At 55.6% G+C, this 137,990-nt stretch overlaps 5 protein-coding genes and 1 long non-coding RNA gene across 19 annotated transcripts; 3 read left to right on the forward strand and 3 right to left on the reverse strand.

The window, feature by feature from the left end:
• Positions 1–10,152: 10,152 nt before the first annotated feature.
• Positions 10,153–11,271, forward strand: ISG15 (ISG15 ubiquitin like modifier). The gene is made up of 2 exons (XM_043485304.1): positions 10,153–10,297; positions 10,732–11,271. The coding sequence occupies exons 1-2, from the start codon at positions 10,289–10,291 to the stop codon at positions 11,200–11,202; spliced, it is 480 nt and encodes a 159-aa protein (XP_043341239.1). The 5' UTR covers positions 10,153–10,288; the 3' UTR covers positions 11,203–11,271.
• A 1,611-nt stretch (positions 11,272–12,882) lies between these two features.
• Positions 12,883–49,672, forward strand: AGRN (agrin). 2 transcript variants are annotated; one of them, XM_043485181.1, is made up of 36 exons: positions 12,883–13,743; positions 15,908–16,169; positions 31,524–31,571; positions 35,048–35,263; positions 35,448–35,672; positions 35,761–35,985; positions 36,171–36,377; positions 37,440–37,658; positions 37,733–37,927; positions 38,018–38,218; positions 38,301–38,449; positions 38,536–38,641; positions 39,335–39,451; positions 39,534–39,698; positions 39,854–39,997; positions 40,104–40,228; positions 40,304–40,409; positions 40,502–40,834; positions 40,914–41,051; positions 41,508–41,635; positions 41,773–41,887; positions 41,966–42,085; positions 42,277–42,624; positions 42,742–42,934; positions 43,043–43,258; positions 43,721–43,950; positions 44,033–44,167; positions 44,265–44,361; positions 44,463–44,627; positions 44,746–44,857; positions 45,308–45,424; positions 45,587–45,779; positions 45,859–45,946; positions 47,109–47,333; positions 47,799–47,902; positions 48,247–49,672. In XM_043485181.1, exons 1-36 carry the CDS (start codon positions 13,537–13,539, stop codon positions 48,402–48,404), a joined length of 6,132 nt encoding a protein of 2,043 aa, XP_043341116.1. In that variant the 5' UTR covers positions 12,883–13,536; the 3' UTR covers positions 48,405–49,672. The 2 variants fall into 2 exon arrangements, with proteins under 2 accessions (XP_043341116.1, XP_043341117.1); XM_043485182.1 differs by lacking the exons at positions 12,883–13,743; positions 15,908–16,169 and adding an exon at positions 30,274–30,939.
• On the reverse strand, positions 21,127–30,304 carry LOC122451971. Its single transcript, XR_006272558.1, has 3 exons — positions 30,169–30,304; positions 23,516–23,643; positions 21,127–22,566 (listed from the first exon to the last, which is right to left on the reverse strand). It is a non-coding gene; the product is annotated as an uncharacterized LOC122451971 (long non-coding RNA).
• A 1,581-nt stretch (positions 49,673–51,253) lies between the features above and the next one.
• On the forward strand, positions 51,254–63,091 carry LOC122452471 (tyrosine-protein phosphatase non-receptor type 11-like). Of its 7 annotated transcripts, none has more exons than XR_006272709.1 (15): positions 51,254–51,347; positions 57,160–57,282; positions 58,293–58,490; positions 59,178–59,364; positions 59,440–59,559; positions 59,761–59,874; positions 60,027–60,123; positions 60,337–60,416; positions 60,750–60,905; positions 61,111–61,242; positions 61,859–62,085; positions 62,192–62,259; positions 62,391–62,502; positions 62,612–62,709; positions 62,877–63,091. XR_006272709.1 is itself a non-coding variant. In XM_043486113.1 (15 exons), exons 3-15 carry the CDS (start codon positions 57,206–57,208, stop codon positions 62,929–62,931), a joined length of 1,830 nt encoding a protein of 609 aa, XP_043342048.1. In that variant the 5' UTR covers positions 51,313–51,347; positions 51,768–51,843; positions 57,160–57,205; the 3' UTR covers positions 62,932–63,091. The 7 variants fall into 7 exon arrangements, 6 of the variants coding, with proteins under 6 accessions (XP_043342047.1, XP_043342051.1, XP_043342052.1 ...); XM_043486113.1 differs by adding an exon at positions 51,768–51,843 and having other exon boundaries at positions 51,313–51,347; positions 62,391–62,709; XM_043486112.1 differs by having other exon boundaries at positions 62,391–62,709.
• Positions 63,092–64,791: 1,700 nt separating this feature from the next.
• On the reverse strand, positions 64,792–67,897 carry RNF223 (ring finger protein 223). 2 transcript variants are annotated; one of them, XM_043485277.1, is made up of 3 exons: positions 67,334–67,897; positions 66,229–66,399; positions 64,792–65,935 (listed from the first exon to the last, which is right to left on the reverse strand). In XM_043485277.1, the coding sequence occupies exon 3, from the start codon at positions 65,924–65,926 to the stop codon at positions 65,168–65,170; it is 759 nt and encodes a 252-aa protein (XP_043341212.1). In that variant the 5' UTR covers positions 65,927–65,935; positions 66,229–66,399; positions 67,334–67,897; the 3' UTR covers positions 64,792–65,167. The 2 variants fall into 2 exon arrangements, with proteins under 2 accessions (XP_043341212.1, XP_043341211.1); XM_043485276.1 differs by lacking the exon at positions 66,229–66,399.
• A 3,636-nt stretch (positions 67,898–71,533) lies between these two features.
• Positions 71,534–96,635, reverse strand: C13H1orf159 (chromosome 13 C1orf159 homolog). 6 transcript variants are annotated; one of them, XM_043485271.1, is made up of 11 exons: positions 96,532–96,635; positions 81,859–82,813; positions 80,550–80,656; positions 80,369–80,457; positions 78,801–78,876; positions 76,585–76,671; positions 76,210–76,275; positions 74,622–74,756; positions 73,961–73,986; positions 73,816–73,846; positions 71,534–72,724 (listed from the first exon to the last, which is right to left on the reverse strand). In XM_043485271.1, exons 2-11 carry the CDS (start codon positions 81,927–81,929, stop codon positions 72,627–72,629), a joined length of 786 nt encoding a protein of 261 aa, XP_043341206.1. In that variant the 5' UTR covers positions 81,930–82,813; positions 96,532–96,635; the 3' UTR covers positions 71,534–72,626. The 6 variants fall into 6 exon arrangements, with proteins under 6 accessions (XP_043341206.1, XP_043341207.1, XP_043341208.1 ...); XM_043485272.1 differs by lacking the exon at positions 96,532–96,635 and adding an exon at positions 89,844–89,879; XM_043485273.1 differs by lacking the exon at positions 81,859–82,813 and having other exon boundaries at positions 96,532–96,584.
• Positions 96,636–137,990: the final 41,355 nt, after the last annotated feature.

The raw sequence follows: 137,990 nt of genomic DNA on the forward strand, positions 1-137,990 counted from the left end.
CAACTCACTCCAATGTTCTTGCCTGGAAAATCCCAGGGACAGGAGAGCCTGGTGGGCTGCTGTCTATGGGGTCGCACAGAGTTGGACACGACTGAAGCGACTTAGCAGCAGCTGCTGCAAGTCCAGAGGAGGAAGTGGCATTCCCAGAATGGAAAGGAACCGAAGGGCCAAGGAAGGAGGGGCAGGGACAGGCAGGAGCAGGGCTCTAGGGGCTTCAGGGCCTCAGAGTGGTCTAGGAGAGTCACGCTTGGCTTTTCTGAGCAGCAGAGTAGGCCAACTGTTAGCTCGGAAGGGCCCACCTCCCACACTACATTCTACCTAGTGGATGGCGATGCTGGCTGGCCCCTACCTCAATACCTTTTCCCAGGGGTCCAGTCTGGGGCCCAGGGCAGATGCCTGTGATGCAGGTTTGATCACTGGGTGGGGGAAGACCCCCACCCCCACCCCCTGGAGGAGGAAATGGCGACCCACTGCAGTAGTATTCTTGCCTGGGAAATCTTATGGACAGCCTGGCAGGCCATGGCCAAAAGGGTCGCAAAGAGTCGGACCCAACTGAGCAACTGAAGGAAGGACCCTCCTGTACCTGTTTCCTCATCTGTAAAATGGGCTACCTTTTCGTTTAGCCCTGGGCTATTGTCCATGGGGTCGCAAAGAGTCGAACATGACTGAGCAACTAACACTTTCACGCTTTCACTGAGAAGATAAATGAGATCTGATTTTGAAAGCACCCAGCACATGCAAGCAGGATGGAGTCACCTGGATTCACCTCTGCCACATGCCCCACTGTACCCTCTATCCTCTGAGACACGCCCTCCCTACCTGGGGTCTTCAGAAGCCTGTTTCAGAAGCCCCTCCAGGCCCAACAAGCAGCCTTCTGTCGCCCAGAGCAGAGTGAGTTCCCAGGGGTGTCATCTACATCCCTGTGTCCTTCCCACTGGGCTGCACCCCCACTCTCTCTCTGGGCCCTCGTACCTCTGGCTGTCCCCTCCCTGCTTTTTACATCTGGATTTGGTAGGACCTGGGACTCCTGGGGGCTGTAGGGGCTCCCTTGCTCTGAGTAGGGAGGGCGAGTCCTGGGCTGCAGTGGGGAAACTGTGTTGAGAAATACTGATGTGGAACACTGCGTTTTCCAAAGATGGCTACAATACATCCACCCCAAATACTCTACCTGTGTGTCTTTGGTGAGATTTTGTGATGACATTAACCAGCAAAGACAGGGGCAGTGGTGAGCTATGAATTCTGAGGTTTGACTTCAGAAACGTTCACCTTGCTGTCCTGGGAAACTCACTCCTGGAAACCACTGACTCCTCTGTGAGGAAGCTCAAACTGGCCTCGTGGAAAGGCCCCATGGAGAGGCCTTGTATAAGTATTGAGCCAGGAGCCTAGAAATCTCAGCTGCGAGACAGGTGATCCCAACCTGCTGCTTCAGAGCCCCCACTCACACTTTCCCAGCTGCCCCTGTGTGCTCTGTTCCATTCTTGATTCACATGACTAGTGTTACTGTGACCCTTTGGGGTCATTTGTTATGAAACAATAGTAACTGGAATAGCTAAAATGGCCCAAGCCCTGGACACCACCCCCTTCCCAGCCCCCCTCCCGCAATCCCTGTTCCCTCCTTTCTCTGGCATTCACAGAGTTGCAGGAGCTTCCAGCACTGGCTGTCCATCTGATGAGGTGACTTTTGCAGCTATCCAAGGCCAACTATCTGTCCTCCTAGATCCAGACTTGAGTTGGCCAAATCCCAGTAGGCTGATGGTCCCAGGGGCTCCTCTAGGGACCATTGATGGCCACTGGGCAGGAAAGTAGTGGGGGAGTCTGTGTGGGAAGATAAGTGTATTTTGCAGTCCAGACACTGGGTTGCAGCCTTGGGGGGGTTGGGGGTTCACCCCAAGGTGAACGTGGGGGGATGGTCTTTCTCACATCTGGTTCCCATGACAGCATTCCACAATATTCAGACAGTGTCCCTCGGGGGCCTGCCAGTGCTGTCTGTGCATAGGACCCTCCCAACCTCTGATGTGGGGGTGGCACCTGCACCCACAACCTGCCCCTCAGCATTCCACAGGCACATGGGTCCCAGGATATCAGAGACACCATAGACCATGACCGGCAACCCCATCCTCCTGTTCCCTCCTCTCCTGCCAAGGGGCAGCAGCCTGTGGACTCAGGCAGCCAGGACCAGATCTGCCATGTGACCAGGCTGGAGTCATTGCAGGGTCTCTCCTGGAGCATGGGAGTTGGGTGCTGGGATGATAAAGTAGCAGAGGCTAGGGCTGGAGGAACCCAGGATTCAGTATAAAGAAGAAGGAAGCAGATGACCAGGACCCTAATCCTAACCCTGAGGGGGCATCTTTCACTTTTACAGGCCAGGGGACCAAGACACCTTCCCTTGGCCCTTGATGCTGGGCAGTTGGAGCATCCCCCCAACACCTGATGCATGACAGCACCTCCCCCGAGGTCTGGGCATTGTCAACATCTTTCTCCATTATTGAATGTTGACACCTCTCCACACTGGGGAAGCCATGTCCCACCAGTTCTGTGTGGTGACAGAGCTTCCCACCCTGTCTGCCTGTGATGCCACCTCCCTGTGGGCTTCCGTGGGTGCTTCTCTCTTCCGTCTCCTTAGACCACCACTCTCTGGAGAGGTACGCTTCGCTCTCCTTCTGCTGGTCACATCCTGACTAGTTTCTTCTTCACCAAAAAAAGTCCCAGCTTTGAATCTCATCTTATTAACAGACCACACCTTGTGAAGTCCACTGCAACCCTGAGGGGCCTCCCCATACTTTCTGAAGGTTCACTCCTGATTCCCTATCACTTTCTCCAGCGGCTCCTGTCACAGTCCTTGTTAACTTCAAAATTCACACGGTTGATCTTCTGGACTTCCTGGCCTCCATGGGGCATACTGGTGTAGAGTTGGCAACTAAGCTCCCAAATCCTAAGTGCTGGGTGTTGACCATAGCCCTCAGATTCCCACCCACCCTGGAGGACATGCCCACTGGGAAGCCCCACCCACAGAGCACAGGTCACAGTCTGTAGTAAGAGATCCCTGCTGCTTTTTCAGGGTGACCTGGGGTCCTGCCTCCTCCCTCCACGCTCTCAGCCTCTTGTCTCAGGTTCTGCCTCCCGCTTCTTCTTGTGCCTTTCAGTCCTCTGGTACTTAAGGAACAAGTCTTCACCCTAACCTTTCTATCCACACAGCTGGAGCACTCTCTGCCCAGTGGTGGAGCCTGACTGGGGCACCAACCTCCTCTGAACGTTCTCAGTTCTCAGACCAGCATTCTGCCATCATCCTTGACCCTCGGAGTTCACTCCCAGCGCTGCTCTGGCAGGTCCTACAGTGGCTCTATCTCCCTGATGTATACAAACACCATTGCTTTTCCACCACTGGCTGCAAGCCACCACCACCTTTGGCCTGGAATTTTGTAGAAGTTCTTTGCCATGGTAAGGCAGCCAGTCTTGGAGCCAAGTGCTCAGTGGGGGCAGGTGGACAGGAGAGGAGATTAGAGGGCCAGCAGAGTGTTCAGATGAACAAGCCTAAGCTCCTCTCTTCTCTCAGAAGATTGTGGGAAGCCATGGGAGAGAAGGTTGTGTGTAGATCACTCTGGCTCTTGGCTCCACCACAGATTATGGGGTCAGGATAGAAGCACAGCCACTTGGCTGTATCCACGGCAGCCTCAGTGGACAAGGGCGCATAGATATAAGTATGGTCATGGATGTTCTTGGGAGAGTTTTTTGTTGTTGCTACGGCTGTTAGATGGTTGAAGGGCTTAAAAATAAAAGCAAGTGTATTAAACGATACACGATTAAACTGTTTTAAAGGTCTTAGGAAGTTTAAGTTAGTTTGTAGATAGTTTTAACCAAAGACCCCTTTATAAGTGGCCATTGTAACTTCATAAATAGGATATTCACATTTTTGTCTAGAACATATATATTTTGTGGTCATGTTGTTAGGTGAATACAAATTAAAAATAATTTCATTTTACCATTGAGCTCAACCTTTTATTGTTATGCAACCTTCTATATCTAATAATGCTTTGACTATAAGATTTCTTTGTTACTCTGTTAGTAAAATTGTTAATATGGTCACATCTGCTTCCTTTTAGTTAACATTTACAGGGTAGGTTTCTTTTCATCCTTTTACTTTCAGTTTCCTGTACCTTTATATTTCATATGATTTATGTCTTCTGTAAGCTGTGTAAAATCAGATTTTTTTTTAATCAGATTTTTTTCCCATTTATTTTTATTAGTTGGAGGCTAATTACTTTATAATATTGTAGTGGTTTTGCCATACATTGACATGAATCAGCCATGGATTTACATGTATTCCCCATCCTGATCCCCCCTCCCACCTCCCTCTCCACCGGATCCCTCTGGGTCTTCCCAGTGCACCAGCCCCCAGCACTTGTCTCATGCATCCAACCTGGGCTGGTGATCTGTTTCACCATAGATAATATACATGTTTCGATGCTGTTCTCTCTAAACATCCCACCCTCGCCTTCTCCCACAGAGTCCAAAAGTCTGTTCTGTATATCTGTGTCTCTTTTTCTGTTTTGCGTATAGGGTTATCGTTACCATCCTTCTAAATTCCATATATATGTGTTAGTATACTGTATTGGTCTTTATCTTTCTGGCTTACTTCACTCTGTATAATGGGCTCCAGTTTCATCCATCTCATTAGAACTGATTCAAATGAATTCTTTTTAATGGCTGAGTAATATTCCATGGTGTATATGTACCACAGCTTCCTTATCCATTTGTCTGCTGATGGACATCTAGGTTGCTTCCATGTCCAGGCTATTATAAACAGTGCTGCGATGAACATTGGGGTGCATGTGTCTCTTTCAGATCTGGTTTCCTCAGTGTGTATGCCCAGAAGTGGGATTGCTGGGTCATATGGCAGTTCTATTTCCAGTTTTTTAAGAAATCTCCACACTGTTCTCCATAGTGGCTGTACTAGTTTGCATTCCCACCAACAGTGTAAGAGGGTTCCCTTTTCTCCACACCCTCTCCAGCATTTATTGCTTGTAGACTTTTGGATAGCAGCCATCCTGACTGGCGTGTAATGGTACCTCATTTGGTTTTGATTTGCATTTCCTCTGATAATGAGTGATGTGGAGCATCTTTTCATGTGTTTGTTAGCCATCTGTATGTCTTCTTTGGAGAAATGTCTGTTTAGTTCTTTGGCCCATTTTTTGCTTGGGTCATTTATTTTTCTGGAATTGAGCTGCAGGAGTTGCTTGTATATTTTTGAGATTAATCCTTTGTCTGTTTCTTCATTTGCTATTATTTTCTCCCAATCTGAGGGCTGTCTTTTCACCTTAGTCATAGTTTCCTTTGTTGTGCAAAACTTTTAAGTTTCATTAGGTCCCATTTGTTTAGTTTTGCTTTTATTTCCAATATTCTGGGCGGTGGGTCATAGAGGATCTTGCTGTGATTTATGTCGGAGAGTGTTTTGCCTATGTTCTCCTCTAGGAGTTTTATAGTTTCTGGTCTTACATTTAGATCTTTAATCCATTTTGAGTTTATTTTTGTGTATGGTGTTAGAAAGTGTTCTAGTTTCATTCTTTTACAAGTGGTTGACCAGTTTTCCCAGCACCACTTGTTAAAGAGGTTGTCTTTTTTCCATTGTATATTCTTGCCTCCTTTGTCGAAGATATGGTGTCCATAGGTTCGTGGATTTATCTCTGGGCTTTCTATTCTGTTCCATTGATCAATATTTTTGTCTTTGTGCCAGTACCATACTGTCTTGATGACTGTGGCTTTGTAGTAGAGTCTGAAGTCAGGCAGGTTGATTCCTCCAGTTCCATTCTTCTTTCTCAAGATTGCTTTGGCTATTCAAGGTTTTTTGTATTTCCATACAAAGTGTGAAATTATTTGTTCTAGTTATGTGAAAAATACCATTGGTAGCTTGATAGGGATTGCATTGAATCTATAGATTGCTTTGGGTAGTATAGTCATTTTGACAACATTGATTCTTCCAATCCATGAACACAGTATATTTATTTCTCCATCTGTTTGTGTCCTCTTTGATTTCTTTCATCAGTGTTTTATAGTTTTCTATGTATAGGTCTTTTGTTTCTTTAGGTAGATATACTCCTAAGTATTTTATTCTTTTTGTTGCAATGGTGAATGGTATTGTTTCCTTAATTTCTCTTTCTGTTTTTTCATTGTTAGTATATAGGAATGCAAGGGATTTCTGTGTGTTAATTTTATATCCCGCAACTTTACTGTATTCGTTGATTAGCTCTAGTAATTTTCTGGTAGAGTCTTTAGGGTTTTCTATGTAGAGGATCATGTCATCTGCAAACAGAGAGAGTTTCACTTCTTCTTTTCCTATCTGGATTCCTTTTATTTCTTTTTCTGCTCTGATTGCTGTGGCCAAAACTTCCAAAGCTATGTTGAATAGTAGTGGTGAGAGTGGGAACCCTTGTCTTGTTCCTGAAAAAATCAGATTATTTTTAATCAGGCTGACAATCCTGATCATTTAGTCCCCCTGGATTTCAGACCTCTGCTCTTTAGAACTGTGAGGGAATATATTTCTGTTGTTTTAAGCCACCCAGTTTGTGGTGGCTTAAAAGGCTCCAAGACACAGAGACATGCTTCCAGGGCTATCATTTTGCCTGCCTAAAGCCTTTGCATTTAGTTCCTCTTGTCCAAAGCAGGTAACATTCAATGAAGTAACTAAAAGAAAATAAAGTTTCTATTACTGTATATGCCATATTTTTGTTATCTTTTTAAATTTTTTTATTACTTAAAATTTTTTTGAATTGTTTTTGCATTCCTTTATCTTTGTGCCATATTTAATAATGGTCATCTGGGGCATTGGGGTCACCACTTTCCTGGTGGTCCAGTGGTTAAGACTTAGTGCTCCCAATGCAAGGGGCATGGGTTCGATCCCTAATCAGGGAACTAAGATCCTGCTTGCTGCATGCCATGGCCGGAAAAAAAAACCAAAAAACACAGAAAACAGAATCAAAATAATGGTTTTTTGAAGGAGACAGGGATTTTCAGATTCTGTAATCTTTGTCATGTTTGTTGCTTTCTTTTTATAATACTAATATTATTTATGCAAGGAATGAGTCAAGTTAGAAATTTAGAATAATATAAACAACATTTAAACTGTTTTATGCATGTTAACAACTTTGGTGCCCTGTAAGATTATTTTGGGGGGACTAATGGAATGATTAATTCATATGAAAACAATTTTGTTTTCCCCATTCCTTTTATTTCTTTACTTTAAAATTTATTTTTAAAATATTTAATTATTTTTAGGTATTTATTTTTATTTTATTTATTTATTTTGGCTGCAGCTTGTGGGATCTTAGTTTCCCAACCAGGGATGGAACCTGTGCTCCTGAAGTGAAATTATGAAGTCCTAACCACTGGACTGCCAGGGAATTCCCTAAGTATTTATTTTTATTTTTAGCTAATGTATGTCTGTGGAGAAGGCGATGTCAACCCACTCCAGTACTCTCGCCTGGAAAATCCCATGGACAGAGGATCCTGGTAGGCTGCAGTCCATGGGGTCGCTATGAGTCAGACAGAACGGAGCGACTTCACTTTCACTTTTCACTTTCACGCATTGGAGAAGGAAATGGCAACCCACTCCAGTGTTCTTGCCTGGAGAATCCCAGGGATGGGGGAGCCTGGTAGGCTGCCGTCTATGGGGTCGCACAGAGTCGGACATGACTGAAGTGACTTAGCAGCAGCAGCAGCAACGTATGCCTGAGATGTGCTGTTTGTAATAGTAAAAATGTGGAAACAACCAATATTTATTCAACAATATGAGACTGGTTAACTAAATTACACTTTATTCTATAATGGACTTATTATGCTATGGGCAACAAATGCACATATGCAGCCATTAAAACAACTTGCATAAAAGTATGAGGGCTTACAAATAGCTGAGAAAAGAAGAGAAGCTAAAGGCAAAGGAGAAAAGGAAAGATATACCTATCTAGATGCAGAGTTCCAAAGAATATCATGGAGAGATAAGAAAGCCTTCCTCAGTGATCAATGCAAAGAAGTAGAGGAAAACAATAGAATGTGCAAGACTAGAGATTTCTTCAAGAAAATTAGAGATATCAAGGGGACATGTCATGCAAAGATGGGCACAATAAAGGGCAGAAATGGTATGAATCTAACAGAAGCAGCAAAAGAGGTGGCAAGAATACACAGAACTATACAAAAAAGCTCTTCACAACCCAGATAACCATGATGATGTGATCATTCACTTAGAGCCAGAGATCCTGGAATGCAAAGTCAAGTGGGCCTTAGGAAGCATCACTATGAACAAAGCTAGTGGAGGTGGTAGAATTCCAGTTGAGCTATTTCAAATCCTAAGAGATGATGCCGTGAAAGTTCTGCACTCAATATGCCAGCAAATTTGGAAAACTCAGTAGTGGCCACAGGACTGAAAAAGGTCAGTTTTCATTCCAATCCCAGAGAAAGGCAATGACAAAGAATGTTCAAACTACCACACATTTGCACTCATTTTCTCACACAGTAGCAAAGGAATGTTCAAAATTCTCCAAGCCAGGCATCAACAGTACAAGAACCGAGAACTTCGAGATGTTTCAGGAGTTGGTGATGGACAGGGAGGCCTGGTGTGCTGCAGTCTTTGAGTCATGGGGTCTCAAAGAGTCGAACATGACTGAGCAACTGAACTGAACTGTGAATGAAGCAGGTTACAAAATGTTGAGAGTAGCAGGAGGACTTTTTTTTCAATTTTCTTTTTTATTGAGGTGAAGCTCATGTAATATAAACTTAGCCATTTTATAGTATATAATTCAGTGGCACTTAGTATATTTAGGACAAACATCACCTCTGTCTAGTTCAGAAACATTTTTATCATTCCCAAAGGAGGCCTTATCTCCATGAAGTGGTCTCTCCTCATGCCTCCTCCCCGCAGTTCTTGGCAATTACTAATCTATTTTCAGTCTCTATGGACTTGCCTATTGTGGACATTTCATATCAGTCAAATCACACAGTTTGTGACCTGTGTCTGTTATTTTTCACTGAGCACCATTCACACTGTAGCCTGTGTCAATGCTCCATCCTTTGTTATGGCTGAGGAATATTCTACTATAAGGAGGCACCACACACTTTGTGCCTCCACCTGCTGATGGGTTTGGTTCCTCCCGCCCATTTCAACCATTCTATGACTAGAGCTGCTGTTAATATTTGTGTGCAAGCATTTGTTTGAACACCTGTTTTCAGTTCTCTGGGCATACCCTAGGAGTGGAATTGCTGGGTCATATGAAAATTCTATTTAACCTTTTGAGGAATGACTAGACTGTTTTCCCGCAGTGGCTACATCATTTCACAATCCCATCAGCAATGTATGAAGATTCCATTTGTTCGACATCTTCACCAACACTTATTATTCTCTTTTAAATTATTATTATATTCATGCTAGTGTGTGTGACATAGTACATCTGGTTTTGATTTGCATTTCCCTGGTGCATTTCCCTGGTTCCCATCATTTCCAATGATGCTGAACATCTTTTCATGTTCAAGTGGCTATTGGCCATTTATGTATTTTCTATTTAAAAATGTCTATTTAAGTCATTTGCCCAACTTTTAATTGAGTTGCTTATCTTTTAGTTGTTGAGTTGTAAAAGTTCCTTATATGTTGCAGATACTAGACTCTTATCTGACACATGGATTGCAAATATTTTCTTCCATTTTGTGTAGTTTCTTCACTTTCTCAAGAGAGTCCATGAGTTCATTTTAATAGAAGAGATACATTCTCTTTCATTAAAACAATCTGAACATATATTGTCATAAACACACAGTGATTATCTCTGAGTAGTTTAGATTGTCAATATTTTGTTATTTTGGAATTAACCCTGGCAATATTTCTCAAGGTTACTAATTTGCAAATTGGTAAATGGAAAGTGAAAGTGTCTGATTGTTAGCTCATGTTATTATGATGTGTGTGCATCTTGGAAAGGAACCGAGGTGTGGAACATGCAGGGATTTCTGAACACACAACCCTAGTGGTGGGGATGCTATCACAGTCCCAGACCCAACTGGTCAGGTGGAAAGCTCCCCCCAGCCCAGCCCACCTCAGTTCCTGTGTGTCTACGGCCTTCTGTTTTGTTTCTGTTTCTCCCTCTGGGGCTGTCCTGGGAAAAGGAAACTGAAACTGAAGCTTAATCAGCCTGTGTAACTCTGACGTAGTTTGCTCAGGCTTTTAAAAGGCTGAGCTGCCAGGGCTGGAGAGAGCTGAGAGCAGAGAGGCAGCCGCAGCCAACCAGTGTCTGCAGAGAACCTGGCACCAGAACCCATGGCCATGGTGAGTGGTGAGGCGGGTTTGACAGGTGGGGCAGGTGGGCTCTGTACTCCTCTGCCTGGTGGCATCTGCCAGGGGAAGAATGCCTACATATGCACAGGCAGGTAGAGCTGCTCAAAGCATCCAGTTCCCTAAGTGTGAGGGGAGAGACAGGGCTCTTTCTGAAATCAGGGTCTGGGTCCTGAGAGGTGGCTTCTGCCCAGTGGCCAACCCTGAGATCCTTTGGGATCAGTGCAGGGCAGGGGGATATTTTATCGGGGAGATGACATGATGGTTGTGGATGGTGGCTCTTCTGCTCCCTTGCACTCTCCAGTATCTGGGGTCCCCCTCCCGGTGGGTGGGAAGGGAACTGCATCCCTGGGGTCTGACACTCTCCCCACTGCCAGTGCTACCCGTGCAGTAGTCCCAGGACTTCTGAATCTGTGTGATGCCCACAGGGCGGGAACCTGAAGGTGAAGATGCTAGGAGGCGAGGAGATCCTGGTGCCTCTGAGGGACTCCATGACGGTATCCGAGCTGAAGCAGTTCATCACCCAGAAGATCAATGTGCCTGCTTTCCAGCAGCGCCTGGCCCACCTTGAAAGCAGGGAGATACTGCAGGACAGGGTGTCCCTTGCCAACCAGGGCTTGAGAGCTGGCAGCACCGTCCTGCTGGTGGTGGAGAACTGCAGTGCCCCCTTGAACATCGTGGTGAGGAACGACAAGGGTCGCAGCAGCTCCTACGAGGTCCTGCTGACGCAGACTGTGGCCAAGCTCAAGCAGCAGGTGTGCCAAAAGGAGCGTGTGCAAGCGGACCAGTTCTGGCTGTCTTTTGAAGGGAAGCCCATGGATGATGAGCAACCGCTGGGGGAGTATGGCCTCACGACTGGGTGCACCGTGTTCATGAATCTACGTCTGCGGGGGGGGTAGGAAGGGCCAGGAGGGCCTTAGGGAGGGCGCCCCATGCAGCGCAGTGAATAAAGTTGTAGCAAAGCCGAATGTATCGAAGTGTTCATTCCACCCTGGCCAGCACCCCCCACCCCCCCCCACCTCCTGGTCATCAGCCCTCCATTCTGCACCCTTCTAGTGAGATTGGGGGAAGGGTGGAGGAGGGAGTGGGTGAGGGGACCCAGGGTCACTGGGTAGTCACCAGGCTAGGGTGGCCAAGTTAAAGGACAAACCTTGTGGCATCAAAATGGTGACACACCCCTCCCAGCCTCTGGAGAAACTGAAGCTGTGTCCCCACCTCTTTGGGAAATTAATTTCTAGAGAAATAAAAAGAGGCAGGTCTGTTGAAGCCCATCCTTGTCTTCTGGTTGAGCCTCAGTCAGCCCTGCACAACTGGTCCCCACCCTCACAGCTGGATCAGGAGATAGCGCAGGGAGGGGAAAGGCCTGGCTGGGTCCGGAAGGTCACATGGTGAGTGTCCCTGGAAGTGGTGAGGGGGTGAGTCCCTAGGGCCTGCCTTGGCCAGTTCTAAGGGAGGCTTTCCCACACCAGCCGGGGGCTGAGGGCCTCCAGGACCCATCAGAATACACTGTCCAGCCTGCATTGGTCTGGAGGGAATTGGGGACTGGGCCTTGGGCACACCCATCCCCATTAGGGTGAGCTGCTCCTTCAGAGTGCACTTCATGCAAGGGCCACAGTCAGCAGGTGAGGGGGCAACCAGGATGGGGGTTCCTGTTGTTCACATGGATGGCAGGGGAACAAACTACACCTGCTTCCACATTAGATGCTTCTTTCTGTGCCAGTTTCCCAAATGAGTCAGCCTTGGACAGAATTAGGGGGGCAGGGAATGGGTACACAGAACCTACACCTCTTGGGCAAAAGTCCATGACTCTGGGGACACTCAGACCTCAGCTCTCTGACTCTTTAAGGGCATTTGGCTGGAGACCCAGACCCCTTTCTGATCTGTGGGAGTCTGCATCTGAGCTGGGGGACCCCCAGTTCTGGCTTGCCTGTGACAGTTATATGTAGACACAATGGTGTGTGTGTGTGTGTGTAGGGGGACTCCTGGCTCTAGCCTCATTTCCTGTGTCCCCACCCTCACCTCTTTGACATACTGTAACTTAACAAGCATGAGCACACCCTCTCGGTGACACCCTCCTTTCTTGAATCCCCTCACCAGGGTCTGGGTGAGGTAGGGTCTTTCTCCAAGGTGCCTCTGTGCTGCTCACCCTTCATGGCCTCTGGCTCAGAGATCTGTGGTTGGCTTGGGTGAGGGGGTGTGCAGCAGACTCAGCCCTGGAGGAACAGAAGGGATCTCCTCTCCTTCTCCCACCCCCACCATCTTCAGCTAGGTCGGGTACTAATTTGCACCCTCTGGATCTCAGTTTATCCCCCTGGACCCAGCGGGAATGGTTGGGAAGTGCCTTGGGGGAGTTGGGAAGGGGGCGTGGCTGGCCATCCATCGCTGCTGCTATTCCCACCTTAGACGACAGGGGGAGCCCGTCGCCCTGCAGAGGGCCGGGAGCCGACCCGGGATCGCGAGGTGGGCGGGTCTGCGCTTCGCAGCGACCAATCGCCGCAGCTCGCAGCCTGCATTGGTCCCCTCTGGCCGGTGGTCCCGGGCGGCCGAGCTTCCGTCCCCAGTTCCTGTGAGGGGCTAGGGTCCCCCGTCAGGTTCCTCTCGCCGGGGGAGGGGCGCAGCCCTTTAGGGCGCGAGGGGCGGCAGGGCCTCGGATCTGGAAGCCCCTCCCTGCGGCCCGGGAGCCCCCGCCGCCCCAGCCCTGGCGCAGCCTGGAGCCCCTTGGAAGTCCCGTCACGTCGTCTCCAGATTATGCATTAACCCGATTTCAGCCGCATTTCCTGGCGGGGGGGCGGGGGGGGCGGAACGTCCGCGCAGACGGGGGAGGGGCGTCCGTGGGAGTGCGCTGCAGCTGGGAGAGCACCCTCGAGCCCGCCCCAACCCCGCCCTCGGCCTGGCCAGGCCCACCACCCTCCTGGGCCAAACCTAGACCTGCCCCCTCCCTCCCCCAGCCAGGCCTCCGCCCGGCGCCGCTATCCCGGCGCTTTGTTCGCGGCTGCCGCGGGTCGCGGGGCGCCGGGAGGGCCGGGGTGGGGGCGGGCGGGCGGGCCGCGGGGGGTGGGGTGGAGGCGGGAAGGGGGTGGTGCTGTCCCAGGTCCCGCCCCCGGCCCGCCCCCGCGCCTCCCGCGCTCCCACCGCCTCCCCCGAGCTGCGTCCCGTCCTGTCCAGTCCCGTCCCCGGCGCGGCCCGGCCCGTGCGCTTGCTCCGGCCGCCTTCCGCCGTCCTCTGCCCGCGCCATGGCCAGCCTGCGGCCGTTCAGCCGGGCCCTGCTGCAGCCTTTGCTGCTGCTCCTGGTGGTGGCCGTGCGCGCCCTGCCCAGCGCCGACGGGACGTGCCCTGAACGCGCGCTGGAGCGGCGCGAGGAGGAGGCGAACGTGGTGCTCACCGGCACCGTGGAGGAGATCCTCAACGTGGACCCGGTGCAGCACACATACTCGTGCAAGGTGGGCCCCCTGGGGATCCCCGGGACCCTGAGCCCCTTCGGACCCTTTCCCCGGCGATCCCGGACCCCTAGCCCAGAGGTCTTCCCGTCGCGATGCCGGCCGCCTGCTGAGACCCCCGCCCAGGGCCGTGGGAACGAGCCCCAGACGTTCCGCAGCGCCAGCTCCTGCTCCCGCTCCCTTGGCGACCGCCGACCCCCGGAGGTGGGGGCGGGTGCGGGTCTGAGAAAACTCGCGAGCGCCGGAGGGAAAGTTCCTGCGGTGCCGCTGCAGTCCCACTCGCGGTGCCCAGGCCCTGGAGACCCGAAGGTGTCTGCTTCTTCACCCCAAACCCACTCCCTTACAGAAAACAAGTGCGCCCCGCCCCCCCGGAGAATGTTCGGCTACCGCTCCCCCTCGCCACCGGCCAAAGGAAAGGGGACGAGGGGAGGTCACGCTTTCTGCTTGGGGTGGAGGTGGGGATTTGGCCTGTGGTCAGTGCTGTCGCCCCCTCCGCAGAGGTGAGAAGAAGTGGTCCGGAGAGAGAGGAGGGGTGCACACGTAATCTCCCAACCGCCGGGGTCCTGGTGGGGCTTGCTGCAGTGATGGGTGTGGGGCCAGAGCAAAGAAGTGGGCGGGGCCGTCGCTGAGCCTCAAGTGCGGGGGGTGCAGGGCAGGTGCCCCATCCTGCTCCTGGGAGAGCTGTATCTCCCCTGGCCTTAGGGAGAGGGGCCTTGCCTAGCCTCTCCTTCAGTTGGATCTGGGAGCTCCCAGGGTAGGTCTGGTGGTTTTTTTCCCACATCTGTTCCTAGGGAGGGCTGAAGGGACCCAGGCCCCTGCCCCACTCTGGCCCCTAAAAGCACCTCCCCGACCAGAAATCGGATCATTCCTCTTCCTTGGAGATGGGGAGGAGTGGCAGCTCCTTTCAGACTGGCCTGTGCGGACTACAGCTGGGATCCCCTGCCAGGCCCCCTCCCCTCCACCACCGCCAGGGCACTTTGCCAAGTCCCTGCAGGATTTTCCCGACTTCCTCCCCGCTGCTCCTGGGTGTGGCTGGGGTGGGGGGAGGCGATGAAAGCCGCCCAGCCCTCCCCTGCTGGTTATTGGCCTTCCAGAGCTTACTCTGCATCAAGGCACGGGGGTGGGGGGGGCGGGGCGGGGTGGAGTTGGCACCCCTGCCATCCCTGGGCCACTGGAGGGTGGAGGGAGTCCCTGTAGATTTTGCAGACCCAGGGCTCCCAGCAGGGGCGGCCAGGTGGACAGGCCACTGTGGTCTTTCACTCCCCTTTCCAGAAGTCTAGGCCCCCAGAGATCCTGAAGAAAGGGGTGTCTTTCTCAGGGACAGCATTCACGGGCAGTCCCCATGGGCCTGTTCCTTTAGGGCAGCTCATTCTGCCTGCAGTGCCTGCGGCCCTCCTGCCTCTACTGCCAGTAATCTGTGGGTACCCCAGGACTTGATTTGTCTGAGCGGGTGCCCTCAGGGCCCCAAGAGTAGAGTGTGGAGGGTGGGGCTGCCCTGTGCTGCCCAAACTTGATTTTGTGGTTCACAGGCTGCCTTGGCTGCACTCACTGTAGGAGCCTTGCAGGAGGAGGGGTCTGTCACCTCCTGGCTGGACCGTGTCTTAGCCCACCCACAGGGCTGCACGGAGCCAAGCTGGACAGGAGCCTTGAGCTCAGAGCCCATCACCTTGAAACTTCATCATCCATGTTAGTTGCTCCTGGCTCTTCCCAGCGGTGGGCCCAAGTACTGGGTGGGTTGACAGGGAGAGTAGGGTGTAGAAGGCAGGCACCCCAAGCTGGATGGGTCGTCTTCCCATACCTGAAGTGAGGTGGACATTTAGAATTGGGGTGGCTGGGGTCACCTAAACCTGAGGGTTGGGGAGCTGCTTCTTGAGGGAAGGGGTGTGTTCTCAGGCCAGGTATCCTGGAGTATGACAAGGGCAGTGGCATCTGTCATGTGTGTGTGCTTCCCTGCAGCTTCCTCCTGGGGGGGGTGCGCTGACTCCACATATCTGCCCAGGGTTTGGGTGTACTCTGGACGTCTGGCCTGAGCAAGTGAGGTGGGAAAAGAAGGAAAAGTCCAGGCACCAGTCTGGTGTTTGCCTCCGGCCTCTGTGGCCACCTCCCCCGCTCCACCCAGTGAGAAGAGAACCACTGACACCTGAACACCCCCTCATGTCCACCCTAGGTTCGGGTCTGGCGGTACCTGAAGGGCAAAGATGTGGTGGCCCAGGAAAGCCTGCTGGACGGAGGCAACAAAGTGGTGATTGGCGGCTTCGGAGACCCCCTCATCTGTGACAACCAGGTGTCCACCGGAGACACCAGGATCTTCTTTGTGAACCCTGCCCCGCCATACCTGTGGCCAGCCCACAAGAATGAGCTGATGCTAAACTCCAGCCTCATGCGCATCACCCTGCGGAACCTGGAGGAGGTCGAGCACTGTGTGGAAGGTGTGTGTGGGGCCGAGCGGAGCAGGTGCCTTGGGGGCAGAAGAGAGCTTGTCCTAGGCTAGGGCACATGGCATTTTGTAGTCTGACCTCCTTTTCTGGGTCCTGACTCCCTGGTTTCCTGGCCACCTCAGCTCCAGACTCTTAACATAAGCAGCACTCTCCACCCTGTCCCTAGCGATGCCACTGTCTTTCATCTTGGAGTCTCAGCCCTGCAAAGAGATAGGCCTCCCATTCTCCCCCCTGCCTCTCCAGCTCTGCACGCCCCTTCCTGGAGTTCGCTGTTCTAGGAGAGAGGCTGGGACCAGGTGAACCAACACCAGTTGTTTGTGTTCTGCAGAAGCCCGAACACATGTCTAGACGGGGCCCAGATGTTGAGCCATTGGGGTGGGGCTTAAAGATTGTGCTGGAGGGGAGGCTACCCTGTTATGTGTTCCCAGAGGCCTGCCATTTCCGGGAAGGGACAGTTATGTGGAGTGAGCTGCTTCTAGGAGTTTGAGGGGGTGTGGGACCCCCTAACAGAGGTGAAGTATCTTTCCTTGTCTGCTGTCCCCATGTGTCTACTCTGAATGGCTCAAGAGCAACCCTCCCTCATCCTAACCTCTGAGAGATGAGCAGGAATCACATGACCAGAGCTCACCCATCCCCTTCACCCCAGGAGAATCCCAGTTGGGGGCTGAGATCCTTGGCTAAGGAATGTAGCAGGGAGAAGTAGGAACTGCCTGTCGCCCTCGCATCCTGTCTGTCCCCTCATGGCTGCCTGGGGAGCGATGTATGGGAGGAGGTGGAGAGATCGCTTCCTCCCAGGGCAGCAGGAAGGGTCCCTGACTTCCTGTCCTGGGAAGGCGACCCTGTCCCTGTGACTTGCTCTGTTAGCCAGTAGGGAAGTTCCATCTTCTACCCAACTTACTGCTGTGGTGCTAGCTTGCTTTTGTGGGATCCTGGATGGTGGACTCATCTGGCCTGGTACGGACTGTGTGTGTGGGCGGGGGTGGGGGGCTGGGGAGTGGAACCTGAAGTGGAAAGCCCTGTAGCATCCTGCTCTGTCTGCAGTCATTTGCTCCTGGGGTTGCATCTATGGTCCTGATGCAACATCGGAGACACCAGCAGGGCTGTGTCCCTGGCCCCTTCCCAGCGCTAGCTTAGCTGAGGGGTCCCAGCGTGGCCCTCCCACCAGGTGAGGACTGGAGACCCTGACTGTGCTTTGGAAGCTTATACTCTAGGGGAAAGATGGGAGAGTGGCATGAAGAGGAGGCAGGTTGTGGGGTGTGATCCCCAGTTTTGGAGAATGAGTTGGAGGCTAAGGAGAGGTGGGAAGAGAGATCAGGCTGCAGAAAGTCTGTTTCTGCAAGATCAAGAAGACAAGTCATTAACTCCATAGCTGGAAGGGTCTAGTTCGAGGGTCTGTGGGATCAGAGGGCATGTGGCAGGGGGACCACCCCAGGCAGAAGAGGGTCTGCCATCTTACCAGGTCCTACTCTACCCAGGCCCGGCCCTGGCTCTGGATATGTCAGGCTGGGCACAGGATCCCTGGAAAGGAGGGTCTGCAGGGAGAGCCCCCAGCGAGACTTCATCTGCTATCTGCTGGCTACCCAGGATAGGGACCAGTCTAGGCCTCCAGCTCCAGTTGGGCCAGTGCGGGAACCCCCAGGGAGGGAGAAGCTTGGGGTCCACTGTAAGGCTCTCGGGAGCCCTGGAAGTTTTGAGCCGGTGACACAGATCCCTTCTTTGGAAGGAAAGCAGTGCCATGAGGGGCAGGGGGCCAAGGAGAGGGTAGATTAGATGGGGGTGCCTCCCTCTAAGGATCCCCAAGGCCTGAGGGCCAAGGCCCCCTGGAGCTGGGGCCAGGCTTAAAGAAGGCACAGCCCTCTTCCCACCTCCCACAGCAAGGAGCAGGCAGGAGAAGGGCCTGCCTCCCATTCTGTAGGAGATACCTCCCATTCTGTAAGAGATAAAGAGCTCTGACCCCACCCCAGGCTCTCCCGGGAGCCAAGCCTCACCCTAGCATGGGGGTTAGGGTTAGGGATGAACAGAGCTTGAGCTACGATGACCTCTCATCTGACCCTGACCCTTTGCTGCTCCTTGGGGCCCCATAGCTGCCCCCATCCCTCGGGGCCCAGAGTGAAGGCTGGAAGCTACTGATTGTGGAGGTCACCCCAAGACCTGTGTCTCTATCACGCCTGTCCCCTGCCCCTAAAAGGCCCACACGAGCCAAGGTCAGGGGACACATCCTGCCAGGCCCCCCTCCCTGGATGCCCCCACCTCATCCCCACCTGGACCCTGCTCCCTGCAGGGGCACCTGCTGCTGGGAGGCATACCTGGTCCCCAGCTCCACTGGGATCACTTTCCTCAGTTTCTCCCTTAGGGCCTGCAGGGTCTTCCTGACTCTGGGCCCCTTCCCCAGCCTCCAGCCCCCAGGAAGCTCCTCCTCCCCAATCCTCTGCCTGGGGAGCCACATTCCGAGCATAACTGAGACAGGTATGTGTCCCTCCCTCTGCACCACTTGTGGGTGAAGGAGACTGCGGGTTTGCTCCAGGAAGGAGGAAGGAGACCCTCGCGCCCTGCTTTGTCAGGGAAGTGGCCTGGCCTCTTCCAGTGCCAGCTGCCCACGCACCGTGCGCTGCCCAGGCTGGCAGCTGAGCAGGCATCTCCTCCAGCCTTCGGCCACTATACCCTGGCCTGGACACCACCCGTTCACTCCCACCACCCTCCTCTCCCCCACCTAATGAAGACTGGTCCTTGGGCCCTCCTGAATCCCCTAGGAGGGATGCAGGCTTGGGGCCCTTCCCCAGGCCTTTCCCTCCCCAACTCTGAGCCAGGAGCAGAGAAAGGAAGTGTTGTCTGCCCTCTCCGGGCCTGGCACAGGAACAGGGTCGGAGAGTCTGGCATTAGCCCAGCCCAGCCCTGCCCAGTCCTGAAGCCGGGGTCCTGGCGGCCACAGCCTAGCCTGGCCTGCCTGATTCCAGCGAGCACCCTCCCTTCCTCCCTGCCATGCCAGCCTTTGTGCCTTTGGGCCAGTCTCGGGCCTTTGGGGAAGATAGTCCTATGCTATAGCTCAGGCCAGAGAGATGCTGGGTCCCGAGCCGCCAGCCTTGGCCTTGGTGGAGGCCCTGCGGCCTGGGAGCTGGACGTGGATGCAGACACCCCCAGACAGGGACTGGCTCCGCAGAGCAAAGCGGGGCAGGTAGGAGCCCAGGGCAGGTTCCAGGGCTGGCTCCCTCAGGGCCAGAGCTGGCTCCCTCTGCTGTCTGGCATTTAGTTTCTGTACCCCCAAGTCCTGAGCCCGCCCTACTCCCCCAACATTCCTCCCTGCCGAGGTGGGAGGTGGCTTCTTCCTGTCCCTGTTTCCCTCTTCCAGACGTAAGTTCTCACCCCACCCCCTCCAGACCCGCCCCAGTGCCGTCCGCGGCCCCTCCCCCAGGCAGGTCCTTGGAGCAGGGGCAGGCCCAGGCTGGAGGCTGCGCGCCCAGGATTTCTCCTTCCTTCCAGCCACTGGGGGTGGGGCCTCTGCTCAGGTGGAGCGTGACCTCCTCCTGCTGTCTCTCACCTAGGGTCCCTGGTAGGAAGTCTGCGAGAGCATGGGCTTGTGGGACCAGGGCGGGCTGGCTGATACCCTCACTGGGGCGGCCCCAGGGACTTGGGGCGCGGTGGGGGGTGGGGGGGGGTTGCTGCTGAAACCGAAGAGCTTTGGATCCATCATTTCAAGGCAGTGCGCTTCTTTCCCGCAGGCCTGAGCTGGTGGAAACAGCTCTTGACTTTTTCCAGACCCCGCCCCATCACCCTGCTCCCCACCCAGAGAAGAGCCCCAGCATCCATACTCCCCAGCAGATGGAAATGGAAAAAAAAAAGTTGTTTTGAAACTGTCCTCTCCTCCCTTGCTGTCTATACCTGCCTTCCCCAGGGCTCTGGACAGAGTGGATTCTAGTGGGGCCTGCCTATGGAAGGAGGGCAGAGCCATGGGGTGCTCACAGCCTCTCTGGGGTTCTGGGAGGAACTGGATCACCTGGTCAGGGCTAGGTGGTCTGGGTCTGGGTCTCCACCCCCCTGCCCCGCCAATCCTTTCAGACTGAGGTAGGGAGAGTGCAGAGGGTGGGAATGGGGCTGCCCTAGGTAAGGTTAGCAGGGGAGTGAGCCCAGAATTCAGGGTTGTAGATCTAGCCAACCATTGCTTGCCCTGCACAGCCTCCTCCAGCCTGTTTTGCTTCCTTCCTAAAGGGTTAATCCCCCAATCCCCTGAGAATCAAAGCCTGCCCCAACTCCATCACCACAAGGGGGTGGAAAACAGCTGCTGAAACTGACCTCTCTCCTGCCCCCCAAATCCTTTGCCTTTACCTGAAGGCCTAGGCCAGCTGCCCTCCCTCCTGACCCAGAGGCCTGAACTGCTCTGCTGGCCCCAGCAACACCCTCACCATTGGGATAGGGGAACTCTGGCTCCCCACACAGGCCCAGGCCAGCAAGCTGGGGGCTGCGGGCACAATCCCTGAAGTAGCCCTGTTGTAGCCATGCGTTCTGGGAAACAAACTCACTCAGGAGGACAATGCAGATAGTGGAGTGCAGTTTATTACACCAGCGGGCCCAAGGCAGAGTCTTCTCTTAGCCAAGGACCCTGACCAGTTTTTCTGAAAACCTTATATACCCTAAGTGTACCTGCTCAAGCCCACCTCCCCAAATTCCCTGAAACTAGTCTGAACAAAGGAAAAGAAAGATAGAATCAAAGTTAACCCTTGATTCATATGCCTTAAGCCTAGGTAGTCAGCAGTGGACAATTATCAATAGGCCTGTGGTCATACCCCAATAAGCATGATAGAATGTATGATTCTATTTGGTTACACAGATAATTAGGGTATTCTTTTAGGCAACAGAGAGTCTAGGTAGGAGCCCTGGGGCTCTTCCTTCCGGGGGCCTGGTTTTCCAGTTGGTATGTCATTTCCATAGATACTGGGCATATAGCTCAAAGCCCACAGTCTGGCCCAAGATGGAGTCCTGCTTTCAAGATGGAGCCTGTTCTGTCTGTTTCCTCCTTCATTCCCCCCACTTGATGCTCTTAACTCATAGTATGAGCATCATTCATAGGGATATATTGCACTCTGACTCTCCTACCTCCAATTTGGGAGAATGACATCAACCTTTGGGTTACAAAGTTCATAATACATTGTAAAATAAAGGGTCCACAAAGCAGATCAAGGCAACTATAACAATGGTAAATATAGTTTTCTACCAATCACCCTTCACTCAAAATAGGACCGAAGTCCAAAAAGGAAGATTATCATCAGACATAACTTTTATCTGACCTTTCATGTCATCAGGGTGGCTGATATATAGCCAGATAAATCAGGAATATATACACAACATTCAACTTTAATTATAGCACAGGTCCCTATTTATACTGAAACTATGGTTAGTCTCGATGATACCAGCAAGTCCTTTAGCAGCAGTTGATTGTAGAGCTTCATCTCTTTTTCTTCTTTGAGATGATCTTGGTTTCACGGGGATCAGTGGGGTCCTTTTGTGTAGTCCACTCGGTGTCCTCGGGGTCTGCGTGGTATGCTCTCTTCACCCTCCTGTGGTGGATCCAGGGGGTGACACCTGCAGCTTTAACTACAGTCGGGCTGGTTAGAACAACAGTATATGGACCCTTCCAGTGTGGGGCCGAGGAGTTGTGTTTCCAGTCCTTGACCATACCTGATCCCCGGGCACAAATTCATGAATCTGTTCCCCAAGGGGAAATGGCACCCTTTCTTGTACAAACTTAGTTACCTGATTTATTACCTCACCCGGTTGTTCCATCTGCTGTGAAATCTCATCTCCCCTTACCTGAGGCAAATTTGTTGACACCTGTTTTATTATGGGAGGGGTCCTCCCATACACAATTTTGTATGGAGAAGAGCCATGGGACCGTGGGGTCATCCTGACTCATCCTGAGTCGGAAACAGGTCCACCCAGGAGCAGTCAATCTCTAAGATCCACTTGGAGAGTCACTTTAAGTGTCCAGTTGGTTCCTTCCACCATCCCAGAACTCTGGGGCCTATATGCTGTATGTAATTTCCACTTGATGTTTAAAGTTTTGCTTACTTGTTATACTAAATCAGCTACGAAAGCCGGGCCATTGTCAGATCCAATGCTGGTAGGAAATCCAAATCTGTGAACTATCTCCCTAAGCAGGCACCAGGCTACTTCTGATGCTCTTTCAGTCTGAGTAGGAAAAGCTTCTACCCATCCCGAGAACGTACATACTATGACCAGCAGGTAATGGTAGTGTCGGTGAGGTTTCATTTCAGTGAAGTCCACTTCCAGATGTTCAAAGGGCAGCGTGCCTTTTACCTGAATCCCTGGAAGTTTCTCTCTGTGCCGAGAGGCAGCATTGACCTGTGAGCAGGCAGTGCAGTTCTGAGATTCTGTCCTGCATAGGGAAGAGAGGCAGGGAACCAAGAAATATTTTCAAATTAGCTCTTCCAGTTTATCATGGCCTAGATGTGTCGCTTGGTGTGTTTGGCTTACCAGAGTGGGTCCCAGCTCCTCTGGTACCAATAATTTGCCTCTTGGCAATTCCCACCATCCCTTTTCAGTTTTGATGGCTCCTTCTGCTTTGGCTAGTTGGTTTTGGGCTTCAGTGTATTTTGGAGAGTCTAGCGTTAGCTCAGGTAGCTCCACCAATATTAGAGCTTTAATAGGGGCTTCACTTGTCACCCCCAAGCCCTCAGCTGCTTGTTTAGTGGTCTTATCTGCCAGTCTGTTCCCTGAGCCCAGGGGGTATCCTCTTTTTGACGTCCTCAGCAGCATATGACTGCAACCCTTTCTGGTTCCCAGGTAGCATCTAATAGGGTCTTAATTTCTTCCTTATTTTTAATATCTTTTTCACTAGCTGTCAAAGGCCTCTCTCCTGATACAGAGCCCTGTAGTGTGGCAAAAGCATACCTGGAGTCTGTATAAATGTTTGTCTTCTTACCTTTTGAGAGCTGGAGGGCCTGGATTAGAACATATAGTTCGACCTGTTGAGCGGACCAGTGTGAGGGCAGAGAGCTAGCCTCAATGATGGTTTCTTCCATGACCACTGCGTATCCTGACAGTCGTTGTCCTTGTTTCACCCAGCTGATGCCATTGGTATACAGGACCCAGTCTGGGTCCGGGATTGGCTGGTCTCTCAAGTCAGGTCTGCTGGCATATTTCCTTGCAATCATGTGAGGGCCCACCTTCTCCCACAAGAAAGAGAGTGGCCAGATTCAGGGCCTGACAAGGCTCAGTAGTAACGTGGGGGGTTCTCAGTACCCTATGTACTTCTGATATTTCCACTCAATGACACTTAAATTGCCATTCTGCATCCTTCCTCATTGGGGTGAGAAGAGCCTTACCTGCCAGATCCCAGAGGGAGAAGGGGGATCGGCGTGTCTTCACCTGCCGGTCAGCACAGTTGAACCAGAACACCACATGATCCAAGACTGTTTCTCCTTTAACTTAAAGTCCATCCTGCCTTGGTGGGCTTGAAAAGGTGCGAATGAAAATACAGATGGGTTAAATATCCTACGCCCCAGGCCATCTCCGGAAAAGCCAATTCATACTCACTTATGTATCCCCCTCCTTCTAGCCTGACAATTCCGAGGGGGTCAAGAATTTCATAGCAGATGGGACACCTCCTTGGGGAGGGCAGAATACGAGCACACAAAAACCATGTTTCTTCTAAAAATCTTCTGGCAATTGCTTGGTAATAATTTTCCCCAAGACGGCGTGGATACCACCTCCTAAATGACCTTTACAAATTTCCTTCCTAAGCCCTAACACGCTCGCCAACCTGTGTACCAAGCAATCGTTGCCACCTGCCTATTCCAGGCTCCTGTGGGTCTGTGCCCCTTCTAATCCCTCCCAGGGGGGTGATCAGGCCCCCTCTTCCACCCTACCCGGTGGGTTCCTCCTCACCTGAGCGCTCATTTCCCCTGCTGCCGTCCACTACCTGCTAACATGAAAGGTCCGGACATTGAGAAGCAAAATCCTTACAGAAGAGCGAGGCGCCTTCCCCCCTCTAAAAGATTCGAGCCACAAGTCCTCAGAGTAGTCCCAAATGGGACTTGTCTCCTCAAAGTGAGGAGTTTCCCGGCCCATGCACCAAATGTTGTAGCCACGCGTTCCGGGAAACAAACTCACTCAGAAGGACAATGCAGATAGTGGACTACAGTTTATTATACTGGCGGGCCCAAGGCAGAGTCTCCTCTTAGCCAAGGACCCTGACCAGTTTTTCTGAAAACCTTATATACCCTAAGTGTACCTGCTCAAACCTACCTCCCCAAATTCCCTGAAACTAGTCTGAACGAAGGAAAAGAAAGATACAATCAAAATTAACCCGTGATTCATATGCCTTAAGCCTAGGTAGTTAACAGTGGACAATTATCAATAGGCCTGTGATCATACCCCAATAAGCATAATAGAATGTATGATTCTATTCGGTTACACAGATAATTAGGGTATTCTTTTAGGCAACAGAGAGTCTATCTAGGTAGGAGCCCTGGGGCTCTTCCTTCCGGGGGCCTGGTTTTCCAGTTGGTATGTCGTTTCCATAGATACTGGGCAAAGAGCTCAGAGTCCACAGTCCGGCCCAAGATGGAGTCCTGCTTTCAAGATGGATCCTGTTCTGTCTGAAACAGGACTGGGGGCTGCTCCTTCAGCCCCAATAGCACTTGACACCCCAGAGTCCCAGGAAGTGCCCACCTCTCAAGAAAAAGGGATCTCAGAAATGAGACAGTTGGTGACAGCTACCCTGATGAGAGTGACCCAGCTCATCAGTTCTGTGTCCCCATGGGCTACACGGGGACTCAGGAGGGATCTGGGCCCTGTCCTAGGCTGTGACTGGGAGCTGGGGAGGTGACCTAGGCCTCTGGTGGAGCTTCCAGTGGGGAGGGAAGCTCCCCTCAAAGGGGCCTCTCCCCCCAGAGCAGATCCTGAGAACTTCCTCTGAGGAAGGCCCCCTGCTAGGGGCTGCTTACAGCTGGACTTGGGAAGGGGAAGATGGTCCCTCCCACCACCCCTCCCACCGAGGCATGGGAGGGGCAAGCTCTCTGTCCTCACAGGCAGCCAGCTGTTTCCAGCTGTGTGGCCTGCACATATGTGTGTGTGTGTGTGTGTGTACATTTGTATGCATGTGTGCCTGCAACCTCAGGTGTACCAACCAGCACACAACAATTCTGGTCGAAACTCCAGCTGGTGGCCTGTGGTTCCTGCCACCCTTGTATCCCAGGACTCAGCCTGGGGAGGGGACCCTGCAGATGCTCTGCCAATGGGATGATAACCGGCAACCTTGGCTTGTGTCCCAGAATTCTGGAAACAGGGCTGTAGACCTCTGCTTTTGTGTGGGTCCCATCTCCTGCCTGCTGCCCCAGTGTCCAGCTATGCTCCCCTCCTACCACCCCATCCCCAGCAGAGAGCTGGGCCCCTCCTCCTGTGGGCTCCGCCTCTAGGTTTCTCAATGCCAGAGATAGAAGGGCTGCATTGGACAGGAAGAGTCCCTGGGGTCATTTGGGTTCCCTGTCTCCTCACACACCTGCTGGATCCTGTGTCTGGCTCAGTTAGGGAGCAGGGCAGGTCAGGAGAGGTGGGTCTGCCTTTGGTGTGAGGTGGGCCTGAAGCTCCATGCCTCTGCCCTTAGCAGCTGCCTCTGCGCTGCCCCCTCTGCGTACCAGGCCCAGAAGCAGGCAGCCTGCTGTGGCTCCCTGAGGCACCTTTCCCTCTGGCAACAGGTACATGATTTCTATGTACATTGGGGAGAAATAAAAGCACATCTGGTCCAGATTATGGACTGTCCTGACCCAAGAGTGGGGTAAGGATGTGTGTCCACCTCTGTTCCTGGAGAGGGGGCAGTGAGGCTTGCTAGAGTCCACTTGTGAATCCATCCATCAGTTCCTTCTTCACCCACCTGTCCGCTCAGGGCCTAGCGGCAGACCCTCACAGGACCACTGGAAAGGGCTTCTGCAGCTCCCCATGGAGCTCTCTTCTGTCTAGTCAGTCTTTCTGCCCCTTTGTTCCCAGCTTCTCTTAGTTCCAATAGGTGTCTGTCTGCCACTCCTCTTCATCTTGACATCCTCAATACCTCCAAGAAGCACCACCCCCCAACTCAGACCTTTGTGCTGGACTGTGCATCTCTCTTGGCCTGCCCGTGGCCCTCAGCAGGAACACAGGGTCTCCTGACTCACCAGCACTGACCACACCTGGGTGCCACCCTGGCTCCTCCAGCTTTCTGTTTCCTCCTAGACATGGGCAGGACCTGGCTGAAAGAGGTGGATTTGGGGCTGTCCTAGAGGAGAGGGACAGAAGGCATGGATCAGCTAGCTCCACCCCATCCCCTACCTCAGGGATCCCCAACCCCGGGGCCATGGACCGCTACTGGTCGGTGGTCTGTTAGGATCCAGACCACACAGCAGGAGGTGAGGGGCTGGAGGGCTGGTGAACAAGTGAAACTTCATCTATGTTTACAGCTGCTCCCCACTTTGGCATTACCAGCTGATTTCTGCCTCCTGTGAGATCAGTGGTGGCATAATAAATGTAATGCGTTTGATTCATCCCCAAACCTCTCCCCAGCCAACTCCCAGTTCGTGGAAAAACTGTCTTCCACGAAACTGGTCCCTGGTACCAAAAAGGTTGGGGACAGCTGCCCACCTTTTCTCCAGGTGTCTACTGCCCCCTCCTCTGTTCGGCTGGCGCCCCCTGGTGGCTGAAGCCTGTCTTGGCAGGCGTCCCGGCCCTGGGCTCCCCAGGCCCGCTGGTCTGGCCTTGGCCCTTGTTTCCCTGAGGCCTCACCAGGCTGGCTTCTCCTGGTCTCGTGCAGTCTCCTGAGCTTGTTTTTTACTGGGCCTCTGTAGTTGGCTCTGTCTGGATGTGCAGACCCCTCGACGCCATCCTTCGGGTCTCTGTACAGATATCCCCCACGTAGATGCTGCGATCTAGGGCAATCTCTGCTACAGGGTAACCTCCCAGGGGCAGAGAGCTGACCCAACTCGGCACCTGCCTCCTGCACTGAGCCCACTCCCGGAGGAGCTTGGCCGGGCCCGGGCAGGATGAATGCTGAGTGATGAAGGAGGAGGGGTGCCGGGGTCAGCGGCCGCTGCCCTGCGAGCCAGCCCCACCTCTTCCATAAGCTCTCACTTAATACCACCTCCCGACCGGCAGTGTGGGCCCTGCCTGGGGGCTCGTGGGTGGGCACACAGCCCGCGGAATCAAACGTGGACGCCTCCCTGCCCTAGCCTCACCTGAGGGGGCAATCGGGGCCGGGCTGGACGCCGCCTCCTTCCCAGCGGCTGGCCCCAGTCCAGCAGCGACGTCCCGCTGTGAAACGCCCATTGTCTGCTGAGGCCGAGGGGGAGGGGATGGCCCTGAGACCCGATACTAGGAGGCTGGGGAAGGGGGCCGCCCTGCCCCGTCCTCTTCCCCTCCCCCGCCAGGGCGGCCAGACACCTGAGGCTGGAGGCCGCCTGGCACTCGACTGTTCGATACACTTTACACACTAGCGGGGTACCCTCAAGGGCCCAGGGGTGGAGACTGGCGGAGGTACCCCCCCACCCCACCAGCAAAGGTGTGTGCGCATGCGTGGAGTGTGCCTGCCGCCGGGAGGGTGGTGTCGCCCCACCCCCACCCCATCCTTTTGGAGCGCGCCGGCCCCTCCCCTACGGAGTGAAAGGGATCAGAGGGAGGCCAGTAGGTAGGACTTTCTATTCTCTCTGGACTTCGTTCCCCATCTTCCTCCCAGGGCCAGGGAAGCGTCTGGAGGGGCCCAACTACACGCGTGTATGTGGGGGCACACCCGATGTGTGCTGTGTGGATGAGGGGCAATTTTTGCATTGCATGAAGGTGTGCAGTGTGTATGCACGCAGGTGTGTGTGTGACTGCACAGTGCCTGTGCAGACTTGAGTGAGTGGTTGTACATATGTCCGCAAAGGGGAGACTTGGAACATGGAGTGTGTGTGTACACGTGTGAGCAGTAGCATGTTGCTGTGTTTAAGCCTAGAGGGGATTTGTTTCTTGACTTGGTTCATCCTCTCTTCCTGGGACCTGAGCCTGCGTGGGCTGGTCAAGGCTGAATGACTTTGAGTCTGGAGATCCCAAAATAGCCGGAGTAGCCTGAGCCCTCCTCCCCCTCAACTGGATCTGAGGCCTCAATGGCCCTTTGTCTCTCTGAAGGCATCCAACCCCTGTGGGGGCTCAGACTGGAGCTGAAAGGGACCAGGCTGCATGTGGTTGTCTTTACCCCAGGCCAGGCCGGACAAAGCACCCAGCACCACCACCATGGGAGCATCTAAGGCCAGCCCGTTTGCAGGCAGATTCCAGGATCTCTGGCTGGGGGAGGCCTCCCCCTGATCCCAGGCCTTACCCCTCCCACACTCTGGTTCCCTCCCATGGCCCACCCATGATGCTCCACAGCTGCAGTGGCAGCAGCAAACAGGGCTCCTGTGCGGGCGTGTGTCCAGTGGGCGAGTCCGTGGTTTAACTCCTAGCACTGCCTTGTAGACCCCTCCCCAAACCAGGGGGTCAGATGCAGTCCTAGAGGGGCTGCAGTGAAAAGTAAACGGGAAATGTGTCACTGCCTGGACTCACCACACCATGTTCTGGGCTCTGGGCCAAGCCCTGCCTGGAGAAGATAAAAAGTCAGACCCTGCCCTGGGTGCTCCCAGTCTGGGGCACCGCCAGTATCAGTGTGGTGTGGGCGGTGCCAGGGTGAGGTGAGAGGGTGGGAGGCTCCCCTGAGGAGAGAGTGAGGACAGCCAGGGGCAGGGTCTCCAAGTAGCCTGACTGATTGCTGCTCTGGGTCCATTGTCACACTTTGTGTATTGGCTTTTCCTGCAAGTTTCGGTAGAACCCTAGGTTCCAGGGCTTCTCTGCCGTGGGTAATGGGGGACCCGGACAGGGTGGGCTGATCCTGCTGGGATTTGGCAGCAGTGTGCCGGGCCGTGGGACGGAAAGGAGTCCAAGGAGATAAACCTGACAACTGAGAGCTGGCTGGCCTGTGGTTGTCCCAGCCGAGGAAGGTTGGGAGGTGTGAAGAGCCCACCTGACGAGGAGGGAGTGAGCGGAGTGTGTGTGGGAGAACTCCCGGGACGTGTTCGCGAGGCAGCTGGACACGTGGTGGGGAGGACGCGAGTGCCAGGGAGCTGCGCGCCCTGGCCCGCTGTGACGTCACGGTCCCGACTTTCCCGGACGGCCTCTGGGGGGCGCTCCGGGCCCGCGGACCCGGCTTGGAGCCCCGAGAGTATTTGCATAACGCTTATTTACATGGAGCTCATTTGCATAATCCTCTCCCGGTGCGGACCCGAGTTGGGAGTGCGGAGATAATTTGAGGTGCTGATGTCAGTTCCTAGGGAGGGGTGGCCCACCCTCTGAATTGAACCCAGCCCACTTCCCCACCTGTGTATATGTACTTGGAGATGTTACCCCCACAGTACCAGGGTGGGGGTCAGCAAGAGCAAAGACATTGATAAGCACACGCCATGACACGCAGCCTGCAGCCCAGAACCGGGTCCTTGGTGCAGGCCCAGCCCCGCTGCGGGGACTCAGACAGACACTCCGCCGCGCCGTCGCTCAGACGCACAAGACAGCCCAACCGGTTGGGAGCGGGAGGGAACCCGTCCCTGTCCCGCCCCACTCTCGCCCACCTACTCTCCCTCTCTCTGCAGCCCCCCACCCCACCCCCACACCTGCGTCTCCAGCTCCAGCCTCCGCTCCCCTTCATCTCCCACCCCAACCCCGGCCCCCCAGCCCGACTCTGCACCTTCCCCAGCCTCAGCGCCCCACCTCTGCGCCCTCCCCGGACCCTGCTCCCTTCCAGCCCCGGTACCCACAGCCCACAGCCGCCCCCCAGCACCCCCAGCCCATGCGTTTCCTTTTGTGCCGCCGCCTTCCAGTCCTCATCCGCCCCATCCTTCTTGCGGCGCAAGCCGCGACTCCCCGCGGACGCTGGGGTCCCCGGAGGCGTCTTCCTTTGTCTCTGCTCCCCGCCCTCGCTCAGCGGCTCCCCTCGCCCCTCACTCACCACCTCAGCCCCGGCCTGGGCGCGGGGAGCGGGCGCGGCCCTCGGCAGCCGGCTCTTTCTTCTCTCCGGACGCGCGCTCGCTCCTCCCGCTCGCTGCCGTCGCCGCTCCCGCCTCTGCCGGGGACTGAGCAGCTGGGACCCGCCGCCCCGCGCCCAGCTGAGTCCTGGGCGAAGGGCCGCTCGCCTCCAGTCCCCCTCGGACCAGCCTCTCCCAGGCTGCCGGGCGGGCAGGATCCGGGGCTGTGGGACTACCAACGCTGGCTCCGGGAAGGCTGAGCACAGCTGGAGCCCGGCCGAGAGCTGCCGGAGCCTCTGGCCCAGGCCCTGACCGGTGTGGACAGCAGGGGTGGCTCTGGCCCTTGGTTGTTCCTCCGTCTCCCGCCGAGTCCAATTTTGGGATTTCTGCTCCAGGAGAATTCTGCACACCCATTATGAGCCTCAAGGGCTGTGGACGGGGCCTGGTGCTTCCCCCTGCCTGGCTGTGACAGGAGCTGAGCTTTGAGAATAGAGCGGCTGTCAACTGCCCCAGGGGTCCAAGAATGGAGAGTGTGGCACGGAAGAGGCCCAAGGGCGCCCCGTGAGAACCCCCACACCACAAGAGTGGGGGCTGAGGAGCCTGGGTCATGCCTCCACTGCTGCTGGAGCGGGACCGCCGGCAGCGGCGCGGGGTCTCCGTCCTGGTGCGGTATTTCATGATCCCCTGTAACGTCTGCTTGATCCTCCTGGCCACGGCCACGCTTGGCTTCGCGGTGCTACTCTTCCTCAACAACTGTATGTGTCTGCGGGTGTCACTGCCTCTTGGACCCAAGTGACCCTGCCTCTGGTGGCAGAGGTCCCCTGCCTCAGCCAAAAAATTAGGGGACAGGCAGGGTTACAGAGAGGCCATCAGCTGCATCTTCTTGGAACACCACGGGTTGTTCTCTGAATGCCTGAGTCCCCAAAAGCCTGTCCATGGGCTGGGGGGACGGGTGGAAGGATGGTGGCCAGCTCTCATCTTGAGCTGCATTGACAACTTTCTTGGGGATCTGGGGAGTTGGGGCAGCTGGTTGCATTGGGAATAGGGGCTTTGGAAGGGCTTGGGGCTCATCTAAGGAATAGGTGGTGCCTACACCCCTGCCACTGGGCCTTCCTGACAGGTGTCAGGTCAGGATGGTATACAGCTGGAGGGGCAGAGAAGAGCCAAGGCCTCTGTCTTTGTCTATTGCTAGGCCTTGGCCAGTCTTCATGGCTCTGAGTAGAGCCAGCGGAGGGATGTGTGCAGGCAAAGGTGACAACCTCCAGGTTGGACAATGGAACAGGCTATGGAAGGACCGGCTCAGGGGGAGCTAACTTGAGATTTGTTTTTTTTTTTCCAGACAAACCTGGGACCCACTTCACACCAGTGCCCCCAACACCTCCAGATGGTGAGTAAGGGTTCATCTAGTGACAGACTGAGCTTGGAACTCTGTGTCTGGATGGGCAGTAGCACTCTTGGGGGGGAGGAGGTCAGGAGTCATTCTTGGGGTGTGCACATCAGATGTGTTAGGAGTATCTGGAGCAGGAGGAGCCTGGAGGAGGAAACCTGAGGAGTCCATAGTAGTGGACAACAAAAGGAACATGGAGTCTGGAATCCCTGGGCCTGGCTGCATCTTGGCCTCAAAGTTGGGACTGGAGCCCCCAGGTTGTGAGACAAGATGTGTGCAGAGGGGTTGGGGGCTGTGGACTCAGGGGCTCAGGGGGAGGGTCTCAGCAGGACCAGTGACAGCTGTCTGAGGAGAGATTTGGGGGGGGGGGTCTGTCCCTGGACTGAGCAGGCTGGGTCTGGCCTTTGTGCCCTGCTTTGTGGGCTGGGTCCCAGCCCCCTGGGTGCCTCCTGCTGTGCAGGCTGCTGTAATTAAGCTAATGTGAGAGCAGGAGAGAGGACGCTGTCAGTGCTGCAGGAGGGCAGGAGTGGATGGGGTCCTCTTGGGAGACGGGGCGTTCCCAAGTTTGCTTTCAGTGCCTGGGAACCCTGCTGGACAGGCACCTCCCCCGGTCCACCGAAGTACACACACAGAGGGCCATCCATAATGGGATGAGCCATGGGAGGGGGCAGGGCTGTACTGGACAGGGAGTTTGGGCCCAGGACTGTCTCCCATAGTCTGTGGGCAAGAGGCCTGGAGCTGGTTGGATTTAAACACCCTCTGTCCCAGTATCCTCAGTCTCCTCTCCTCAAGCCCCAAGACCTGCCATGTCTCACCTGCCATGTCTCTTTGCTTTCACACATGCACTGCGCCTCCCCACAGCCTTCTACGTGGGCCCCACACCTACATTCTGAACTCATTCTGAACTCATCACACATTTGGGAACAGCTACCCTCCCCCCACCGCCATGACCATCGTCATTCCTCCTAGGCACACACACTGCACATTCTTGGCCACAGGCAGGGCTCAGGGCATCAGCTCCATCCTCCAACCTACCCAAGGGTGGGGAGAGAGTTAAATATACCCGATCTAACCAGAGGCTATAAAAAGCCACTGCCACCTCCAGCATTGCATGTTGTGAGGGGGGCCTTGGGCAAGCAAGGAGTGAGGCTCCTGCAGGAGGCCAAGCCCCAGAGGTGACCCTTAAGGGCCACGCTGCCTGCAGGTCTCTGGGCACTCCACCTGCCCTAAGAAGGGGCAATTTACATGTTGAGGATCAAAGTGTTGGAGGATGAGGAACCTAGTGGTCATACAGAAGCAAATGTCCTTGGCCCAGAGGTTGGGACCTTGAGTGATGTCTGGCTGAACCAGGGTGACCAGAGGGAGAGTGAGGCTTGAGCCCAAGGGCACAGACAAAGCAGTTGAGAAGGGAGCCTGTGGTACAGTGAGGTGACCAGGTCCTCAGCCATGGGGGCAGGACCCTGGGAAGGTCTAGTTGAAGCCAAATAAAGCAGCCAGCCAGCCAGAGGAAGTGCCCATGGATTTGGCCTGGGGATCCCCAGGGCCTTGGGCAAGAGAGGGCTGAAGGTAAAAGGAAGTGCTAAGGAGAGAGGAGATGGTTGAGATGGAAAGTGAAAAGAGGGGTCAGAGTGGACACAGTATTGAGCCTGGACAGAGGAGTGGCCTACGTGCTGGCAGCTCTTACAGCTGTGGTCCTCGATGGGTTGACCCCTACACGGTGGCATCCTGGGCCTCTGCAAGCCTTTGCAGGTATTGGCCTATTTAGCCTCACAACAACCCGGGGAGGGGGTAGGTTCTATTGTCTCCATCCCTGGGAGGAGATCCTGAGGTTTGGCCAGGTGATAACTTACTCGCAGTCACATGGCTGGTGAATCTTGGTTCCAGGATCCAATGAAGGATCTGGGTGGTTGCCCATAAGAGGTAGGATTAGGACAGGGGTGTTGCAGGGACTTCAGGCTGGGATATCCACGCTGACCCCACCCTTGCCTCCAGCCCCTGTTCACTCAGCCTGTGTAGGGTGGGGGCAGGGACTCCCAGACAGATACACAGGAGCCCAGGTGGGCTGTTGCTGTGGTGACAGCTCCAGTTCCCTATGTGGCTCCACCCTCCTCGGAATTGAGGGTACTTCCTCTTGCCCCACTTCCTGAGCCCCCTGGGAGGTGACGAGGGGATGCACCCCTGCTCTCCATAACTTATTAATGATAACTGGACCCAATTAAACATTTATTAGATCCAGACAGCTACAACCGGTAATGGGCCTACCCTGCCCATCGGCAGGGGTCCTGAGGATTTCACCTGCCCCTGCCCTGACACTATGCTCTGGAGGGATTGTCCTGACAGCTTTGCAGCTCAGTGAGAGGATGTACACTGGCAACACTACAAAGTCAGGAATTAAAATGTTTAAAGAGGGGTTTCCAGGTGGTCCAGTAGTTAAGACTCTGAACTCCCAAAGCAGGTGGCACGGGTTTGATCCCTGGTTAGGGAACTAAGATCCTGCATCCTGCACAGCCAAAAAAAAAGTGATAAAATGTTTACAGAAGAGAACAGGTCTGCAAAGCCCTGTGTAGGCTTGGGTCCCTGAGGAGGTCATGCTGAGTGTGATATGGGGTGGCAGGACTTGAGGTGGGGGCTCAGGAGGACAGGTGGGGAAGGATGAGGTGGGTGGGTATGAGGGGCCCCAGGGAAAGATTGCAGCTATGAGGCCTAGGAGGGTGGGCGGGCCAGGAGCCACAGCAGAGCATGCCCCTGGGGAATGCTGGCTGGGGGGCATGGAAGATGGGGAAGTGGGCAGAGAAGGGCTCAAGTGGGGACAGGCCTGAGGAGAGGGGGAGGCCTCCCAAGAAGCAGGAGGAGGAAGGAGTGAGAAGAGTTGAGGAGCCCTGGAGCAGGCAGGGCACTGGGTCCTGGGCCAGGGTGGAGCATGCCACTGACCTCAGATACCCCCACCGCCTGTCCTACAGCTGTGTGACCTCAGGCCTGACTCTGAAAGGCAGGGAAGGTAGTCCCTGGGGAAGTGACAGGGGCCAGGTGTGGGAGTGGTCACTGGAGTAGCTCCTAGGGATGGGGTGGGGAGAACTAGGCTCTGAGGAGTAGGTCAGTCAGATGAGGGGCTTCAATTCTGATGAGAAGGTGCTGATTCCCTGTAACAGAGTTGGTCTGGGGGCTGTCTGCTCTCTGTGTGGGGACTGGGTCAGGAGCAGATGTGATGCCCTTCCACAGCTGAGCAGAGAAGGCTCTGGTGGGGGAGCTCTGCGGGGCGGGGGAGGGGGGATTGTTGAGAAGGGGAGGCTTGAGGCCCTGGCCACGATGGGCACACCTGGGTTCCTGTGAGCACCAGCACGAACATGGGTGGGCACGCATATGCAAGGTCTGGGCAGGTATGCAGACATTGGTCCGTGTGCGTGATGACCAGAGGCCTGGAGGTGGCAGAGGCTGGGCCCTGACCCACCCCATTGCATCTTCCACCCCACACGCAGCGTGCCGAGGAATGCTGTGTGGCTTCGGCGCCGTCTGCGAGCCCAGCGCAGACGAGCCGGGCCGAGCCTCCTGCGTGTGCAAGAAGAGCGCCTGCCCCAGCGTGGTGGCACCCGTGTGCGGCTCGGATGCCTCCACCTACAGCAACGAGTGTGAGCTGCAGCGGGCGCAGTGCAGCCAGCAGAGGCGCATCCGCCTGCTGCGCCGCGGGCCCTGCGGTGAGTGGGCGGGGCCCTGCGGTGAGGGAATGTGGGGGCGGGTCCCGCGGTGAGGGGAATGTGAGGGGCGGGGCCTGTCGGGATGGGGTTGGGAAGGGCTGGGCGGGGCCTGTGATGAGCGGATATGCGGAGGGCCGCTGGCCAATGTAAGGAGTGCCGCTGGTCCACCTTGCTCTGCCCACAGGGACCCGGGACCCCTGCTCCAATGTCACCTGCAGCTTTGGCAGCACCTGTGTGCCCTCTGCGGATGGACTGACAGCCACGTGCCTGTGCCCTGCCACGTGCCTGGGGGCCCCGAAAGGCCCTGTGTGCGGCAGTGACGGCAGTGACTACCCCAGCGAGTGCCAGCTCTTGCGCCAAGCCTGTGCCCACCAAGAGAACGTCTTCAAGAAGTTCGACGGTCCTTGCGGTGAGCACTGCCCTGCGCGTGTAGCCCGACCTCCCTCAGGGTATACACACAACCGGCAGTGCCCTGACCTCCGTCTTCCTGCCCCCAGACCCCTGCCAGGGCTCCCTCAGTGACCTGAGCCGTACCTGCCGTGTGAACCCGCGCACGCGGCAGCCGGAGATGCTCCTGCGACCAGAGAGCTGCCCTCCGCGTAGGACACCTGTGTGTGGGGACGATGGGGTTACCTACGATAATGACTGCGTCATGGGCCGAACAGGGGCTGCTCGAGGCCTCCTCCTCCAGAAAGTGCGCTCTGGCCAGTGCCAACCTCGAGGTGGGCGGCTCCTGGGGGAGGGCCCCTTCCTGGGACTCTGCATGACCCAGGGCCCTGCTCGTCCCCACCTTCCCCTCAGGTCCCCTGGGTCCCCAGTCTTCACCCCGTGTGCCCATGGAGCCCCTACCCATCCCAGGGAGGTCTGGTATGGTTCTCTTACTCTTCTGATCTCCCTGCTCCCCCAGACCAGTGCCTGGAGCCGTGCAGATTCAATGCTGTCTGCCTATCCCGCCGAGGCCGCCCCCGCTGTTCCTGCGACCGCGTCGTCTGTGACGGGGCCTACAGACCCGTATGTGCCCATGATGGGCACACGTATGACAATGACTGCTGGCGCCAGCAGGCCGAGTGTCAGCAGCAGCGTAGCATCCCTGCGAAGCACCAGGGCCTGTGTGGTGAGCATGCGGGCGGGCTCCATGCCGGGAGCAGGCTGGTCCGTTGGTCCACGCTGCCTGTCATCACATGCCATCTCCATGCCGAATCATGCTCCTCCTGGGCTTGTGGGAGAGGGCTGGTCACTCTGAGGAGGGCTGGCAGGGTTTTTGTCTGTTGGCGGACTCTGGGGGGTGGGATTTGTCAGGAAGTTGGCTGCAGCACCTGGGGGGATGTTGGGTCCAAGGCTGGTGTCTGTGGGCGGGCTCCTTGGCACCTGCCTGGCAGCTCTCAGGTCTTCTGGGTCCCACGCTCTTGGGACACACAGCCACCTTAGAGGCAGAGTCTCAGCGGAGCTTCAGTGGGCCAGGAATGGGCAGAGACAGCGTGTCCTGCGTGCACTGGGGCTCTGCCCACCTCTCACTCTGTCCCCGTCAGTTGGTCTGTCCATCTTTCTGGTCTCTCTCTCTGCGTCTGTATCCTCTCCTCTGCCCTCCCTTCCCTCTTGGCTCCACCTCTTGTGTCTTCCAGCCTGACCTGCTGGCAGGATGAGGTACCGCGCCTGCCGCCAGGAGCCCACAGCCCGAGGTCTGCCCCCCGCGCGGCAGGGGGGGGGTGGCTCGCTGCTGCCTGGCCTTGTGGTCCTCAGAGCAAGTGGACAGACACCTCCTCCCCCGTGTGGCCCTGGGTGTGGCTCTGGGTTGCAGACTCCTCCACCCACAGAGAGACTCCCCCCTGCACATGCATGGGTCCCAGGGCTGTGTCAAGGGTCAGTGGCCTAAGCAGGCTGGTAAACCTGGCCCTCCAATACCCCACTGAGGTCAGTCAAGAAATTCCTGTGCTAGAGGGCAGCCCCATCCCACACTCGTACAGGGGCCCAGGGCCGTTTCGGTCTGTGTCCCTGTCCATGTCTTTCCTGTGTCTGTCCCTTTCTCTGCTGTGTCCTGTGCATCTGGTCCTTCTCCTGGTCCACTCTTCCTCCACCATCCCCACCCTGGGTGGGGTCTGCTGCGTGGGGCTAGGGGCTTTGTGCATTGCCTAGGAGAGCAGGTGGAGACCTTGCTGAGTGTCCATGTTCTCCCCAGACCAGCCCCCATCCCCATGCCGCGGGGTGCAGTGTCCATTTGGGGCGACATGTGCTGTGAAGAATGGGGAAGCTGAGTGTGCGTGTCGGCAGGCGTGTTCAGGCGTCTATGACCCTGTGTGTGGCAGTGATGGCATCACATATGGCAGTGCGTGTGAACTGGAAGCTACAGCCTGTGCCCTTGGGCGGGAGATCCGAGTGGCTCGCCGAGGACCCTGTGGTCAGTGGTGGATAAGTGGGCCTGGTTGTGGGGAGGCCATCCCTGTCACCATGGTGATGGAGTCTTCTCCCCAGACCGCTGTGGGCAGTGCCGCTTTGGAGCCCTGTGTGAAGCTGAGACCGGGCGCTGTGTGTGCCCCTCTGAATGCGTGGCCTCAGCCCAGCCTGTGTGTGGCTCTGATGGGCACACGTATGCCAGTGAATGTGAACTACACGTCCATGCCTGCACACACCAGATCAGTCTGCATGTGGCCTCGGCTGGTCCCTGCCGTGAGTGGAGCTGGGTACACCTGGTGGGTATGGTCCCGTGCCTCTTTCACCCGGTATCCACTGACCCCCTTCCGGCTCCACCCTCTCTAGAGACCTGTGGAGACACAGTGTGCGCCTTTGGGGCTGTGTGCTCAGCGGGGCGGTGTGTATGTCCCCGGTGTGAGCGCCCTCCGCCTGGCCCCGTGTGTGGCAGCGATGGCGTGACCTACGGCAGTTCATGCGAGCTCCGGGAGGCTGCCTGTCAGCAGCAGACACAGATCGAGGAGGCCCGGGCTGGGCCGTGTGAGCAGGGTATGCTGGTGGGGAGCTGGGGTGGGCTACTGGGCACCAGCCTCGGCTGGGACCCCAAGGTGATGTGGCCTCCTCCCTGTAGCCGAGTGCGGCTCCGGAGGCTCAGGCTCAGGAGAGGACGGTGAGTGTGAGCCTGAGCTGTGCCGGCAGCGAGGTGGCATCTGGGATGAGGACTCGGAGGATGGGCCGTGCGTCTGTGGCTTCAGCTGCCAGGGCGTGCTGAGGAGCCCGGTGAGCATCCCCCCCAACCTGGCTCTGATTGGGCAGCTAGGCAGGGGCTGTGGCCGCCCACACCTGCCCTGATGCCGTTCCCCCAGGTGTGCGGCTCGGATGGAGTCACCTATCACACGGAGTGTGAGCTGAGGAAGGCCAGGTGTGAATCATGGCCAGAGCTGCATGTCGTGGCCCAGGGAGCCTGCCGTGGTGAGTGAGCGTGTGGGCGTGTTCGGCTGCATGCGGGCACACATGCGCATGCTTAAAGGTACATGTGCCCATGGGTGTGAGGAAAGTGGGAGTCTGTGTCTTGTTCGAAGCTGTGCGTGTGCTGTGGTGGGTGTGTGTGAACATGTGTGTTGTGTTTGAAGTGTGCAGTTTTGGTGCATATCTGTATTCATGCAGCTGTAGTGTGTGGACTGCTGGTCAGCAAGTGTTCACTGAGCACCTACTGTGTGTGAGGGCAGCAGTGACCAGTGAAGCGCATCCATTAGGCACTTTCTCTTGCGGGAGGATACCGATGGTGACCAGCGGTCATATCTGTGTGCATACACAAGTGCTGCTGTGTGTGTCTGCATGCGGGGGATGTGCTGAGTGTGTGTCCTGCCACCTTGCAGAGGCTCACTAATCTGAGTGTGGCTCTGGTTGTACATGTGTACACAGGGCTTCACATCCAGGATCTGTGGTATCTCATGTATTGTAGGTCCTTTGCACATAGACATTCTCCTTCTTGTATGTTGTATGAGGTTCTCACCTGTGACCCGAGCTGCAGTCCAGAGGCCTCAGTGGGAAGTGGCATCAGGAGGGCTGAGTGGTGATGGCTGGGGAGCTTGAGGCGGAGTGGTCACACCCAGGTTGGGCATCTAGTCCTGCCTGGCACCTAAACCCCTTCCCTCCCTGCAGGCCTCAGTTTGGCCCCGTTGCCACCTGCGATTCCCCTGCACTGTGCTCAGACCCCCTACGGTTGCTGCCAGGACAACATCACTGTTGCCCGGGGTGTGGGCCTGGCTGGCTGCCCCAGTGAGTACCTGAGCTCAGCCCTGACCTGCAGTCGCGCAGAGCCATGTGACTACAGTGACCCTGTTTTGCGCTGGCCTTGCAGGCTCATGCCAGTGTAACCCCCACGGCTCCTACGGTGGCACCTGTGACCCAGTCACAGGCCAGTGCTCCTGCCGCCCGGGCGTGGGGGGCCTCAAGTGTGACCGCTGTGAACCTGGCTTCTGGAACTTCCGTGGTATCGTCACTGATGGCCGGAGCGGCTGTACCCGTGAGTGCCAGGGCCCATGGGCAGTCCCTTGCTGAATGCTCCTGCCTGTCCACCCTGTCCCTGTGTCCCTTGTCCCACCTGGCAGGGGCTAGGTCAGGCTCCAGAGCCCATGGAGAAGCCAGCACAGACCTCAGCCTCCTCCCCCTGCCTTCCAGCCTGCAGCTGTGACCCCCAGGGCGCTGTGCGGGACGACTGTGAGCAGATGACTGGGCTCTGTTCCTGTAAGCCTGGGGTGGCCGGGCCTAAATGTGGGCAGTGTCCAGATGGCCGTGCCCTGGGCCCTGCTGGCTGTGAAACAGGTGAGGACCAGATCTGGCACTGCCCCAGGCCCCTCTGCTGGGGGGTAGATCTGTCGTAGGGATGGGGCCTCCTGAGCCAGCGGACTCTCCCGTGTCTGTGCTTCAGACTCTTCGCCACCCACGACCTGTGCTGAGATGCTTTGTGAGTTTGGGGCATCCTGTGTGGAGGAGGCTGGCTCTGCCCACTGCGTGTGCCCAACACCCACCTGTCCAGGGGCTGATGCTACCAAGGTGAGGGATGGGGAATGTGGAGGGTAGCAGGAGTGGGGTGGGCCCTACGCTCTGCATCTTTGCCCTGTGCCTCAGGTCTGCGGGTCAGATGGAGTCACTTATGGTAATGAGTGCCAGCTGAGGACCATTGCCTGCCGCCAGGGCTTGGAGATCTCTATCCAGAGCTTCGGCCCCTGTCAGGGTGAGGCCTTACCCACTGCCTCAGACTGACCTGGAAGGCTTGACTGTGCTCTGACCCTGGGCCCTGACACCTGGGTTCTCCTCTCCTCGCAGAAGGCATCACTTCTGGTCCCCGTCTGACATCCGCATCTGTGGCCCCCTCAGCACTTGACCTGAACAAGGCACCATTGCCGCCCCCCAGCGCCTTGCCCCTGGCTCCTAGCAGTACCCGCCACAGCCAGCCCCCTTCTCGAGCCTCATCACAACCTTGGACCATGGCCAGCATCCCCAGGACCACTGCAAGGCCAGTGCTGACCATGCCTCCCATGGCCCCCTCCCCGGCAGCCAGCCTCGTCACCTCTGCCTTTGGCGAATCTGGCAGCGCTGATGGGAGCGGTGACGAGGAGCTGAGCGGTGACTTGGAGGCCAGTGGGGCTGGCTCAGGAGGTGAGCATGGGCTCAGGGACCTGAGGGCAGGGCCCAGGAGGGCTGCACCTGCAGCTGGGCTCAGACAGTACTTCCCCAGGACTTGAGTCCCCGGAAAGAGACAGTGCTGGGACCCCTGGGCCACCCATGGAAAGGGCGTCCTGCTACAACTCGCCTATGGGCTGCTGCTCAGATGGCAAGACACCCTCCCTGGATGCAGAGGGCTCTAACTGTCCTGGTAAGTAGGGGGCCGGGGGCCAGGGTGGAGTGTGAGGCGTGGCCTAGCCACGGCTAGAGACGCCACCTCTCCTCCCAGGCCACAGGCCTGCCCAGCAGGTGGGCACCTAGGGTTTGTGGTCTTCTGGGTTTATTAATAGCACACATGTGCCAGTGGTCCTGGGGATCCAGCACAAGCACGTATATGTGTGTTCTCGGGCCCTGCACACTCGTGGGTGCCTAGGACCCCATGGCTAACGTGTTTTTCCTATTGCAAGCCAGCCTGGGGCACTGCTCCAAGGAGTCTGCCTGGTAACTGAAGCCAGCCCTGCCCTGGGGTCCCCACTAACCTCATGACCATCTGACTAACCGCCACCTGCCCTGCACCCTGTGTGGCTTGCTGCTGGGGCCTATGCCCATGGCTGGTTCAGAAGCCAGGCAGGTGCCAGGCAGGACCTCACTGGCCCCTCCTCTGCAGCCACCAAGGCGTTCCAGGGTGTGCTGGAGCTTGAGGGGGTCGAGGGGCAAGAACTGTTCTACACGCCGGAGATGGCGGACCCCAAGTCTGAGCTGTTTGGGGAGACTGCCAGGAGTATTGAGAGCGCAGTAAGTGTGGGGCTGGGGCCGCAGTCCTGCCAAGCCACCAGCCTTTCTCCAGGACAGACCAAGAGAAGCGCTGGGGGGTGGGCCCCCAGCTCCAGCCCAGGCAGCCTCCCAGAGCCTAACTCACTCCCCACCAATAGCTGGATGACCTCTTCCGGAACTCGGACGTTAAGAAGGACTTCCGAAGTGTCCGCCTACGGGACTTGGGGCCAGGCAGCTCGGTCCGGGCCATTGTGGAAGTACACTTTGACCCCAGTGAGCCCCCGCCCTGGTCCCCCTGGGGGGTGGAGGGGCACCCTCGGCTCCACCATGCTCAGGGTTGCTCCTCCCCAGCCACAGCCTTCAGGGCGTCCGACGTGGGCCGGGCCCTGCTCCGGCAGCTCCAGGTGTCCAGGCGCAGGTCCCTGGGCGTGAGGCGGCCTCTGCAGGAACACGTGCGGTTCATGGACTTCGGTGAGTGCCTGGTCCAGCACTGCCATGGCTTGTTCCCACCCCCTGCCCCCCCTGCCCTTGGGGCCCCTGCTCCTTGTGGATCTTAATGGTGTCCTCACCCCTCAGATTGTCCCCACCTTCCTGTCCCCCCCACCCCTGCACTGCCCTGGGGACCTTTCTCTTTCTGCGTCCTGATGATATCCCCTTCCCAGACTGGTTTCCTGCATTCTTCACGGGAGCCACCCCGGCTGCAGCCACAGCCAGAGCCACCACGGTGGCCCGCCTGCCACCTTCAGCTGCAACCCCTCGGGCCCACTATCCCAGTCACACAAGCCGGCCCGTCAGCAGGACCACACCTCCCCCAACCACGCGCCAGCCCCCCACCACTGCCCCTAGTCGTGTGCCTGGACGCCGTCCCCTGCCCCCAGGCACCCAGCAGCCCCGAAGGCCCTGTGACTCCCAGCCCTGCCTCCATGGGGGGACCTGCCAGGACCAGGGCTCGGGCGCAGACTTCACTTGCAGCTGCCCAGCAGGCACGGGGGGTGCCGTCTGTGAGAAGGGTAAGGTCTTCCATGCCAGAGAGGGGCAGGGAGGCAGAGGGGGCCAGGGTGGGGTGAGGGGCGGGTTGGACTTTGTGGCCCCCATGCCCTCCACTGGCCCCTCCCTGTCTCCTGTAGCCCTGCACCCCTCCGTGCCAGCCTTCGGGGGCCACTCCTTCCTGGCCTTCCCCACCCTCCGTGCCTACCACACCCTGCGCCTGGCGCTCGAGTTCCGGGCACTGGAGCCCCAGGGGCTGCTGCTCTACAACGGCAATGCCCGGGGCAAGGACTTCCTGGGACTGGCGCTGCTGGGAGGCCGTGTGCAGTTCAGGTGGGTGGTGGGTGGTGGGGGTCAGGGATGGGTGTGAGGGGCAGGGGACAAGGCCAGGCAGTGGTCCTGGCTCTGTTTGGCTGTCCTGAATGCCTGCTCCTGCCCCAGGTTCGACACAGGCTCAGGGCCCGCGGTGCTGACCAGCTCCGTGCCCGTGCAGCCCGGCCGGTGGCATCGCCTGGAGCTGTCTCGGCACTGGCGCCAAGGCACTCTCTCTGTGGACGGTGAGACTCCTGTTCTGGGCCAGAGCCCCAGTGGCACTGACGGTCTCAACCTGGACACTGACCTTTTCGTGGGTGGCGTCCCTGAGGATCAGGCTTCCACGTGAGCATGGAGGAGGGTGGGGTGGCCCCAACCACAGACCCCCCCCACCTTGGCTCTGATACCCAACTCTTGAGGGTGGCATCCAGTAGGTCCAAGCTCCCTGTGGGATAACACAGGGGTGGAAGGATGGGCGTGGACAATCGCTGTGACCTGGCCTCAGCCCCAACCCTTGACAGTGACCCTGATTCTGTCCTGATCCTGAGGACCCAGCTGCAGTGTGACCACCAAGGAGGGGCTGGGCTGGCCTTGACCTTCAGTCCCATCACTTGACTCTCAGCTCAGCCCCCTCCTGATTCTATCCTGTTTGTGGGACTACCCATCTTGTGAGCACCAGGGTAGGGGGTGAGGATGGGGAGCAGCCCAGACTCGCGGTCCCAACTGCGTGAGGAACGCCAGTGTCACAGTTGGCTGTGAGAGAGGATGCCTCTGGTCTCTGACCCCTGCCCCTCATCTTGGTGGCAGGGTGCTAGAGCGGACCTCTGTCAGCGTCGGTCTCAGGGGCTGTATCCGCTTGCTGGACGTCAACAATCAGCGGCTGGAGCTGAGCAGCTGGCCGGAGTCTGCGACTCGAAGCTCCAGAGTGGGCGAGTGCGGGGACCACCCCTGTCTGCCTAACCCCTGCTTCGGAGGGGCCCCGTGCCAGGCCCTGGAGGCGGGCAGGTTCCACTGTCAGTGCCCACCTGGCCACTTTGGTAAGGGCAAGATAGGGCTGGGTGCTGGGGGACTGTGTGGGCAGGGCTCGGGCCTCCTGGAACCCATCCTGCCTCCATTCAGGCCCGACCTGTGCCGACGAGAAGGACCCTTGTCAGCCGAACCCCTGCCATGGAGCAGCCCCCTGCCGCGTGTTGCCCCAGGGAGAGGCCAAGTGCGAGTGCCCCCATGGCCGGGAGGGCAGCCTCTGCCAGACAGGTGGGGGCAGTGGTGCTCAGGGCAGGGAGGGTGGGACGTGAGGGGGCTCCAGGAGTCACAGCCTAGAAACCTGTGTGACCCTCTCCTGTCCTCACAGTCTCAGAGCCGGAGGACAACCAGCCCTTCCTGGCTGACTTCAGCAGCTTCTCCTACCTGGAACTGAAAGGCCTGCACACCTTTGAGCGGGACCTGGGGTCAGTGGGCAGAGGGGTAGGAGAGGGGAAGCAGCGCCCAATCCCCATCCAGCTGTGAAGTGAGGGCATCAGGTCACCCGCCTGCCCTCCCGTGGCCCCAGGGAGAAGATGGCTCTGGAGGTGGTATTCCTGGCTCGGAGCCCCAGCGGCCTGCTCCTCTATAATGGACAGAAGACAGATGGCAAGGGCGACTTTGTGTCCCTGGCACTGCACAATGGCCTCCTGGAGTTCCGCTACGACCTGGGCAAGGGGGCAGCGGTCATCAGGTGGGCGGGGGGGTGTTGCTGCAGGGGGCTGGACTGGGCCGGTGCTCAGTGTTCCTGGGGCCCCTGGCGGGTAGACCATCAGAGCCCACAGTCTGTTCATGCACCTATTCTTCTCCAGGAGCAAGGAGCCGGTGGCCCTGGGTGCCTGGACCAGGGTCTCCCTGGAGCGAAATGGACGCAAAGGAGCCATGCGGGTTGGCGATGGGCCCCGCGTGCTGGGGGAGTCCCCGGTGAGTCAGCGTCTCCTGGGCCGCCCCGCTGCTCCCCGCCTGCCCCCTCCTCCCGGGAGGCGTGCAGCCCCCGCCCCACGGCTGGCGCTCACCGGACTGTTTTTTCTCCCCTCTGTCCTGGGCCTCTGTCTGTGTCTCCTCTCTGTTCCCACTGCTCTCTGGCCCTTGCTCTGCAACCCCCACCCCGCTCGCTCTCCGGATGTCAGAAATCCCGCAAGGTACCGTCTCTTCTCATCCTGCTCACCCATCTTCTGCCGCCTCCACCCCTAGAGTAGCTCCTTCCCCACTAAGCCCCCCACATCGCGGCTACATCTGTGTGGTTAACTGCCTCCACCATGCTGGAGGGCGCGGGGTGGGTCACCACCGGCGGGCAGGCCCTGCTCTGGGGCTCGCATCCTGTTCCTGCTGGTGGATGGGCTTCACCGCCCCTTACCCTGCACCTCCCCACAGGTGCCACACACCGTCCTCAACCTAAAGGAGCCGCTCTTTGTGGGAGGGGCCCCTGACTTCAGCAAGCTGGCCCGAGCAGCCGCCGTGTCCTCTGGCTTTGATGGAGCCATCCAGCTGGTATGTACAGCAAGGGTGGGGCCCTGGGGAGCCCAGGGTAGGGGGCCGGTGGGCGGCAATGCCCTGGTACAGTCTCAAGGAAGGGCCCATCCCAGAGGGGGCCTCTGTCCTCTGGGCCGGAGGACGCAGGCAGGACAGAAGCTGTCACTCCCCACCCCCCAGGTCTCCCTGAACGGCCGCCAACTGCTGAGCCGTGAGCACGTGGTGCGGGCCGTGGGCGTCTCGTCCTTTGTAGACCACCCTTGTACCCAGGCCGAGGGTCAGCCTTGCCTCCATGGGGCTTCCTGTCTCCCCCGCGAGGCCTCCTATGAGTGCCTGTGTCCTGCGGGCTTCTCGGGACTGCACTGTGAGAAGGGTGAGTGCTACCCACGTGGGCCGAGGCTGGACATGGGAGGGAGCCTGCCGGAGGCTGCGCTCACCTCTCTGTCTCTCAGGCTTGATTGAGAAGTCAGCTGGGGACCTGGACGCATTGGCCTTTGATGGACGGACCTACATTGAGTACCTCAACGCTGTGACCGAGAGGTAGTATGTCTCCTGGAGCTGGGCACCCCTCAACCCTCCGTCCCATCTGCCCAGCTGCATAGGACCATATGCGTGACTCCACACCTGCCCCTGCTCTGAGCCCACCTCTGCTCCTCTTCCACCCTCCTTCCTTCTCACTGTCTCTGTCTCTTTGTTTCCAAGCGAACTGACCAATGAGATTCCAGCGTAAGTAGCCCCATCTCCACTCACCAGTAGTCCACTTCCTGGTCCTCTGCTCCTCTCCCTCCTGGCAGCACATCCCAAGGGCGAGGGCAGAACTTCCCATCCCCAGTGGAGGAGGATGGGGGTTTGTGGGGTGCTGCATGGGGCTCAGTTTCCTAGCTTGGAAGTAGGGAATCACCCTTTCTGAGATGTGTGTTGGATGCCAGTCTACCCCTCCACCCCTGCAGCCAGGCCCCTCACCACAGGGCACCAGCACCGTGTGCAAGCATGTGCACACCCACATCTGGGTGCACACATATGCAAGTGTGTCACAGTGTGCATGTGAGTCCATGCGCTCCCGTGTGTGCACACATGCACGTGTGTGGGGGCCCATCCAGGGCTCTCTCCCAGCCAGGGGCCCTCGGTCACTATTCTTGCCACCCATGTCAGAGCTTTTCCCTCTGCACCTGGCCTGGGCCGTGCCCACCAGCTCTGTGTTTGCCCATGTATGTGCACGTGTGTCACTGCCAGGGCTCTGGGGTGGGTGGGGTGAATGTTTCTCCCCCATCTTCCATTGGTGAAGAGGGGGTGTGGAGAGGGCTGCCGCTGGGTCCTGCCCCACCCTGCTCTATAGCCTGTCTGCTCCGCTGCTCACCTGCCTCCCTCTCTTCCTGCTTCTAAGCCCTGAAACTCTGGATTCCGGGGCCCGTCCCAGGTGAGCAGTGGCCCCTGGCCCCTGCTGTCTGCCCACTGCCTTCCCATCTCTCCGAGCATCTCTGTCGATCTCTCCCTCTGTCTGTCCACCTCACTTCTCTGATCGCTGACCTGGCCCCACCATCTGTCTCTTGTCCCACTGGTCATGTCCACCACCTGCCCACCAAGCAGCTCTGGTGGCATCACTGCCCTTATGGCCTCTGGAGTCATACCCCTCACCTTCCTCCCTCCCCTGCCCCATCCCTACCACCTTCCCAGAGGTCCTGACCAGCTCTCTGCCCACTAGTGAGAAGGCACTCCAGAGCAACCACTTTGAGCTGAGCCTGCGCACTGAGGCCACACAGGGGCTGGTGCTGTGGAGTGGCAAGGCCACAGAGCGGGCTGACTACATCGCACTGGCCATCGTGGACGGGCGCCTGCAGCTAGCTTACGACCTGGGCTCCCAGCCCGTGGTGCTGCGCTCCACCGTACCAGTCAACACCAACCGCTGGTTGCGGGTCAGGGCACACAGGTCAGCAGGGAGCCTGGGGCCACCAAGAATAGCAGCGGGTGGTGTCTGGACTTGCCCGGCCAGGGCATGCTTAGCCACTCGTGGCCAGGGTAGGAGTTTGGTGTGTGTGTTGGGGGGAGGGGTGGTGGGTAGGGCTGGTGGTGGCCTAACCTGAAGTCACTGCCAATGAGGAGGGAGGAACAAGAGGGTACAGGAGAAGCAGCGATGGCCAAGAAACCCCTGATTTGAAAGGGGAGTCCCTGCTCTGCCCAGATGCTGGTCTGAGTCTGGCTGCCCCTCCGGCAATGCTTTTCTCATAGGAGGTCCCCTGGCCCTTGGATACCAGATATTCTCCTGGGGTTGGTGCCGTTCCATCCTGGCCCCCAGGGTGACACTGGGTGACGGTCCCCAGGGTATGGTGTTGGAACGAAAGGGATGGGGGTCAGGATCTGGAGCCCTGACGGCCTCCCTCCACCCATGCCCCAGGAAACAGAGGGAAGGTTCCCTTCAGGTGGGCAACGAGGCCCCTGTGACTGGCTCCTCCCCGCTGGGCGCCACGCAGCTGGACACAGATGGAGCCCTGTGGCTGGGTGAGTGATTGTGGGGGAGGCCAGGGAAGGGGTAGCCAAGGGTCTCTGAGGGACAGGTTCTGCCCCCTGGGGCTGGCAATGAAGAGGGGCACTGTATCCAGGACAGTGGGCAGGCTGGCTGGGCTGGGGTTGGGGTGGGGTCCTCCCCTCCTGTCTTAGCCCCTGCTGTAGCCAGGATGGGGTGGGGCCAGAAAGCCGGAGCACACCTGCTCATCACTTGGTCCTCTCAGGGCACTGACAGCCCTCTGGTAATTCACCTAGTCATTTAGCCTTTCTGCCCACCAGTGCCCAACCTGCCCATCACTGAGTCACAACCTGGTGACCTTTCCTCTGTCTTCCTGCAGGTGGCCTGGAGAAGCTGCCCATGGGTCAGGCCCTGCCCAAAGCCTATGGCACAGGCTTCGTGGGCTGCCTGCGGGACGTGGTGGTGGGCCAGCGCCCGCTGCACCTGCTGGAGGACGCCATCACCAAGCCAGAGCTTCGGCCCTGCCCCGCCCTGTGAACCACGCTGCAGCCGCTGCCCACCCTGTTGTAATTATTTTCTATTTTTGTAAACTTGTTGCTTTTTTGATATGATTTTCTTGCCTATGTGACGGCCGGAGGGACTGCTGGCACGGCCTCCCTCCTAACCAGGCAGGCGAGCTGCAGAGACGGACTTGATGCCGAGGGACTCTCAGGGTCAGGAGGGTAACTCGGCACATGGAGGACTTGGCTCACTCAGCAGCCTTGGGATGCGACCCTCTGCCTCAGGACACTATGTCCTGGCCTCTCAGGCGGTGCCTGCACAGTGTCCACTTGTGCTGGCCCCTGTGTTCTCCAGCCTGTTGGCAGACCTTGCATATACACGTTGCCCACATTCCCTCTGGTGAGGCCTGTCTCTCGCCAGCAAGGCGCTGTGGGGTTTGGAGGGGCCCTTCCTCTGTGTAGGCCTGGGGCCTTTCTGGATTCCAGCTGAGCCGCCCCTCCTCCCTGCCCGTGCTGGGTAGGGCCAGCCTCACCAGGGCCTGCTGAACCTGGGCCTCATGTGCCAATCCTGTGAAATAATGTCATTGTTGGGGCCATGCTAGCCCCTCCCTACAGCTGTGCCCACCCATCCCAGGGCACTGGAGAGCAGAGGCCAAGCCCAGGCCTGTTCAGGGCACCCTGGCCCATGGCTGGCCCTGCCCATCCACCCAGCCACCCTGGACGTGGCTGTGACCCCTTCCCACTGCCCAAGTCCCCGTGAGGAACCCTGAGAAGGAGCAGGGCCACTTGTGACATGGTGGACTGCTTGATTTTGGCCAGCATCCCCTCTCAAGGATGCATGTCCAGGCATGGCCACCAACCACAGAGTCTTTATGTATGGATTTTATTTGACACCTGGGGTGGTGGGGCTGTTGTCTTTCTTGTCCTGGCCCGAGGACAGCTGAGGACACCACATAGAAAACCTTCTGTCTGATTCTGGGGTGAGGAGTGGTTGTCCTTATCCAAAAGTGACCAGGAGTAGACTGGGGGTCTTACCAAGGCCAAGGGGCAGGTGCAGGGGTGGCAGAGACGGCTGTGAAGCCAGAAATGCCTTAAACTGCAATGTTAGGTCTCATCTGGTCCCGTCCCCCCAGCCGCCCACACCTCTCGTGGTGGGGGTGGCAACCCCAACCCTCCCACAGCCTCTCTCACAGCCAGGCCTGGGCTTGGTCAGGCTCAGAGGCTGGAGGGGCCTTATATGTTCTGTTACTAACTCCAACCTGTGTCTGTGTCAATCACCGTGAAATAAAGTCTGAACACTTTCAACAGGTGCTTGTGTGTTTCCACACCAATGCCACCCCCCTCAGCCCCAACTGGCCCTACGCTCTCCCACCTGGCTGGTTTCTGTCCTGAGAGCGCCATGATGCTCAGCTTCATGGTGGCGTGCAGGCTTCAACCTCCTTTAGGTGGCTCTGGATGGAGGAAGGGTGCTGGGGTGGGGGCTGCTTTTGGCAAGGAGACCCTGTGCAGTGAGTGCACACACTGTTGTACATGGGGCTGGCCAGGTAGGTCCATGAGGCCTGCACCCCAGGTAGCCTCCTTAGGGATGGCAGGTCCTGCCATGTGTGCATGTGTGTGCATGTTTGCCTACATCTGTGTGTCTGTGAGCACAGGGTGGGAAGAGGGGCTGTGAGGACAGCAGGTTGGCTATACTAAGGGTAAAAGGGGCCTGTGGCAGAGTCGGGATGGGTTGGGGGGAACCCTGGCGGGTGGGGATGGGGTGGGCCTGTGCTGGGCTGGACATGGGATGGAGAAGACACTGACTGAGGTGCTGAAGCACCTGGGGGGCCTTCCTGTAGCATCTGGAGTGGCTAGGTTTGAGGAGCTGAGGCCACCTGAATGGAATCCACAAGGCCATGGGTTATCAGGCAAAGGGGAATCTGGGCTGAGGCCAGGCACACTGGGGAGTAGGTGGCTCTACTTGGTGCTGAATGATGGGAGAGGAGACCTCTATGCTGGGAGGACCAGGAATGGGTGCTCTGGGAGCTGATGCTTCCAGGAGGGGCTCTCAGGGTAACCAGTGCTGAGGGTGCAGGGCTTTCAAAGTTGTGGGAGCATGAAGGGGAAGAGCTCAGCTGGGGATTTGGGGTCGGGGTTGCAAGCAGCAGAAGGTTCCAAGCCATGGTGTGGTGTACCACTCTTGAGAAGGGGAGGGGGTGGGGTGCTGGGCAGGCGCTGAGGCTCCTAATGGGGATCCCAAAGTTAGGAGCACAGGCAAGGAAGGGTGGAGTCCCCACGCGATTGGCCAGTGGGCCCCAGGGACCTGGCAGGGGAATCTGTAGCAGGAGTAAGGGCCCTGCAGTCAGAGAGGTGTCAGCATTGCCTAGGAAGAGTGGCAGAAGTGGGGAGAAGGGAACTTAGGGAACTTAGAACGGAACTTAGCAGCCCAGCTTAGAACTGGGTAAGAGGAAAGGACCCAGTTATCAGGTGGGCTCCCACCTCCGCCTCTTTGGGGTCCTCTCCCGGACACAGGGCGGGTGAGGCCTGTTCCGCCCGCTTCTCTAGCTCCCAGCCCCTCCCTCCAGGGTGTGGGGAATGCAGCCCCTCCTCCCTCAGGACAGAGGCGGAGCCAGAAAGGTTCTTGGAAGGAAAGCACCCAAACGAGCAGAACCGATAATTAATCACTTTCCGGGCCGCTCCGGCCGGGGCCGCCTGGCGCCTGCGCCCTCTGAGCCCGTAATATGGTGTGAATTCCTTGTCCTGAAGCTCGGAGCGACCTCTGGAACTGGGGCTATTAACCCAACCTGCCAGCAAGGCAGCGAGACCTGAGGGCTCGGCTCCTTTAAGGGAGATATGGAGGGGCGGGACCTCTCAGTGGGCGGGGCTCCTTGGAAGGGGCGGGTCCAGGTGGGCGGGGCTCTGATGGGCGGATCCTCTGGGTAGGCGGGGCCCCCTCAGAGCTGCAAGAGAGCTGGAGCCCAGCAGACATGACCTCGCGCAGGTGAGCCTGGCCACCCAGTGGCCTGACGCTGGACCCCACCACATGCGCTTTGGGCCGACGGGTGCGGACAGGGGGTGCGGGAGAGATGCGACCTGGGACGTCTTCTCCTTCTGACCGGTGGCCCCCAGGCCTGACCTTCTGACATGTCATCTCCACGTGTGACCTGTGACATCTCCACAGCCAGGGGCAGATGCCTGGGTCCCGGGACAGTGAGGCCTAGTCTCACTCTGGCCGGTGGAAAGGACTCTTTCAATCTGGGGCTGGGCCTGGGAGGAGGTCAGAGGTTCCCTGACCCTAGGGAATGGATGGTGCTCTTGCATGGCAGCCGCTGGAGCCTAGAGTGGACAGCAGGTGTCCAGTCACTGACAGATCCTCTCTCTCTCACTCTCCTGGACTCCTTGCCTTCCTTTTGGCCACCAGAGATGTTTTCCACCTGGGGGTCCACCTTCCCCAGTTTCAGGACTGGGAGCATCCTGGAAGCCCCTTGACCTGCAAGGTAGGCTCATCCCTTCCCAGGCTCTCCTAAGGGCCAGGTTTAGGGGCGAGATCCCTGGCAATGGTGTGTGTGCAACCCAGGATAGGACGCAGCTCTGCCCCCATGAAGAGGAAAGGTGGGGCATGTGCAGGAAGGGGTACTTCCTGCCCTTTCTACCAGATCCCCACTCCCTGGTTGTGCACACACTCATGTGAGCTCAGACTCTAGCTGGATGTGGATGTCAGTGGGGAGCCACACCGGTGTGAGACGCCTGTCACTAGTTTCTAGCACTTGGTGCATCCAGAACACCTTTCTCTGGGGCTGGCTGAGGCTGGAGGTCACAGGAGGGGTTGCCCTAAGGCCCCGAGTAACTCCCTAGATCAGTGAGGGGCTGGACAAGATCTGATCTGTGGGTCCAGGGCAGTGCCTCAGTGGTGAGGGCCCCAGAACCCCTACAGGAGGTGTGGTGGGCCTGGCAAGGTGGCCTCTGGCAGGGCCAATGGCCCTCTAAGCCTCAGGAACAGTGTAAGTGAGTTGATCTCCAAGAGCCTGTCAGCCTAGAGTCCTGTGGTTCCAAGATGTAACATCCAGCTGGAGCTCAGGGAGGAGGGCATTTGGGAGCTGTTTGGAATGACCCTCAGGCTCCCCTGAGCCTCATTTCTTTGTCCCCCAGGCAAGTTCTGGTGCTCAGAAAAGGTCATGTCTGTGTCATGTTCATGTGACCCTGGGCCAGCCGGGGAAAGCCCCGGGTGGGGCTCTGCCTGCCCTTGCCAACCCTCCCGCCCCACCCTGTGATGACCATCTGGACTGTCACTCCTCTGACCCTTGGGTCACTGCCCACAGCCCTATCAGGCCTGGGCAGGCCCAACCAAATCCCAAGCGAAACACATCCCCTCCCCCCTGCTTGCTCCCACTCAGCGGCCCCTTCCCGTTGCCCTGTGGTTTGTGGGTCAACCGGCATCACCATCGGCACCACTTGCCCTGGGACTCCGACTGTGGGCAGGGCTGGGCTCAGGTCTTGCCTAGCACTGAGGTTTGATGTGTTGATATTGGTGCTTGGGAGGGGGCTGGGTCCTATGGGGGGCTACTGAGCCCCCTCGAGTTCCCCTTGTGTTCCAGGTTGGAGAGGAAAGCATGTCTCTGGTTAATTCAGTTCTGCATAGACAGGACAGGCCGGCATAAACAGGGACCAGGAGGGGCTGGGGTAGGGAGATGGAGACAGACACTAACTGTGTTCTGTGGTCCTCAGCCCTGGAGTTCCAGCCTGGGGTCCTCCCCTCTGTTCTGTGTATCTCCCATCATCCCAACAGTGTCTTTCCTGCAGGTACCGTGTATATAGCATGTCCACAGGCCATTCATGGAACTCCCAGGGTCCCAGGGTGTCCCATCTACTGATGAAACACCAAGGCCACACAGAGAGGTGGACCAGACATTGGCCAGTGGGTTCAGGCTGGGCTGTTCTTGGGCTCCTGAGCACTGACCGGGCTCAGTTGGACCTTGAAGGGCCCAAGATGTTTGACTCGGTGGGGAGCCCAGTGTATCCTGCCAACCCCACCTGCCCCTCTCCCGGACCTGCCTGACCATGTGACAAGGGCAGAACTGAGTCACTGACCTGCCACAGAGCAGGGAGCCCTTCGGCACAGAAGTGACCCTGGTGTGGAGATTGGAAATGGGACTTGCAGCTTCCCACCTCCTCCCACCCTGCAGCCAGGGCCGTGACTGCACTAACCTGCCGGACACCTGACTCCACATCTCAGCCTGGTGGGGGGTGTGAAGCCTGCCTCAGCCTGGGGTTGCAGGCAGGCAGCGGTGTGAGCTGCTGTGACCGCTCAGGATGCCCCCCCTCTGGGGATTTCCACCTGACAGACGGCAGGCAGCTTGTGGGGAGGACAGAGGGACAGAAAGTATGAGCAAGAGTCCCTGAAAGGACAGTGCGTCCTTCACCCTGCTCTGTAGCTCGGGTGCCTCTTCTACCCTTACCCTCACACTCTGGGTATTGCCCATCTCGTACTGGAGTCAGAGGCTGCTGGGGCCTGGGGGTGGGCATCTGGGACAGGACGTGGTTCAGCAGAGTTGGTGGCCCCAGGATGGAGGTCAGAAACCTTCCTCTGGGTTCCAGTCCCCCCACCACCACCACACTGCAGTGCCTCTGGCAGCAGGAGGCCTTCACCCTTTTCCTGGTGGCTTGGCCTGCTCTTTTATGACTGGCCCTAGAACTCATGCTGGGGCAGCTCCTACCGCAGGAAACCTTCCCTGGCAGCCTCACCTGCTGGACTACTCATCCAAAACTGCCCCTCTAGAGCCAGCATGGGAGGGAGCTCGAGACCCCAGGCCCAAAACATGCCCAGGAAGTGACTGGCTGGCAGGATACCTCCCTCCCCCAGGGAGAGCTAAATGGGAGTGCTGGGTGGCCCCGGGCAGGTCACCTGAGCTTCTGGGCCTCTCAGAACCAATATGTGGACCCTGGGGAGCCATGGAGGTAATAAGAGAGCCTGCCCTCCCCGTGGTTCACATCTGACAGTGAAGACATGGCGGGGGTGGGGGACAGGTAAACTCAGAACCTGTACACACCTGCCTGCTTGCTGTTGCAGCTGTCACACGTGGAAGGAGGGGCAGAGATGGAGCTGCAGTGCTGCAGGGTAGGGTCTGGGGTGTGTCTCTCAGGAAATGAACAGAGAGGGAGTGTGAGCCATGGCCTGCAGGACCAGCCAGAGGTGGCCAGATGAGGGGTGAGGTCGGTGAACAGAGGGATGAACAACGGGATGGGAGGGTGCTTTCCAGTGGGGGAGGGGGCGGTCCTTGAGGTGAGCACGCATCTTGAAAGCCACCCAGGGCCACTAACAAGGCTTACGCGGCTCTGATGTGTGTTTTCTGAGAACCCGTCTGTTTTCCATGGCTCAGCCAGGGGTCATGGATGGGGCCTGAAATCAATACTGCAGTCCAGGCAAGAGCCAGTGGGCACTGGTCCCAGAGGAGTGGGAAAAGTAGTTGGGTCTTGGGCGTTTGAAAGTCAGGACAAGAGGGTGCAGAGTTGGGAGAGTGCTGGGGATTTGAGGGCAGGGACCTGGGCAATGTCAGGCAGTGACTCTTCACTAAGCGAGAACTGTGTGGAACAGGGCCTCAGGGGCCTTGTCAGGACTTTTGAATCTTGCAAATATCAAGAGAGAGATGCTGTTACCTTTTCAGACAGAGATGCTGGAAAGGCTTGTGTCTGTGAGCTTGAAGCTCTGATCCCAGGTGGGGCTGGATCCCTAGTGTGTGGATGTGGAGACACATGGAGGGCACAGTGGGGAGGTTCCAACACCACGGGGTCAGAGGAGGAGGGGGACCCAGGCCAGGTGAGGTGAGGAGAGTGTGGAGAACTCCCAAGTGGAGGTCATGTTTCTGGAAGAAGACCTGACCACCAGCCCCAGGAGGCCGGAGGAGACCCTGAGAGCCCAGGGAAATTGGTCTGTGGGGACTCAGCAGTGTGGACCAGTGCAGGACAATCCTTTCTGTGATGGTGGAAATGATTCTTTCCCACATGCAGTCGACAGCCTCCACTGGCCACACATGGCTTTCAGCAGTGAAATGTGGCCACTGTGACCCAGGAACTGGGATTATGATCGTGCTGAATTTCGATCCATTCACTTGCACACCCCACACCTGCCCTGGGCTGAGCATCAGACAGTGAGGTATAGATTGAGCACAGATGGCTTGTTGGAGGAGTAAGGAAGCAGCTGAAAGCAGGGGCAAACGGAACACAGGATGGGGCAGAGGGAGGGGCAGGAGGACCTGGAAGAGGCGTGAACTGACTCCCATTCCAGAAAGATCTCAACGGAGCAGCATGGTCTGGGGTCATCTGCAAGGATAGGACAGGATAGGGTCTGTCCAGGGCACATCAACCCCTGCCTCACCTGTGCCCAGGTTATGACTGTGAACAGCTGGATAGGGCCTGGAGGTGGCAGGTGACAGAATTGGAGTCAGGGGCCCTGGTGTCCCACTGGAGGCAGGGCAGGGGGCAGGACTACCCTGGACACCGTGTGTCATCTGTGCAGTGAACCAGGGACACATACCTCTGAACCAGAGGGCGCAAGACCCTCCTGCAGTGACCTTTGGCACCCTTGTGGGAGACACACTGTTGCCAGAGAAGTCCAGTTACTGTTACAGTGGCCCACTGGGGGTCGGCCCCTGCCCCGAGATGCTCTGGGGCCACCACACGAGTAGATTTAACCCCCAGCCCAGAAATTCTTGCCCTAACTGGACGAAAGGTAAAGAAAATAGCAGTTATGATCTCAGCCCTGGGCACCTGTGGAGCCCTGATGAAGGCCCCCTGACCTGTCCCCCCATCTCATGGGGGTGACTGTGAGGGTGGTCTCAGGGCAGCAGTGGGAGAGGGCAGGGTTGAGCCCCTCTCAGCCTGGACCCCCAGCAGAATAAATGACGACTCTCTGGCCTTCCTGACCTGCCCCTGCCAGCCACCCAGCCCAGCTCACCCACCACTCACCACCCACCTTAGGTTCATTAATCATTCACTTCTGAATTCACGTATGTTTGTTAATATCCAGGCTCTGTTTTCCACCCTGGTGTACACACTGCACGGAATGTTTTCAGCCCTTGTGGAACTTAAATCCTCCCGTAGGAGATAGGCCAATATATAAGTAACATATGTTAGGACGGTTTTCAGTGCTATGAAAAACAATGAAGCAGAATAAACATCAAAGAGAGGGGAGAGGGTCTCAGTCATGCAATGTGGGCCGGGAGTAGAGAACAGCTGGTACAGGGGGCCCTGCGGTGCATGGCCTTGTGTGGTGAGGGGCAGAGGCTGGTGGGCAGCAGCAGGTGGAGGGTGGACCTGGGCCTGTGGGCTGTGCTCTTCTCCCAGAGGCGCTGCTCAAATGACTGACAAGCCCTGCCAGGGTGCCTCGGGAGAGGGTGGTGGCAGGACAGAGAGGGGTGGAGAAGGTGGGAGGGGCGGGGCCACCGCTGCCAGGCTGTGAGGGGAGGAAGGGAGCTCTGGGTGGCCATGGGGGATCCCGAGTGCCTTTGGCTGAGCTGGGACTCCAGGTGGGCAGTGAGTGGGGGAGAGACGGCAGAAGGCTTGAGCTGAGGTTTCTGTTGGTGTCTTTCTGCGGGGGTGGGTCTGCCCTGCCCACCTGCCACTGTGGGAAAGGTTCTGCCCATCTATGTCCCTGACTGCTCCCAGCCTCACCTCCTTCCCCACAGACCCCAGACCCTGTGGACACAGCCCAAGGATGGGGGTGGGCACAGGGCGGCCCCAGCAGGCATCGTGGGTGTGGTCAGGATGGCCCAGTATCTCCCAGCTCTCTCATCAGCAGCTCTCCCTCTTCATTTCAGGTGGTTTCACCCCAACATCAGTGGAGTTGAAGCTGAGCAGCTTCTCATGTCCAGTGGCCAGCACGGAAGCTTTCTGGCAAGACCCAGCAAGAGCTGCCCCGGGGGCTTCACACTGTCTGTCAGGTGGGTGGGTGGTGCAGGGTGGACAGACCCAAGGCCCTGGGGGACCTCAAAGGGTGGGAACAACCTCAGCTGGGGGCACAGCAAGGGGTCATGCTCCCTAGTCCTCCCAGAGGGCTGGTGGACAGCATTCTGAGCAGCAGGGACCTCTGCTGGGGGCTAGACATGCAAGATCTGGGGGGGCCTGGTGTTCCTGGCCAGGTGGCCCCTGGGCAGGAGGGGCCGCTTAGACCTTCAGCGATGGCTCAATGAGGTGGGCCCTGGTCAGTGAGACCCCCTCATCCCTCTGAGGGGCCTCAGTGGCTGTGATTGTACCCCCATCTGTTGGGGGTGCCACTCACTGGAAATCTGGCCAGAGCCCTGAAAGGGCCAATGTGTAGGGAGGATGGGCAGGAGGGGCCATGACCAGCAGAGTGGACAGCTGGACGCTTGTCCACCCTGCGTGAGGCAGGTCAGTCTAGGGTCTGGGGAGGGGGGTCTTCCAAAAGCACTCCAGGTTTTTCTGGGTTTTCTGCTAAACCTGAGGCAGCAGGTGGGATGAGTCCTCAGGGTAGAATTCCTTCAACCGAGCGACAGGCATTCTGTTCTTACCTGGGGCTTCCCTAGCCACACGGGGCCCCTGGGAGAAGCAGTCCAGCCCCCTGTCCTTCAGAGCCCCTGGGGAGGTGGTCTGGGGTGAGGGAGAGTCTGTCCTGACAGGCTGCCCCAGCCTTGGCCACCAGGCCACCATGCCACCAGGCCTGTGGCCACCAAACCCAGTCCTGGCTGCCCCGGGGGCACTGGGGGCCGGGTGCCCGCCACCCAGGATGAGACCTGGACACTGACTGGGCAGGAACCTGCAGAAGGGAGGGACCTGACCTTGGCTGTGGCTGTTCCCGGCAGAGGGATGGCAGAAGCCAAGACGTCAGGGCAGGAACACTGCCGGGGCTGTTCGGGAAGCTGAGTGCTCATGGGAAGGAGGGTGGTTGGCAGGAGCAGTGGCCCTGATGGTGGCGGTGCACTGGCCCTTCCAGGCGCCACAATGAGGTGACCCACATCAAGATCCAGAACACAGGTGACTACTACGATCTGTATGGAGGGGAGAAGTTCGCGACGCTGGCCGAGCTGGTGCAGCACTACACAGGCCAGTGTGGGGGGCTGCTCCGAGAGCGTGGTGGGGCCCCTGTGGAGCTCCGGCACCCGCTGGGCTGCCAGGACCCCACGTCGGAACGGTGAGCGGCTGCGTCTGCATCTGGCCAACATCTGTGTCCGCAGTTGTGTGTGTGCGAGGGTCCGAGGGGGAGGGGTCGATAGCATGGCCTCTGGATTTCTTCTGCCCCCAGGACTCAAGGTCAGGCTTGGGCACAACTGTGGCAGAGATGAGGGAGCATAAAGCACTGCTTCCTCAGGGGTTTTGGCCTCAGTTCTCCAGGTCCCAGGCACCAGCCACAGAGGGCTGCCTGTGGAAGAGCTGCAGCCAGCCTCCCCTCTGCCCGCCTGGCTGGTGACCTGGGGAGAGCAGGTCTCCCAGCCTCGGTTTCCCCGGCTGCATGGCGGAGGCCTGAGCCAGCTGCACCTGCTGAGGAAGCCGGGTGGGGCTGGCCTGGGGAGACCGCCTGGCCCCCTCCTTGCTGAGGACTAGGCTGCCACCTGGTGGCCACCCTGGGGCCCTGCAGGGCTCTCGCCTTCCTGCTGCTTTCTCGGTTAGAGGTTTGGAGGAGGCTTGCAGAAGGGTCCAAGAGGTGGGCACGGCTGACCCAGGTTGGCCTGGGTGCGGGTACTGCCCGGGCCTGTGAGGTCTGGGTGGGTGTGTGTCTCTCTTGGTGTCTGTGCCTCAGAGACTTCAGCTACTCGTGGGTCTGTGCCCCTCACCTGGCCAGTTCAGGGCCTCCTGTCTTACATGCACTGCCCTGGGCCAGGTGGTATCATGGGCATCTGTCTGGAAAGGAGGCTGAGAAGCTGCTGATGGAGAAAGGGCGTCCGGGCAGCTTCCTGGTTCGGGAGAGTCAGAGCAAACCTGGGGACTTTGTGCTGTCAGTGCTCACGCAGCAGCTGGACAGGGTGGACCGCCAGCCGCGCGTCACCCACATCATGATCCACTTCCAGGTAAGAGGCAGGAGTGGGGGTGGGGGTCTGGCTTGGGGAGGGGGCAGCCACCAGGCCCTCACTGCCACCCCACAGCCAGATGGGAAGTACGACGTGGGAGGTGGTGAGCAGTTCGACACCCTTGGAGATCTGGTGGAGCGCTACAGGAAGAACCCCATGGTGGAGAGGTCAGGGGTTGTGGTGCATCTCCGGCAGGTATGTCCCCAGGCACCTGAACCTTAGGGTCTGAGTGAGCTTCTCCCTCTGGGGGACAAGGGACTCTGGCATAGCCCCACCAGGGAAAAAGGGCACCAAGCAGTGCTGGGGCAGGGTGGCTGAAGGCAAGGGTGTGGGGGCCAGGGCGCTCTGGGGTCCACTGGCCCTTGCTAAGCTTGGACTCAAGCCTCTACCTGCCAGCCCCTCAAGGCCACGAGAATCAGCGCTGCAAGCATTGAGAGCCGTGTGCAGGAGCTCAGCGAGGCCACGGATGCCAGCGAGAAGGCCAAGCAGGGCTTCTGGGAGGAGTTCGAGGTGTCAGCCTGCTGCCCACTGCCCCCCCTCAGACTCCCATCCTCTGGGCTGCGGCAAGGGCCAGCAGAGGGGTGTGGGTCAGGGCGTGTATGGCGGGTGTTGAGGGCTCTGGGGAAAAGTCAGGGCCACAGGCTAAAGCCCCACTCCTCCAGATGCTGCAGCAGCAGGAATGCCGGCTCCTGTACCCCCGGAAGGAAGGCCAGCGGCCGGAGAACAAGCCCAAGAATCGATACAAGAACATCCTTCCCTGTGAGGCTGGGGCTGGGGTCACATGGGGACCAGGTCCTCACCCACCAAGTGCAGGGCCCATCTGGCACAGGGGTCCTGGGGGGTGGAGGCAGGGGTCATTCCCCACCACTGGTGCGATGCCCTCTCTTGCCCCTTCGTCCTCTGCCTCTGCTCACCACAGGTCAGTGGGGGTCCCTCTTCCCTGGAGACCTGAGCCACATCTTCCCTTCTCAGTTGATACCACTCGTGTCATCCTTCGTGATGTGGATGACAGAGTGCCTGGAGCCGACTACATCAACGCCAACTACATCAGGGTGGGTACTTGGCCTGCTGCACCTGTGGCCTACATGAATCAAACCCTGGTCACTCCATTCCCCATAATAATGAGCCTGGAGCTCCTGGAGTGGTCTGTGGACTTTGGAAAGACAACAGATACTCAGGGAGGGTGCAGCAGTCTGCAACTGGGTCCTCAGAGGGGCCAATCCAGAAACTGCTGGATTAAATATTGGTCCTAAGCCCCTCCCACCCTCCATGGACCATGTGTGAGCCACTTGGGCTACTTTGCATATCATTTGCATCAACTTGAATTGGTTCTCTGGCACTTGAATTCCTGGAAACAGCAGGCAGCTGACCCCACCTTCTTTCAGAGTGACCCAGAGGAGAAGCCAGGCCATGGACTGGGCAAGGTGTACATCGCCACCCAGGGCTGTCTGCCGACTACAGTGGCTGCTTTCTGGGCCATGGTGCACCAGGAGAACACGCGTGTCATCGTCATGACCACCAGGGAGGTGGAGCGAGGCCGGGTAGGAGCTCCAGCTCATGTTCCTCCCCTCCTGCTGTGTGCCCCACCGGACCTGTGTGGTGCTGGCCCAGCTTTGCTTCTTCAGTCTTAGAGATGCTGGGGCACAGCGAGGGCCCTGGAGAGACCCCGTGTGTGCCCCGCAGGGAGGTGGGGCATGGGTGCTGGTGGTCTTCCAGCATGGCTAATGCCATACCCCCACCCCCCAGAACAAGTGTTTCCGATATTGGCCAGAGCTGCACGGCAGCCAAGAGTATGGCCACCTGCATGTGTGCAACATGGCTGAGCACTGGGCCCAGGGCTATTGTGTGCGGGAGCTGCAGGTGTGGAGGCCAGACCAGGTGAGCCTGAAGAGCCTCAGGAGCTGTGGGACCAGGGTGACGTGCTCTTGAAGTCCCCAGGTCTGCACTGGGCTGGCCCAGCCTCCACCCAGCCCCAGTGGCTTTGGTGGCTTCGACATCGCTCAACCCAGTGGGCAAAGTCCTGGCCTGGGCCCTGCTGGGCAGTGATCCCAGTCGGGCAAGTTTTCAACCCAGCTGTCTGGCTCCAGGGTGGCCTCATACCCATACAGGCCTCTCCTTCCAGTTCCTCCCTGGCCGTCTCAGTACCTTCGGCCTTCTTTGTATGCCACTGGTGCCTGTGCCTCTCCCAGGCACATTTCCCTCCTGGCCAGTTCCCTTTGATAACCACCGGGGTTCCTGCAAGCCTCTGCGTTTGGCCCTTCTTAAATAGAATTCACTTCCTGGAAGCTGCTCCTCCCCAGGACCATCCTTCTTCCTTTCCCCAGGCACCTGAGCTGCCTGGGGCCGTCTGCGGGTCCTCCAAGCCCTGAATCCCATCTTTTCCTCCCACTCCCTCCTGCTCTGTCTGGGCTCTGCTGGTCACTCCTTCTGGCAAACCCCGCTGGGCCACGCCCTGTCTCTCCTCGGTTCAGTCCCTGTGCCCCTCCCAACCAAGGGTCACAGCAGCCCGAGGCGCTTGGGACAGCCCAGACCTCCCAGCTGGCACTCACCAGCCCACCCTGCCCAGGAGGAGTCGCGGCACACAGTGAAGCACTACCAGTACTTCAGTTGGCCGGACCACGGCGTCCCGGCCGAGCCCACCGGCGTCCTTAGCTTCCTGGACGAGGTGAACCGGGCCCAGAGCAGCATGCCGGGGGCCGGACCCATGGTAGTCCATTGCAGGTGCGACCGGGGATGGGGCGGGGCCAGCGGTACAGGTGCGACCGGGGAAGCGGCCACGGCTCTGTCCTGTCAACTGGCCACAGGCCTCCTTGGTCCGCCCCAACAGCGCTGGCATCGGACGCACTGGCACCATCATTGTGATTGACATCCTGGTGGACGTCATTCGCAGGCAGGGTGAGCCGCCCCAGGAAGGCCCCGCCCCCACGTAACCCCGCCCCCTGCTCTTGCCGGCCCCGCCCATTGCATCTAGCCATCCCGCCTTCTCCCTGCCGGCCCCGCTCTGCTCTGAGCACGCTCCTCTCCAGGATTAGACTGCGACATCGACGTCCCCAAGACGATTCAACTGGTGCGGCGGCAGCGCTCAGGGATGGTGCAGACCGAGGCGCAGTACAAGTTCGTGTACCTGGCGCTGCAGCGGTACATCCAGGGCGAACAGCTGCGCCTCCGCGAGCCTGTGGGGGCGGGGCCGGGCCGGGGCGAAGCCTGCGCTGGCATCACCATGGTGACCAGGGGCCCCTCCCCTCAGTGCGAGCGGCCCGAAGAGCGCGGCTCGCTGAACCTGGGCGTCTCGCCCGCCGACCCCGGCTGTAGCCCCGGACCCGCGCCGTCCCGGGCGCCGGCGGCGTGAGTGGAGCATCAGGGACTGTGGAGGGAAGAGTCCCGGCCAGGGGCGGTGGCGGCGGGGGCGGGGACAGGAAGGCCTCGGGGCGTGGCCCGGGCTTGGGGGCGTGACCGGGGCTAGGGGGCGGGATCGCAGGTGGGCCCCAGTCGAACTCTGTCTCCGCCCGCAGGATCCCAGAGGCCTCCCGCCACGAGTATGAGAACCTGCAGGGTCTAGAGCCGTGAGAGCCCCTCGTGCGCGTGCCCCGAGTGGGGCTGGAGCCGTGCAAGAAGGCGGGAGCCCAGCAAGGCCGGCCTCCGCGTTCCTCCGATGGACTGTTTAGGATTGTGCAGACAGGCGCCCAGCCCTGAGCGCCTCGGAGTTGGGGTGGGGATAGGGGGTGGGGATGGGGGGCTGGGGATGGGGGGTGGGGAAGGGGGATGGGGTCCCGGGTCTGCCCCCTCAGACCCTGCCTGACCAGCTCTGCACGCCCAGAAATGGTGAGGGGCGGGCAGATCCAGTGGCCCTGGCCCTCCTCGAGGAGGGGAGGCAGAGCTGCAGGGCTGCCGTTCGACTCCGTTTGGGAGGCCACCAGTGACCACCTGCACGTTGCGGTGAAGACATATGTGTGCTACATGTCTAAGGGTCAATCTGTATGTGGGACATGAGACCAGCAAGTGAGTGCCAGTTTGTTCACCAGCATTTGTGACCTTCTCCCTGCTTTCTGAGTAACCTGCCCCTTCAGAGTTGCTTCCCAGCCCTGCCTACAGCCGTGGTCTAGGCTGTGGCCTGGCAGTGGCTCAGTCCTGCCACATCCAGACCTAACCCAGACTGTCACATTGCAGTCATTCGTCGATAAATGCTTGTTAAATGAGGGAATATGTGACGTGCTCATCTGACCACAGCGATGAGGGCGAGGCTCCATGAGAGCATGACTCGTCCATGACGGTGCAATGTCACTGGCTTATGGTCTACACTGGCACCCTCCCATTATGGATGGCCCTGTGGCTTTCTGGTCTCCTCAGTAAAAATGCCTTCTCAGTTCTGCAGCTTTGCTGGGGCTTGGAGAAAGGGTACCTATGGGTCCCCATGACTGGACCCCATTCCCCAGGGTCTTTCTGAGCCAAAGGCACAGCTGGTTGGAGCAGGAAGTTATGGGCTTTGGGGTGAGGAATGAGGAGGGTGAGACCTATGCAAGCCAGAACCGGCTTGGCCTCTCTTCGTCATGCCAGCCTGGTGGTGCAGGATTCCTGGACCGATAGCAGTACCGGGTGGGGGAGAGGTGGGGTGGCAAGACTCCCGCCCGTCCCCCAGGATGCTCACTTCACCAGCCAGGTCTGGCCCTCTGCTGGAGGAACCCGAGGCCTGTAGATCATCAGGACACGCTGGTTGTCGCCACCTCCGCTTCTGTGCACCCTTGAGCCTCGGTCCCCAGGGGTTGTGAGGTCCTGTAGCCCTCCACTCAGGGCTCTGGGCAGGACTGTGGGACCATAACTTCTGGTGGTTGCAGCCTGTTGTGACCACAGTGGGGGTGGGAAGGAGGACCACCCACTCTGGACCAGGCCAAGGCCCCATCCCGGTACCCCGTGCCTCAGGTGCTCCCTGCCCTCCCTATCTCCCTCAGGCAGCCTCACAGCCCCGGGAGGCAGCCAAGCCCAGAACTGCTCCAGCCCATCCACAGCCTAGGCAGGACCGGAGTTGGACCCCCTAGAACTTGGGCCACACACCCTAGGGGCTGCTGGGAGTCCAGTCCAGGAGGTGTCCTTTGTTTTTTTGTTTTGTTTTTTTTTACACTTAAAAATGGTTTATTTTTTTCACCTAGTATAATTTTATTTTTTAATATTTTTTATTTTTTTAAATTTCTATTTTTTCCATTTATTTTTATTAGTTGGAGGAGGTGTCCTTTGGATTCAGAGTCTTTGTGGAAGGGACAGACTGGACTTTTCTGGAAAGAGGGGCTTAATGGTACAGGAAAGAACACAGAGGGTGAGGACCCCTTATCAACGTGGGTACAAAATAGTTTATTTAAAAATGTACAATTCAGGAGGGCAGGATGGGCACTGGGGAGCTGGGCTCCCTGCCACTGCCCTCTGTCCCCCTGGCCTCCCAAGGGAAGGGGCCAGCCCTGCCTGGGGAAGTGAGCAACCATGGTGAAATGTGAAAATAAGATGAGGGTGGCAAGCCCCTTCCCTTTTCAGCAAGGGGTAGGTCCTGCAGATTCACAGTGTGGACAGGGAGGGGCCTTGCCAAGCTGTCTCTTCTGGGCCTCAGTTTCCCCGTCTGCAAGATGGGGGTTAGGGAGGTGGTCTCTGGAGCCCATAGGAATCTGATTCTTGGAAGCTCTGGGGACCATTTTGTCCACCCCATAGGACCCAGCCCCAGAGAGCGGGGGGTTGTGTGTGCTGAATGGGGTGGGGTTCCTCAGAGATGTGGTGGCTCCTCTGGGATCCTGGAGGGGTGGGCTGGGTGGGAGTGTTGACACTAATTGTCCACCAGGGACCCGAGTGAGAAGGTGGTGGCAGCAGTGGCGGCGGTGGAGGGAGGCCGGGGGAGGCAGTGCAGACTCCCAGTCCTGAGTGCGCACTGCACAGGCCAGAGGACCACACAGAAGAGCACGAGCAGCAGGGCTGTGATGAGCGCCACGCGCCTCCAGTCCCTGCAGCGTGCCCAGCAGCGGGCCAAGAGCCCCCGATGGTGGGCAGGGCCTGGGATGGGCGCAGGTGCAGCAGGCTCAGCGGGCTTGCTTGGGCCTATGTCCACGCACATGAAGCCGGGCTCCACCGGGCCAGGCACAGAGGGCGGTGGGTAATAGCACAGCTTGGTGCCCTCTAGCCACACGGGCTCCTCCTGCCGCAGGTGCGCTGGCATCCGGGCCTGCAGCTGGCGGCTGGTGCGCAGCGCAGGGGCTCCAGCAGCGGGTACAGCTGTGGGTTGCCGGCAGAATGGGCAGGGCACAGCCTCGCTACCTGGCTGGCCTGTGGGCTGGGCGGCCGCCAGCCGTGCCAGGCACTCCAGGCAGAAGACATGGGTGCAGGAGAGCTCCTTGGGTGTCTTGAAGATGTTGTCATAGCCCGAGAAGCAGATGGAGCACTCCAGAGGGGAGGCCACTTTCTCTGAGCCTGGGGTGCCCGGAGACCTGGGGCTGCTGGCTGAGCTGGGGGACCTGGGCACTGTGGCTGTGGGGCTGCTCCTGCTGATAGGCGGCATGGTCATGTGCCACACCTGTGGGCTTGACGACATGGTTCTGGGCTGTGGAACAATGGAGACCACTATGAGTGATCTTGACTGCTCCTTTCCTGCAAGGTCAGTCAGTCACTCTCTCCCCATCCCTCTTCATTGCACCATCTCAGAGATGTCTGTGGGCACCCCTGAGAAGTCCCCCCACCCCTGTTCCCACTTCAAGGTCTTTCTGCTCAAGTTGTACCCCAGCCCTCCCCAGCTCCTCACATGCTCTATCAGGGGTCAGCACCCTGGGGTGCCCCAGCCTGGCTGGGCCCTGTGGACCACTGCTCAGTGAACCCCTCCCACCAGCCCTGGCCTACCTGACTGTGTCATTGGGCAGAAACATCAGGGCTCTGCCAGGCTGGACCCTGGTTGTAATACCAAGAGTCACGGTGCAGAAGAGGCAGCTCAGAGGAGCCCCGGGCTGTCACAGGAAGAGTGTGGCTGGGCCAGGTGAAGTTGGTTTGAACACAGATTCCAGTGTGGGTGGCCTATTTGGCAGGCACACAATAACTGATAGGCAGTTGTGTGAGGGTGGGCACCAGGCCCGGCTGGATGGGCTGCGGGAGACCAGGGGGCCTAAGCAAGGGTGGTGGCCATGGCCTGAGGAAGGGCTTTGTCTCCCCGCTATAGCCTCAACCTGCAGGGCCAGCTCGTCTGGCTGGTGACAAGAGCCTGGTGCTGGCCCTCAGGGTCTGGAAATGCTCCTCACCCTTTGGCCAGTGGAGCGGGGAGGGTGGATGAGCCAGGCATTCTCTTTGGGCTGGCCCGCCACCCAGGAAGTTCACACCAGCCACAGCCGCTGTCCAGGAGGCAGTGGGATGTTCCACTCCTCACCTACTGCCCTCTCCATGGGAGGCCCAGCCTGTCTCCCTGATGAGGCTCAGGTGACCTGCCTGCTCCCCCTTCTTGGGCCTAGGTCTCTATCCCAGGCAGCCACATGGGTCCTTCTTGGAGGAGGGCAGGTAAGGGGGTGACTTGCCCATCACCTTCATGACGGACAGAGGCGGCCAGGGCCTTGGGAAGACCTGACCATGTGACCCCATGGAGCCCATGAGGCCCCCCAGAGGTGACCTGAGCCTGACTGGATGTCAGTACAGGAGGGCTGGTGGAATGACTTTGCAGTGACGTGCCATAAAGGCTCAGGTATTGCTGCCACCTGACACTGACCACTGTGAGTCAAGGTGGTATCACTGTGATGTCACGAGTGCTCTGGCATCGTGGTGTGAGATGTCAATGTATTTTGGTGACAGCAGCTGCCTCAGGCCAGATGCAGCCTCAGCAGGGTCTGGGGTACTGCAGCCGTCCTCCCCCAGCCGCTCCCCACATGACCGGTTCCTTAGCACTGGGCCCCACCCTTCGGAGGAGGTGCCCCACCCTGAACCTGTACTGGTGAGAGGGGAGTGCCAGCTGAGCCGGCCTTACCTGGTAGCCAGGGTCAGAGGGGCCTGGGCATGACCCTCTTGGCTGATTCAGTCAGGCTGAGGCTCCGAGCTCACTCGTCCTGGAAGCGCTGGCTTCGTCTCCTCTGGTCCAGACTGGCCTGTGTTCCCCCTGACTAGTGTTCCTCTCTAGAGCTGTCCGTCCGCAGCTGTGCCGGGCAAGTGGGGCGTGGGGCGTGTGCGCTCCTCCAGGTGTGGAGCGCTGTCTGAGGCAGGTGTGAGTTCTCTGGGTATGGGCTCCTGGCAGGTGTATTTATATGCTCGCTTGGGATCATGCTGGCCAGGGCGCGGCCCAGGGCCTCCAGGATTGGCTGGCCTCCCATCCTCTCCCTGGCAGGCTGGGCAGTAGAGGGCGGGGAGTCAGAAGTGAGAGGTTAGAACCTGGGGTGGGGCTGGGGGTCAGTAGGCCTCTGCAGCCTGGGCAGGTCTCGGCAGGTGACTGGATGCCTGGTAAAACCTCTTCCTACTCTGCAGCTCCTGAGATACTGGAGCAGCCACTCCAGAAACAGACCTACCTGCTCACTGGCCTTGTTCAAGGTGGGGGCACCTGAGCTCCTTGGGTGGGCCCCCAGAGGGTCCTTGCAAGGACGCCCCCTACTCAGTCAGTTCACTGACACCCTCCCCCAGCAGCCCCTGTTCCTGCCCCTCCTCCCAATACCCACCTCATCTGTGTGGCTGCCACTCAAAAGCACAGCTCCCCTCAAATGGCCTTCTGCTGTCCCCACCCATCCCTCCCCACCTGCAGCCTTTGGGGGCTGGGAGGGAACTCCTTGCTCTGGGTCTGGGGAGTGGGGTGAGAGGTCAGGCTGGGAGTGCCCGTGGGGTGAGTCAGGGGTGAAGGCGTGTCTGGCAGCAAGCTGGCCACAGGACTTGTTTCAGGGGAGCATCTGCTGGGGGGAACCTTAGTTTCGTAGGTAGGGAAAGGACTCAAGGAAGTGCCCACCCAGGCAGGGGATCCGGAAGTCTCCCTGGGAGACAGGGAGCAGTTTCAGCCGGTCAATATGAGTCCCAACACACCACAGGGCCAGCCTGCGTACAGGCCTGTCTGGGGCCAGGATGGAGGGTGTTAGGGCTGTGCTGGAGGGGCCTGGAGCCTAGCCAGCGGCATGAGCTGTGACCATTCACAGTCCTGTTCCTGAGGTGTCATAGCCACTCCATCTGATACCTGATCCTCCTGGCCTCAGGGTCACAGCAGGCTCTCCCCTCCACCCCATGGCTTCCCTGCCCACCCCTCACCCCAGCTTCACATACCACACCTCAGTGGGCACCTGATCTGAACTTGGGGCCCAGGACTTGAGATGGAACCCCAATCATGAGCCTGTGGGGATGGAGTGTTGGGCTCAGTGAGGCTGGGAGAGGGGTCCACCCTGGTGGGGGACAGTCCTGACCCTTCAGCGGATGATTCAGGACCCCCAGAGGCTGCCCAGCCCCAAGAGCACTAGGAGAAGCACTGACAGCCAACAGAGGTCAGAGGTCATCAAGAGGCATTAGGAGATGGGTGCACGGAGCAGGCTGCCTGGGCTGAGACCGCGGGAGGAACCAGAGTGAGATGAAAGGGGCAGCCAGGACTGCAGCCACAGGAGGTTGAGGTGTGGGGTGACTGCAAGAGAGGAAGCGAGGACCAGGGCTTCCTGTGTGCTCCGGGAGCAGGAAGAGCTTCGGTGAGGGGCTTGGCAAGGGCTCAGGGCCAGCGGGGTTGGCGAGGGCCCGGAGAATGGGGAGTCTCTGTGAGGGCGGGGCCCACCCGAGCAGGACGGGGCGCTGCTTCTCACGGGTATCGTGACTCAGGGTCTCATGCTCCTCCAGGAAGTGTCCTGGTCCTCTGAGCACACCTCCCCAAGGGCTCCTGGGAATATCCGAGCTCTGAGATCACTCCGAGCTCCTCAGTGGACAGTCAGTGCCCGAGGCAAGGGGACAGGAATGCCCGAGGGATGTGCCATCGGGGTGGGGCTGGGTCTCACCACACAGGACCATGGTGCTCAGGGCTCCCCTGGCCCCACACACCTGCTCACTCTTATCCTGACGAGGGAAGAGTACCTGCATCTTGTGAGCATGTGGGCTTCGTGTGAGCAGGTTAGCTGCTTACCAGCTTACTCCGGCTGGCTGTGCGAGTGCACCTGTGTGTGTGTGCACGTGCATGCACGTGTGAGGGGAGCCTGGCTGCCGGCAGGTGACCATGAAACTGGGACTTACTTGCCAGACTGGGCAGAAAGCAAGGCCTGCAGTGACCACCCCTGTCCAATCATGGCTCTCAGGTGGTAGGGGTCCCCAAGACCTCCAGACACCTGGGAGTCCTAGGCTGGAGGCAGAAGCTACTTTTGGCCAAATGAGCAAGGGAGAGGCCTGCCCCACAAGGCCCACCCTGGCAATGGCTCCCCATCCCCAGTTTTTGTGTGGTCTGGCTTCAAGACTCTGAGGGCTGCAGGGGGCACACAGAACAGCCAGTTTGGGGAGGGGTCTCAACATGGGTATAAACTCTGGTATCCCCAACAGGCCAGAGCCTGGGAGGCAGAGGCTTGGCTGCAGCAGGGGCTCTAGGGGGTGCACTTGAGCTTGGCCTCCACCCCACCCTCTGCACTCTGGCTCCTGACAAGCTCAGAGTTGCCCTCTGGCCACAGGGTGACTCCTCCGGTCTTGTCCCTCCCACCCCAGCAGTGAGCCAAGTTCCCAGTCGGCCTGGCCTTGGGGGCCAGCTCCTTCTGGGGCCTGGTGCCCAGGCCCCACCAGGGCCTCTGTTTTCATGACCCATCCTCAGGCTCTGCTCTGTGCTCCCACCTCCCAACTCTACAGCTGGTACTGCCTCTTGCTGACCTCTGACAGCTCTGGGTGCTTCTTTGGCACTGAGTGAACAGATGAGATGAATGAATGGACGAGCTGCAGCTGTGACCCCAGGGCCATGCCGACTGCCCAGCCCCACACCAAGCTCGCCTCCTAGGACGTGGGGCTCCTTGTGGTGGTTGACATGGTGGAGCACTAGGAGGGGACAGCTGCCCTACCTGCCTGCTTTGACCAGAAAAGAACCCAAAATTGGCCTTATCTTGCCTTTTTACACGAAGACATGGAGTCCAGGTGAGGAACAGGTGACAAACTGAGGAGGGGACTGTGCAGGGTCCCCAGCACAGACACCCTGTCCCTGCCAGCTGCCCCACCCCCACCTGCTTTCTGACCTAGATACCCATCAGAGTCATGTGCCCAAGAGTCCAGGGATGCCACCCCCCCAACTATCTGGGGGGCCTGAGACAGTCACACCCAGGCCCAGGGTGTCCAGCGGCAGAAGGGAAGCCAGCATGGCTGAGGGCCCAAGAGGCCAGGCTACAAGAGGCCTGGAAGGTCAGGGGCAGCATCTCAAGTGTGGGGCCGGAGGGCTGCAGGGTCAAATTCAGAGTTGAGTGTCGCTGCCAGGGGTGGAGCAAAGCTGAGGCTGGGGCTGCAGGGCCGGGAAAATTAGAGAAGAGGCGGCTCTGAGGTTCCCAGGGGAAGCCAAGGGTCATCTTGCATCCACAGGAACTCCATGGGAACCCCACAGCCCTTCAAGGCTGTCAGCTGCAGAGGCAGGTGGTTCCGGGCCACTGTCCCCAGAAGAGAGGGTGGAGCCTCCCCCAAGCCCTAGTAGGCTGACTCACTCCCACGTGCCCAGGTCCAGGGCCACAGACACCACCGCGGGGGTGCCCAATGGCTGCAAACCTCAGACCAGGTGGTCCAGGCTCTCTGCCCTGCCCCCGCTCTGTTCTGATTGGCTGGGATGCCTGGGATGAAACCACCAGTCGGCAAACATCCCCGTGCTTGCCAGCCCCTCCAAGGGTCACCCACCCATTCTCACCTCCCAAAGGTGACAGGTGATGCCGGCCTGCACCCTGTACCCATGTGTAACTTCCTCCTGGGGCTGTGAGCCAGGCACCACGGGTACCCCATGGTTGTCGTGTCTGCACAGGCACAGTCTCTTTACAGAAAAATCTCCCTAAGAGGCACCCACAAGCTTTCCTATCTCAGTCCTGACAACTGGGGGCCACTGGGATGTCCTACTTACACGAGGCCACTTGGGACAAGCCCCCTTCTCCCATGGCTAACATCCTCAGGGCTGGGGGCTGCCTGCAGGGTGGGGGTCTGGGTCCTTGTCGGGGGCTGCCCATCTCCCGTGAGAGGCTTCCTCCTTGCTGAGGAACAGGGAACCTTGGGGCAGTAAGAAAGGCCTGAGTGGTTTATTGACACTAATTTCAGGTGGCTGCCCCTCATGGCCACCAGCCAGTCATCCGTTCAATCCTGGTGACCGAGCTCATGTCCAGAAACTGCAAAGGCTCCAGTGGGAATCATGGTGCAGAAGGTGGGAGGCTGGCCACACAGGCCCTGCCTCGGGCGGCACAGACTCGGACCAGATCCCGAAGGAGGACACAGCAGTCCCAACAGAGATTCTGGGGAGGCCAGGCCACACTCCACCCTCACGCAGTGGGTGCCCCAACACTCCCGTCTCCTCGGGAACCTTGGCTAGTGCCTCAGGGTGGGGGCAGCCAGACAGGACTGCCGGTCAGCGAGGTCCTTGGGAGACTGGCGTGATGAGCCAGTCCAGGCTTCCAGGCAACAGTCACAGGTAAATGTGGCCCTGGGTGGACACGTCCCTGGGGGGCCTTGACCTCCAGCAGTTTCAGGCAAGTGTCCATCCCCAGGTGGATGAGGACCTGTAGCGCCTGGGGCCCAGGCAGGGCTCAGATGAGGGCAGCATGCCTCTTAGACTTCTGTACAAAATGTGTTTCTGCTTAAACACACACAGGAGTCAGCAGAAAGCCAAGCAACTCGGTCCTGCAGCTCCTGGGACTGGGCAGCAACGCAGCACAGCCTGTGGTGCCTGAGTCTGCAGCGGGCGGGTGGTCCCCAGGCCCATCCCACCTCCATGTGGACACAGCTGGAACCTCAAAGGCCTGGGCCTCACTGCTCTTAGACAGGATGCAGGGAATCTGCTCACCATGGGCTCCAGGGCGGAGGAGCACCCGGGGTCCTGCAGGCTGTCTCTCCCATGGGGCCCAGACCCCATGTGCCTGGCTCCCCACCTGGGCTCAGGGACAGAGGCTGCAGTGATGCCCCGGGTTGGTCACACTGAGTGCCAATTGTGGTGAGGAAGGCCTGCAGGTGGGCGGCTCCCCCTCTGCATATGTGGCTGGAATCAGACGAACCAAGCCAGGGCCGTGTCTGGGCCCATCCCGAGGCCTTGCTGGGCAGCACCCAGCCTTTGTGCATGGGGGCCCCTCCTCTGCGGTGCGTGGAGCTGTGGGTGGACCTTGGGGTCAGACGTTGCTCACCCGGGCCTCCACAGAGGAGACAGTGGTGGGGCCCACATCCCTGTCCAAGGGCCGCTCACGCCGGACGTAGCGCGGCTTCCGCACTGAAATAGAGTCAGAGACAGACGGGGTCAGAGCAGGGCCTGACATGGCAGGAGGGCAGCAGGCTTCCCTGGGGCTCACAGGAGTAGGGGTGGGCAGCCCCAGGGGAATGGGGGAGGAAGCCCACTGAGCTCCAACTCCTGGGAACCTGGAGCCCCTGGGCCAGGGCAAGGGTCTGGTTCTCCTGAAACACAAAGACACAAGTCGTGATGTGCTATAGGGTGGGCGGTGGCCCCCTGCAGTGTACGTGTCCTAAGGCCCAGAAGCTGGGGATGTGACCCACTTGGAGAAATGGTCTTGGCAGATGTGATTATCTGATGGGCCCTAAATCCAGCGACCAATGTCCTCATGAGGAGGAGGCAGAGAGCAGGAGACCCAGAGGGGAGAAGCCAGCAGAAGGTGGGGCAGTGGTCAGAGGGATGTGGCCACAAGCCCAGGGACACCTGCAACCCCAGAGGTCAGAAGAGGCAGGAGGGACCCACCCCAGAGCCTCTGGAAGGAGCAGCCCTGCCCACACCTGGAATTCTGACTTCCAGCCTCCGGGATTGTGAGAGAAGACACTTCTATCCTCTTGAGCCCCGAATTGCAGACTTTGTTATGGCCATCATGGGAGACAATGCAGGCGCCTGTGCTTGGACATAGCGCCAGTTGGGAGAAATGAGATGTGTGTTTTGCTGGACAGAGCAGATCTAGCCTTGATGGAGTAACTTCTCTGTCCCCCAAAGGAGGACGCCCCCACCTGTCCCCACTCCAGATCTCTGCACGGTGGCAGGAACAGTCTGGGGAGGAGGAAGGTGACACCTGCTCTGTGGCCTCTGGCTGCGACCTCTCTGCTCACGGCATCAACCGTGACACAGCTGACACGGGCAAACCAAAGTGCCCGTCACCCTGGAGGGGCCACGGGAGGGCCTGTGCCAGCCACCAGCTCCTGGCTCGGGCAGAGCTGGGTCCTGGAGAAGGGCAGAGGGTGGCAGAGGTGACTCTGGACCCATGTTGGGAACCCTTGACACTTTAAGCATCTGAGAAATAAAAGGGAAATTCTCACCAGAGACAAGGCACCCGATAGGACGCAGGGTAGGAGGAGCTGACGTACCTGAGGACTGAGGTGGGGGAATCATCACGGCCTTGAAAAGAGGAAAAGGCACAGTGAGAACTGTGGGCAGGACGACCACCAGCCCAGATGGACAAACACCCAGATGTACAGACACAGGGCCTCCGCCTGCCCATTGGGTACTTACGGCTTCGCCAGGCTGCAGGGCGGGAGCTGTAGGGAGAGCAGAGGTGTCACCTGGAGGCCACAGAGCTGCCTCAGCCTGGGAGGGGGGCGTGGCCCAAGGGAGCCTCAGCTTGGGGAGCCCTCAGCCTGTGATGCCTCAGCCTTGGGGGGCATAGCCTGGGGGAGCCTCAGCTTAGGAAGGGTCCCCTCAGCCTAAACAGGTATTGAAGGGCCATCAGCCTGGGCAGGGGTCCTCTCAGCCTAGGCAGGTGTCCGTGCATCCCTCAGCCTGGGGGTCCACAAGCCTGCAGCGGGTCCCCGGATCCAGGCTCACTCTAGTCCCCACTCCTGTGCCTGTGGGTGCCCTCAGCCTGCCCCTTCACTTGGGATGGTGTCCCCTCATCGCCCTGAATCAAGCCACCCCTTCCCCAGCATCCTGCCATCTCCATGGAGCAGACAAACCAGTCTGCAGAGTGTCTGCCACCATCACCCTTCACACTGAGATCCCATGACATCCACAGAGAGCATTCCTAGGACATGACCCCACTCCCCCATCCTGACACGAGAGCCACGTGACAACCCAGTCCCCTCCAGGCTGCCCAAGATGAGGCTTTGCCCCCAGACACCGGCATCTCGGCCCTGTCCCATGCTGTTCCCCTGGGACCCCTGGTAGGAAGGGGTACCTCTGTTTCTTCCATAGAAGACCTTGGGCAGCTTGCTGGCTCGCTTGAGGTAGAAGAATGCAGCCACGGAGAGGATGAGGCCCGAGCTGATGAGAAACGTCCCCAGGAAGAGGGAGGCAGCCACCTGAGGGCCCCCTGTGAGCAAGGTGAGGGCTGGCAGTGTGCACACCTGGGCCCCCACAGGGCCGAGGGTCCTGCATGCAGAGGGGTGGGCCTCCCCTGCTCTCAGCTGACTACCCAGGCATCAGCTGGGGAGTTCTCAGGGGGGTGGGCTGTCGAGAGGTCCAGTGTCCCCAGCCCAAGCTCCCCATCTCCTCGTCATCACTTGGCACCCACTCAGGGCCCCACAACTCTGGCACAAGGATGTACCCTGGCTTGCCTCACTGCAGCCTGTCGACTGTCACCTGGGTGGCCTTCCCAGCACCAGGACACCAGCCATCTCCACCTCCACAGGATCAGGACAGCCGGCAGACTGATGCCGAGCAGGGGGACTGCGTTCAGAAGCCTGTGGCAAATGCCCTTCTGACCCTGACATGTAGACAAGAGGCCAGCTATGGCCACACTGGAGCCTCAGGAGGGATGACTTCCAGCTAAACTGTCCTAGATTTGCCACAAAGGAAATGGGCTCAACACTAGACTACATGGGCCTTACCTACCACCCTCCGCTGCAGGGCCCAGCCCCATATCACAAGAGGTGGGGGCTGTCTGTGCCCACCTGCCCGAACACTGCTGTTCAGCCCACAAGAGCACAAGGCTACTTGCTTCCGGCTCTGAGACTCGTAGGGAAGGCCTGAATCCTTGGTGCAGGTCAACATGTCTTCTGCTGAAGGACCAGGGTCTGGAGGATCATAACCCCCATCACGACCCCAACACCTCAGAAGAGGAGGTGGCCTCAGTCATCCTCCTGAATCAACTGCAGGCCCAGGGCAAGTCCTGCTCCCTGACTGCAGTGGCCTCGGGTGGCCTGAGTACCATACCCCCATGGCCTGGCCACTCTGTGGCTCCGTGGGTGTCTCAGGTACGATGTGACGCCTGGCAGCAGGAGCAGACTGGGGCCCAGAGTGCCCAGGAGGTGGCTCCTGTGTCTGCCCTGAGGACCAGGTGGCATAGTGGGCCCTTCCCTCTGCCTACAGTGTCTGTAGTCTCCTCAGAGACCTACGTCCTAGAGGAGCCCCCAGGGACAGGGCTGCGGTTCCTCAGGATGCCCTCCCATCGTGGAATACCATACATCTTGGGCTCCCAGGGACTAGGGGGCTTGGAGGGGGGTGGATATGAGCAAGGCAAAAGGTTAAGACGTGCAGCCTGTTCAGAGGCATGTGATCGCCCATGCCAAGTGACCCCAGCCATGCCCACCATTTTGAATCAACCCCAGACCCTGACTTCAAAGCTGATAAAGCCTCCAGACCACAGGCTCTGCTCTGTGAGCAGGGCGGGGTCCTGTGCAGAGCTCTTGGCTGGGGTGGAGTCTGCCCTTGACTGTGGACATGGCCCTGCTGTGGCCAGCACGGGTGACTGGGTCTGTGCTGGAAACGGCTCTGATGGTGCCCTGCATCTCCCCAGAGCTGGTGTGGTGAGCTGAGAAACTTACCGACACTCTGCCGCCCAGGCATCCCTGTGCTCTTGTTCACGGGGAACTGTGCACCTCGGCCGGCGACTGTGGGGGAGCACAGTGGTCAGTGCTGGAGGACCCCCAGGGAGCCAGAGATGCAGCCCAAATGCAATTGTGGGCCGGAAATGAGAAAGGGAGGTGGCCATGGAGGCAGAGCAGCCCCTGCCCCACAGCCGCTCTGAGGGACATGAGGACTCAGGTAGGGGGCTCTGTGGGTGCCCACGGAGGGACAGTGGCTCAGGTGGGGGGACAACAACCCGGATCCCCGCGCTTTCCTCCAGAACTTGGAGGTGTGGCCCCCTGGTGAGAAGCAGGCAGGAGGATGGGGTGGGGAGGAGGGGTGGGAGGACATACGGCCTCTGCACTCGGAGCTGTTGTGGGTTCCGTTCCTGCACTGGATGCAGCTGACGCTCCCATCCTCAGCTGGGCGCCCATAGCAGCCTGTGCCGGGGGGACAGGGGATGCAGCTTGAAGCACAGCCATGCCAGCTGGCTGCCTTCAGGAAGCGCTATGCTTTGCGTTTGTAAAACTATGTTCATTCCAGAACACTAGTTCACCCATTCTGGAAGTTTGGATGGACCTCAGAAAAAGAAGCCCTTCCATAGGAACCACAGCCTGTCTTTTCTTGCCTGGGGATCCCCATGGGCCCCTTGCTGGACATCTCGGAAACGGCTTCTACAAGAATGGAATCTACAAGTATTAGGAATAGGCCATCATTTCTTGTAAGAACCAGGCTTCTCTTCTGAAGCAGGTGGACTCTTTTTCCTTCACTTGGCATTTCTTGGGAGGGGATGACTTCAGGGAGGCGTCTCAAGGAGGCCCAAGAATGTGGGGTCCTGGGCACAGACCTGTTGTCAAGGCAGCAATACTCTCGAGGGCTCCCTTGGCCAGCCCTAAGGTAACTGGGCTCCTTGGCAAAACTGCCAGGGTGGCTGAGCACGCGGAAGCCCTGGGCTGTGTGTGCAGGGCAGGACTAGCGACCAGACTTAAGGAGCAAAGGTTGACTTTATGGAGCCTTACAGTGCCCTGGAAAATAGCCTGGGCCTGGTTCACTGGCTCAACACCTTTCCCAGAGAGTGAGGAAGGTCACCGCCCAGAAGGGCCAGGAACCTGGGCACATGGGGACTCGGGAAGAGAGGAATTCACCCCAACCTAAAGATACTGAAGGTGAGGTCTGGAGGTGGGTCCTCGGCTTGGCTTCTTGGATTCGAGAGGCCTTCAGAAGTCCCATCTGAGAGTCCTTGTGAAAAGGCCAGCAAAGCAGACTTCAAAAAAGCCTACGTGGTCAATCACTGCTTTGGCTAAACTTCTTAAACAATCAGGCCCAATTTAAAGAGGACAGACTTATTTTTAAGACAATTTGTGTCACTGCGATTTTCTCTGGTAGAAAGGGGTAGCTGTAGAGAGAAGTGATCTTTCAGTAGCAGACTGGTCTGGCTGGTGGACAGCAGACTCCAGTCCTGCTCTTCAACCTTGAGGTCCAGCCCCCATAAACTAGACTGGATCCTAAAATCCCCATCTCCCCCAGAGTCTGGCTCTGACTCTCCAAACTAACGTTTCTGCCTTTCGCCCACCTCCTGACTTGGAATCACCAAGAACCAAAACTGCCTTTTCCCAAAGCACTGCAAACAGATGTGACCTTCAGGGCAGTCAACTCAACAGGTCATGGCAACCTTCTGCCATGCCAGCCTCCTGGAACATTCTGGAGAGACTCGGGCTGTGTCAAGGGTTTCCATGCTGCCCCCACCTGCTGCCCACATGCAGAGGCCTCACTGTGGATGGAGCCCACCCGCAACCCTCTTTCTGACGTGGTCTACGGGATAGCCTGTCCCAGGGCTAAGGGTCACTGCAACACAGGAGCCGGTGCTTGCCTGGTTCCATCTGCTTTCTTTCCCCTTTGCTGACTTCCTGTCCCACAACTTCTAACCCACATCTCTCCATGGCTACCAACTTGGCTTTCAGTATGTGACACTATCTGAAGGTAAAGTTTCAAGTGGGGACTGAAGGAAACTAGAATATGTCACCACATGGGCACAGCGATTGTTTTGAGGTGAGGCAATGAGAAAACAGCAGGTGCCAGAAGGCTGCTCTGACCTCCCTTTTCCTTCCTTCTGGGAAGGAAACAGGAAACAAACCCCATGAGAGCTGCCCCTTTCCCCCAACCAGCAGGAGATGGGGCTCAGGGGCCTTGTCGCCATCCCCCTCGATCCCCTTCAGCTGCCCCAGTGTCTCAGTCACTTGCCCACAATCACCTCTTCCTCAATCTAATGTGTTAGCACTGAGGTTCTGCCACTTGTTTGGGGCTTCATTTCCTCCTGAGTCACGTAAAACGTCACACACTTGTGTACTTTGCTGCTCCTATCTTAGGTCAGCTTGTCTCAACCCAGCTGAAACTCGCTGTGGGGTACAGGCAGTCTTGCCTGCCCCTACCACCCAGGATGAGGCCACTGTGTCCTCCTGGGGTTCTGCCCCCAACTCCAAGAATGAGGCCCCATCAACCCTGCTGCCTCTGCCCACACCCCAGCCCCTCCTTCCCCAGGCCACCTAGGCTGGTTCACACCAAAGCTCACCTGGGCCACACAGGCTAGTGCCTGGGCAGGTGGCGTTGATGTCCCCCGCATCCACACAGCACTCAGGCTGCTGACCCTAGAGGGGAGACAGCGGTGAGTTTCCAGGCCCTGTGGCCAGGTGGCGTGTGTGGGCCAGGCCCAGAGTGGTATCCACAGAGGGGCTCCCAGAGAGCTCACCCCTACACCCAGGGCCCAGCCTCTTGTAGTCAGCATCTGGGGACTGCACCTGCTGACCTACAGCGAGGTCAGGACACACGACCACACCGCACAGACCCTCCCTGGGACAGCACTTGCTGTCTGGCAAGCATTTGGAGACTGAATCAACAACTGAGGTGTCTGACTGGGACCTGCTGGGGCACTCTCCCCAGCACCCAGACTCCCAAGAGCAGGAAGGAGACTCCCCCGGGCTGACCCAGAGAGCCCGTCAGGGGTGCACTGGAGCAGCCTAGTGGGCAGGGATGGACCTCTCCTGCACTGCCCACTGCCCTCCCTGCCACCCTTTCTCAGGGGTCTCTTGGATCAGGGGCATAGTTGCCACCTCTCGCCTTGCGAGCTACAGGCAGGCACAGGGCAGGCATTTCAACCATGAAGTTATTAGTCGCCACTTGCAGCTGGTGGCTTTGCAAATCAAAAGATGAGGCTGCTAAGAAAGAAAGCACATGTGTTTCTGGACTGTGGTGACTCACGAAGATAAACCCAGGCTCCTGTGGCCTCCCTGGTGAGAGGCCTGGGTGGCTCTCATGATGTGTCTGCCCCTCACTCCCGACCAAACAGCTCACAGTCCTGGACGCCTCAGTGATACTCCTGCAATTCTACAGACACCCCCTGGGGGGATTCCAGCTTGGCCCCCACAGAGGAGAAGTTTGCCCCAGGCAGCACTTCAGGGGCAAACACGCCGGCCAGGCCCACATGCAGGAGTGGGTGCTTCATTCACAGACCAGATGGTTAGAGGTGCCTCGAGAGGGCGTTCCGGGCAGCTCTGCTCCGTGTTTACCCAGGTTTCCCAAGACCCGGCCAGTGACTGGCAAGAAGTGCCTAAGGGTGGCCAAGAAATGGAGGGCGCCATGGGGGCCAGGAAAGCCTGAGAAGGGAGGCTCAGCTGTCCTGTCCCACCCAACCCAGCTGAGGCAGAGCTGATGGTGGGAAGGCCCACCATCCTGGAGACAGGCAGCCAGATGTGTACAGACGTGGCCAGGCACCTCCAGGAACCACTGCTCAGCACACCTGTCACTGACTTGGTAGTCATGACCTGGCCGAGTTGAGCATATGGAGCGGGCATCTCTGTCCATCCCACTAGCTCTGGCCAGTGCCAGTGGGCAGCTCTGTGGAGACTCCATTTCAGCTCCAAGTAGAGGTCCAGCTGGGCAGAGGGAAAGGAGGGTCTAGCAGGCAGAGAGGAGCAGGGGCTCAGGGTAGGGCCATGTGTCAGTTGCCCACCCAGAGGCATAGGCCCCAACCCGACGGGGTGTACAGTCAGTGTCTCTGGGGCTGGGACAAGGGTGGCGCCCACAGGTGGAAGGGCGAGACCCCCTGGTGAACAGCCCGTGTGCCACATGACAGGTGCTTACCGCAGTTCCTGAGGATCTGCTAGCAACTTCCACCAGGAGGCCAGCCAGGAGGACGGCACGCTGAAGCGCCATGTCCCGGAGTGCAGGGTCTGTGAGAGAGAGGGGTGCTGTGTGGCCACAGGTGCCACCTGCCAGAGCAGGGCATGGTTGAGGGAGGCGGGCTGGGGCAGAGGACACTTACCTGGCCCTCTTGGACGTGGGCCGCAGACATTCAGGCCCTCGCCACCCTCGATCAGCAGTCGGGGGGTTGGTCTCTGGCTCCAGAGTGTCACGACCCTGGAGCCCAGCCTGCAAATCCAGGTGGACAGGTGAGGCCCCGCTGCTGGTCAAGCACAGCCAGACACATCTGGGCCTTGGCCTTGGGGCTCAGGGTCCGGCCAGACTTCCCTTCAGGAGCCCCCAGGGCTCGGCCCACCCGGATCAGGATCCAACAGACTCACTCCCTCCCGCTGGCTTTCCGCAGCCCGTGCACTGCGGCTTCCCAGGAGGGAGGCTGAACCTGAGAGGAGGGGTCAGGGGAGCTGGCCATTCTACCCGCCACTCCATCCTGTCCTTTTAAGACCCGCATTCAATTTCCAGCATTTCCACCCAGAGACAGAACTGTCCGGCGGTGGGTGTGCCTCTGAAGGGCCAGGCTGGTCAGAGGAACACAAGCTGCCCACCTGCTGTCATCACAGAAGGGCAGGTGAACAACCTCCAGCTGGGGCGACAGCACAGGGAGCCCTGGGCAAGACCTTCTGGCGGGCGGTGGGTCCAGAGAGCAGACAGACGAAATAGGACCACCGGCCTCAAGTAAACTTCCTAACACGGAAACCACTCGAGACGAGACAGCACAGGTGATTTACTGCTCACGCTGCCACATCTCTAGAGTAACTAGGGAAACACACTAGCCTGCACGACCCTGGAAGTAAACGTTAGCTGGATTTTTAACCAATTTCTTCAAGGTGGGAACCACAATTATAATCTGCCCCAAACACACAAAAGTCACTTCTAAAAAGACTTTTCTCTTAATAAAAACAGCTGTCGGAGGAAGCTGAGCATGAGGAAGACGAGCTCAGGTTCAAGGGAGGGTGTATCCCAAAGAGAGCACTTGGGCCTGGGGGATGACAAGCGGCTCCGTCCACTGGCCCAGGGCCCAGGGGTCCCAGGTTGGGGTCTGTCCTGTTGCTCATTCTGTGCTGGGTTCAGTCCAGGCTGATGGACCAGATGGTGCTCCCCCAGTCTGGAGTCAAGTACCTCCGTTAAAAACACCAGCTCTTCCCTGGGGCACTGGCCCCTTGCTAGGATGTGAAGTCCCCTCAGTTGCAACTACTGGTGTCACACACACTGCCACCTTTGATTCAGGAATCAGCTCAGCTGACACCTCCATCTGCTTCTTAACAGACACCACTGACAGTGTGCACACCATGCTGCCCCTCCTCAGACCCCACCACTACACGTCGACTGTGTCTCCTGCAATTTCAGGGGAAAGGACCACACCATCCACGCACCTTGGTTTGGGCTCCTGCCCATCAGCACGGCCATAGGGATCTTTGAATTCCTCTGTACTTTGCCCTCTCATGACTCAGTGGCATCCACCGTGAGGACACTTCCCCTGCCCACTGCCTGCCAATGGCCACATGGCTATTTCTGCATTTTGGCTAACGCTGCCGGGGACACTCTTGGGCCTGTTCCTGCATGGTCACTTGCCTTCCTTCTTCTTGGGTCAACATCTGGAAGCACTGGGTCAAGGTAACTCTGGGAAGCTAATGCCCAGCTGTTATCCACCATGGCCCCACATGCAGCCCCCGCAGCTCCGAGCACCTCACCTGTTCCGGCCACACCAGGTCGTGATCACACACTGGCAGGTGGGCGGCGGTTCTCCTCTGTTCCCATCTGTGCTTCTGCAACTAGATATGGTCAGCACCTCTGTCCTGCTTGTGGGCCACTCACACACCTTACATCTCTTGTGATGAGTCTATTCATATCTCTGGGCCACAGTGTTCGGCTGAGTTGTCTTTCTATTATTACGTGCTAGCTCTTCACATGTCCTTTGCCAGGTATGTGTACTGCAGACATTTCTCCCATTCTGTGACTTTCTTTTCATTTTCTTATGGGTCTCTTTAGAAGAACAAATGTTTCATTTTCATAAAATTAACTGCATCCATTTTTTCTCTAATGGTTCTTGCTTTTTTCCATCCTAAGCAGTTTTTCAGATTTCTTAGCATCTTCTACATAAATAATCATGTCCTATGCAAATAAATGCAGCTTTACTTCTTTACTTTTCCTAGAGGCTTGTTTCAGGGCACAGCATTTGGTCTATGTTAGAGAACATGCACTTGAAGGAATCTGTGTTTTGCTTCTGATGGGTGTGGCTCTATAAACAACACTCAGGTCAAGATTCCAGGAACACTGTTCAGACCCTCTATGTCTTCACTGATTTCTTTAGGTCTTTTGTTCTAACAACTGGTGAGAGAAAGATGTTAAAATTGCCTATGATTGTGGAATTGCTTATTACTTCCTTTATTGGGTGCATTTGTAACTGATATGTTTTTCTGACGAAACAACCTCTTTATCACTAGAATTTTCCGGTTCTCTTTGCTAATACTCATCTTGAACCGACTTTACTGATATCAGTACAGCCACTCCAGCCATCTTATGCTATTTGTATACTTACACATTTTGCATCCACTTATTTTCAGCTTGTGATTTTTATATTTAAAGTGAATCTCCCATAGACAGCATGTCATAGGGTCTTGCTTATTACTCATTCTTATCATTTCTAACTTTTAACTGGAGAGTTTAGTCACTAATAATTAATGTAAATATCACTGTGGTTAGACTTAGGTCTACCATTTTATTATTTGTTTTCTACTTGTTCCTCTGTCTTAATACATAAAAGATTATTTTTTTTAGAACAGTTTTGGGTTCACCGCCCAACTAAGCAGGAAGGAAGAGAGTTTCATACACCTGCTGCCCCCACACAAGCAGAGCCTCTCCCACTATTAACATCCTGCCCCAGAGAAGTACTCTGATGAACCTACACGGGCACATCACTCTTGCCTCAAGTCAATGTTTACAACAGGATCACTTTTGATGTTGGGCTTTGGCAAGTGTATAATGACACTGTGGTTGGGTTTAAGGCTACTGTTTTATTTGTTTTCTGCTTGTCTTTGCAGTGTTTTACTTCTCTTTCCTGCTTTCTTTTATATTATTTGAATTTTTTTTAAGTTCCCTTTCAATTTATCTTCTAGTTCTTTAGTTATGGTTCTCTGCATTATTTCATGGTTGTTGCTCTGACCCTGTTTCACAGCCTGCTTAGAACACTGCAGCACGACATGTCAAGGCAGAACCTGCAGGTCTGTGAACCTTCATGTGATGGCCATCATGCACATTTCACCTGCATGCATTACAAACTCAAGACACGTTCTGATTTTTTTCTTTAAATACATATTCCACGTTTTTTTTTTGGGCGGGGAGTCATGTGGCATGCAGGATCTTAGTTATCCGATCTGGCATTGAGTCAGTGCTCCCTACATAGGCAGTGTGGAATTGTAAATCACTGGACCACTAGGGAGTCCCTAAATACATACTTTAAAGAAGACGTTTCCCCAGCTATTTACTCTTTTTGATGCTCGTCACTCGCTCATAAAGATCTGAGTTTCACTCTCACAGCATTTACCTTCAGCCAGGAAAAACTTCCTTTAGCATTTCTGACAGTACACAAATGATGGCAACAAATTCTATCTGCTTTCCTTTTTCTGAAAATATCTGTATTTAGCACATGCTGCTGGGAGGTTGACTATCTTTCTTCCAGCACTCCACTGGCCTTCTGATGATAAGTTCCTAGTGTTTGCAGCACTGTGTGTATGTAATCTGTTGTTTTTCTCTGGCTGCTTTCAAGATTTTTAAAGTGAATCTTAAAGTGTTCAGTAACGTAAAAATGATGTGCCCAGGTGTGGTTTTAGTCATATTCACCCGGTTTGAGACTCCCTGAGCTTCTTTAATCTGTAAATCTACGTTTTTCACCATATTGGGAGAGTCTGTTCTTCAAGCACTTCTCCTACCCCACCGGGCCTCTTGCCTCCCCTCTGGGCTCCACAGTCACCGTGCATTTCACACACTTCTCACTGCCCTGTGAGTCTCTAAGGCTCCTCTTGCTTTCCCCCATCACTTCCCCAGTTTGTCTCCAGACCAGATGATTTCTACTCATCTGTCTTTGAAGTCTATGACTACATCTTGTCCTTTCCAGTCTATTATGCCCATTCACTGAATGTTTTATTTGAAGTGTCATATTTTTCAATTCTAAAATTTCCATTTGGCTGGTTTTAAAAAACATTTTCTACCCCTCTGCTGAGATTTCCTATGTTTTTGTTCACTAGGAGTGTATTTTCCTTTGCGTCACTGAACACAGTTACCCCGTTGGCTTTGAAGTGCTTGTCTAATCACCCAACACCTGAGTCATCACATGATGACAGTCTGTTGATTGTATTTTCCCTTGAGGATGGTTCACAGCACCCCGGCTCTTTGTATGTGGAGTAACTTTGGACTGCAAAGACTCTGCAATCTGTTATGTTGTAGAGACTCTGAATTCAATTATATTTCTCTGAAGAGAGGAATGGTTTTGATTTGGTGGTAGTGGTTTAGTCGCTAAGTCGTGTCTGACTCTTGCGACCCCATGGACTGTAGCCTGCCAGCCTCCTCTGTTTGTGGGATTTTCCAGGCAAGAATACTGGAGTGGGTTGCCATTTCCTTCTCCAGGGAATCTTCCCGACCTAGGAATCAAGCCCGGGTCTCCTGCAGTGCAGGCTGATTCTTTACAGAGCTACAAGGGCAGCAAGGGAATAGAGTTTATGGTTATGATTTAGCAGGGAATTAATTACATTAGATTCAAAAAGGAAACTGTCACCATCAATGTTGTGATAAGCAGTGGCCTCACTCTTGGTTGAGGTGGCTTCCCACCTGCCCTGTGTGTGCCTGGTTCAGGGCTTGGCCAGAAATCGGAGCAGAATTTATTTGCAGAATTCCTTTTTTGGGAATTCTCTTACTCTGCAGCAGCTCCATCTGCCCAGCTCCTCCCCCTGTCCAACAAGGAAGAGCACGGTCTTTCCACCAGAGTTCTAACCACCCCACACCACCGCTGCAACTGCACTGCCCTCAAAGTTAAGAGGTACAAACAGGAAACATACTCTGGGCCCGCCACTTCCTCTAAGTTTAAGCTGCCCTCAGAACCTGCCTGCAGTGTCCCTTCTCAGGTGTCCTCAGGCAGCTGCTTCCCGTAGCTTGTTCTTGGTTGATAACTGCCACCTGAGGGGGAGTTGCTTTGTTGGAGATAATTATTCTACCCTGGGAACAACTAACTGCACTGCATGGTTTTTTTATTCAAAAACCCAATGGTAGGCACAGAGGCTGTTTCCGATGTGCTGCCCCTGGTCAGCAGCAGGGCACATGGACAGAACTGCCGGGCCACGATGGTCTTGTCTCCACTGGGCAAGAGTCAGCCCCAGGAAAACAAACGGGGGATGGACACCCAAACACTATTCTTGTTTAAGAGTGTGAATCCAGTTGCAAAAAGATTAATTTAAAATAGGAAGTTACACTGAACATTACTTTAGTAGCCCCTTTCATCTCTAAACATTCCCAAAAGGATGATCAAATTAATCATCTGAAGTTTATTCTCCTATGATATGTATTTTCACACCTTAGAGGTTTGTCACAGACTCTTTTTGCTGCAGATCCTGGATCTCCAAGGGATGTGAACCGGCTCACTGTGTAACCACAGCAAGAACAGCAATCATACAGCACCTGCTGTGTGCCAAGCACCACTCTGAGTTCTTCACTCATATTAACCCATTTGACCCTCCCAACAATGCCTACAATAGACTGCTTTTAAAGAGGGGAAAACGGGTTTGCACATGACCACATGGCCAGTACATGGCAGGGTGAGGACCAGCCAGGCCTGGTACCAGAACATCTATCTTCCCACCACACTGAACTGGGGTCCAAAGGTTTCTCCTGAAGCCAGTGGGCACTGCTTGTTTTACAATGTTCAACTAATACATTTAGCATGTCTGGCCAAGTATGGTGCAGTTCTACAGAAATTCTCTCTTTTTTATTTTGGCTGCACAGAGAGACTTGTAGAATTTTAATTCCCTGACCAAGGATCGATCCCAGGCCCTTGGCAATGGAGCACAGAGTCTTAGCCACTGGACTCAGAAATTCTCCATGTAGTAAACAAGCGCATCTGAGACTTTAAAAATTAAATATAATACACCCCTATTTTTAAAGAATATTAGCTAAAGTAAAGATTAAATTTGTGTTGTAGAATTTTCTAGCACAAGAAGTTATACATGCCTCCAAGAGTACAAGAAGTAGAAGGTGGTCACTACGACCCTCTGTATACAGATCTCACATTGTTTGTGAAGTACAGGATTAATTTTTAAGGTAGACTCTAACAAATTAAACCTCTACAGGAATCCCTAAAAAAGTAACATAAAAGGGTAGAACTAAAAAGTCAGTAAAGATCAAACAAAATTTTTTAAAACTTGGATTCACCAAATAAAAGGCAGGAAAGGAGGAATAGAGAAACAGATGGAAAAACAGAAATCAAACATGAAGGTGGTAGACTTAAACCCAAACACTCTAATAATCGTACTAAATGTAAATGGACTAAATACTCCATCAAAAAGTAGAGATTAACACTACTAACCATTAGGGAAATGCAGCAAATATACTACTACACAACCATGAGGATGGCTGCTATCAAAAAAACCCAGAAAAAAATGAATGTGGAGAAGTTTCCACCACCTTTTCTGTTGCTGGGGAAAATGTTAAGTGCTGCAGCTGTTGTAGAAAAGGGCAGGGCAGTTTCTCAAATAAAACACAGAATTACCATATGATCCAGCAATTACACTTGTGACTATACACTCAAAAGAATAAAAAACAGGGTCTTTAAGAGACGTTTGTACACTGGTGTCCACAGCAGCATTATTCACAATGGCCACACACACACACAAAGGGTGGAAACAACCCAGATATCCATCAATGAATGAAGGAACAAAATGTGGCCCATCCACACAATGGAATATTATTCAGCCTTATACAGGAGGAAATTCTGACATGTGCTATAACATGGGTGACATAATAAACAGTGAAATCAGCCAGTCACTAGAGGACAAATAATGTATGATTCCACTTATATGAGGTCACCAGGGTCATCAAATCCATAGAGACAAAAAGTAGGAGGGTGGGTGCCAGGGGCTGGGCAAGAGGGATGGGAGTTAGTGTTTAATGGGGATAGAGTTTCAATTTGGGAAGATGGAAAGTTCTAGAGGCAGATGGTGGTAAGTGTTGTACAATATCATAAAAATTCTTAACGTTATAGGCTACAGACTTTAAAATGGTTAAAATGGTAAATTTCATATTATGTATATTTTACTGCAATAAAATGTCTAGAAAAAATGAAAATATATAATACATATAAGGTGCCTCATAAATGATAGTTATTAAAGTTATTTTTTTAAATAGAGACTGTCAGATTGAATAAAAAAGCAAGACCAAATGATATGTGCTTTGTAAGAAACAAGTTTGACTCTTATATAGATATACATAAATAATATGCATAACATACATATTTAGAAAACATGAATTTTTGCCTAACTGAAAAAATTATGACAGTTTGATTCCACTTGTTTAAATTAGTATGAATAGATTGCTAGGTTTCTAATTTTAAAAATAGATATGCGACAAGTAACAAAGGTTTGCTGTACAGAGTGGGGAACTATTGTCAATATCTTGTAATAACCTACAATGGAAAATATAAAAAATAATATATGTGTTTATGTATAACTCAATCACACAAAAAAAGAATTCTACATTTTGAAATTTTGTAATGTTTATCTTTTTGCCAGTTTTTCTAAATGTCCTATGGACATCTAATAATGTATGAGATACAAAATTTTAAATATTTTATGTAGGATATAAGGTTAATATAAATTAATATAAGTAGAAATCCATTATATTTAAATTATTAATGACATCATTCAAGATGCTCCTATTTTTATTTTTTCTGCACTTGATAAAATATTCTCAGAGAAATATTAATATGTCTCACCATGATTATATATTTTTCTTTTCCCTTATATTTCTTCTGATTTTTACTTTATGTATCTTTGTTTCTTTGTTGTTACATGTCAAATGGTTTTATGATGTCTATCTTCTCTGTGAACTGTTCTTTTTATCATTAAAAATATTCATCTTTGTTTCATTTAAAAATAAATAAAATTTAAAAAGAAGCAAATATTTAAAAAAAGAAACAAGTCTGAAACATAAAGACACAGAATATTGAAAGCACAAGATGTAAAAGATAGCCTATACAATTACTGAGCATAAAACACTCATGCCAATGTACTGATACCAGACAAAGCAGACTTCAAGAAGATAACTGCCTTAGAGAAAAGAGGGACCTTTCACAACAATAACACCGTAAATTCATCAAGAAGATAAATCAATCTTCTTGTATTGATTTGTATGTTCTCACTAAAACCTTCCAAATACATGAAATTGACAGAACTAAAAGGAAAAAGACAGATCCACAACAGTGATCAGAAACTTTAATATCCTTCTTTTAATAACTGATTGGGTGAGTAGACAGAGAAAAAAAGGATATATCAACTGACTCAACTTAACTCACAAGTATAGAATATGACACTCAACAAAAGTGTATTACACATTCTTAAGTGCAAACAAAATATTCACTAACAGACCATATGGTAGACCATAAGACAAGTGTCAACAAATTCAAAGGGTAAAAATCATACAGAATATATTCTCTGACTAAATGTCATTATATTAGAAATCAATAACAAAAGATACTCAGAAAATCTCCAAATATTCATAAATGAAACAACAGACTTCTAAATTATTCATGGATCAAACACAAGAAAATGTCAAGTATTTTTAACAAAAAGATAAAGTGCAACCTATCAGATTTTGTGTAAGAAATGAGCAGTGCTTAGAAAGAAATTTGTGGTTTTTAATGCCTATATAAGAAAAGCGACTGAACTGAACTGATAAGAAAAGACAAGTATAAAATCATTGATCTATGCTTTCATCTAAGAAGACAGAAAAAGAGTGAATTAAACCATATGAGGCAGATGAAGGGAAATAACAAGAGTGGAAATGAATGAAACAAAAAATGAACAAAAATTAGAGAAAGTAAGCCAAGTCAAAAGTTGGTTCTTTGAAGCAAATTATCTACATAGAAATTAAAAAGCAGGCAGGCATCACTACAAATACTACAAACCTGGTGGGACCATCAGTCAATATTATAAACAACTTTACACCAATATATTCAACAACCTAGAGGAAATGACCAAATTTATTTAAATATACAAATTAACAAAAATGACACAAGATGAAGAAGAAAATCTGAACAATCTTAAATACATTAAAGAAAGTGGGAGCTTTTCTGGTGGTCCAGTGGTTAAGAACTTACCTTGCAATGCAAGGGACACTGGTTCGATCCTTGGTCTGGGAAGAGCCCACATGCTGCAGAGCAATTGAGCCCATGCACCGCAACTCCTGGGCCTGCACGCCTAGAGCCCATGCTCTGCAACAAGAGAAGCCACCGCACTGAGAAGCCCTTGCTCTACAATGACACAGTAGCCACCGCTTGCCACAACGAGAGAAAGCCCATGAGCAGCAACAAAGGCCGAGCACAGCCAAAAATAAATAAATTTTCTTTTAAAGAAACTGAATTAATAACATTAAAACTTCCCACAAAAAAAAGCAATGAACCCAGATGGCTTTAATGGTGAAGTCTATCAAAAAATCAAGGAAGAATTAATGCCTATACTATACAAAGCCCTTCAGAAAGCAGAGGGGAAGGCATCTGTTCCAACCTGGTTATAAGCCCAGCAAGCAGGACTCGGAACCAGACCAGCAAAACCAGACAGAAATCCAGACAAGAACATCACAAGGGATAAAAAGCAGACTAACATCCCTCATGAACACAGACCCCCAAACTCTTAACAAAACATTAGCAAACTGCATGCCTGCATTCAGCAAATACTGAAAGGTGACAAAACACGAACAAGTTTCTTTCAGGAACATAAGATTGACTTTACGTCAAAACCAGTAATCAACCACTTTAACAGAATAAAGGGGTTCTACTAAATGAACCATTTTAGCAGATGCAAAACAAGCATTTGACAAAATTTCACGCCCATTCATAACAACACTCAATAAACTGAAAACAGAAGGAGATATCCTCAGCATCCCCAAACAACCCACAGCTAATGACAGGCTGACCGAGATGAGGCTGAGGAAACTCAGCCTCTGCAGGGCTAGTCAACACTGCCCTGGGGCTCAAGCCAGAGCGGTAACGACAGAAAACAAAGCAGAAGCCACAAGGATTAGAAACAGGAGAGATCCTGCCTCTGTGCTTGCAGCATGATTGTTCATATGGGAAATACTAGGAAATTTTAAAAACCTACTATGATTTGTAGGTGAATTCAGCTATGTTCCAAGAATATAAAGTGAAAATGCAAAATCAACTGTTATTTCTATACACTGGCAACAAGTGATCGGAAAATGAAACTTAAATAAATATTAATATCATTCACAACAGCATCCAAAAACAATCTATTGGTGGGAATAAATGTAATAAAAAATGTGTAAACAAACAAACAAACAAAAATGTGTAAGAGCTGTACACAGAAAACTACAAAATACTGCTGAGAGAAGTTCAAGATCCAAATAATGGAAAGATATACTATAATGGTATATATATATATATCAGCACAAACACACACACACATATATGTGTGATATCTCCATTAACCCATGTGAAAGAACTAGAAGACTCAATATTGGGTTTTTTTTTTCTTTTTTTTTCTTTTTTTTTTTTCAATATTGTTAAGATTAACTTCTCCCCAAATTGATCCAATATTTTATACAATCCCAAACAAAATTACAGCAGGCTCTTTTTGAGGAACTGTCACAAAATAGTGTGAACTGATGAACAGACATTAGTGTAACAGATACTGACCCTCACAAAAAGTCAAATGATTTGTGACAAGGTGCCAAAGTAATTCAATGGGGAAAGGAAAATTTTTTCAACAAATGGTGCTGGACGGCTGGTTACTCACATGGAATAAAAAGTGAACCTAGGACTTCCTTGGTGGTCCTGTGGTTAAAAATCCACCTGCCAATGCAGGAGACACAGGTTCAATCTCTGGTCCCAGCATCACACTACGGAGCCTGCACTCTAGAGCCCACAAGCCACAACTACTGAAGCTTGCAGCCCCTAGAGCCTGTGCTCCAGCACTGCAATGAGAAACTCGCACACCCCACTTGCCACAACTAGAGAAAGCCTGCGCAAAAATGAAAACCTACTGCAGCCAAAAAAAGTGAAACCAGATTCACAGCATATGAAAAATTAATTAGATATGGCTCACAGACCACCTGATGTGAAGAGCCAACTCACTGGAAAAGACCCTGATGCTGGGAAAGATTGAAGGCAGGAGGAGAAAGGGACCACAGAGGAGAAGATGGTTGGGTGGCATCACTGACTCAATGAACCTAAGTTTGAGCAAGCTCTGGGAGATGGTAAAGGACAGGAAGGCCTGGTTTGCTGCAGTCTGACTGGGTTTTGCAGTCGCAAAGAGTCGGACACAACTGAGCAACACAGACCTAAACACAAAACTGAATCTATTAACTTTCTACAATAAATTACAGATTATCTTTGTGACTTTTGGTTGTGTGCATGCATGCTCAGTCGCTTCAGTTGTGTCCGACTCTGTGTGACCCTATGGACTACAGCCTGCCAGGCTCCTCTGTCCATGGGATTCTCCAGGCAAGAATACTGGAGTGGGTTGCCATGCTCTCCTCCAAGGGATCTTCCCGACCTAAGGATCGCACCCATGTCTCTTCTGTCTACCTGCATCGGCAGGCAGGTTCTTTACCATGAGCACCACCTAGTAAGCCCATGATTTTTGGTTAGGCAAAGATTTTTAAATAGAACACAGAAAGCATGAACCAAAAAAGAAAAACAACTGATAAAATGAACTTCAACAATATTAAACACTTTTGCTCATTAAAATACACCATTATGGTGTATATAGTCTATGCATTTGCCAAAACCCACAGAAAGTTATAACATAGCATATACTTTAATATACGCAAAAAAATCTACAACACCCACCAGGGATGTCAGGACGGAAAGCAGACTGTGACCACCGAATCTAACTGTATCACAACATATGACACTAACACACAGGAGGGGAGATGAGAGAGTGTTTAGAAAACACTCTTTAGAAATTGTTAAGACCAATGATAAGAAACAGACTATAAAACATGGTACTCAAGCTGATAATTTTGTTCCTCAAGGTGGGGAGATATATTGGTGAACAATTCTGAAACTGCTTTCTAAATGCACTGGGGTGGGACAAATAACAAAATGACGGCAATGGTGGTGAGAAGGTTACACATAAGCACTTTTGTTACAGATCACAGGTTACAGACACACAGGTGAACAGGTATATACTTACCTATCTGCTAAGAGGCCTACAAGCAATGACACCCCAGCAGCAATGCCCACAAACCACTGCCTGGTTCCTGGTCTCTAAATCCCACTCTCCAATGAAATGAACTAGCACTCCTTGGAGAACTGTGGCAGGAACACTACGAGAGGAAGAGAAGCTGGAGTGGATGGCAGTGTGAGAAAGGGAAGAAGTTCTTAAAAGTAGGATCTGGGGGTTGATGATGTCCTGGTGGTTAAGGCTGGAACAGGTGAGCAGCTAGACAAACAGCACGGAGCTGGGTCCCCTCCAGAGTGCAGACACACACCCACAAGTCCGTCCTCCTCATGGAATTCCAGACCACACGGTGGGTTTTCCCTGAGCTTAGCTCCCACCCCCAGCAGGGTGGGCTGCCTCCCTGAGTGGCTGCCAAAGAGACCGGAGAACAGGACAAGGAGCAATCCTCCTTGGCAGACACCACCTGAGCCAGGTGACCAGGCTGACAGCCCCCGTGATGTCGTACAAATGTCAGCTGCCCTGATGTGATGTGACAAGAGGGCCACCTCACTTCTGGGGTCCTCTTTCCAAAAACCCACAACCCCTGTCCAACCAGGAGAAAACACAGCAAACCCCAAACCAGGGACATGCTACAAACACCAGAGGAGTCCTCCTCATAGCTGTCAAGGCCATGAAAAGGTAGGATCCTGGATGGGATCCAGGGCAGAAAGAGGACCCTGGGGCAGCATGTGACCTGAAGCCTAGAGTGCCGGGAACAGTAACAGAGCACTGTCCTGTTTTAGCTTCCACAAATGTGCCTCAGTTTGCAACTTTTCTGTAAATCTAAAACTACTCCAAAAGATTTTAAGTTAATTTTTAAAAGACACCATTAATAATGTGAATAGACAAGTTCAAACAATGGAAGGTAATATCTATCTATCTGTATTAAACCCCAGTGTCCTGCATTATAGGCAGATTCTTTACCAACTGAGCCAGGGCTTCCCAGGTAGCAGTAGTGGTAAATAATCCATCTGCCAATGCAGGAAACATAAGAACTGTGGGTTCAATCCCTGAGGTGGGAAGATCCCCCAGAGTAGGAAATGGCAAGCTGATCCAGTATTCTTGCCTGGGAAATCCCATGGATGGAGGAACCTGGCAGGCTACAGTCTGTGAGATCGTACACACACACACACACACACACACACACACACACGTCTCGGCTTGTATCCAGAGACCTAAAGGACCTGCTCAGATGCCTTGAGTGGGCGCCACAGGCCCAGCATCAATGTTCAAGCACATGCAAATGGAAGACAAAAGCAAACACCTCTCTGCCCACCAGGCCCACACGGCAGTCTCATGCCCACAGAACACACATGGAAGAATGTGCACAACTCTGTCACCCAAGGCAATGTCAGGAACCCACCCAAGTGCCCTCCAGGGACGGGCATCATGCTGAGAACAACCAAGGCCACTCCACAGACCACAAGGTCTAACACGGCACCACAAAGGAAAGTGGCAGAAGTCAGAAATGTGCCTGCTTCTGGGAGGCGGGTCTGGGAAGGCTTAGGAAGTCTCAGTTAGTCCAGGGCAGCATAGACAAGATGCTGCTCCTCACAGAAGCTCCTCCCTCTGGTCTGGGAGGCCAAAGATCCAGGTGCTGGCAGATCTGGGTTTGGTGAGGCCCTTTCTGGACTGCAGAAGGCTTCCTTCTCAAGATCCTCCAGGCCCTTCCTTGGTGTGCGTGCAATTGTGTTCCTCCTGTTGCTAGGGTATTGATCCCCCATGGGCCCCACCTCACCCTGAGCACGCCCAAGGGCCCAGCTGTAGACACCATCACATAGGGGTCAGGGCTTCCACCTGACAATCCAGAGGACACAACACGAGGGAGCTTTAGGGATGACAGAAGCGTCCTCTATCACCATGATGTGCCGGCTACACAGCTGTATACACTTCTCAAAACTGGTCAAAGCGTATCTATGCACTTCACTTATGTGAATTATATTTAATCATGAACTGAATAATTGCAATTCATTTTCAGTTTTGAAAATCTTAGCCAAAAACCTAAGGAATTGGGTACAAAAACTTCTTCAAGGTTAATTAAAAATTGGGTGAGAATTTAAATTGTACCATGTTTTCTTTCACAATTCATTTTTCCTTAGAGGAACTGGTTTCAAGGAAGAAGTCACTGTGATTTCTGAACAAATAACACTTAAGGTATCCGGGGGGAATTATTCTGGTCCATCAACTTCCTGATGCAGGGAAAAGCTGAGGTCAAGAGGAGAAGGGGGCAACAGAGGATGAGATGGTTGGATAGCATCACTGACTTAATGGACATGTGTTTGAGCAAACTCAGGGAGATAGTGATGGACAGAGAAGCCTGGTGTGCTGCAGTTCATGGCGTTACAAACAGTCGGATACGACTGAGCTACTGAACAACAACAACAACAATCAACTGGGGTTGGGTGCTGGCCAGAAAACCACACGAATGCCTTTCCAACAGGAGGCCCTGCCCGGGGGTTCATGATGGGAACGCACGCTTCGCCAACCTTCCCGGCGGCTGTGGCTGGAGAGCGGAGAGGGGCAGGGGGCCAACCGTTTGAAAGTTCACGTTGCTGATTTTGCTTTTGCTTCTCCCGCTGGATCTCCAGATCCTCAGTGAGGCCACCGCTCGTCAGCTTCTCAGCAAGCAAAGGGCGCCGAGGCGGAACGTGGACAGAATGAGAACACAGACTCCTCGTTCACATGCTGCGCGTTCCGAAAATCCCCCCGCGCTCATGGAGGATATCAGCGCAGTTATCGATCTGACTGCTATACAGAAAACACTCCAGGCTGCTGACACGCTCTGTGGCCTCAGCAGCGCCGAGACGGTGCTGCCGGAGGACCCCTGGAGACTTGCTGGAGGAGGTTCTTGGTCTTGGGGACGCAGGATTCTCAGTGATGCGGTGACCAGAGGGCGTTCTTCAAGTGAATTACCGGACAAATCACAGCTTACCTCGCGGAACTGGGCAATGCAGGAGAGCCGGCAGCGCCCTCGGGGTGCCGGTGACCCCTCGAGGCGCGGCCGCTCCGCCTTTGGGAGGAGCGCCCGGGGCGGGGTGGGGCGCGCATGTGCCAGGAGAAACTTTCCGGAAAACCCGGGTTTTATTTCCTCCGAGGAGCTGGTGAGATCACTGTGGCGGTTCAGATTCCGGCTAACACAGACCTGTGGGGGTGCTGGGAGGAGCGCAGGACGGGACCCTGCGCTACCCCCGGCGCCGCAGGGGCCCGGGAACAGGACAAAAGGGTGGCCACCTGGGCGCTCGGGCATCTCCGAAGAGCGCGTTACCGCGAACGCGGCGCCTTGAAACGCTGTGAGACGCGCGTCCGAACCCCGGTATCAAATAAACGGAAAATAAGCGTCAATTAAATCGCCTGATGACGACGCACACAGACCCCGCTGAGCCACAGTGGACACTTTAGGGGCGATAAACTCACTCTCTGGCCCTCCCGCGCGGCGGAGGCGTCCGGAGCCGGTGACGGGGGCGGGGGCCGCGGAGAAGCAGAGTGGCCGTACCCCGCGCCCCCGCCCCACCGTGCCACTGAAGCCTTGCCGGGGGGCCGCACCCTGAGGGCCGCCCCAGCCCCTGGCCCGCCCCCGCGCGCCCGCCCCCCCGGCCCCTCACTCACCCCCGCGCCCTTCGAGTTCCTCTTTCGTAACCCCCGCCCTCCAGGCGGTCGCGTTGTGCCCCCTGGGACTTGTAGTCTCTCCGCCACCCGAGCCAAAGCACCAGGGAGCGTGGCTCCCAGCCCAAAACTACACCTCCCGGCGGTCCACGCTATAACCTGCCGGGTCAAGTGGGTGACAGCCCAGAGTTCTCGCGAGATCTAAAGGTGCGCGCAGAGCTACCTGGGAAATGTAGTCTAGGGCCCTGATCAATTCAGTTCAGTTCGGTTCAGTTGCTCAGTCGTGTCCGACTCTTTGCGACCCCCATGGACTGCAGCACACCAGGCTTCCCTGTCCATCACCAACTCCTGGAGCTTACTCAAACTCATGTCCATCAAGTCGGTGATGCCATCCAACCATCTCATCCTCTGTCGTCCCCTTCTCCTGTCTTCAATCTTTCCCAGCATCAGAGTTTTTTCCAATGAGTCAGTTCTTCACATCAGGTGGCCAAAGGATTGGAGTTTCAGCTTCAGCATCAGTCCTTCCAATGAATATTCAGGACTGATTTTCTTTAGGATTGACTAGTTGGATCTCCTTGCAGTCCAAGGGACTCTCAAGAGTCTTCTCCAACACCACAGTTCAAAAGCATCAATTCTTCGGCGCTCAGCTTTCTTTATAGTCCAACTCTCACATCCATACATGACTACTGGGAAAACCATAGCTTTGACTAGACCGACCTTTGTCGGCAAAGTAATGTCTCTGCTTTTTAATATGCTGTCTAGGTTGGTCATAGTTTTTCTTTCAAGGAGCAAGCATCTTTTAATTTCATGGCTGCAGTTACCATCTGCAGTGATTTTGGAGCCTGAAGAAATTAAGTCTCCGTTTCCATTGTTTCCCCATCTATTTGCCATGAAGTGATGGGACCAGATGCCATGATCTTAGTTTTCTGAATGTTGAGTTTTAAGCCAACTTTTTCACTCTCCTCTTTCACTTTCATCAAGAGGCTCTTTAGTTCCTCTTTGCTTTCTGCCATAAGGGTGGTGTCATCTGCATATTAGAGGTTATTGATATTTCTCCTGGCAATCATGATTCCAGCCTGTGCTTCATCCAGACCTGCATTTCACATGATGTACTCTGCATATAAGTTAAATAAGCAGGGTGACAATATATAGCCTTGACATACTCCTTTCCCAATTTGGAACCAGTCTGTTGTTCCATGTCCAGTTCTAACTGTTGCTTCCTGACCTGCATACAGATTTCTCAGGAGGCAGGTAAGGTGGTTTTCTATTCCCATCTCTTTAAGAATTTTCCAGAGTTTATTGTGATCCACACAGTCAAAGGCTTTGGCATGGTCAATAAAACAGAAGTAGATGTTTTTTTCTGGAATTCTCTTGCTTTTTTTTATGATCCAGCGGATGTTGGCAGTTTGATCTCTGGTTCCTCTGCCTTTTCTAAACCCATCTTGAACATCTGGGAGTTCTTAGTTCACGTACTGTTGAAGCCCAGCTTGGAGAATTTTGAGCATTACTTTGCTAGAGTGTGAGGTGAGTGCAATTGTGCAGCTTTTGAACATTCTTTGGCATTGCCTTTCTTTGGGATTGGGATGAAAACTGATCTTTTTCAGTCCTGTGGCCACTGCTGAGTTTTCCAAATTTGCTGGCATATTGAGTGCAGCACTTTCACAGCATCATCTTTTAGGATTTGAAATAGCTCAACTGGAATTCTACCACCTCCACCATCTTTGTTGGTAGTGATGCTTCCTAAGGCTCACTTGACTTGGCATTCCAGGATGTCTGGCTCTAGGTAAGTTATTATACCACCGTGGTTATCTGGGTCATGAAGATCTTTTTTGTATAGTTCTGTGTATTTTTGCCATGTCTTCTAATATCTCAGGGCCCTAATAGAGTAGCAGAAGCAAGGGGGGGCCCACGCTGCCCAGGATCTCTCGTGCAGCTGTCTCTGGTGTTGCCAGGAGACCGGGGAGCCAGGCTGTCAGTGCCTGGACATCTGGCTCCCGGAGCTGGGGGGCCCGAAACCCCTCTGCGGACACTCAGCCAGGCTTCTCGTCGGTGTCCAGCAGGGTAGCGATTCCAGAGACAGCATGGGATTACACAGACGTGTCCCGGAGTGTGACGCCAGGCTGTGAGCAGGGTCCCCACAGTGTCTCTAGACATGACCTGGGGGCTGCTCCCCCTGCTAGGGCATGGTGGACGGCGGGGCCTAGAAAAGGCCTGTGTGGGGTTCGTGTCCTCTGTGTGTAATTCCCCAGGAAGGAAGCTATTCCCGGGCTGCCCTGCTCCGCCCCCCACCCCACCCCTGAGCCAGCTCTGCCACTTTCGTGGTACCAGGTGGAGCCTGTGGGGTTGGGGTACGTGGGGCTCCCTGGGCCTGGTCTGCGCTAAGGCTGTCCCTGGGGAAGGCTGTGCAGAGAGGAGCTTGGAGAAAAGAGAGGAAGATCAACCATCGCCTTTTCGTGCTTTCTGTGCCGTTGCATGGGGGCCAACTTTTCTCAAGGGCAACTACTTGGAGAGGAGTGTCTGGGCCAGTAGGTCTGAATTGAGAGGCCTGGATGGACTCCCATGCCGCACACTGCAGTCCGCAGGGACACATAAAACATGGGCTTTTCAGGTCTCTCTCGAACTTCCTTGTTCGATATGAATGGGGTGGATGAAATAGACCATGATCTCTGGTTTCTCTGAACTGGTGAAGCAGGTCCAACTGGTTACTCTTTCCATGAAAGCTCCACTCTGTGGCCTTGTGGTGCCTCCCAGGCGCTGGGAATGCTCCCCACAGTCTGTCCCTAAGACCATGGGGTCTAGGTGACAGGATGGTTGGCATCCCGGGTTGGTTTGTTCCGACAGGATGGTGCTGGAGGAATGTCTGCCTGTGTGATCTCAGTCTCTGCCTCTGTGCGTATGTCCTGCAGTCCTCACTTCTCAGCACACGGGATCACAGGTGTGCCGATGAAAGGATGGGGGCCCTGTGGGCATCCCTGGGAGTGTCTAGTGAGAGTGGGGTGCAGGCTAGGGTCAGGATCTACAGGTGTATGAGGTGCTGCATGACAGCTAGCATAAGCCCACACCTGACCCTGGGGCTCCCAGACTCCAAGACTGACACCGTCCCCACCCTCAGCTGGCTTCTGCCCCAACTGGCCATCTGGCCCGAATCCTGTGGGTTCTCTTCCCTGTGGGGTGCCGCCTTATGACACTCATCTGAAGTTTGAATGTCCAGAGTTGAATGTCAACAGAGTGTCTATTTTGTGGTGTGGGGCTACTGCTCTCCTAGGAAGAGTACTGAGGGCTGGAGGTCGAGTCACATTTGTGTCTTCTCTTGAGGACTGTGGTCACTGAGTTTCTTTAGTTAGAGCCAGGCGCTCCCTCTCAGGATGGCCCTCGGGGGCCTCCGAGGCAGGAACTGATGTAAGCTCCAAGCATGACCTCAGGGCACCTCGTTGCCATACAGCAGAGCTGGGGGGTCACGGACTACATGATTTTCATGACTACATGGTTTTCATGATGATGCGACTCTTGATGGTGACTGTAAAGTCTCTCAGGATGAAATCATGCCTGGGAATGTGACAGCTCCCGTGGGCCCATGCAGCCTGGCGTTACTGGGACGTACAAGAAACATCATGGGGTGGCATGGCAGCGTCTCTGCCACCTGTAGCTGCTCTGTGGCCCCACAGCTGCCCTGCCTGTCACAGAATCACTGCTCCCTTCCATTTCATCTGTTACCATTTTCTCAGTGGTTTTCTGAACCCCAGTGGAAACTGTTCTTCCAGGATCTTGTTACTTATCCCCGAGCCTGCCTGCTTCAGCCTCATGTGCCCCTAACATCAGGCTGTCCCTTAATAACAAATTATCTAGTATCAGAGGGTGATCTTTTCACTCTAGTGATTCTTAGGTCAAAATGTGGGCTCCCTGAAAATGCTGCCAAAGAAGCCTGCAATGAGCCAAAGCAAGTATATTCTCAACTGAGTCTCTGCGGAGTCCCCATTGGGAGGCTGGGGTCTGGGTCAAGCTGGGCCTTCAGTGGGAAGGAGGCTTGGTTCAGATTGGGTAAAGGTCTCCAGGCTGGTGGACATTGCAAGGCAAAGAGGTCTGAGGAGTCTTTTCATGGGATCTATTGAAAGCCTAGGGTTTACATTTTTTCCCATAAAGTTTCTGAAATGAACAATAAAATTATCTGCAACTTTTTCTGTGTAGTAGTTTCTTTTTTTCTCTTTAATCTATTTTATTAATAAATCTGTAAATCCACTGAATCCCTGTTAAGACACCAAGAGGATTTCACTTTCACAATTTGACAAAAGCATTCAAAAGTCACCTGTGGGGGAAAATGTAGAAAAATAGGACAATTCTGTAAAAACCAGTAATAAAGCGAGGGCAGATCACAATGTGTAGGAGTTTCTTGAAGTCTCCTGTGACAAGTTGCCTCCTTGACACCTCTGCCTGGAAGTCTCATCTGTCCTTCATACCCATGGCCCTCAGGGAACCCCCATCTCACTTCTACTTGTTTTTTTTTGTTTGTTTGTTTGCTTTTTTGTTTTGTTTTAAACCAGGAATGGATGTTGGGTTTTGTCGAATGCTTTTTTAAAAAAATAACTATTGAGAAAAGTCTGTGTGGTGAATTATATTCTTTAACGGTAAACATCAGGGCTTCCCTGATGGTTCAGCTGGTAAAGAATCCGCCTGAAATTCAGGAAACCTGGGTTTGATCCCTGAATTGGGAAGATCCCTTGGAGAAGGGAACAGCAACCCACTCCAGCGTTCTGGCCTGGAGAATTCCATGGACTGTATAGTCCATGGAGTCTCAAAGAGTCGGACACAACTGAGTGACTTTCATTTTCAAAGTTAAACTAACCTTATATTCCTGAGGAAAAGCCCATCTGGTCATGTTACCCTTTTTATATATTGCTGTGTCAGTTTGCTAAAATTCTCTAAGAATTAATTTGCTAAGATTTTTGCATCTGTGTTGCAAGGGATGTGGTTTTCCTGTAAGGCCTTTGTCATCAGGGTCACACTGGACTCACAGAGGGTTAGAAGGTTTGCCCTACTCTTCAGTTTTCCAGAGCAGGTAGCAGAGAATTGCTCTTGACTCTTCCTTAAACACTTGGTAGAATTTTTACCAGTGAAACCATCTAGGCCTGGATTTCTCTTTATGAGAAGGTTTTTAACTATGAATTCAACTTCTTAAGTGAAGTTATCTATTTTCTTTTGAGCATGCTTTGGCAGTCTTTGGCTGGTTGCTAGATGTGAATTTGACCTTGGTGTTGGACAGTTTTGTATTCCATCAATACTCCTGAACTCTATCTTGGGATGCACAAAAGTTTCTTGGAAACACTTTGACCCTCTTGGACCTTTCTTTTGAGCTTTGTGAGGAGGTCCTGGGCACTCCAGCCATACTGGGTCCTCTGAACCATCAGCTCCATCTCCTGACTCTAAGGGCCCTGGGCCCTGCATCTGGGAGTCACTGTCCTTGGTTGCCTGATGTCCAGTGCCTTGAGGGCAGTCATCTGAATCTTGTCTGGGTTTTAGCTGGTTGGGGGAGAGGTGATTGGTCCCTGTGACGCCTCTGGCCAGGAGCGGAAGTCTGTCTCTATTTTTTGTTTTTAATCTTGATTACACCTTTTCCTTCCAAACTCCCAATTCCCATTCCTTAGGGAAAACAGCCCCCTGAATGTGCGTTGTGGTCCCCCTTGTCACCCCCTTCCTTCAGCAATACATGTGAAAGTTATGCTGACTTTTGGGGTCAGCCTCCAGCGTTGGCTGTCAGATGTTTGTTCTGTGTAGCACCATGCTGGACACACCCCCAGCGGCCCCCACATAGGCCTGTCTCCTGGCAGCTGTGTCCAGCACCACACCATCAGGGGCGTGGAGTGCCACTCCCTGCTCCAGAAGGCAGGCAGGCAGGGGCTCACCTGGCCCCCTCCCAGGGCAGGGAGGGGCCCAGCAAGGCCTGGGGAGCGGTGCTGAGGGTGGGGGCACATCCTGAACAAGCCAGGTGGGTGTCTGCGGGCGGTGGTCCCGTGTGGCCCAGACGAGCCCGAGAAAGATGTTCTGGGACTTTCTGAGGAGCCTCTTGAGCTGCACAGTCCCGGTCCTGTTAGGCTGGTGGGGAATATGAGGACGTCTCTGAGGAGCCCGTCAGGTTGAAGGATAATTTCCAGGATAAAATGGAAAAATATGTTTACTGTCTTAAGGGCCACAAAAATACGAAATCCCCTACAGCGGTCATGTGGGGGAGGCTCCATGAAGGCCACAGGGAGCAATGTGGGATGCCAGGGTCAGTGATGGATCTAGCCAGCATCCCCCAGAAATCTCTGGGGTCAAGGTTACTGCCTGGGCCGCAAGCAGACTGCCTGTGAGTGGACACCTCCCCACTGGGGGGTTTTCATTCAGTGTAGGGAGGGCTAAAAGAAGCAAAGACTCAGGCACTGTTATTTATTTATGTTGAAGGGAAATCAGTGAACATTTTGTGTTTGTCATGCAGAGATCTTTTCCTGTTGAGATGGTCAGCTTTGCGACTGAATCATCCTTCAAGAGAGGAAATTATTTACATTTGTTTCTTTAAGATGAAATCCTACAATCTTACTAAACTTATGTAAGTGTTGAAAATTTAAGAGAGTTTTTGGAATAACCTACATATAATTTAATTAAAATAGGTATCTGTCAATTATTTAATTTGGAGGATTTTGTTAATTCAGATGAAAAGGAAATAGAATGTCGGGAATTCCCTGGCAGTCCAGTAGTTAGGACTCAGAGCTTTCACTGCTAGGGCCTGAGTTCAAGCTCTAGTCAAGGAACTAAGATCCCACAAGCTGTGCTGCACAGCCAAAAAAAAAAAAAATAGAGAGAGAGAGAAGGAAATAGAATATATTACATTTGCAAATAGTTTAAAATATTAGAAGGTGGGTGAGAGACATGAAGAGACATTTCACTGAAAAAGGAGTACAGATGGCAGAAAAGCACTTGTAAAGATGCTCAGCACCATTAGCCATCAGAGAAATGCAAATTAAAACCACACAAGGCACCACCACTCACTCACCCATCAGAATGGCTAAGATTAAACATAGTGACAACACCGATGCTGTCAAGGTTCCGGAGACCTGGATCACTCTTGCAGTGCTGGGAACATGTAAAGGGGCAGGCCTTGAAAAACTGACTGACAATTTCTCATCAACCGAACATTACCGCGGCAACCGGCAATGGAACTCCTGGGCATTTTTCTTAGATAAACGAAGACTGATATCTACATAAAAAAAAAACTGTACAGACTGTTCACAGCAGCTTTGTCTGTAAAAGCCAAACCTGATAACCACACAGGTGTCCCAGGTGGGACAGCAGCCCAGCCAGCTATGGGGCTGCCACACGGGGGAGCTTCAGGAGAAGAAAAGCTAATCTCAATGGCTCACGTAACCCCGAAATGACAGAATTATGGAGGAGTCGGAGAACAACAACAGTGGGTGAGCGGGCAGCTGGAAGGTTCCTTGTGGGGACTGCTCTGTGCCTGACAACAGAGTGCTCCCAGGATCACACGTGAGACAAGATGACAACTAAGCAGGCAGCCAGCAATGCTACAGTTTTGGGAAGGTGTTCCTGGCAGGGAATGGGGTGGCTTATCTGCCCCCGTCTGGCCTTGACCATTCCAGGGTTTTTGTTTCTGTTTCCTGAAACCCAGTGGCCTTTCTCGTGCTTTGCTTTTTCTGTAAGATGGCTGCTCAGACAAAGGACTCCCAGCCTGCTGCTGCAGAGAGGGAGGGCCCTCAGGCTGGGCCAGGGTTGCCCAGAGGAACCCAAGGCACAAACAGCCCGCATCCCCCCCCCCCAACCCGGGCTCCCAGAGCGCCTGTGGGGCCTTTCTGTTTCGTCAGCCCAGGAAGGCAGGTCCCTGGGCACCCAGGGAGCAGGCCTGCCCAGGCTCGCCTCCTCCCGCGGTTTCCCGCTCCTGGAGGTGGGAATAGCAATTATCCGCTCTGCTCTGCGTTCCCCTGGGGGCTGCCCTCCCCTCCTCCTCCCCATTAAGAGAGTTTCCCACAGGTACTCGGAAACTGAGCAGGCATAGGCAGACTCAGGACCCCAGCCCAGTGCCTAGCGGCCCCCAGGATCCAACACTCAGATCCCCTTGGGCCTGTCCTCCCCCTTCCCAACCCCACCTCCCATCTGTGCAGCCCTTGAGACTGTCCCCCTTTCCCACCCACCCCACCCTCCCGCACCTTTGCAGCCCAAGGAGGAGCAGGTGAAGCTCCTTAGCTCTTTCCAAACAGCCCCTACGCTGGGGGAGGCTCAATCACCAGCTAATTAATCGCCTGCAATTAGAAGGAGGCCTTAATTGCTGTTTACAACCCTCCATCCCTACCGGGCTCTCCCCAGCCTGGTCCACTTCCCTGGGTGGTGGGCTTTGTGTGCAAATATCTGTGCAGACTGGTGGGTGGAGCTGTCATCTGAAGACCAGCAGGAAGCCTGCTGGGCCAGGTGCAGGAAGCACAGGCTCCACCCTGAGCTTGCCTTCTGGGGTCCTCACTGCGTGCAGACCAGACCGTGTGGTCACCGGTCACCTGGTGAAGGGCTGGGTGGGGACAGCACCTGGAGGGTGCCAGCCTCATGGACGCCATGCCTGCCAGGGTGACCTCTGGGCTCTGTGTGCTCCCCACTCATGGTTGAAAGCCCAAGAACACATTTTGACCTTTGCTGGAAGCTTCTCAGAGCTCCAGACACCAGCCCAGCAGGGAAGCCGGTCTCCTGCTTGTCCTTAACAAACCTGGGGCCGACCACCCTGGGCTGGAGCCGCAGGGATCGCGCGTTCCTGAGTAGGCCTGTAGGTGGCGCCCTTGTCCAGCGGGCGATGGCCTGGACGGAGCCTGCCGCCGGCGCCTCCTCTGTCCAAGGCCCTCATGACAGTGGAGAGGGGCAGACCTGGGTCTGGACCCTTCCCCAAAGAGCAGAAATCGATGTGCTGATGCTCCAGGACTGGCACTGAAGCCCCCTTCCCTGGGGAGGAGAAAGGGACCCTGCCTCAATCTGTGACCCCAGTGCCTCCCCGTACCTGTTGCCCAAAACTCCCCATCATGGCTGCCTGGGGTGCCCAAAACCCTGAGACGCGCTAGGGGTAGCCCTGGCCAACTCAAGGCATTGGGCCTGCTGCCCACATAGGGCCCCGCGCTGGTCCTCTGTGTCGCCCCCCAGGCCTCCAGGTGCTGCTCCTTCCCTGCAGCCGTGCTCCTGCCCCTCGTCTCAGACCCCCTCACCCGTGGATCACACAGCCCCTCGCTCTCATCCACGGGGGGTTCCTGGCCACTTCCTGGGCCTGGACGCTGGGGCCCCCAGTGGCTCACATCCTCCGTGACCCAAGCCCAGGCCACCCCCTACCAGCTGAGCCCTATGTGGCCACAGCCACCTATCCACCCGGACGAAAGAGTCAGGGTCTCCAGAAACACAGACCTGCAGGAGGCACATGGACAGACAGAGATTCATTATGAGGACTTGGCAGTCATGTAGGCTAAGACCCTTGGGATGTGCAGTCAGCCCACTGAAGGCCTAGAGAGGACGGGTCACTCCTGTCTAGAGGCAGGAACAGCAACCACCCCTCCCTCCACTGCTCTTAGTGGGGAGGGCTGGCCTTCTTGTTCCATTCAGGCCCTCCACGGGTTGGACAAGGCCCACTCTCATGGGAGGGACACCTCCCTTCCTCCGTCCACCGATCTAAATGCTAATCTCATGGGAAAATGCCTGGGACAGGATCTGGCCATGTCCTTGGGCTCCCTGTAGCCCAGGCAAGCTGGCACAAAATCAGCCCAGACTGGCTCACCATGCGGACTTGAGGCCGCGTCAAAGAGGCTGCAAACAGGAACAAACACACAGGATGAGTGCACTCGTGTACCCATTAAATGTAGGGTGGGAAGCCTGATGATAAACATGTCCCCACGACTCTGTGGATAAGAAGCTGTGGGACAGCGGTGGCAGGAACCCCCATGTGGGAACAGGTGCTCCTGGCCTGGCATTCATAACAGTTAGGTTGACGATAAATGTGCATCTTTTCAAAACTCCTCTCACTTTACAGTCTTACTTAACCAACCAACCGCCAGTCCATCAGCAAAAGCAAACAAATGCCCACCAATGGGATGAGCGGCTTCCAGGAAAAAAACCAAAAGTGCTGATCCTGACCAGCGCCCTCCCCTCCACCTTCCAGTTTACTTCTCCGTGGCCACAATGTGAGGAAGGGAGAGATGGTATGTCCGGGGCTGGTCATTAGGTGGCTGTGGCCACCCCTGTGGGCAGCCTCATGCCACATCTGTTGCTCTGAGGTCCCCTGCTGTTTTCAGGCACCGTATTGGGGCTGTTTCATACCCAGTAGCACATGACTGACACAGTCTGCCTGGACGTGCCTTTTCCTGCCTTATCCCCTGTTGTTCAGGACAGGCCACGTTCTGGCGGAACTCTGAGGCAGACAATGCCCCTCCCCCGCCCCATGCACCTCGAGTTCCTAGGATTTCTGCTGCCTTGGTCCTCCTTGGTCTCTGGGGTGGCCTTTGCTCCGGGCTGGGGTCAGCTCTGCCTCCTGTCTGAACAGGGTGAATGGGAACACAGCCGGGCCAGCATCCCTACACCACCTAGGTCCTCCAGGATAGCCATGGGGTCCTCCGACTTTCAGCCCATTTAATACTTAACCCTGAGCACCAAGCCCCACCCTGGGCAAATATTTATTTGGCAATTAAGGGCTCACCAGGACGAAGGCCACAGAAGGTTCTCACAGCCGGGGAGGCAGCAGAGCAAACCGCCGTGGCTGACTGTCCAGGAAGGGTTGTCAACATGGGCCTTGGGAGGGAGCTGGCTGTACCTTGGGGCTTTTGGGCTGCATGGCGATGATGGCCCACTTAGCAGGAGGCCACGCTTGAGGGGCTTTGGACATCCGTCCTGGTGCAGAGGCACAGGATATGTCCTGGTGCCTAACCTCCATGTACTGATGCCGAGATAGCAAGCCTGGGAGCGTCTGTACCCTATGGGGGCAGAGGCCTGGAGAGATGCCCGAGAGCAGCGGATCTTCCAACCTGTCAGAGCCTCAGCCAGTGTTCACCTGCCCTGGGGGCAGCATGGCACCCTTGCCCCGGAGTCAGGTACAGCAGTGGGACCTGCAGGCCCTCCTGATGGCAGTGCCCAGCTCTTACTCACTGTGGAGGGGCCATGGTGGGGCCATGGTGGCTGCAGCGTGTCCTGCAGGGACCTCAACCAGGCAGACTCAAACACCAGGAAAGGGCTGCCCCGGGGCCACAGCTGACCTCTGCCTCTGCCGGCCACAGTGGCAAAGTGGCTGGAACTGAGCAGGGACAGACCCAGAGCTGGCTTCCGTCTGGATTTCAGCCAGGACTCCTCCTGCCCAGGCCCTGGAGCAAGAAGCTAGGCAGGGGTTGTGTCCCCATTCCGACCTCTGTCCTCTCAGCCCCCCAGGAATCTCCTGGGCAGATGCAGGTGCCACCAGGCAGACCCTGCTCCCCTCTGCCCTCTGGGCACTGGCCTGCACTCAGATGCACAGAGGGGTCACACTGCAGAGCCTGAACTACACTCTCTGTAGAGCTGAGCCATCCAGGGAATGATGAGCCTGGTCCAGTCAAGGGCCCAGAGAGCCCCAGGGTCCCAGGCAGAAACGAGAAGCACCACCAGTTGCAGACCTTGGCAGAGTCCCTTGGCACCTGGGGCGCAAGCACATATGCTGTGACTGGTGAGCATGCCCTGCAAGAGGGCAGTGGGAAGGCGCAGGCCAGGGGGGCCCAGAAGACCCCACAATTCTTACTGGGAGCAGCCCCAACCCCACCACCCTGGGGCACTGGGCTGGGGGTGGTTCTAGTGTCCCCCGGGAGCAAAACCAAAGGGGCTAGGGTGTCCACCCCTCCATGGGGTCCAGGATGCGGCTAGGCTGCAGAGCCTGGGGGCCAGAGCTCCGCCCACGCTGACCACACCTAGGAGGAACCAGGAGGCCTCCGTGTGGCTCATCTGTAAAGTGGACAGAAGCTGGAGACACCTGTGGGGAAGTCACTTGCCAGGGCGCTGGCTCTGAGCTCATTCCTGGAATTCTGACCAGAAAAGGAGGTGAGTGAGGTGCTCACCCGACACCCAGGAACCAACTTGTTATGCACACATAATACAGGCAGACCTTGGAGACCCTGCGTGTTCTGTTCCAGAGCCCCTGACACAGAGAATATCACAACAAATGAGTCATGCATTTGCTTTCCCAGTTCATGTAAGTTATATTTACACTGCACTGTAGTTTATTAAGTGTGTAATAGCATTATGTCTAAAACCCAATGTGCACATCTTGATTTTAACGCACTTTATTGCTAAAATCTGCTAACAGTTATTCGACAGTGCAGGGCTGGCACACAATTTTGGTTTGTGAATCACACAATACCCATGACGTGCAGTGAAGACCATGGTGTGCCCGCTTTGGTATGACACCTACCTGTACCATCAGGGAGGTGTCATAACACCAAGTGAGAAGATATAGCGTGGCCTGGGATAGAACGAGCGAAATTGGGTTTGTTGTTGTTGTTGTTGTTGTTGTTTTTTGCGAAATTGGGTTTTAACCCAGGATTTATTTGCTTAGATTTACATCAGTGCATAGAAAAAGGTTTGTAAGGAAGTGCGCGGAGATGCCAGTAGGATCATATGGGGCTGGGCTGCCGGCAGTTCCTCCTCACAGTCCCAGGCATCTCCCCTGTGAGTACCGGCTTCACCACCACGGATAACCCGGCCATGTGCCAGCTGGTGAGCTCCTGCCAGCAGTGCAGCACCTCTGATCTGTCTACTGAGTGGTGACCCCTGGGTGCCCCATGGTCACCTCCCACTGGCCACTCACTGCGAAGGGCCCCTTTGTTAAACATGGGAATTGCTGATCACTTTTAAGAGCTGCCCCCTCCCAGGGCCAGGCCCCTCGGCCCCAAGGCGGTCCATGGAGAACCGTGCATGTTTTGCCCATTTCTGGAGGCAGTGAAGTGCTGGGAGCAGCTGGTTCCCTTCTTGGCCTCCACGGCCTTGGCTGTGTCCTTTATCCCCAGGGCCTTGGCTGCCCGGCTGCTGCGCTGCCCAGAGTCTACCCAGGCCGGGGGCCCGGGCACCCTGCCATGCATCGGATAGAGCTGGGGGTGGTCTCGGATTCCAGCCCATGGGCTCCTAGAGGCCACATCTCACCCAGAAGAAAACCCTGATGAGCCGAGGCTGCATCATCAAACGCCCCTCATCCCAGGGAGGCTGCAGAAACTCAGCTCATGGCCCGTGGAAAAGGCCTTCTCCACCTCCAGGGTCACCACTTCTCTGTGGCCTCACAGGCACCCTGCCTGGCCCGAGACTCGAGGTGGGCTGGTGCTGGTGGAAGGGGTGCACACTGGCTGATCTGGGCCCGGGAAATGCTTAGCCTTTGGATTCTGAGGGATCTGACCCTGGGCAGACCCTAGGCTCCCCCCCTGAACTTCTGGCAGCCTGGATCTGGGCATGCCTCTCCAGACACACTTTACCAGCAGGGAGACAGACTGTCCTCAGTGGTCACAGACCAGGGCTAGACCTGGTCCTCAGTCACTCCCCGTGGTGTGTGTGGTGGTGCACGCAAATGCACATACATGTGCACGCACGCATGCACACATGTGCACATGTTCCAAGGAGGTCCTGCCAGCCACCGGTCAGTGCTCTGTCACCACACACGCTGGAGGACATGGGAAGCTGCTTCTCCCATGTCCCCAAGAGCTGAAAGAGCCTCACAGTTGGTGCTGCCCTTTTCTATTCTGGGCATGTGAGACATCCCTGCAAGCAGAGAGGATGGTCCCGGAAGCACAGGACGGACAGTTTGGTGTGGGGAGCCTGACACCGTGTGGAGACTCCGACTTCAGCCCTGGTGCCAGGGCAGGGCCGGAGCCCCCTGGCCGGGGTCAGATCCTTGCCCCTGACCCAGTGCCTTCTCCAGGGAACACACTACACCTCTGACCCCTAGGCTGTCAGGGGTCATGGTCATGGTTCCCACCCTCCCTGGCCTGGACCTGCTGGTCACCCCATCCTCAGACTTGCTCCTGGACAGTGTGGTACCTCCTGGCCTTTGTTTGCTGCCTTAACTTGTCACTCCTGTCAGATGGGGGTGTCATCCTTTGCCGACTCCCATACGTGTGTGGTTTCCCCGCAGATCTGATCCTTCATGCTTCTGCGCTGCCCGCCCCCCTGACGTAAGTTCCCCTGAACTGGGTGACAGGGGCAAGCAACACACCCCAAGATCCTGCCGCTGCACACCTTGGGTTTCTGCCGTGGTGCCCTGGCACCCCCAGCAACGTTACAAGTCTGAACACACTTCTCTTTCAGATACTTTTTCTTGTGTTTCTCTGAATCTTGGTGCTGGATACTTGTCCAAGCGCAGCTTCCTAGGGGTACTTCCCTTGTGAAAAGATGTTATCTCAAAGGCAGAGGATTTCAGTGTATCAGTTCTTCAAATATCTTTTTTTTTTTTTTTTTTTGGCCAAGCCTCACAACTGGCAGTATTTTAGTTCCCGGATCAGGGATTGAACCCATGCCCCCTGCAGAGGAGGCATGAAGCCCTAAGCACTGGACCACGAGGAAAGTCCCTCGAATACCTTATATGTCAGACAGTAAGCTCTCTTACTGATCTGTTTTCCCTTGAAAAAGATGAACTGTGTTCCCTGTTTCCTGCATAGGATGACTTATTTTCTAAAATGCTTTTTCTACTCTTTGCCCAGATTAACTGTCTAAGAACTGCATGAGCATCTTAAATGCCAGTGGAATTCACATCCTACAACAGCCTAACACCTGAGTCCCTTTGAGGACTCCATCATAGTCCCTCCAGTTTCAAAGGGACTTCATTAGGCCCCTGGATGTCAGGGAAGGAACCTACCCACCGTGTCCACTGCTGGACCCTGAGGCCCAGCACAGAGATGGGGAGTCAGGCTCTCTTCCTTGTGTTAGGAAGTTTGCTATTCAGTGTGCTGTGTCTTGGGCCAGCCCTGATTCCTCTCCCTTCCACACTTTACCATAGACGAGCAAAGGCTAAAAGGTCAGGGCTGAAGAAGACCAAACAGCACCCTGGGAAGGTGGGCCCTGCTGTGTCCCTGCAGTGAAGGGCATCTACAGTTTGCCTCTTATCATCCAGATCTTCTCTGTAACTAGTGAAATTCAAGTGTATTAAAAATAATACATCATGATCAAATGGGCATTGTAGGGCTTCCCTGACGGCTCAGTGGTAAAGAATCCACTTGCCAATGCAGGAGACATAGGTTCAGTCCCAGGTCCAGGAGGATTTCACGTGCCGTGGAGCAACTAAGTCCATGTGCCACAACTATTGAGCCTGCGCTCTACAGCCCAGGAGCGGCAACTACTGAGCCACGAGCCACAGCTACTGAAGCCCACAGGTCCTAGCATCTGTGCTCTGCAACAAGAGAAGCCACTGCAATGAGAAACCTGCACACCACAACTAGAGAACTCCACTCGCTGCAACTAGAGAAAGCCCATGCAGCAATGAAGAACCAGCACAGAATTAACCAGATAACCAGAAATAAAATAACTAACTAAACAAAAATTGTTAAAAATCGGGCTTTGTCATAGGAAAGCAAAGATAGTTCAATAGAATAAAAAAGAAAATGTGGTTATCTTAACTGATTCAGGAAAAGTTTTACATAAAGTTCAAAACCTATTTGTAATTTTTAAAATAACTTTTAATAAACTGACCTTAAAAGTGAAGTTCAGTAACATGACAAATTTCACACATGAAAACCTCATAGCAAACTTTCCATTAACTGGAGAAACTTCCAATGCGTTCTCTTTAAGATCTGGATGGGACCAAGAGTGCTCCCATATCATGGCTACTGCCCAACATAGGACTGGAGATCATAGCCAACATAATAAAGAAAGAAAAGTAGATGATGTGTATGATTATGAAAAGAGATAAAAATCAGTATAATTTGCAAAGGTACAATCATCTATCTAGAAAAGCCAGTAGAATAGATGGAAAACTTTAGAATAAGAGTCCAATACAATTGCTGAGTAAAAGACCAATGAATAAAAATCAATAGTATTGATTAGGACATTCAGTTCAGTTCAGTTCAGTTGCTCAGTCAAGTCCAACTCTTTGAGACCCCATGGACTGCAGCACACCAAGCTTTCCTGTCCATCACCACCTCCCGGAGCTTGCTTAAACTCATGTCCATCAAGTGGGTGATGCCATCCAACCACCTCATCCTCTGTCATCCCCTTCTCCTCCTGCCTTCAATCTTTCCCAGCATCAGGGTCTTTTCCATTTAGTCCATTCTTCCCATTCTTCAGGTAGCCAAAGTATTGGGGTTTCAGCTTTCAGTATCAGTCCTTCCAATGAACACTCAGGGCTGATCTCATTTAGGATAGACTGGTTTGATCTCCTTGCAGTCCAAGGAACTCTCAAGAGCCTTCTCCAACACCACAGTTCAAAAGCATCAATTCTTCCATGCTCAGTTTTCTTTATAGTCCAGCTCTCACATACATACATGACCACTGGAAAAACCATAGCTTTGACTAGACAGACCTTTGTTGGCAAAGCAATGTGTCTGCTTTTTAATATGCTGTCTAGGTTGGTCATAGCTTTTCTTCTAAGGAACAAGCATCTTTTAATGTCATGGCTGCAGTCACCATCTGCAGTGTTTTGGAGCCCAAAAAGATAAAATCTGTCACTGTTTCCATTGTTTCCATCTATTTGCCATGAAGTGATAGGACCGGATGCTGTGATCTTAGTTTTCTGAATGTTGAGTTTTAAGCCAACTTTTTCACTCTCCTCTTTCACTTTCGTCAAGAGGCTCTTTAGTTCCTCTTTGCTTTCTGCCATAAGGGTGATGTCATCTGTGTATCTGAAGTTATGATATTTCTCCTGGCAATCTTGATTCCAGCCTGTGCTTCATCCAGACAGGCATTTCAAATGATGTACTCTACATATAAGTTAGATAAGCAGGGTGACGATATATAGCCTTGACATACTCCTTTCCCAATTTGGAACCAGTCTGTTGTTCCATGTCCAGTTCTAACTGTTGCTTCTTGACCTGCATACAGATTTCTCAGGAGGCAGGTAAGGTGGTCTGCCATGCCCATCTCTTTAAGAAAGTTCCACAGTTTGTTGTGATCCACACAGTCAAAGGCATTGGCATAGTCAATAAAGCAGAAGTAGATGTTTTTCTGGAACTCTTTTGCTTTTTCTATGATCCAACTGATGTTGGCAGTTTGATCTCTGGTTCCTCTGCCTTTTCTAAATCCCCCTTGAATATCTGAGAGTTCTTGGTTCACATACTGTTGAAGCCTGGCTTGGAGAATTTTAAGCACTACTTTGCTAGAGTGTGAGATGAGTGCAATTGTGCGGTAGTTTGAGCATTCTTTGGCATTGCCTTTCTTTGGGGTTGGAATGAAAACTGACCTTTTCCAGTCCTGTGGCCACTGCTGAGTTCCCCAAATTTTCTGGTATATTGAGTGCAGCACTTTCGCAGCATCATCTTTTAGGATTTGAAATAGCTCAACTGGAATTCCATCACCTCCACTAGCTTTGTTGGTAGTGATGCTTCCTAAGGCCCACTCGACTTCGCATTACAGGATGTCTGGCTCCAGGGGAGTGATCACACCATCATGGTTATCTGGGTCATGAAGATCTTTTTTGTATAGTTCTGTGTATTCTTGCCACTCCTTCTTAATCTCTTCTGCTAGGTCCATACCATTTCTGTTCTTTATCATGCCCGTCTTTGCATGAAATGTTCCCTTGGTATCTCAAATTTTCTTGAAGAGATCTCTAGTCTTTCCCATTCTATTGTTTTCCTCTATTTCTTTTCATTGATCACCGAGGAAGGCTTTCTTATCGCGCCTTGCTTTTCTTTGGAACTCTGCATCTAGATGGGTATATCTTTCCTTTTCTCCTTTGCCTTTAGCTTCTCTTCTTTTCTCAGCTATTTTTAAGGCCTCCTCAGACAACCATTTTGCCTTTTTGCATTTCTTTTTCTTGGGGATGCTCTTGATCACTGCCTCCTGTACAATGTCACAAACCTCCATCCATAGTTCTTCAGGCACTCTGCCTATCAGATCTAATCCCTAGAATCTATTTGTCATGTCCACTGTATAATAATAAGGGATTTGATTTAGGTCATTCCTGAATGGTCTAGTGGTTTTCCCTACTTTCTTCCATTTAAGTCTGAATTTTGCAATAAGGAATTCATGATCTGAGATACAATCAGCTCCCAGTCTTGTTTTTGCTGACTGTACAGAGCAAAGCAGAGATTAGGACGTTAGGCTGAGTAAGATAAGCCAGTCACAAAAGGAGAAATAATTATGATTCCACTTATATGAGGTCCCTGGAGGAGTGAATCTCAAAGACTGAAAGTAGGAGGATGGGTGCTAGGGCCTGGAACAGGAGGGGCAGAGTAAGTGTTTAATGGGGACAGAGTAGCTTTTTAAAAAATTTATTTATTTATTTATTTATGGCCTTCTCCAGTTTTGGTGGGCAGGGGCTACTCTCTAGCTGCGGTGCATGAGTTTTTCATTGCAAGTTTTCTCTCTTGTTGCAGAGCACAGGCTGTAGGGTGCCCTACGGTATGGGCTGTAGGATTTTAGTAGTTGTGGCACATGGGCTAAGTTGTCCTGCAGCATGTGGGATCGTCCCAGACCAGGGATTGAGCCCATGTGCCCTGCACTGGCAGACAGATTCCATACCCCTCCACCACCAGGGAAGTCCCAGGGACAGAGTTTTAATTTGGGAAGATGAAAAGGTCCTGGGGGTGGATGGTGGTGATGGTTGTACAACAATATGAATGTGCTTAATGTCACTGAGCTGTGCACCTAAAAAATGGTTAAGTAGTAAATTTTACATTAGGCCTATTTTATAAAAATTAAAAAACAATAATATAGAAAAGAAGCCAGATAAGTCTCATAAGTCACATATTATATGTGTGAATATGTGTGAGCCCATTTTTAAGAAATATCCAGAAAAGGCAAATCCATAGAAACAGAAAGCACACTGGGGGCTGTGGGGAGAATGGGAAATCACTGTGTAATTCATTTCAGGGTCCCTTGCAGTGGTGACATTTGAGGGGGGTGTGGTCACAAAACATTGTGAATGTACTAACTGCCACTGGAACAACCTACACTTTAAAATGGTTAATCTTATGTTACGTAAATTTCACCCCAATTTTTTAAAATGAAAAAACAATAATATTGCTGTATACCAGCAATAACAAATTAGGAAAAAACAATTCACAATAGCAAGAGAGAAAATATAGCATCTGGGAATTAACTTAGGAGAAAATACACACAACCTCTATGGAGAGAGCTGTAAACTGAGATGAAGGCTGAAGTGCTGATTTGAGTCAGTAAGGGGTCCTTTGCCTTCTGGGAAGTGAGAGCAACATGGCACAGATGTCAGTTCTTCCTAATTAATCTGTATGGTCCATTCAATCCTAGTCAAAATTACAGTTGGAGTTTTGCAGAAACTAGAAAAGCTTACTCTGAAATTTATGACAGAAAAAGGTATGAATAATGGAACAAACATTTAAAAAAGGGGAAGAGGAGAGCTTCGTCTCCCAGATGTTGGGGCACTTGACAGGGGTTAGTCACACAACCAGGCAGGGTAACAGTCACACAACCAGTCAGGGTAACAGTCACACAACCAGGCAGGGTGACAGTCACACAACCAGGCAAGCAGGAAGGACAAATGGGCCAAGGGATGGGAAAGGTGTATCAGTGTGTGTTGGCAGGGCTGGCATGGGGGGCGTGGAGCATGTTTTCTCACTTTTTGGGTAGGATTCCTCTCTTTCCTGTTAAATTGCAGGCATCCCTCGGCCACCTGGAAGAGCCCACTGGGAATGCCTGGTGGCCTGGGAGGGACAGGGAAGAGGCCTCAGATACCACCCCAAACACCCGAGCCCTCAGACAAACAGTGGATGCGTTTGGTTATAAATATCAGGATTTCTGACCAATGAATGGGCAGAACTGGAAAAGATCGTAGACTGTGCCCATCTGTAGGGACTCTAATCTAGGATGCGCAAGGAATTCTGCAATTTAACAGGAAAGAGAGGAATCCTACCCAAAAAGTGAGAAAATGGCCATGTTTCAGAAGACCTCATGTGGGGACACCTTCAAGCCCATTAGAGAAATGCACGTGAGTGGCCACCTCCCCATCAGACAGTCTGCTGGGGAAGACTGGAGCATATGCAGCCGTGGGACCCTGGGAGAGTGGATGGTCTGGCCAGGTGTGGACGTGGTAAGCAGCTGCAGCCAGGGTGGCTGGATATGATCAGGGTGGCCAGGTGTGGACAAGGCAGCCCAGCTGAGGATGTGGCCAGCTGGGTGATAACCTCCCCAAAGAGCTGTGTGGGGATTGCAGGCATTCCCAAGTGTGGATGGGCAGCTTGAAGGGGGCACCATACAGGGCCGGGAGCATGTCTGAATGCTCAGGGCTCTGCAGATGTGTCCTGAAATCCAAGGCTGAATGAATGATGGTGGAGGAAGGAATGTGGGGTCTGCAGTGCCAGCACCCCAAACAGCCAGTGCAGCCTGGAGGGAGCGGGGTGGAGCGGGAATGGGAGTGTGACCAGCACCCCCTGGCCCCTGGTCAGAAGGACTGGGGCCCTCTTTGTATTTATTTATTTATTTATAGTTTTGGCTGCACTGGGTCTTCGCACAGGCTTTCTCTAGTTGCGGTGAGCAGGGGTCTACTGTTTGTCGTGGTGCACAGGCTTCTCGTTGCAGTAGCTTCTCTTATTACAGAGCACAGGCTCTGCACGGGCTCCAGTTGTGGGCACAGGCTTAGTTGCTCCGAGGCATGTGGAATCGTCCCAGACCAGGGATTGAACCCATGTCCCCCGCATTGGCATGAGGATTCTTATCCACTACACCACCAAGGAAGTCCGGACTAGGACCCTTTTACCCAAGGATCCCCAGCCATGCACACTCAACAGGCTGCCCTGACCATCAGGGGTCCTGGCCTTGCAGGCTTGCCTGGGTTCTCTCTCCACTGCTCCCTAGGTGACCATCTTGCTGGCAGACAGGCCCTGAAGGGGACCCCCCTGCAAGCTTGTGTGAGGTTTAATCCCAGCATGGGTCTGAATCAGTGTCCCACTCCTTGGCAGAGAGCCTGTGGCCACCCAATCCATCCCCCAGTCCACCTGCTGTCCCCAAGCAGTGCCTGGGGGTGTGGGGGTCACACGCGCTATGGAGGAGTGTGGGGAGCCCAGGACAGGTGGTTGGTGGGAGCAGCCTCTCCTGGACCCCCCTGCCCAGGCTCTCATGTAGGCCTCTCTGGCTGGCCTCTCTGGCTGCTGCACAAGACCCCTCTCCCCCTACCCCCCACTAAGCTCAGCTTCTAAGGCACAAGGCTCTCCAAGGCAGGTCCCGGGGAGACCTGGGCGCCCAGTCCCCTATCCTTTGGGTGGTGATGATCCCACGTCCTGGGGGGCCAGTGCCCTCCTTCACGGGGTCTGCGGGCCTCACCTGGGTACCTTAAGCATTGATCACTCCTGTCCCAGTGCTGGAGAAACTCAGGGTCTTTTTAAAGGAAAACTCTGGTTTCTCAGCTCCCTGTGTAGCCATTTTGAGGGGGGCTGGCCAGGCTGTCCCCTCCCGTCGTGGCCACAGGGCTCATGGGAGCTCCGAGCGGACTTGCCACTGCAGCTGCAAGGTCACAGCCCCAACGCTGGACGAGCGCAGAACTAACCCCAGTGTGGAAGGTGGACATGCTGGGTTCAGGGGTGGCGCCAGCTTGGCTCTGGCAGTTTGAAATATGAGGCTGTTGGAAGAAATCGCAGAACTGGGTGTGGGGTTAGAGGCTGGGGAGGTGGGGGCGGTCACCAACACAGCTTCATGTCCAAAGAGCAAGATGGGACCGGCCTGCTGCTGCTGCTGCTGGCTAGCTGGGTCCCCAGACACTTTCTTCTTCTGTTCTGTCTCTTCTTAAGACGAGGTGGGTTTTTTGTTATTACTGAGGACTCTGCTCCTGTGCGGAAGGCCCTGGCATTCCATGTAGAGAGACATGCACACAACCTTGGTTTTCTCTCGAGCAGAAGTTAAAGATTATTCAAGGCAGAATTCCTGGGCTGTGCTGCAGCAGTGGGTTGTACCAGGCAAAGGCTTCCACCGCATCCCCCGGCCAGGCCGCGATAAAGCAGCAGGAGCCGCACCTCGGTGACACTGCCTGCCGCCTCCATGGGACCAGGTAGGATTGAGGCCCACAGCTGGTGCTGGGGAGAGCTTGTCTTGTGGGGGTCTGCAGTCACCCCACAGCCTCTGAATAGAGCTGACTAGAGAACTCCCCTCCCCCGACTTTGAAGCTTTTCTGCCGTCCAGTCCGTGGTCACTGGGTGCTGCCTGGGGCCAAGGGGGCCACTGCAGCTGCGAGCTCAGGGTCCGAGCACTGGGCCAGCATAGAGTCGCCTGCAGGGAAAGTGGGGGTCTTTGGAAGAGCCTGTTTTGGCTGGAGGGTTTTCTCTTTGCTGTTTGTTGGGCGAGGGGGTGGGGATCAGGTCTGTGGCACACCCTGGGGCCTGTGTGGAAACAGCGGGGCAGGCTGGGCTCTTCAGGGGCTGGAGGGGCGTTCCGCCCCTGTGAGGGGGTTCACGGGCCTCCCTCAGTGACATTGATGGGTGTTTTCGAGCCTCTGGTGGGCAAGGATGACTGTTAAGGCCCAAAACTGTTCACGGAGCCTGCCTGTGATGTGGCCACCTCTGAGGATGACAGCCAGAACGCAGGCCCCATGGGAAGGGAGCAGGCCTGAGACACGTGAGTTTGCATGACAGCGACCACAAGGCTCTTGCAAGGAAACCGAACTCACTCCATGTATAAAGTCATGTGTACCTGTGAGTTCCCCCAGAGGTGTGGAATTCGGGATCGGCTAAAGCAGGACCAGCTTCCTTCACCAAAGCTGAAGTTCTATCCTACCCAGGATGCCCCAGTAAGAAGAGGGTACAAAAGAAGTAAGACGTGGGTCTAAGACCTGGGACAGCTCTGCCGCAGCGCTCACTCTGCGTGGCCTCGTGGGAAGATGGGCAGGGCGCAGGGAGGCCACGCCTGACCAGGGAGGTGGATGCTGGTTGGGGTGCTGGACCCCACGTGGCCTTGTGATAGGAAAACCCAGAGAAATAGGAGCTGTCCCGGCAGAATCTCAAATGTCAGAGAAGAGGGGGAAGGCATGGCAAAAGCTTTCGGCTAGGTAATCAGAGGCATATCCTGAAAGAGAGCGACAGCAGACAGGTCCTTGTCCCAATTTGCTTACAGGTCATTCCAAGTTGTGGACACTGTTCCCAGACCTCAGAGGGTGGGAGGGCACTGACTCAGTTTTAATTTCATTTTTATCAGTGTTACACTTGTATGTGGTTTAAGAGTCAAACATTTCTACAAGGCTCAGACAAATACGCCCCGAAAGCCACCCATGCTGGCCCCAGAGGCAACTACTTCCCTCTCCCACATAATTCCTAGGCCCTTTACCAGCATCTGGGCGACAACATGATTGAATAACAGCTTCTCATTGTTTCAGGTTTAGGTATTGTCTATTGAATTCACCCCAGGGAAGCCAGTGTTTATTTCTTCCGCCTTTCCCCTTCCCCCACACACTCCGGTCCCCCTGTTTTTGCAACAGAATGACGTTCTAATTTTAATTAGCTCTGAATTCAGTGGTAAGGTCTTTCTGTGTTCACACCAGGCCTGGGGCAGGCCATGGTTGCTGTTCCAATCTGAACATGTGCAGTTTTCCCCAGAGTTAATCATCGCCTTCCTTTTTTCATGCTTGCTGAGTTTTCTCTGAACTCATGACTAATTCGTCCTCAGACTCTTGCTGTGGCTTCAGTTCAAACACATGGGCATTTCTGAGGTGGCGCCTCTGGGAGCCTCCGCCCTGGCCCCTTGGGGGCTGGTCCTCCTAGGTCTACAGGAGGGCTGGCACCCCGAGATCTCTCCTGGCCCTCACCTGGAAGATTTCCTTTGCTTCTCCCTTGGGTTGAATTTTCCTGGACCCCACACCCTCCTCTTTCTGGGTTCACCCAGGTCCTGGTGAAGCACATCCTTCCTGAGAAAGGGCGCCCACAAACATGGGGCTTCCAATGCCTGTCCCTCCCCAACACGGAGGCCTGTTGCTGGGGGTGGCCCTCCAGCCCAGAACCTTGTCCCCCCAAACTGGGACCCCAGCCTCTGATGCTACTGCGGGTGAATTCCATGTCACTTCAACTCCTGATCAGGAGGTCAACTGGCTTGTCAGTTCTTACTGGAAGTTTCAGGGCTCTTTTTGTCTCCAGTGTTCTGACGGTTCATGAAAATGGCCTTCGTGTGGGTTCCTTCTCACCCTCTACCACCAGCTCCGTGGCTCAGTGAGTCTGGAAATTCTCGCTCATTTCCAGGATATTTTCTTTAATCATTAATTTTAAATTGTTTCCCGGCTCCTGTTTTCTCTATTCCCTCTTTCATGGTAAATATCACTGGGACCTGGGAGCTCATAAACGGGCGGCGAGTGACCTGATCTCTTTTTCTGCATTGTTCAGCTTTAGTTTCCTTTGTTGAGGTTTGTACTTGGTCTCTGAATATTTATTTCTAAAGCACTCTGATCTTTTTCTGTGGTCTCTCTATTTTCTCTGCTCTCTTTGAAGAGATCAATAATAGTTGTTTATTTTTAAGTTTTTTTTCCCCTTGTACAGGCTCTGTCTGCAGAAATGCAATAAACAAATTTTTCCCATAATCACACTTACTATATCAAAGTTAAAACTTAAACATAACAAGATAATCCATAAGTAAAGTCTGCAGACAAATCATCAATTTGAGAAAATATTTTAAAGCATACAAGTGATTACAAGATAAAAATTGTATTAAGAACTTATAAATTGTCAAGAAAAAGATAAGAAACTCCATGGAAAGATGAGTGAGGGCTGTGACTGGCAACCCACTGAGAAATCTGGGAGCTGTCTAATGAGAACACCTGATTTGCTGGCACCCAGGAAGCCAGAATCCCAGACATCGGATTAGTGTCCAAGGAGCAGAGCCTGGGACAGGGTCCTAGTGTGAGAGGGGACCCTGGAGCACCAACTGGCCCACCTCCGTGGGGGTCACCGTCCCAAGGGTGACTTCCCAGGAGGCCACTGAGAGCCTTTTTTGGGCTAGGGCGCCATGCACCTGCCAGAAGGGAGCATGAGTTGGGGCACCTGGCTTCTTTGGAGGTGAGCTGTCACCCAGAATGTGTCACTTGGGAAAAATGAAAAAGCAGAAACACAGATTGCCAGAGGGGCCAGAGGGAGGGGAGCTCGCTCTCGCATGTTGTAGAGGAATTCAGGGCCAGGCCATCTGGTCATATCTCATAATTAGAAGCATCTGCAAACCCTGACTCCACCGGGTTGTCTGCAAGGGTGCCAGGCAGGGGTGGTCCTGCGGCGTCTCACAGCCCCCCTGGGGGTGGTGGTGCAGAGCGAGTGCGAGGTGTGTGGTTGCCCTGGGGACGCTGTAGCAAAGTGCCACAGATCCAGGGCTTAGAGAGTAAAAGTCACTTTCCTCCACTCCTGAAGGTGGGAAGTTGGGGGGCGGTCTGAGCTCAGGGCTCTTCTGAGGCCACTTCCCCAAGTCCTCCCAGGGTCTGTATCTTGATTGCCTCTCTTTTTTTTTTAAGTATGTATTTCCTAAAATAATTTTATTTATTTATTTATGGCTGTACTGGGTCTTTGTTGCTGTGAGGGCTTTCTCTAGTTGTGGCAAGCAGGGCTACTTTCTAGTTTCAGTGCACAGACTTACTCTGAGGGCTTCTCTTCTTGTGGAGCACGGGCTCTGCAGTGTGTGGGCTTTAGTAGTTGTGGCTCCTCGGCTCTAGAGCACAGGCTCAGTAGTTGTGGCACACAGGCTTAGTTGCTCCATGGCATGTGGGATCCTCCCAAATCAGGGATTGAACCTGTGTCTCCTGCACTGGCAGGCAGATTCTTTACCACTGAGCCACCAGGGAAGACCCTGATTGCCACTTCTTACAAGGACACCAGTCAGATTAGATCAGAGCCCACTGGCCCTGTTTTACCTTAATTCCCTCTATAAAGGTCCCATCTCCAAACACAGTCACATTCTGAGCCCTGGGGGCCAGAGTTTCAACATATGACTCTGGGGAACCCAGTTCAGCACTTCCAAGGAGGGAAGGCATCCAGATGACTCAGGGGCATCACCACACAGGTGAGGAGTGACACGTCATGCTTGCAAAGACTCCAGTAAAAACCCATAGTCACAGAAGTGTACCTGCAGATCACATGCGCTTGCGTTCTACATGTAAGCATCAAGTTTTGTGCACAAGGAGAGCACATGAGAGATGATCCAGGCACGTGTGTCTGTATGAAGAACAAACATATCAAAATGCCTCCTACAGGAAGACAGAGGGCAGATATATGGGCTCTGAGGGGTGACGAGGGGGTGGCTACATGGGGTCCCAGTGGTGGCTGGTCTATCCTGGGGTCCCATTGGGGGCTGGTCTGTCCTGGGGTCCCAGTGGGGGCTGGTCTGTCCCTGGGGGTCCCAGTAGGGGCCTGTTTCCTGGTTTTGGCCCCTGGTGTATCCTTCCCACATGGGGTCACTGTGAGGGCAACATTCCCACTGGATGGTGTCCTTTGCACAGGGAAGCCGGTGAGGGACTTGGGGCTGGCCAGTGAGCATGCCTTCCCCACCAGCCCAGGGCCTCAGTGGACCAAGCACCAAGCCAGCTGTCCCTGGTAGAGGAGGCCTTGTGCCAGACATGGTTTCTGTTCCCAGACAGTGTGGGGAACAGCCGGTGGGACCATTCATGACTCCCTCCCGGCAGGATTAACCCCGGACGGGATCTTTAACAAGAAGTCGGCTCCTAACAAGGAGTGGCACTTTCCCTCTGACCCATCAGGTCATGCCGGGATTATCAGGAGCTTCAGGGACTGAAGGGTCACCCAGGGTGTTTTTCCACAAAAAGGTTTAGCAAAGGGCAGATCTGTCCCCAGTCTATTTGGACAAGTGCAGAGTTTCTGGAGCGTGGGCCCTTGGGTGCTGGTCTGGGGAGGGGCCGTGTCCTAGGATGTGGAATTTGTGTTCTGTTCTCCTAAAAAGCAATGTGATAAAGTGCCAGTCTTGGCTGCTGGCTCACCTTTGAGAAGCAAGGGGTCAGGAGGGCTGACATCTCTCCTACCTCAGACAGAAGCCTGGCGTGATCAGCATGGGGCCAATGCCTCACTGCCCACAGCCCCTCTCCATTCCAGGCCGTGGTGCTCCTCCACTCCACTCAGGCCAGCTCCCCCTCCTCCCTGCCCATCCCACTCTGCCAAAACCTTTTTTCACGTTCTATTAATGCCAGTTACACCGGAGGGGCCGCTGGGCCCCCCGAGACATTACAGGTCTCCTGCAAGTGAGGCGCTTCAAGGGAGCAAAGGGTCCCCAAGCTTGGCGCTCCACACAGGTGGGCAGGATCCGGGCCACAGGGTCTCACCTTGTCCTGTGGACATGCCCACAGGACCCCGGGTCCCCTGCAGGAGGGGTACCAGTCTGTTCCAGCGTCCTGCTGAACAGATGTCCAGAATGTGGCCTCAGAGAGCGCCAAAGGAGGCAGCTACACCAGGGGCCCACGTCAGGACCCACGTTTGCTGGGGCAGAGATGGCCCCCAGGAAATGGCATTTGGAGTAAGGGTGGAGCCCACAGAAGTCATGGCCAGGGAAAGGACTTAGGAACAACAGGAGGGTTCAGTGGAGTAGGCCACTGTCCACCACTTCAACCTCTAGGCCTGTGGTCACTGTCCGCCGACCACTGAGCCCGGGGAAGAGGAAGCGTGGGAGCCATGCCCACCTCCTCATCTGGTTTCCTGTAGGCTGAGGAGGTAGGGGCCAGACTGCCTGCCCTTCCTGAGTTATAACTTCACTCCTGGTCCCCCTACCCCCGACTGGGGTCCCCAGGGCTGCTCCAACCTGGGACCAAACTGTCCACACCAGTGGATTCCCCAGGTTTTAACCTCCACTCTGCGAAGCCCTCCATGCCTGAGAGCCCATCCTGTGATTTCACCTCCCAGGGTCAGCAGCGTTCTCCCTGCAGCAAAGCTAGGTCCCAGGCCACCGCTCTAGCCACCAGGCCCGGGGCCATTGTCCACTGCTCCAACCACCAGGCCTGAGGCTGCCCAGGGTCATTCAGGTTGCCCTGTCCTTTGGACCTGCAAGAGCCCCGCAGGCCCACACCTAGTCCTGGGCAGTACTGGAGGGTATGGAATGGGATGGCCCTGGACCATAGTGGGTTGTATGTTACTAGCGGCCCCAGGGGCTGGTTGTGGCATTTGCTCATTTCTATGGTGGAGACACCCACCACAGAGCTCAAGGCACTGAGGTGCAGTCAGCAGGCCCTGAGCTGGGGAGCAGTGTGGCGAGCTGAGTGGGGGCTTCCCAGACAGCCTGGGTGAGGAATCCAGGGCTTTCTGAGTCCTTCTCATGGGGGTCCTGGGTGGATCGAGAATCGTCGGAAGCATGGGTGTCCCCAGGTCTAAAAGTGGGGACCTCAGAGCTGTGTGGCTGTGGTCCTTGGTCCCAGCGAGACGGAGTAGGCCCCAGTTTCCATTGCCCCCCTACCCCTGTGAACTGGGGCAGGATGGGGGCGGGGCCCATGGTGAAATGGAGGGTGCAAAAGGGATAGCACATGGCCACACACCCTGTGAAGCTGAAAGGACCTGTGTGCTACCCTGCTGTCTGGGTGCCAGTGGGTAGGGGTTGGGGCAGACTCTGCAGCCTTTGACTTGTGGGGAGGGGCCCGCATAGCTCTGAGAAACATGGGAAGGGGACAGAGGAGGTGGCCCTGCAGGGCTCTCAGCTGAGTGTTTGGGGGGCAGTGAGTGGAGGACTACAGGACCCCCAGCCCTGGGGATGGGCTGAGGGGTCCACACCAGACAGGCAGGCTATGCTGGTGGGTGTTGAGCGGTTGCAGCCACCTTGTAGACAAGGGTGAGGTCAGCCATGTTCTCACTGGGGAGGCGGCAGGGAGAGGGGCTGTCGCAGCCGGTGAGGTGGGGGCCAGGGTGGACGGCCAACTCTGGAGCCAGGCTGTCTCCAGTGAGTCCTGAGGACAGTGAAAGCCTCACTGAGAGGAGCATCTCCCTGGAGCAGATCTGATCACCCCAAGCACAGAGCACGGGGCGGGCGGTGCTCAGCTCTGGGGATGCAGCTGGACCCCAGGGCTCCTGGCAGTGTGGAGCGGGGAGGCTGCTGGGCAAGCACCTCACCCTGCCCTGAGCCTCTGATGTGAGCAGACAGATGTCTGCCTTCCACTGCAGCAGGGTGTGGGGGCTCTGGTCCTAGTAAGGTCTCCACCTGGTCAGAGCTTGTAGGAAGACAGTGTATGGGGGGGTAATTTTTCTGGTGGGACTCATGCAATCCTGCCTCCCTTTGCCCAGTAGACTTGAGCGCAGGTGCAGGTCTGCAAACAAAGGTGCGGTCGGCCAGGCACTTAACGCTTCCCTGGGGTGGGGCAGCCAGTGGGGGCTGGGGGCCACTGGGGCCGGTAGTGCTTTGCCCTGGGCACTCGGCCACGTGCCCCTAGGTGGGGATAGTGGATCCTCGCACCTGTCCGCCACCACCCTCTTTGGTCTTGCAGCAAACAATGCAAGCGGGCAGGGGCCCTGAGGTGGCCTCATTGTGGGGACCACTCCTCCCAGGGTGGGGAGGGCGTGGCTGAGCGAGAGCTGAGCTTTGCATAAGGAAACCTGAGCCAGCCAGGTGCCCAGGTGCAGGGGGCGGGTGCTGGGGGCTCAGGTCTGCATGCAGGAGGGGTGGGAGGGAGGGGCTGAGACTCCGTGCCCCACCCCCACACCTGGGATCAGGGGGACCATGGGGGACTATGGGGGTCTACGGGGGATTACAGGGGACTAGGGGGACTACGGGGGACTACAGGTACCATGGGGGAGTACAGGGGACCATGGGGGACTATGGGGGACCACAGGGGACTATTGGGGACTAAAGGTACCATGGGGGACTATGGGGAACTAGGGGTACTATGGGAGGCCGGAGGCACTACGGGGAACTATGAGGGACTAGGGGGATCAGGGGGACTACAGGGGCTATGGAGGAGTAGGGGGACCAGAGGGACTATGGGGTATTATGGGGAACTCAGAGACTACAGGGGACTACGGGTACTATGGTGGACTATGGGGGACTACAGGGGGGCTATGGGGGACTACGGGACTATAGGTGACCTTGGGTACTATGGGGGACTATGGGGGGACTTGGAGCAGGATGCTAGTGTTCGCTCCTCAGGGACCATCCCTGGGCCCACTCACTAAATCAGTATCAGAGATGGTTTCCAGGAAAGTCAGACCTTTAAGTTGAAGCGACCTTGCTGGTGGGGTGTCCTGGCTCCCTTCTGCCACCTTTCATCCCTTCTTGTTCCCTCCCCCTCCCCAGGCCTCTGTGGGATCCTGAGGCCCGCAGCCCTGGACTCCCCAGCCCTCTCCAGTGTCCAGAGCTATGGGTCCTCTGGGACCCCGGCCACATGCAGGGTTTTGGGGTACACCAGACACCTGAGCCTGACTGTAGGGGTACTCCCTGGGGGGCCTCGGGAGGGGGTGATTCTTGGAGAGAGGACTCCTCCCGCCCCACCTGGCCCACCCCAGGGGTGTGGCACAGCCTCTGGGTCCACGTTCAAACCACTGTGACCCTGGGGGAGGGTTCAGGCTCTAAAAGCTCCCAGGCACAGCCACACTCAGTGGGTCAGAGGTCAAGGGCCTGAACACCTCCACTGTCTGCTCTTCAGGCCCTGCTCCTGTCCCCTCCCCGTGGCTCTGCCTGCCTCTTCCTCTGGACTCCTCATGCTCCTGCATCCACACAATCCACACACATGCTTGGTCACACACCCACAGCCCCACATTCCCCAGGCACAGCCTCATGCACACATGTACACATGCACACACACTCAATCACACACCCACAACCCCACATTCCCCAGGCACAGTCTCATGCACACACACACATGCAGATGAGTGTGCACCTGGGGCTGGCGGTCAGGGGACAGCACTGCAGATGCCCCCTGCCCACATTGTGGGTACTCATCTCATTCAGCCCTTGGGATAGGGGCCTGATAGCCCCACAGCAGCCTCCCAGAGAGACAGTCTCAACAGGACAGTGCTGGTCTCACCAGGTGGGGCTCTCACTCACTCTTGGCCTGGCAGCCCCTCTCACCCACAAGCTCTGCCTGATTTAAGCCACCAGTTCTTTCCCACCTCCACCTTCTCTAGGAATAGGGCAAGACCCCCATTCCCCTACCTTCTGAAAACCCTCCCCGACTTCTCCCCAAGCTTCCATCACACATTGGACATTCAGCAACCTCGTCCACTCCCAATGAGAAGTGACAGAGCAGAGGACTCGGTGCATGGTGGGAGAGGGAGTAAGCAGGGGAGGGTGGTGCTGGCCCCTCTGCTGGGGATCCTGGGCTGTGCAGCGCACCTGAGTTTCCAGGAAGCTGAGTTTACACTACACCCCTTAGAGGCAGCATCCGTGGTCCTGAGACTGCGTCCCCTCCACTTACTGCTGTGAACGCACTGTGTGCTCTATAAGATATAGGCTGGTAGATGGTGGCATTTGTCAGTGTCCTTTTGGCCAGATAAACACATTTCCCAAAGTCCAGGACAGCAGGGCTGGTCTGCACTTTGAGGAGAGGAGCAGAACAGCAGCCAAACCTGGGCTCTGGTGAGATGGACAGATGGACAGATGGATGCGGTGCTCTGGACGTCTGGAGAGTCGAGGGGCGGCCTTGCCTGGGACCTGCAGGTTGGGAAGCCCAGGCATTGCCCAGCTGACCTCAAGGTGTCTCTGGCTTTGGGACAGCACTATCCTAAGTGTGGGTGGCCACTGGGAGGGTGGTCCTGGGGAAGTTGTGTTCAGGAGCCGAGGGGGCCCTGGGTGGTGGCTGCTGGCCTGAAGTCAAGACAGCTCACATAGCATGATCTAAGAGGGCAGGACCACCAATTAGAATTGTGCTTTGTCTTTCAACTGAAATGTGTTTTGCTTCTGTTCACCAACTTGTATGACAACAAAAGGCCTTTGGCCAAACCCAAAGCTCTGGGCTTTCAGGATGTGAACCCTCTTCACTAGGGCTGCTTGTTGCTTCTGGGTCCAGCCCTCTCCTGGGATCAGTTTTTGAAAGACAAATGGCAAAGGAAGGGGTACGAGGAGGATTCAGGGAAGGAAGTTTCAGCAAAGGGGTGGGCAGCAGGGGCCTCAGCACCTCTGGGTCCTGCCTGAAGCAGAGCAGGGGGAGCTGACATCTGTCCTTTCTTCTACACCCCACTATTGCCCACCCCACCCGAGCTGGCCTTGGGGTCCGTCCTGGGTCCACAGACCCTCCTCCAGGATGAATCTCCTGACGGCCCCATCTCCACACCACCCTTCCCCACATAGCTCCCAGACCAGGGCATTCCTGAAGCCCTCAGGGCCCACATCCCCCTAATCCCAGCAGACCCCTGCCCAAGGCCCTAGCAAGTGAACTTGTCTCCTCTGGGTCCCCTGAGGAAACATATCACTTTCCAAACAGGACAGGAATGTGGAGGCCCATACCAGGTGGACCCACCTCTGCTGGGTACCTCCGATGGGCCCAGCTCAAACCCACAACCCCAAACAACAACACCCGCTTCTCCTTTGCCATTCCAGTGCCCTGGGGACACCCCTGCATGCACCTGCCCTCATGTGCCTCACTGAGTTGATGATACATCTGTGTTGCACACGTGTGTGTGAGCCTTGACCCCACAGCCTGCATCCCAACCCAGAGTTCTGTCAACACAGAGTCTGGGACCCAGACGAGCCCCTCACAGGTGCCCTCTGGGTCCATCCACAGGACTCAGGGCTGGAGTGCATCCTGTGCATGCCCACACCTGGCACACGAAGACCCTGGGGCAGACCAGACACAAGAAGGAGGTCAATTCCCTGAGGGTCTGGAGCAGCAGCCCGGGGTGATAGCCTGTCCCTCGAGGCAGGACCCCAAGGGGGAGGAGCGGACCCTTCCCCAGATATATGACAACAGGGTGCGGACTGTGTTTGTGGGGCACTGTGCTCCATGGGGAGGGGGCATAGGGATGCAGCCTCCTCCCTCCTGGTGGGGCTCTCTTCTCATGGGGTACTAGACCCCCAAAAGGCAGGACCCCCACATCTGACCATGAGGAGGGAAAGCCGGAGCAAAGGTGGGTAAAGAACCCACTTAACAAGACAGGTGTGCTGCCCCCAGGACTCCCGACAGGGCTTGTTCTGGGGGAAGCAGGCTGGGCTACGCTTTGAGCCTCCAGTACATGAACCAGAAGTGGGTGTGGATGTGTTAAAGCACTGAAAACAGGGCAGGCAGTCCCTGTGTTCAGGGCCAGAGCTAAACCCAGGAGGCAGGTCTGGTCCTTGGCTATAGAGATTCAGGCAGCCCTCCCCACACACCCCCAACCATCCTTGCGTCGGCATTTCACTGTGGCAATAGCACTGAGATACCTCAGTGCTTTACTCCCATGGTTCTAGATCAGGTGGGGCCATACTGGACCCCCAGCACAGGCCAGAGGGCATCCTGCCCCACCTGGCTTTGTTCTCTGCAGCCCGGTTGCCCCTGACTGCGTTAGTTTGGCATCCAGCCCCACCCACCTGTGGCATGAGGCTCCAGGGACGGCCCCCCACGGGCTGGTAAATAACCAGACCAGGTGAGTGGAGGGTCTTCCAGAGGCTCCTGCACCCCTGGGGCCCTGATCCAGCCCCCGCCTGAATCTGAGGGTGTTGTAACTGTGGCAGAAACGTGGGGTCGCAGATGGCATAAGGAGACACTGGCTTGGGGTGTGAAGGTCTGTGTGCCTTGGTCCCTGAAGTGGTGCCAGGAAGGGCCTGCGCTGTCCCCAGACTGTGCCTAGACTGGCGGTTGGGGGGAGGGACCACTGCCAGCGAGGACGTGGGGTGCCACTCAGCCCACCTGTTCCTTCTGGCCAAGCATACAAGTTTGCTGCCTTCATCAGAGCAGCCCCAGCTTCTCCCTGCAACTGTACCCCACCCCGAAGACCTCCACTTTCAGAGCTGAGTGCTGGCACGTCACCTCTCCCAGCCCCTCCCTTCCTGGGAGCCCCACCCATAGATGCCCCCCACTTGTTTCCTCATCCCTTGTCCACATGGTTTTCCTCCCAAACATCTCTTACCTCATCCACTTGCCCTCCACCCATTCCCACCACCCTGGGTCAAGCATCCAGCCCTGTCCAAAGGGGCCTTCCCACACCCTCTCACCGCTCATTATGTCCATGGGGGCCACTCCACTGGCCCTCAGACCCTAGTCCCCCACCCATCCCCAGGCCTGCCCTCCTGGGCTGCAGCCTTTGGGGCCCCCACTGCCCCCTGCTCACTGTCCCTGAGGGTGAGTCTCTGCTGCCCTCCTCCACGGGCTCAGCCTCCAGAGCACAGGCCCCTGACTGCCCCTCAGAGGTTCCCTCCCTGTCACGGCTTCTGTCAGGTTCGCCCCTGGTCCCTGGGCCCCACCTGTGCCCGCTTCTTCGGGCACCACCTCAGCTCCCATGGCTGACTGACCATGGCTGCAGGAAACACCCCGTTTGGCAGCCTCCTTTCAACAGGGTCAGGCCCAAGCTATCCCTCCAGGTGAACACCATGCTCCTGTAAGGGGAGCCCCACTGGGCTGTTCAGAGGCCTCCTAGGGACCCTACTCTCCTACCAAGTCATCTTTAAACAAAACCTGCCCTGACCCCAGCGGCCCCTCTAGCTCCTGTTCTACTTCCCCCTCCTTCCCCCTCTCCATTCCCCCTCCCTCCTCCCTCCTCCCTCCTCCTGTCTGGCTCCTCCCTCCTGCTGCTCAGCCCCACTCTCTTCAAGGCCACAGTGACCTCCCTCCTTCTCCTAGCCTGGCCCTGGCTTTGTCCTCCCTCTTGGTGCTGTTCTCAGATGCTGCCGGGGCCCTCTGGCTCCCCCTACTTCTCCACCTGGGCCATCTCTGCCTCCCCCATCCCCCAGTCATGTTGCTGCCTGTTCTGACCAGGTCTCTTCCTTTTGCAGCTCCCACATCCCTGACCCAGGCCCACCAGGATGCTAGAATCCTGGGATGGAGTTCCTGCGTGTCTGGTCAGGCCAGACCCAGACCTACTGCAGCCAGACTTCTGTCCCCCGTTGCCCTGGGACCCTGGCCACGGTTCTAAGCAGAATCACATCCACCAGGGAGGGAGGCTTACCAGACTTGGTCCTTCTCATCAGACGTCTCAGAATCTTTCTTAAAATATCAACTAACAGATTCTTTCCCAATTGCTGTCCTCACCTTGAGGGGTCTCAACTTTTGGTGCCACCCCCCCGCCCCATGCCCAGTGATGAGGAGGCTGGGCGCTCTTGTCCAGAGGCACAGACTCCTCAGCAATTAGCTCTGATATCCATGAATCTCGTGGTAGTTGATCCTCTGGTCACTGACACCTTGGGGTCAGCCAGAGATCATTGCAGGCCACTCCCCGGATTCCAGGCCCACAGACCCGCTTCCTGCCCTGGATCCCAGCTGATGTGTCTCACCATCATCTTGCACGTACTTGCCCAAAGCTGGGACCTGGTTCCCCCAACCCTGCCCTCTCCCCTTTCAGTCACTCCAGTTGACCACACCCACCCAGGGACCCCTCACTCTCCGAGCTCCCTGCTGGCCCAAACACAGCCCTTGCCAGCTGATCGCTGCCTCCTTTGCTTCCCGCAGGAGTCAGGGCCCAGACCATAAACAAGCAGTAGGTGACTGGACTCCACATTGCCTGTCATCTGGCTCAAAGGGCAGGCAGGCGGAGATTTCCTGTTGGAACTTTCCGCAGCATGGGGGTGGGGGGACCGAACTGAGCTGTGGGCACGTGGGGGGCCCATTGACGCCCACAGAAAATGTGCTGATGGCGAGTCTGGGACACGGAGGCACAGAGGTGGATCCCAGGCTGGGGGCTACCTGCTGGGTTTTCCTTCAGGGGATGAAGATGTTCTGGAACCAAATACAGGTGGTGGCTGCACAGTGTCACAGAACTGTTGATTCTAAAATGGTTCATTTTACGTGAATTTCACCTCGATTAAGAAAACAAAACTCCCTCGCGAAACACACCCTCACCCAGTCCCATCAGAACAGGATCCAGGGGCTGCACGGGTCCCTTCCGACCACTCACCCCACAGGGCTGCCCACCACCATTTCTGTTTGGGGGAGCCCTGAATGAGCCCTGGGCTCAGGCAGGTCACCTTTACTCTGAAATCAGGGAAGCCAGTCTTCCCTCCTGTGCAGCTGACAAACAACCATGCTCAGCGCCAGGTGGGCGGCCCCAGAGCACAATTAGACTCCAGCGAGTGGAAAAACGGGGTGTAATTTTTCTCCAGTCCCATCCCCCGAGGCAGCCCCAGGCATCTTGGTGACACTTCCCTGCCTTTGGAGACCAATTACCCAGGTGGAGGGGATGAGCGGCCCAGCGGCCTCATTAACTCACTGCCTCCGAGGGAGGCAGCCCAGCGAGGGCGTCTGGTCCCATAAGCACAGCTCTGCTGGCCCCAAGGGCCGGGAGGTGCAGAAGGAGCCTGGCTGTACCCGGCCCCCACATGGGCTAGGGGCCCTGCCAGCAGGAGCCACCCCACCCCCCCCACCAGAGGCCAAGGGCGCCCAGCAGTGCCGGGCTGCAGAGCCTCCTCCCTGCTGTGGCAACAGCCCAGCTGCTGCCCGCCTTTCCTGGAGCCTGGTTGCATCAGACAAGGCCACCGCACAAGGCCCCAGCAGCCCTGAGGCCAAGATGTGCCCCACCCAGCACACCAGGCCGGAGCTGCCTGGTGTCCAGGGCGGTGAGGGCCCCTGACTTGACTTGTGGGCTAGGCTCTGCCTCCTTGGGGTCCCCACAGCTGCCCTCCTGCCTGAGCTGATACATACTGGGCTTCTGGATGGTTCCCCTTCTGTCCTCTGTGAGGCAGCCGCTCAGACTCAGTTGGGGGCAGGGCCAAGCTACAGGCTGGCTCTGGTACAACTTCCCAAATGGCCATCGGCCCCTTGGAGGCCTCTCAAACTTCCTGTGGCAGGACCCAGGGCCCAGGGCCCAGAAGCAAAAAGAACCCAGGGCCTTGTTTCCCGTTATCCCCTCGGAGGCACTGCCCAGGGCCTGACTCTGATGGGCCAAGACACTTCCTCTCTGTCCCCATCCAGGCAGAAGGGGCCACAGATGGGCATTTGTGGGCACAGGTGACATGGCCCCGGACCCTCCCCGGCTCAGGGCAGCTGTTCCCCACACAGAAGGCTCAGGTGGGGCTCACCCCACTGCATATCAAGGCTCCATGCCCCCTCTCCCTGGAGGTCACCCCGCCTGACCCCACACCCCTTTCACACTGGTCCCTAACACCCCTGCACCCACGACCACATCTGACTCTGACTCAAGGTACAGGACAAGTGTGCCCTGTTCATCCAGTCTACCCCCTCCCCATGCCCCACTACTCTATCCAGTCTGACTCCTAAGAGGAGACCCTGTAAAACAGGCCCCTGCAGGGAGAACATGGCAGAAGCAGTCAAGGGGCTCCCGGGAGCCGGAGTGGGGTGTCCCCAGGGGGGACCCAGGGACAGGATGGAGGGCGGGGGGCTTCAAAACCCAGAGTGAGCCCCAAGCTGATCCTGCCTGACCTCATGGCTGACCCCTTCTCACCTCACTGACCTCATCTGATCTTGATGACCCCTCCTGACTTTCACACTGACCTCACCTGACCTCCTTCTGACCCCTCCTGACCTCATTTGACCCCCTCTCTGACCCCCCTCCTGACGACACTGACCTCACCTGACCTCCCCCAACCCTCTTCCGACCTTCTCACTGACCTTACCTGACCCCCTCTGACCTCATGCTGACCTTACCTGACTTCCTCCTGGTCCCCTCCTGACCTTCATGCTGACTTCACCTGACCCCCTTTCTGACCCCCTCCTGACCTAATCACTGACCTCATCTGACCTCCTCCTGACCCTGGATTTCTGAGCCCCCACTTCTCACCATGGCTAGGGGTGGGGGGTGGCTCACAGGGATAGAGAAGGGGATCCTCCCAGAGGAGGGGCAGTGCATCCAATGGCCAGGAAGGCCCCTAGAAGCCGTGGCTGGGACGGAGCCAAGCCAGCGCTGAGGGTCATGCAGAGCCATACACAGCAGGAGGTGGGACCTGGGCTGTGGGCAGCCACAAGGGCTGAGCCAGGCAAGGACGAGGGGCTGGAGGCCGAGGAGGCTGCAGACCCTGTGCCAGCCAGACCCCATTCAGAGCAGTGAGGGGAGCAGTGGACATCCCTGAGGAGCCCACCACCCTCCCCACATCTGGTGGGCACTGGAGCCCACCCTCTGCCCGAATCTGAGTTTCCAGGCAAATTCGATGTCAGCAGTGGCTGCAGCTGATTTGGGACGCAAATCTGAACCAGCTGCACAGACACCGCCTCGCCGGGTGCAGCCCGCCCAGTGGCAGGTGCAGAGCAGGGTGGGAGGCAGGAGTTGGGGCAGGCTCTGCCCAGCTCAGGGTCCCCAGGAGGCAAAGTCACCCCTCTGGGTGATGGGGCCGCTGAAGTGTGGGCACCAGGAGGGACGAGCGTCCCTGAGGGTCTTGGGACTCCCCTGTGCCCACCCAGTCCCTTCCTGCCTCAGGGGGACTCTGCCTCCTGCCTGCCACCCGCCACCCACCCTGTGGGGCCAGCATCACGCAGCCCTGCCCATGGGAGAGGACGCAGGTCCACTGCCACTGTTAGTAAAGCCAGCACCGCTGGAAGGTCACCTAGGACATTTTGCTGTTGCTTCACCTTCCCATGGGGAAGCGCCACTGCTACCTTGGCACCTGGTGCCAGCAAGAAGGACACAGAAGCCCACCCTCCCGTCTGCTGTGTTCTGGCCCAAAGCCAGGCCTAGGCAGCTTTGCGTGTCCCCTCACGGTGGTGGGAATTCCAGTGTCACTCATGCACTCTCTCAGTCAACACCTGCATCCACAGGAGCGGCCATGCCCGGGCCTGGTTTGCCGTGAAGCAGACAAGAGCATAACTGACAGGCACGTCTGGGCGCGGCAGCTGGGCGCGGCGTGGGCGGGGCTTTAGACATAGGTGCCCAGGCTTCACTGAGAGGTCACGTGGGGCAGAGACACCCAGAGTGGGCACGAGAGGCTGTGGGGGAGGGGAGGCTGGTGGAGGACAGGGGCCAGTGGCCTGAAAGGGCAGATATGCAGGGGCGGCGGGGGCCGTAGCGCTGACCCTGGGCTGATGGCAGCGGTCAGAGATGATGGGCCAGCCCTCCTGGGCCTGGAGCTGCATAGTCCAGGGGGCCAGAGGGCTCCTGGTCGACACAAGGTGGGGCTGTGGCAGGCAGGTCCAGGAAGGTCAATGTTTATTAGACACACGGCGGCAGAGGGCACAGGGTCGGGAGATGGGAACTCCTGGATGCAGAGGCTGTGTGGTGCTTCTAGGGGGACCTTGTTCATAGGACAAAAACGCATGTGACAAGGTGAGGAGTATCCACTCTGAGGTGAGGAGTGTCACTCTCAAATGTCCCGAAGAAAGAAACGGTGTCTGCTATGGGCTGAGTTGTGTCCCCAGATCCTCAGTTGGAAGCCCTGACCCTTGTGAGCTGGTGTCTGCAGCTGGAGCCTCAGGGGTGCTCAGGGTGAGGCGGGGCCCATGAGAGGTGTGGTGACCTTGTAACAAGAGGAACACAGAGGGATCACCTCCCTGCTCGCACACCAAGGCGAGGCCACCTGCAGACCAGGAAGAGCCTTACCAGACCCAGACCTGCCTGGATCTTGGGCCTCCCAGACCCAGTTCTGTGGGAACAGCGTCTTATCTATGCTGCCCTCGGCTGTAGTGATTTGTTACAGCCGCCCCAGCTGACTGATTCATACTGTCCCTGCCACTCTCCTCTAAGTTTGGACTTATTTCAAAAGAAAAAGGGTGAAACTGCCATGGAGGAAAGACTCTGAACAAAAGAAGGCCCCAGTGAATGCCGGGCCCTCCCCAGGCTCAGCAGTGCCTGGGGCAGGAGACAGTAGGGGTGCAGGGGCTCCAAGGTCACTCTTGCTTAGAGAAGGCAGCAGGGCCCGTGGCACGAAGCAAGGAGTGGAGAGGAGGCACTGACACCATCTGAGAACTGAGACCGGTGGCCTTGCAGAGCCGATGCTGAGTGTGGGCTACAGGTTCCTAGAGATTCAGGGTGGGCGTGACTCAAGGAGGCCCCCAGAAGCCCAAGGGATCGCAGTGGGGGTTGGGGGAGGCCAGGCAGGAGAGGGCCTTGAGGGCTAGGGTGCCAGATTGCCCTGAGCAGGGGCAGTCAGGCTGGCGGTGGCCAGGGATGTGAGGTGCCATATAAAAGAGTAAAGATGTTGATTTGGGGATGCAGAGGCCCCATGACTGTGAAAAGTCATCTGGCACTCCCCCTTTCCAGGTGCAGATAAGGCCTGGGGCCTGGTCTGAGACCACGAAGGGGACCAGTGAGTGTTGGATGGCTGGCAATACAGCTGGGGCTGTGCGAGCCTCCCCCGCCCCCCTCAACCCCTACTGCAACAGCATCCTGCTCCAGGCCCCGCTGAATGGTGGCGAAATGGGGCTCGGTGGATCTGCCTTGAGTGGGGGGACTGTGGCCCTATTTCAGAGGATTCCTGCCAGGTTGGCCTGTGGATCTGAGGTCCCTGTTGCACCCCCACAGATGGTTTTTATTTCAGTTAGACCCTGGGGAGGGGTTGAGAGGCAAGGGCCACCCTCATTTCTTGAGTGCTGGGTTTGGGGCTGATGCCCCTGGAAGCAGGCTCTTGGGGAGATGGAGACCTTGCAAATCTCTAACTTTGGCCAAAGGTGGAACAGAGGGGTGGTAGGGCTGAGCATCTGGTCTCCTGGCACAGGGGTATGACCCCAAGCCGGCACCCCACCTGACAGGCCACCAGTGCAGATCCCCAGATCACTCCAGCCTCAGCACCAAAACCCCTGCTGCCCCCAGGATCTCTGTGTCTTCCTGAGGGGCTGCTGAGTCACTGGACCTGCCCTGCCCCATGAGTGCTGGACCCCAGGACAGGACAGGCCAAGTGTGGGCCTTGTAGGGCAGGAGAGGGCAGGGTATGACCAGCCAGGTTCCTGCTGTCGGCCTGAACTCTGGCCTGGGGGCTCATGGGGTCCCAAACTGTGGGGCTGTGAGGGAAGTGGAGTAGATGTCCCTTGCCATGTCCTCCAGGGGGTTCAGATGAGGCCCCAGCTCTGTGGACAGCTCTCCCAGGACAAAGGGGCCACTGGGACCTGAGGCAGTCAGACCCTGAGCCAGTCTTTGCTCAGAGCCTCTGGGCAGGGGGTGCAGGGGAGCCCAGAGGCAGCTGGCCCCATCAGGCCTCAAGTGTCCGGAGTTCCACCAGGAACGTTCAGACCAGACCAGACAAGAGGCCTCAGGGACCCCCGAGCTCTAGGCGCCCCGCCAAGCCCATGCACAGGATGGAGTGGGGGTGGAAGCCAGAGGGACCTGGGACACAGCCCCCCTCGTGGCCTCAGATGGGAGCCAGAGCCAGAGGCCCCCAGCCCTTCCCAAGCTCGCCCC

The sequence above is a fragment of the Cervus canadensis genome, chromosome 13 (assembly GCF_019320065.1).
Source record: "Cervus canadensis isolate Bull #8, Minnesota chromosome 13, ASM1932006v1, whole genome shotgun sequence".
Taxonomy (NCBI): Eukaryota; Metazoa; Chordata; class Mammalia; order Artiodactyla; family Cervidae; genus Cervus; species Cervus canadensis.

Excerpts from the sequence above, each read along its gene's own strand:
- AGRN (XM_043485181.1), top strand. The coding sequence starts at position 13,537 with ATGGCCAGCCTGCGGCCGTTCAGCCGGGCCCTGCTGCAGCCTTTGCTG. Across the intron at positions 35,264-35,447 it reads GCTGCGCCGCGGGCCCTGCG|GGACCCGGGACCCCTGCTCC; the intron begins GTGAGTGGGCGG and ends CTCTGCCCACAG. Across the intron at positions 38,450-38,535 it reads AGGGCGTGCTGAGGAGCCCG|GTGTGCGGCTCGGATGGAGT; the intron begins GTGAGCATCCCC and ends CCGTTCCCCCAG.
- LOC122452471 (XM_043486112.1), top strand. Across the intron at positions 57,283-58,292 it reads GGCTTCACACTGTCTGTCAG|GCGCCACAATGAGGTGACCC; the intron begins GTGGGTGGGTGG and ends TGGCCCTTCCAG. Across the intron at positions 60,124-60,336 it reads ATACAAGAACATCCTTCCCT|TTGATACCACTCGTGTCATC; the intron begins GTGAGGCTGGGG and ends TTCCCTTCTCAG.
- RNF223 (XM_043485276.1), bottom strand. The coding sequence starts at position 65,926 with ATGTCGTCAAGCCCACAGGTGTGGCACATGACCATGCCGCCTATCAGC.
- C13H1orf159 (XM_043485269.1), bottom strand. The coding sequence starts at position 89,917 with ATGGGCTCAATTGCTCTGCAGCATGTGGGCTCTTCCCAGACCAAGGAT. Across the intron at positions 73,987-74,621 it reads CTTCTATGGAAGAAACAGAG|CTCCCGCCCTGCAGCCTGGC; the intron begins GTACCCCTTCCT and ends CTCTCCCTACAG. Across the intron at positions 72,725-73,815 it reads TCCCCCACCTCAGTCCTCAG|TGCGGAAGCCGCGCTACGTC; the intron begins GTACGTCAGCTC and ends ACTCTATTTCAG.